At 45.5% G+C, this 128,288-nt stretch overlaps 5 protein-coding genes and 1 pseudogene across 5 annotated transcripts; 3 read left to right on the top strand and 3 right to left on the bottom strand.

Moving 5' to 3' along the window:
* Positions 1-17,502: 17,502 nt before the first annotated feature.
* SFTPB (surfactant protein B) lies at positions 17,503-26,552 on the bottom strand. Its single transcript, XM_055540339.1, has 10 exons — positions 25,982-26,552; positions 25,292-25,419; positions 24,790-24,861; positions 24,324-24,449; positions 22,783-22,935; positions 22,483-22,572; positions 19,474-19,657; positions 19,202-19,362; positions 18,306-18,386; positions 17,503-17,565 (listed from the first exon to the last, which is right to left on the bottom strand). Exons 1-10 carry the CDS (start codon positions 26,043-26,045, stop codon positions 17,503-17,505), a joined length of 1,122 nt encoding a protein of 373 aa, XP_055396314.1. The 5' UTR covers positions 26,046-26,552.
* Positions 26,553-34,399: 7,847 nt separating this feature from the next.
* LOC129623812 (probable G-protein coupled receptor 160) lies at positions 34,400-91,751 on the bottom strand (annotated as a pseudogene).
* Positions 48,923-52,679, top strand: LOC129622682 (antimicrobial peptide NK-lysin-like). The gene is made up of 5 exons (XM_055539260.1): positions 48,923-48,974; positions 49,927-50,030; positions 50,503-50,604; positions 52,021-52,189; positions 52,621-52,679. Exons 1-5 carry the CDS (start codon positions 48,923-48,925, stop codon positions 52,677-52,679), a joined length of 486 nt encoding a protein of 161 aa, XP_055395235.1.
* LOC129622681 (craniofacial development protein 2-like) lies at positions 73,031-76,567 on the bottom strand (the record flags this gene model as incomplete). Its single annotated transcript, XM_055539259.1, has 2 exons — positions 76,559-76,567; positions 73,031-73,942 (listed from the first exon to the last, which is right to left on the bottom strand). Coding segments are annotated over exons 1-2 (921 nt in total), but the record flags the coding sequence as incomplete, so codon positions are not given.
* A 226-nt stretch (positions 91,752-91,977) lies between the features above and the next one.
* Positions 91,978-94,339, top strand: LOC129623811 (antimicrobial peptide NK-lysin-like). The gene is made up of 5 exons (XM_055541733.1): positions 91,978-92,029; positions 92,298-92,401; positions 92,867-92,968; positions 93,669-93,837; positions 94,183-94,339. Exons 1-5 carry the CDS (start codon positions 91,978-91,980, stop codon positions 94,194-94,196), a joined length of 441 nt encoding a protein of 146 aa, XP_055397708.1. The 3' UTR covers positions 94,197-94,339.
* A 30,296-nt stretch (positions 94,340-124,635) lies between these two features.
* On the top strand, positions 124,636-127,072 carry LOC129623181 (antimicrobial peptide NK-lysin-like). Its single transcript, XM_055540345.1, has 5 exons — positions 124,636-124,760; positions 125,029-125,132; positions 125,597-125,698; positions 126,402-126,570; positions 126,916-127,072. The coding sequence occupies exons 1-5, from the start codon at positions 124,709-124,711 to the stop codon at positions 126,927-126,929; spliced, it is 441 nt and encodes a 146-aa protein (XP_055396320.1). The 5' UTR covers positions 124,636-124,708; the 3' UTR covers positions 126,930-127,072.
* The last annotated feature ends 1,216 nt before the right edge of the window (positions 127,073-128,288 follow it).

The raw sequence follows: 128,288 nt of genomic DNA, 5'->3' as shown, positions 1-128,288 counted from the left end.
TTTCAGTCGAGGTTGGTTGAATCCACAGGTGCAGAACCTGCAGATGTGGGGGGCCGACTGCACCGTCTTTGTGTTTCTCCACCTCCTATAGCTCCAGCAACCCTTTGCAGGTTCACCAGGCCCTCTCTTCTCACTATTTACTTTTTCCCTGGGTCATTTCAGCTATGCCTGCGGCTTCATTTACCAATTTAAGGGAGATGATCCCACTCTTTTCTTTTTTTCTTTTTGGCTGCACCTCACAGCATGTGGAACTTCCCTGACCAGGGATCTAACCCATGCCTTCTGTAGTGGAAGCATGGAGTCTTAACCACTGGAGTACCAGGAAACTCCAGATGACTGCACTCTTAATCTTAAAGTAAGTGTAAAGTGAAAGTCACTCTGCTGCTGCTGCTGCTGCTAAGTCTCTTCAGTCGTGTCCGACTCTGTGCGGCCCCATAGACGGCAGCCCACGAGGCTCCCCCATCCCTGGGATTCTACAGGCAAGAACATGAGTGGGTTGCCATTTCCTTCTCCGATGCAGGAAAGTGAAAAGTGAAAGTGAAGTTGCTGAGTCCTGCCCAACTCTTAGCGACCCCATGGACTGCAGCCCACCAGGCTCCTCTATCCATGGGATTTTCCAGGCAAGAGTACTGGAGTGTCGTGTCCAACTCTTTGCAACCCCATGGACTGTAGCCCGCCAGGCTTCTCTGTCCATGCAATTCTCCAGGCCAGAATATTGGAGTGGGTAGCCATTTCTTTCTCCAGGAGATCTTCCCAACTCAGGGATTGAACCCAGGGCTCCCACATTGCAGTCAGATTCTTCACTGTCTGAGCCACCATTGAAACCCACTCTTAATCTTAGACTCCACTAAATTCTTGAACTTTGGAGCCAACTGCCTACTTGGTATGTTTTGGGTGTCTTAAAGTTAACTCAGCTCAGATCAGATCAGATCAGTCGCTCAGTCATGTCCGACTCTTTGCGACCCCATGAATCACAGCACGCCAGGCCTCCCTGTCCATCACCAACTCCCGGAGTTCACTTAGACTCGTGTCCATCGAGTCTGTGATGCCATCCAGCCATCTCATCCTCTGTCGTCCCCTTCTCCTCTTGCCCCCAATCCCTCCCAGCATCAGAGTCTTTTCCAATGAGTCGCATGAGGTGGCCAAAGTACTGGAGTTTCGGCTTTATTATTATTCCTTCCAAAGAAATCCCAGGGCTGATCTCTTTCAGAATGGACTGGTTGGATCTCCTTGCAGTCCAAGGGACTCTCAAGAGTCTTCTCCAACACCACAGTTCAAAAGCATCAATTCTTCGGCGCTCAGCCGAAGTGAACAATCCAACTCTCACATCCATACATGACCACAGGAAAAACCATAGCCTTGACTAGACAAACCTTTGTTGGCAAAGTCATGTCTCTGCTTTTGAATATGCTATCTAGGTTGGTCATAATTTTCCTTCCAAGGAGTAAGTGTCTTTTAATTTCATGGCTGCAGTCACCATCTGCAGTGATTTTGGAGCCCAGAAAAATAAAGTCTGACACTGTTTCCACTGTTTCCCCATCTATTTCCCATGAAGTGATGGGACCGGATGCCATGATCTTCGTTTTCTGAATGTTGAGCTTTAAGCCAACTTTTTCACTCTCCTCTTTCACTTTCATCAAGAGGCTTTTTAGTTCTTCTTCACTTTCTGCCATAAGGGTGGTGTCATCTGCATTTCTGAAGTTATTGATATTTCTCCCAGCAATCTTGATTCCAGCTTGTGCTTCATCCAGCCCAGCGTTTCTCATGATGTACCCTGCATATAAGTTAAATAAACAGGGTGAAAATATATAGCCTTGACATACTCCTTTTCCTATTTGGAACCAGTCTGTTGTTCCATGTCCAGTTCTGACTGTTGCTTCCTGACCTGCATACAAATTTCTCAAGAGGCAGGTCAGGTGGTCTGGTATTCCCATCTCTTTCAGAATTTTCCACAGTTTATTGTGATGCACACAGTCAAAGGCTTTGGCATAGTCAATAAAGCAGAAATAGATGTTTTTCTGGAACTCTTGCTTTTTCCATGATCCAGCGGATGTTGGCAATTTGATCTCTGGTTCCTCTGCCTTTTCTAAAACCATCTTGAACATCTGGAAGTTCACGGTTCACATATTGCTGAAGCCTGGCTTGGAGAATTTTGAGCATTACTTTACTAGCGTGTGAGATGAGTGCATTGTGTGGTAGTTTGAGCATTCTTTGGCATTGCCTTTCTTTGGGATTGGAATGAAAACTGACCTTTTCCAGTCCTGTGGCCACTGCTGAGTTTTCCAAATTTGCTGGCATATTGAGTGCAGCACTTTCACAGCATCATCTTTCAGGATTTGGAATAGCTCAACTGGAATTCCATCACCCCCACTAGCTTTGTTCGTAGTGATGCTTTCTAAGGCCCACTTGACTTCACATTCCCGGATGTCTGGCTCTAGGTCAGTGATCACACCATCGTGATTATCTGGGTCGTGAAATCTTTTTTGTACAGTTCTTCTGTGTATTCTTGCCATCTCTTCTTAATATCTTCTGCCTCTGTTAGGTCCATACCATTTCTGTCCTTTATTGAGCCTATCTTTGCATGAAATGTTCCTTTGGTATCTCTGATTTTCTTTCCATGTCCAACAAAAGAGTCTGAAATGCAGTACTTCGATGCAATCTCAAAAACGACAAAATGATCTCTGTTCATTTCCAAGGCAAACCATTCAATATCACAGTAATCCAAGTCTATGCCCCAACCAGTAACGCTGAAGAAGCTGAAGTTGAACGGTTCTATGAAAACCTACAAGACCTTTTAGAACTAACACCCAAAAAAGATGTCCTTTTCATTATAGGAGACTGGAACGCAAAAGTAGGAAGTCAAGAAACACCTGAAGTAACAGGCAAATTTGGCCTTGGAATATGGAATGAAGCAGGGCAAAGACTAATAGAGTTTTGCCAAGAAAATGCACTGGTCATAACAAACACCCTCTTCCAACAACACAAGAGAAGACTCTATACATGGACATCACCAGATGGTCAACACCGAAATCAGATTGATTATATTCTTTGCAGCCAAAGATGGAGAAGCTCTATACAGTCAGCAAAAACAAGACCAGGAGCTGACTGTGGCTCAGACCATGAACTCCTTATTGCCAAATTCAGACTTAAATTGAAGAAAGTAGGGAAAACCACTAGACCATTCAGTATGACCTAAATCAAATCCCTTATGATTATACAGTGGAAGTGAGAAATAGATTTAAGGGCCTAGATCTGATAGATAGAGTGCCTGATTAGCTATGGAATGAGGTTCGTGACATTGTACAGGAGACAGGGATCAAGACCATCCCCATGGAAAAGAAATGCAAAAAAGCAAAATGGCTGTCTGGGGAGGCCTTACAAATAGCTGTGAAAAGAAGTGAAAAGCAAAGGAGAAAAGGAAAGATATAAACATCTGAATGCAGAGTTCCAAAGAATAACAAGAAGAGATAAGAAAGCCTTCTTCAGCGATCAATGCAAAGAAACAGAGGAAAACAGCAGAATGGGAAAGACTAGAGATCTCTTCAAGAAAATCAGAGATACCAAAGGAACAACTCAGCTCAACATTGTTCAAAACTGAGCTTTTAAGTTTTCTCCTCAATTGTGACCCCTTTCTGAAAGTCTCTATGTAGGTGAAGGGTTCTCCTGTTCATCTAGTCTATAAACTGGTTATTTTCCCAGGAGTCATCCTCCATCTACCCCTACTTCCCTTGTCTAATCCATTACAAAGTCTTGTCTTTTACTTTGTATCTCTTGAATCTCCCTACTTCTCTTGTATCTCTTGCATCTCCCCACTTCTTTGCATTTTCCCCACTGTTTAGTCACAACTATGGAGAAGGAAATGGCAACCCACTCCAGTATTCTTGCCTAGAGAATCCTTGTGGACAGAGGAGCCTGGTGGGCTGCTGTCCATAGGGTCGCACAGAGTCGGACATGACTGAAGCAACTTAGCATGCGAGCATGCATTGGAGAAGGAAATGGCAACCCACTCCAGTGTTCTTGCCTGGAGAATCCCAGGGACAGAGGAGCCTGGTGGCTGCCGTCTATGGGGTCACACAGACTCGGACACGACTGAAGTGATAGCAGCGGCAGTCACAGCCAGCCCCAGCTTAATCTAGGTCCAATCAGGAGAGAAAAACAGTGTAAAAATTTGATCAGGGGAAGTTTGATTTCAGGAATTATTAACTGTAATGGGACTGGAGTAATGAAGAATTGGCTAGAAATAAGAGAATAGGACGGAGAAGGCGATGGCACCCCACTCCAGTACTCTTGCCTGGAGAATCCCATGGATGGAGGAGCCTGGTAGGCTGCAGTCCATGGGGTCGCTGAGAGTTGGACACGACTGAGCGACTTCACTTTAACTTTTCACTTTCATGCATTGGAGAGGGAAATGGCAGGCCACTCCAGTGTTCTTGCCTGGAGAATCCCAGGGATGGGGAGCCTGGTGGCTGCCGTCTATGGGGTCGAACAGAGTCGGACACGACTGACGAGACTTAGCAGCAGCAGCAGTCCATTCACAGAGCAGGCAAAAGGGGTGAATTTGGAGCTGAGGGCCACTACATTGATAAGCATACTACTACCACCGCAATGAAGAAGGCAGCTGTCTTTATGCCTTACAAAAACAGCTGCCCTTCTTACAAGAGAACAGTTATCAACCTTTCTCAAACTGAGATGCAGCTCCAAGAGTCATGTATCCGTTGATAGTTATATATTTGTTGTTGTTCAGTCACTAAGTCACCTCCGACTCTGTGACCCCATGAACTGCAGCACACCAGGCTCCTCTAGCCTCCGCTATCTCCTGAGTTTGCTTGAATTCATGTCCGTGGAGTCAGTGATGCTATCTAACCATCTCATCCTCTGCCGCTCCCTTCTCCTTTTGCCTTCAATCTTTTCACTCCCTCCTCCAGTGGACCACATTTTGTCAGAACTCTTCTTTATGACCCATCTGTCTTAGGTGGCCCTGCGTCTCATGGCTCATAGCTTCAATGAGTTATGCAAGCCCCTTTGCCCCACCAAGGCTGTGATCCATGAAGGGGCTAGTTATATATATTACTGCACAAATCAGTCACAGCCACACTGAATATTATGTTTCCTAAAGACTTTGGTTGTAGAGTTAACAAGGTAACTTAAAAATGGGAAGAAGAGAAAAAATGGTTAGTACATACAGATTGTAATGTACATGTAACAAGCAATTAGAAAATGAGTAAAGCTACTTAGAGTCCTCATTTCTGTAAGTGGTCACCATGCCGTGATTGATACCAATGCTTCTTCTTCCACCACACCTCTGTGTTTACTCTGCTCTTAGTTCAAACCACAGCTATTCAGGTTATTTACCTGGTACAATGACCGGAATCATCAGTCTCTAAGGGCCTGGCTCCTTAATCATCCGGCCCACCCCCCCAACCCCCACCCCCCATTTTGCTTGTAGTTTTTCATTAACCTTTGCTATTGTACATGGGCTTCCCTGGTGTTTTAGTGGTAAAGAATTCGTCTGCCAATGCAGGAGACTCCAGTCAATCCCTGGGTTGGGAAGATCCCCTGGAGAAGAAACTGGCAACTCACTCCTGTATTCTTGCCTGGGAAATCCCATGGGGAGAGGAGCCTGGTGGGTTACAGTCCATGGGGTCGCAAAGAGTTGGACATGACCTAGCAATTGAGCAGGCAGGCACATTTAACATAGTCCATCTTACCTCCGTTGTGTAGAAGCAACTCAGTTTCCCTTTGGTAATCAGGATCAGTCATTCAGACAAATACAGGTTACACTCTCCCACTGTACTCCCCCCACCCCCTGGCCATCTGTTGGTTCACTAGCATAAAGAGCTTAAAATGTCCAGGTGGTCATCTCATCTTCCAATTCAGTGGAACCATTGCGTGTTCTAGTGGGGAATTCCTTCTTTGGGAACTAAGATCCCCAAACCAGTGGGGCTTTCAATTGTTGGGACTGGAAGCAAAAATTCAGTGAGAAGTCTATGGGAGCAGTAGAGGAGTCACTCTGACATCCATGTATTTTCTAGGCCCATGTATTAATACTTTGGCTACAGGGGAAAGAATACCATAGAGTGGTCTCTGATTCAAAGCACATATTACATCCCGTATAACAAGCACTGCTGCTGCTGCTGCTGCTAAATCACTTCAGTTGTGTCCGACTCTGTGCGACCCCATAGACGGCAGCCACCAGGCTCCCCATTCCTGGGATTCTCCAGGCAAGAACACTGGAGTGGGTTGCCATTTCCTTCTCCAATGCATGAAAGTGAAAAGTGAAAGTGAAGCTGCTCAGTCGTGTCCGACTCTCTGCAACCCCATGGACTGCAGCCTACCAGGCCTCTCCATCCATGGGATTTTCCAGGCTAGAGTACTGGAGTGGGGTGCCATTGCCTTCTCCAGAACAAGCACTACGGTACTATAACTTTTTTGTTTGTTTGTTTTAGGACCTATTTGCTCATTTATTTTTAATTGGCTGTGCTGTGTGGCTTGTGGGATCTTAGTTCCACAACTGGGGATTGAACCCAGGCTTTTGGTAGTAAAAGCACTAGACCGCCAGGCAATTCTCTGGTGATTCTTTCATTTATGCTACCCACTTTCAGATGATGACATGTATGTGGTAAGTCCAGTTAATCCTATGGGTATGAGCCCATTGCTGTGCTTGCTTTGTTATAAAGAAGAATTCTTTGATCACATACAATGCTGTGTGGAATGTCATGATGATAAGGCATTCTGAGAGTCCATAGATGGTGGTGCTGGTAGAAACATGGGCAGGGAAGGTAAATCTGTATCCAAAACAACATTTCTATTCCTCTGAGGTTGGACCTCTGCTCCTTCAATAATGGAAGATGGTAATCAGCCTGGCACCAGGTGGCTGGCCAATCCCCATAAGGAATAGTGGCCATACTGGGCACTCAGTGTTAATCGCTGGACTTGCAAATTAGATCCAGATCTGCGGACCTAGACAGCATGTTAAAAAGCTGAGATATCACTTCACCAACGAAGGTCGGTATAGTCAAAGCTATGGTTTTTCCAGTAGTCATGTACTCACAGTAGTTATGTTAAAGGTGGACCATAAAGAAGGCTGAGCACTGAATTGGTGCTTTTGAACTGTGGTGCTGGAGAAGACTCTTGAGAGTCCCTTGGACTGCAAGGAGATCAAACCAATCAATCTTAAAGGAAATCAGCCCTGAATATTCATTGGAAGGGCTGTTGCTGAAGCTGAAGCTCCAATAATTTGGCCACCTGATGTGAAGAACCGACTCATTGGAAAAGACCCTGATGCTGGGAAAGAAAGATTGAGGGCAGGAGGAGAAGGGGACAATAGAGGATGAGATGGTTGGATGGCATCATCAACTCAATGGATGTGGGTTTGAGCAAACTCCAGGACATGAAGGACAGGGAAGCCTGGCATGCTGCAGTCCATGGGGTCGCAAAGAGTCGGACACAACTGAGTGACTGAACAACAATACAAGTACAACTCAGATCACAGTAGCCTGTATTGTTGAGCCCATGCATAGTCTCTGTCCCTGCCACCATAGCTCATGAGGTCATTGAGCAAGTGCTAGGGATGGCTGGAGGAAGAAGTGCTGGTGACATCCACGAAGCATCTCACTTGTGTACCCCTGACTATTAAGGATCTCTAATGCAGCAGATGCCTTTTGGTGGGCATTCATATGGAACACAACTATTATTGTGAATAGTCTTACTCAAATTGTCCATTCATATACCTCTTCCCCAGTTCCCCAGTCTTCTTTTTCACTAATGTTACAATCCTATGCCTTCTGAATTCCTGATCATCCAGCCAAATCATTGGCAAATGCCTCTGAATTAGTCTAGATCTGTTCTTCTGGCCATCTCACACTCCAAACAGTGAACAACCAAATATACTGCTTGAGGTGTGGTCACTAGAGGGTTTTCCTTTATTTCTGTCTTTCAGTGTCACCCTGAGTGGGGATGAAGTGCTGCAACTGTCCGCTTACTGGTTGTGCCAGCATAATGTACAGATCCATCCATAAACCTGGCTTGAGTTTTGTCTTTTCTTGGCCAACTGACCTGAAAGAACACCCCAGGAGGCAATGGAACAGGAGTTGTATCAGGAATCTGCTCAAGGATTTCTCTGGTGGCTCAGTGGATAAGAATCCACTTGCCAATGCAGAGGACATGGGTTTGATCCCTGGTCTGGGAAGATTCCATGTGCTGCTGGGCAACTAAGCCAGTGTACCACAGCTGCTGAGCCTGGGCACCCTAGAACCTGTGCTCTGCAACAAGAGAAGCTGCCGCAGTGAGAAGCCTGTGCAACAGCAATGGAGACCAGAGCAGAAATTTTTTTTTTTTAAGGGATCTTCTCATGTTAACTAGGGCCTTTGGCCCTGTCTGAGCTTGGTCTTGTGTGCTAGGTTGCAGCTGTACATGCCCAGCGTGGCAAGGTGTCAGACGGCAGCCTGACAGTTCATGATGGGAGGGCCAGGCTCCATGACCACTTGATGTCCTGTTGTTAGGTGCTCCATCTCCACCACTTGCCATAAACTATTTCTTAAAGGAGAATAAGTATTTGCAGAAGAGGGCATAGCCTTGCTCCAAAATCCTGGAGTTCTGCACTGTGATTCTCCTACTGGTCCTTGCTGGAGGCTCCATACAGCATTCCTGCTTGCCATGAACACTTCAAGATATCATGGATTTCCTGGGTAATAAGGCCCAAGTAGTGGAGTATCTGTTCTGCCACCTAAATTTACTGCAGAATCTTCTCTTTTTCTGGTCTCCATGAAGCTACAGTTATACAGCTGCAAGTGACTCCTAGATCGATCAAAATAGCACACTCAAACGTGATATATGTTGTCTCCAAAACTCAAAAATCCTACTGAATCACCTGTGTGTGTGTCTCTGTGTTAGGTCATATGAGGTCCAGCACCTTTGTGGAGCTGCTTTGCATGCTTTCAACCACTGACCCCAAGAAACTTCACTGAGGTGACCGTCCCTGAATTGTATTGGGGTTAAATCCCATTCTCTTGTTTGTGTGTGTCTTATTTTTTAAATTGTATTTTTAATTGGAGGATAAATTGCTTTACAATATTGTGTGGGTTTTTGCCATTGTGTATGTCTCACTAAGACATTTAAAAATACTTGATACAGCAAAAGAGACACTGATGTATAGAACAGTCTTATGGACTCTGTGGGAGAGGGAGAGGGTGGGAAGATTTGGGAGAATGGCATTGAAACATGTAAAATATCATGTATGAAATGAGTTGCCAGTCCAGGTTCGATGCACGATACTGGATGCTTGGGGCTGGTGCTCTGGGACGACCCAGAGGGATGGAATGGGGAGGGAGGAGGGAGGAGGGTTCAGGATGGGGAACACATGTATACCTGTGGTGGATTCATTTTGATATTTGGCAAAACTAATACAGTTATGTAAAGTTTAAAAATAAAATAAAATTAAAAAAAAAAAGTGGAAAAAAAAATACTTGATACAGGATGGTTGAGGATCCACCTGCCAATGCAGGGGACATGGATTTGTTCCCCGGCCTGGTAATATTCCATATGGGACACCTAACCCCTTGAGCTGCAACTATTGAGCCCACCTGCCACAACTGCTGGTCCTGCATTCTAGAGTCCATGCTGTTCACCGCAACCAGAGAGTAGCCCCTGCTCACCACAACTGGAGAAAGCCTGTGTGCAGCCAAAGACCCAGTATAGCCAAAAATAAATAAAATTGAAATAAATAATGAAATACTTGATACTTCCTGCTTCTTGGATGTTATGACATCCCGTGTCATCAATATAGTGGACTACTGTTAAGTTTTGTGGAGTATCAAGATGATCAAGATGTCTGTAGACTTTTGATGATAGAGAGTGGGAAAATTGACATCATTCTTATGCACAAATGTGAAGGTACACTGTTGGCCCCACCAGGGAGAAGCACGTGATTTCTGAGGACCTTTATAAACTAGCATGGAGGATGAGGCATACAAAGTGGCAGAGGCTGTGCTGTATCAGTAAAGATGCCAAATCAGTAGATATGCAGTATCAGCAAAGATGATGCTGGGTCAGTAAAGATGCTGATATGTCTGGGACAACATCTTCCACTGGAGTCAGCATCTGATTAAGTTTATGATTGTCTGAAGTTTATGATTGCCAAATTTCTCCCCACATGCACTTAGGGTAATCTTTTAAAGCACAAGTCTAACTGAATCATTTGTTCCCCACACCCTGATCTCCCTCTTAAGACACTTCTTGGCTTTTACAATACTGACTGAAATCCTTAGCCTCTCTAGTCTCACCTCTCGGGACTTTTATCCTGATCTTAATTCCCAGACTCACTGGCTTTCATTCTGTTGCTCAAATGTACCACCAGATACCAGGCCTTTGTGCCATCTGCTTCCTCTGCGTGGGGTGCTCTCTTTTTGCCACTCTTTGTTCACTTCTCTGGCCCTTGTGTCTGCTCAATACCATGCATAGCTCTAATTGATGGCACCTGAAGTTTCCCATTTTGTTTTCTGTGATTCTGCGATTAATGTCTATGTCCTCAACTAGACTCTAACTTCCAAAAAAGCAGACAGAAACTTTCTTTTGTGCCTAGTCATAGGTGGCTCAGGCTGTAAAGAATCTGCCTTCGATGCAGAAAGACCTGGCTTTGATTCCTGGGTCAGGAAGATCCCTGGAGAAGGGAAATGGCTACTCACTCCAGTTTTCTTGGCTGGAGAATTCTGTGGACAGAGGAGCCTGGTGGACTACAATCCATGGGGTCGCACGCAAAGGGTCAGACATGACTGAGAACACTTTCACTTTCTAGGGCAATGCTTGACACCTTGGAGTCAATGACTAATAGTGTCCATTAAGCAAATGGCATAGTGCTGAGTCTGTGTTCTCTGTAGCCTTCTTTTGCACAGATGATTTTTTTTTTTTGTCTCTTTACACCCCTCCCAAGGTGTTGATGAGATGGTTGAATGGCATCACCGACTCAATGGACATGAGTTTGAGCAAGCTCCAGGAGATACTGAAGGACAAGGAAGCCTGGGGTGCTGCAGTCCATGGGGTCACAAAGAGTCGGACACAACTTAGCAACTGAACAACAGCAACAAAGGTGTTGACAGTAGATGCAGTTGTCTGAAATGCTGAGGACCACTGTTCAGGCTGACTGTCATGTCCTGTGTGCAGTAGCTTGCGGTCCTTTGTGGGGGATATGTGGCTGGCTTCTACCATGACTGTCTGAACAGGGGTCTGGGCTCATGTGTCTTTACAGCTGTGATTTCAACAGATGCTTCTTGTTTGGAGACCTCAAACTCTGGCCAGTTGGAATTGCAGATGGGAAAGAAGTGAAATCCATGCTTTCTTAGCTGGATGTCATAACATGTGGAAAACGCATCCCAAATTTGAAAGATCTATACTAGGGAAAAATTTGCAGTGTATGGGACAGTAAATAAATAAATATACCTGATATATTTTTACTGGCAAGACAATAAAAAGAACATCCCAGTGTAAAATCAGGCAAGGGACTTCCCTGGTGGCACGGTGGATGAGAGTCCACTTGCCATATAGGGGACATGGGTTTGATCCCTGGTCTGGGAAGATCCCACATGTCACAGAGCTACTAAGCCTGTGCACCACAACCACTGAGCCTGCGCTCTAGAGCCCATGAGCCACAACTACTGAAGCCCTGTGCTCTGGAACAAGAGAAGCCACCACAATGAGCAGCCTGTGCACACAACAAAGAGTAGCCCCTGCTCACAGCAACTGGAGAAAGCAAGTGGAATCAACGAAGACCCAGCGCAGCCAAAAATTAATCAATTAATTAAAAAAAAAAGAAAATCAGGCCAAAAACCCAAATAGGCATTTCATGAAAGATGAAATATAAATAGCCAAAAAACGTGCTAAAAATAGTTTACTTAGTAACCAAAGAAATGCAAATTAGAATAACTAGAGGTCTTTCAAACTTTAGCAAAGATTTGAAAGATTGCTAATATTCAGGGTTGATGAGAGTGGAAAAAAGCACTCGTTTACTGTTGAGGCAGAAATTGGTATGGCTGGCACAGAGCCAGACTGATAATACAGACTATATTAGAAGTAAAGATGTACATGGTTTTTGTCCCCAGAATTTCATGTCTTGGCATTGATTCTAAGGAAGTAATTGGACTGGTAAACAAAGATATTACTGCCAGAATTTTTATTCTTCACAACATTGCTGATAATAGTTGTTTTAAAAAACAAGGAGTTTTTGTCAAAAAAAGCATGGAGCAGTGATGATATGTATCTATATTTATTAACATGAAAAGATTTTTTTTTTAATTTAAAAAATTGTTTACTTTCCTTGATTGATGTATGGTTGATTTACAATGTTGTGTTAGTTTCACACACACACACATATATATATACTCTTTCATATTTCCATTCTAGGTTATAAGATATTGAATATAGTTCCCTGTACTATATAGTAGGTCTTTGTTGTTAATTTTATAGGAAAGATTATTTTAAATGAACAAAGCAGTTTACAAAACACTGTGTATAGGGTATTCCCATATTTGTAAATCTGTTATATCTATCTCTGCACGTGTGGAGAAAGGTTTGGAATAATATGTTATAAATGTTACAATGATTGTGTTATAGATTTAAAACTTCAGTTATTAAGCAGGGGGACATAACCATAATTGTCTTTATTTCTCTATAACTGAACTCGTTTTGGCTTGTAAATTCCTCATACTTAATATTTCTATTTGAAAACAACTCAGTCCATTCTTGTTTAAAATGCAGCCAGCTCATCTTGGGTGACTACCCACTGAGCCCTCCTTTTGTTTTCCCCGAGATTGGTTGACAGATTACACTGTCTTGAGGAGAAATGTTGGCAACTGTGCTCTCCTGGGCCCTCCAGGTCCCCTCCCCCAAGTGTCACTCATCTTGCCTATCTTTGCTATCTCGTGTTGGCCGCACAAGTATGACTTCTAATCCTCTCCAGGTCCGTGAAACATTCACTGCTTCGTCGCCAACGGTGGGCTCTTGTGAGCCCATCCATCTTGTTAGGAAAAAAGCATAGAGCCCATCCTGATGGCCTCTGGGCTGTGGGGTGTGCTGCTCTTCTGTATCAAGTCAAAGATGATGGCATCTGCCCCGTCACTTCATGGCAAATAGGTGGGGAAACAATGGAAACAATGACAGACTTTATTTTCTTGGGCTCCAAAATCACTGCAGATGATGACCACAGCCATGATATTAAAAGACACTTGCTCCTTGGAAGAAAAGTTATGACCAACCTAGACAGCATATTAAAAAGCAAAGACATTACTTTGCTGATAAAGGACCGTCTAGTCAAAGCTATGGTTTTTCCAGTAATCATGTATGGATGTAAGTGTTGGACCATAAAGAAAAGTATGCACTGAAGAATTAATGCTTTTGAACGGTGGTGTTGGATAAGACTCTTTAGAGTCCCTTGGACTGCAAGGAGATCAAGCCAGTCCATCCTTAAGGAAATCAGTCCTGAATATTCATTGGAAGGACTGATGCTGAAGCTGAAACTCCAATACTCTGGCCACCTGATGTGAAGAGCCAATTCGTTGGAAAAGACCCTGATCCTGGGAAAGACTGAAGGCAGGAGGAGAATGGGGCAACAGAGGATGAGATGGTTGGATGGCATCACCTCATAAATTTGAGCAGGCTCCTGGAGTTGGAATTGATTCTAAGGAAATAATTGGACTGGTAAACAAAGATGTTACTGCCAGGATTTTTATTCTTCACAACATTGTTGGTAATAGTTGCTTTAAAAAACAAAAAGGTTTTATAAAAAAAAAAAGGCATGGAGCAATTAGCAGCAATGTGTTGGAGTTGGTGATGGACAGGGAAGCCTGGCATGCTACAGTTCATGTGGTTGCAAAGAGTCAGACATGACTGAGCGACTAAACTGAACTGACTGACTGAGGGGCTCCCTCTGAGGCGGCCCCCAAGCCCTCCTACCTAGGTCCCTCCTAGAGTCCACTCTGCTGTGTCCTCCTCAGGCCATACCCTGGCAACTGAAGAACAAGCCCCCCATGCACTGGGCCCCTATCCCCTCCTGGGGCTTCTCCTTCCCACCTTCTTTTGGGTGTGCAGGGTGCTGAACACATCTCAGGGACTCCTGCATCTCAGATATAGCCTCTTCCTGCCAATTCTGTCCTCCAAGAGCTGATCAGCTCCTGATCTTTTTTTTTTTTTTTTAACATTTATTTATTTGGCTGCATTGGGTCTTAGTTGTGGCACGTGGGATTTTCATTGCATCATGTGGGATCTTTCGTCGTGGCACATGGGCTCCAGAGTGTGTGGGCTCAGTAGCTGCAGTGTACAGGCTTAGTTGCTCCATGGCATGTGGGATCTTAGTTCCCTGACCAGGGATTGAACCTGCATCCCCTGAATTGCAAGGCAGATTATTAACCACTGGGCCACCAGGGAAGTCCCAGTTCCTGACCTTTTGAATGAAACCTCCTTCGGCTATCAGGAGCTCACTCTTATGCTTGCTTTCAGGGTTAACAGTTAATGCCTCCTCTCCTCCAGGCTGTAGATCTTCATCTTCCCAACCAAGCTTTTTTCAAAATGTAGAATGCTCTTTGTCTCAGAGAGCTTGAGCTTGTAATTGAAGTGATGGCATTCAAGACAAAAGTCTGCTATAGATTTACAAAAAAACTTCTTTAAAACTTCAAATTCTGAGGCCAAGGGTTTGTGTCTATCATCCCTGCCCCAACACCAGGTTGTATAATAAGCTTTCCCTGCTTGAACAGTGAAGCCATTCAGGGTAGAGCCAAAGTGTAGCCAGATGGACTGAAAAAGTCTGTAGTTCAGGGGCAAAGTCTCCATCTGCTATAGCTGTCTCCTGGGACTGGTAGGATTGTGGGTGATTTCTACTCTTTTTTCATCTGCAGTTTCTGAATTTTCTACAATAAACTTGTGGTTATTGTTGTTCAGTCGCTAAGTCGTGTCCGACTCTTTGTGTCCCCATGAACTGCAGCACACCAGGCTTCCCTGTCCTTCACTATATCCCTGAGTTTGCTCAGACTCATGTCTGTTGAATCAGTGATGCCATCCAACCTTCTCATTCTCTGTTGTCCCCTTCTGTCCTCTTGCCCTTTCCCAGCATCAGGATCCTTTCCAAACATGTGTAGTTCTTTTATGATAGGAAATATAATGACAAAAGTTCTTTTATAAGTGAAGGGACACTTTCAGGCATTTAGGTTTGTGATGCTGAAGATTAATTTTGCAGAGTATATTTTGAGTTTGGGGCACCCTAACTCATCTCAATGAATGACTCTTTGGTGGGGGCAGGGTCACAGGTAGGGATCAGGCTGGAAGCAGTGACAGGAGGAAGAGGCGACATGGGCATCTCTTTCACCAACACAGAGCAGAGTGAGGCAGCCCCCAGACTGGCCTACCTTCAGGGAGGGCCTGCGGCTTCCGCAGCATCTTAAAGGGCAGTGTGTTTCCTTTCAGGACAAGGAGATGGCACTTTGTTGGCATCGTTACGGGCGCTGTATTACCTGGGAACCAATCCTCAGTGTGCCCAGCCCCAAGCGGGCTTTGAGGAGATAAATCACAGCAGGAAATCAAGCCACCCTCACATTTTCTAACAGAAGTTGGAAGTTCAACAGTGCTGCAGTCCATGGGGTTGCAAAGAGTCACACACGACTGAACAACAACTGTACAAAAAGATAAAATAAAACCCCCTTTTATGTCTTAACAAAAAGCAACAGGAAAACATTCACATACAAACGTGCTCAATCACCTTCCACCAGGATTGAGCCCCGCTGTGCCCACTTTAGACCACACCAGGGATTTCCTGATGTTTGAAAAAAGTTTAAGGATTTCACGTGTCTGTCTTTTCTGGGACTTTCTGTTCCCACTTTTATTCTTCTGAATTCTTAATTTTGTGAAAGCGTTAGCAGAGTGATTGTAAAAGTTAGCATCTCATGCACATGGAGATGGGAGTGATGCCAGCACAGGATTCTCCCTCTTGATGCCAGGACTTGGAGAAGGACTGGGAGCCCATGACAAGGTCCCCTCAGCCCAGTGCTGGGGGTGGTGAGAGTTGGGCTGGCTCTGGTGGGATGTGCAGGTGGCCCTGGGCCGGAAGCCCCGTCTGCCTTCCTTGTCCAGAAGACGAGGCCTTGGCCACCCCTCACCCCCAAAGTGGACGGAAGTGCCTCTGGTTCCAGGCTGTGGTTAGAGATAAGACATACCAGGCTGACCCAGGACCGAAGGCACAATCTGCAGGCCTGTGGCCCACCAGCCTCAGAGCCTTTGGAGAAAGGAGATGGGGAAGGGGGGCATGGGAATGAAGCCCATGCTTCTTCTCAGTGTGGGCAGGGCAGGGAGCCAGAGGTGGGGTCTTGTCATATGGAGAGTCCTGAAGACCACCTCTCCCAGCTCCGCCTTTGTCGTTGAGAAGAGTGAGGGCCAGAGAGAGGTGGTGTGTCTTGGCTGGGGACCCACGGCCAGGGGATGGCAGAGTTCAGACCAGAGCCCAGGCCTTCTGTGCCAACCACTCCTCTTCCTGTTTCAGTAGGGCCGGAAGGCACAGCTCTTTCTGGCAGCTCCCTGACCCCCGTCCCCACCCCCTGGCCCCCGCAGCTGCCATCAACGGGGAGGGATGACACTAAACGTGTCCCTGCAGGGAGGGTCTGAATTTGTCACAGACACTTCCTCCCCACTACCTCCCCCAGGGGCTCGTGATTCTCAAGGGTCTCTGGAGCAGGCTGGACCCCTCTCCACCCACAGATGGGCCCCGGGGCGTGAGCTCCAGGAGGGTGGGGGGTGGGGCTCACTGTTTTATTCACACCTCTAGCCCTTGCTCTGAGAATGTGGCCTGGTCACAGGTACTCATTGCATTGTAAAAAAATGAGTGAAAAGAGATGAATACATGACCTTCATGTTGGGGGTCTTGCTCTGGACAGAACTGTGAAGTTGCTGGGTCTGTTCTCAGGGGCACTTCCCTTTCCGGAGGCACCTGGCATGGAGGCTGCCTCTGACCCGCCCCTCTGTCCTAAGGGGTCACCTCTGACCCAGTGGCATTGAGGGAGAGAGGGAGGAGTCTCAGGTAGGAGGAGTCAGGCGATGGAGGAGTTCCTGGAGTCTTTGGGGAACAATGTCTGGTGTCCCCTGAGTTTCAGGAAAGGCAGGGCTTGGTGCAAGCACATTTTGTACTGAGGATCAGTGAGTGCAGAGGGTGGTCTGTGAGGGGAAAGCCATGGTCGGGCGCGGAAGCTCCCCTCTGGGCTGGGGGAGGGCCAGCAAGCCGGTAGCTGCGTCTGGCACTGAAGGCCATTCTGGGCAGCGGGGTGAGTGGGTTTGAGAGAGGACAGTCGAGATGGCGCTGCCGGTGCCTTCAGGAGCCTTGAGTTCAGCCTGTGAGGAGGAGGAGGAGGATGGAAGATCGGAGGCTGCCTCTTCCTGCTTGGGGACAGAAGAGGCCCGCCTCCCAATGGGGGCAGGGCCGTCCCCCCCTTCCGTCAATGGGAGTCTGGACTCACCTGCCATGGCCGTGCGTTCTCATCAGAAGTGGGGGCTGTGGACACACTGGAGAGGACTGAACGGAGCCGCACATGTCCCTAGGGCCTGCCATGGGACACTATTAGGGCTCTGAGGCCTTGCACCCCTGATTCCCAGCTCTAAGAGGTTGGGGAGGCTCCCCCACCCCAGGGGCAGCTCTCACTTCACCTGCCACCTGGCGAGCTCTTGGTGTGACCTCTGGATCCCTCAGGCCACACCCTCCAGGCCGCAGGACTTCAGGGTGTGGAGCCAGAGGAGGACACACAATATGTACCCGCCCCCACCCCCACTAAGCACACACTGCTCAGTGAACAACCCCCATCCCCAAAAACACATCAAACCACACTCGTTAAAGCTGTCCCCGCTTCCCATACACTCAGTCCCTTCAGTCCTGTTTGACTCTTTGCAACCCTCTGGACTGGAGCCCGCCAAACTCCTCTGTCCATGGGATTCTTCAGGCAAGAATACTGGAGTGGGTTGCCATTCCCTTCTCCAGGGCATCTTCCCAATCCAGGGATTGAACCCAGATCTCCTGCATTGGCAGGCAGGTTCTTTACCAGTAGCACCATCTGGGAAGCCCCTTCCTTCCCATACTCCTCCCTTCTGTGGCTTTTTCTTGACTTCTCTGAGACTGCCTTGTCTTTATAGGAGGACACCTCCCAAGGTGGAGGGTTGGGTCCAGGCAGCATGTGGGCCGGCACTCCGGGGGCTGCCCTGCATTGAGAACTATGGACTGGGGCGGGGGTGGGGGAGGACCCTGGGGACTGAAACCAAGTCCTGGAACCAGCTGGCAGGGGTGAGCATACCTGGCAGGCCATGTGGGCATCCCAGCCACTGGACACCAGAGTCTGCAGCCGGGGCGCGTGCTCTTCCACAAACCGCTCACACTGAGGGAGGAGACAGATACAGGGCTGGGTGGACCCAGGCCTGGGGCAGGGCCCTCCTGCCTTAACATCTGGCTTCCCCACTTATGTGGATCCTCTCAGAGCTCCCTGGGCCTGGTGTAGGTCCAGCCCTCAGCCCCCAGTGAGCAGCTCTGGCTGTAAGACTGAACAAGCCGCTGGGTGGAAATGGGGGTTTCCTTCAGGAAAACCAGGGACCTCAGAGATGGAGACTGAGGGGCAAAATCTTGGCCCCATCCTTCCCTCCCCACTCCATTTCAGCTCTGGAAGCCACCCTGAAGTTCATCTGGTCCTAGAGATCTGATGAGGGGAGCCCTGTGCTGAAACCGGCCTTCTCCAAGAGTCAGCAGGCGTGTCACCCACTCTCAGAGAACACCAGGGCTCTGGGACCCCAGGCCCAGGCCTCTCCTGCCGGTGGCTTGGTCCCCACTGAGTCACACTGGGAGGAGCCCCGGGGCAGGGACAGGACTGGGACCTGGAGAGGAGGCCAGGCCTTCTCTTGCTCAGCTGGCCCGGCATTACTCATCTCCTGGCAGATGACCGGGCCTCTCTCCAGGTCCATGATGGAGGCCTGCTCGTCCTCCTGAGCCCATGCCCCTGGGCCAGAGACGTCTCCTGACCTTTTGCCCTAAGTTACAATGAAGTCATTGTTTGTCCTGCGTCCTGTCTGCGTCTGAGCACCTTAAGGGCAGAGGTCCAGCCCACTCTGTGTGTCTCTGTCTGGGAAACCTGTCTTGGACCCAACCCTCCACCTCAGGCAGCCCCTGGGTCCCAAGCCCCACTGCACGCCTGCCCCTCACCTTTTGCCTGTCCAGCCAGGTACCCAGGCAGGCCTGGCGCATTGCCTGTGGCATGGCCTGCTCACTACTGTTCCCTGCCTGGGTGGTCACAAACATGCAGAGCTGGCAGTCAGAGTCTTGTGGCAGCCATTCTCCAGGCAGGGACCCCAGGGCAGGGAGGGCTAGAGAGAAAAACAGCCGCATTCCTGTTCTCACTGGGGCAGTGCAGATGGACCTGAGAAGGGGAGGGGATGGGAGCGGGTGATGGGCAGGGGCTGGGGCGGCAGGCTCACCTGGGCCAGCGCTGTCCTCACTGGAGCACCGGAGGACGAGGCCGCAGACCAGCTGGGGCAGCATGTGGCCTAGCAGCGTGTCCAGGAGGATGACAGAGTAGCGCTCAACCAGGCACTGGCAGATGCCGCCCACCAGCAGGGGGACCACGTGGCACACCTGGGCCACAGTCATGGCCAGAACACCCTGGGGTGGGGGCCGAGAAAGGACACGGTGGGACCTTCCCCGAAAGACCTGCTCAGGGTGTTTTGCAGACCTTCCCTGGAGGCCTTGGAGAATTACTACGCTGCTTGCAGGTAGACGTTGAACATCAGGGAGTCCAGGGGACTTGTCCAGAGTCACTGCGCTGGTGCGAGAACCAGACCACAGACCCCCATTCTGACTTCAAAGACTCTGGAATTGTTGAAATTCCAAAGTTTTCCAGAGAGGTGGACATTGCTCAGGCCACATGACAGCCTGGGGCAGAGGCAGAACCAACCCGAGTCTTCTCCCTCCTGACCTGGCGGTGCCATGCTTCCCCCACAGGTGGACAAGCTCCTGTCTGTGGCTCCCAGAGTCAAGAAGTCCCTGGTTTCAGGAGGCCCATGGGGAAGTAAGGAGTTCCCCCACCCCACCCCACCCCACCCTTGATTCCAAACACAACCTCCCTGCTGAAGAGCAAGGAGACAGAATGCAGGCACCCTTATTCCTCCACTCCTTTATTCATTCAGCCAATTCATGTAAATAATTGGTTTTTCACTTTCATGCATTGGAGAAGGCAATGGCAACCCACTCCAGTGTTCTTGCCTGGAGAATCCCAGGGACGGGGGAGCCTGGTGGGCTGCCATCTATGGGGTCACAGAGTCGGACATGACTGACGCGACTTAGCAGCAGCAGCATACCTCAATTTTAAAGGAAGGGCCGGTATGTGGCAGGCTGGCCTGGGCCCTGTTTCTGCCTGAAGGCCCTGCTGCCCCTCAGCATCAGGACAGTCAAGGACACCTCCCTGCCTGTCCCTCCTCAGGCTCTTTTGCTGGGTTTTTCCTCTTCCTCCACCTGGTCCACCCCACATCCCTGGATTTAAATCTTGAATTTAAATCTTGTCTGTAGCCACGACTCTCAGACTGACATCTCTGGACCTGGCCAGTGATCAGGCAGGCTGCCTGCTTGTCGCCTCCTCCTGTATGTTATACAGGCAACTTGAACTTATCATGGCCAGGAGAGAAGTCCTAATTTTTCTGCCCAGACATGTTTCTTCTCAAATCCACCCATCTCAGTGGGGGGTGGGGGGCATTCCAAACAGCCTGTCGCTCAAGCCAAAGTCCATAGAATCATGGCTGACTCCCCACTTGTCTTCACGCCCCTGGTCCCCTCCATCACCAAGTCCTGCAGAGCCCACCTCCCAGACAGACCCCAGTCCCCCTGCTAGTTCCAGGCCTACCGAGCTCCCTGCCATGGTCTCCTAAGGACTCGCCTTGCTCTCATTCTTCTCTTCCTTCTGCCTGATACTATCTTCAAACACCAGGAGAGAGATCTTGCTAAAGTGTAAATCCAGTCATGGCTCCTCCTGCCTGAAACCCTTCCACAGCTGTGTACTGCCTTCAGAAGAAAGCCCAGGGCTTTCCTGGTGGCTGAGTGGTAAAGAATCCAGGAGCCACGGGTTCGCTCCCTTCCCCAAGAAGATCCCACATGCAACTAAGCCCATGCACCACAACTATTGCAAAAATTGTGCTCCGCAAGCCACCAAAATGAGAAGCCTGAGCCCTGCAGCTAGAGAAAAGCCTGTGCAGCAACAAAGACCCAGTGTAGCCAAAAATAAATAAATAAATAAAATTGTAAAAAAAGAAGAAGCGGAGCAAAGCCCGGTGTCCCTTCACTTGGCCTACCCTCTGCTCCCTTCTCAATCTCTCCCCGCAGGCTGCGCGCTGCAGCCCAAGCTCATTCTGCTTAAGACCCTTTGCCCATTGGTCCTAGTTGTTCCCCAGGTCTCAACTTAACCTCAGGGACGCTTCCTGACCAAGCATCCCACCCCCATTCTCCTGTCACTGTTCCTTCCATCTGTCTTAATTCTCTGCTCTGAACTCATCACTACCTGAAAAAATCTCTCCCCCCGCAATGCAGACTCAGGAGGGTGGATACGCCCTCAGTGAGCAGGCAGCCATACTGGCCCCATCTGGAAGGGCCAACAGGGCAGGTCTCTCCTCACTTGGGCCCCATTTCAAGGCAGGGCCGTCGGGTGATGGTCACTACAAAGTTTGGAGGACTCCATGTTCAGGGTGGGCAGGGATGGGGTGTCCATCTAATTTTTCTTTTGTAAAATGAAAGCACCTTTTCTTGCCCTCTTCCTTCCCCCCTTTTCCTCTCTCTTCCTTTCTTCCTTTCTCTTTCTCTCCCTTTCTTTCTCTGTCTCTTTTTCCTTCCTTCCTTTCTCTCTCCCTCTTTATTTCTCTCTCTATTTTTCTTTCTTTCCCAGCAATTTGGTATAGATTTTACTGGAACAATGTTTCACTTTGTTTCTGCTACATAAGTATTCCAGCCCTCAGGCTGAATAGAAAACTTGAAAGCACCATTTCCACAAAGACAACTGAGATTCTTTTCTGTATTTTGACACCCGGCATAGTGCCTAGAGGGCTTCCCTGGTGGCACAGAGGTAAAGAATCTGCCTGTCAATGCAGGAGACCTAAGAGATGCAGATTCAATCCCTAGGTCAGGAAGATCCCCTGGAGAAGGGAATGGCAACCCACTCCAGTATTCTTGTCCAGAGAATTCCATAGACAGAAGAGCCTGGTGGGCTACAGTCCATGGAGTCGCAAAGAGGCGGACACGACTGAGTGACTGAGAACACACGCATAGTGCCTGGCACACAGTGAGGGCTTCACAATTGTTGAAGAAGCTCTAGTCCTGGCACTTAGAGGCCCAGCCCGAGGGCAGGGTGCCTCGGGTAGGAACAATGCACAAATGGCCCCCTCCTAACCTCTGAGGATGGATGGGGGGGTGGAGCAGTGGGGAGCCCTGTGGCCTGGACGACTCACCTTGGGAATCACAGCCTGGATCCGTTTGATCAGAGTCCGGCAGAGCCAGCAGTAGGGGATGGGAATGGGGAACCGCTGCTCAGAGAGGTCCTGGTGGAAGAATCACGCTGGAGGCAGGCTGGACAGCAGGCTCGCCCGGACTCTGCTCACCAGCCTCGCCTCCTTCTCCTCTCCTCCTGCTCGCGCCTTAGGCCCTGTCTGTATTTGCTGGTGCCCTTCCCGGCTCTGCCCCCCCAGGTCAAGTGCTCCCGGCCTCCAGAGCCTTGGCTCTGGCCCTGGGGCTCTGGATCCCCACCTCACCTGTGTCTGAGGCCCAGGCTTGGCCTGGGGGACCCCTGGCAGCAGGGGGAGGGCCAGCTTGTCCAGCAGAGGGCCCCATGGCTCTGGCCCCTTCCCTGGCTCTGGGTGCCTGGGCTTGCATAGACCCATGTACTGACAGATGAACTTCAGGTTCTAGGGCACAACACAGGGTGAGGGGGTGGTTAGGGTGGGGGAGGGAGCCCCACTCCTGCTCAGTCTGGCTCAAGGATTCAGAGACCAGGCCACTGTCTTTGGCCTGAAATGAGGGGAGCAGGCTGGTTTGGGGTTGTGGTTTAAGATTCTGTGGAGGGGATGGGGGAGACCAAAGGCAGAGAGGGAGGTCATGTGGGGGCTTTGGGGCACTTGTCTGTGGGTGTGTGTGAATGAGTGTGAGTATGGATGTTTGTGAGAATGAATGAGTTTAAGTACATGAGACTGTGTCTTTTGCGTGAGTGTGCAGATGATGTGGGTTTTTGTTATTTTTTTCTGGAGGAGAAACTCAAATTTTATTAGGCAAATTGTTATTCCTTTTGCATTTTCTGTAATAAGCCTTTAGACCCACATATTAAACCACATGGGCGCTGCCTTTCCTTAATCAAGAATGTGAATTGTGGATTCAAAGGACAGAGGTCAAAATCAAAGCTTGACCAATTATTATCTGTGTATTTTTGGGTATTTATGTGTTCAGTCATATCCATGGGACTGACTGTACCCCTCCAGGCTCCTCTGTCCATGGAATTTTCCAGGCAAGAATACTGGAGTTTGTTGCCGTTAACTACTCCAGGGGATCTTCCTGACCCAGGGATCGAACCTGTGTCTCTTGCATCTCCCACATTGGCAGGAAGATTCTTTACCACTGGAGCCACCAAGGCTTCCCTGGTGGCTCAGTGGTAAAGAATTCACCTGCAATGCAGGAGACTGGGATTTGATACCCGGGTCAAGAAGTTCCCCTGGAGAAGGGAATGGCAACTCACTCTAGTATTCTTGCCTAGGAAATTCCGTGGACAGAGGAGCCTGGTGAGCTACAGCCCACAGGGTCGCAAAGAGTCGGACACAGCTGGGTGACTAAGGACACACATTCTTGGGTGTTAACTTCTCTGAAGCAGTTGTTGGAAGTTTCCTTTAATTACAGTATTTTAAGGACTTAAAGCTTGGAGCCTACTCAGAGTTAGCACAAAGTAGAATTTGTTATTCTTGTGGGATGCTGTGAGTTTTACCTGAGACTGTGTGTCTGTAGTATGGATTTGTGACCCAGTGTATGTTTGTATGAAGAGCGTGAGGGTGTGTGTAGGTGTTTGCAAGTGTGCAGACCCACTGTGTACAGCTTAGTGGGTGGGGCTGTGATCTGGGCACCAGCTGAGGGGCACTGAGTTTCCTGGACTGGGTGTGGGTAGGATGCGCGCGCGCGTGTGCATGTGTGTGTTTGTGTGTGTGTGTGTGTGTGTGTGTGTGCTGGGGTAACATGTGGGGGTAACTCTGAGAAAGGGCAGGCATGGAAGCTGTGAGGGAGGCAGCCTGGAGGCTAGGAGGGCAGGCCTCACCATCTGGCTCTGGAAGTGGTCAATGATCAGAGGGAAGTAGGTGTCCAGCAGGTGGCGACACAGGGGCACCAAGAGTTTCAGCGGAAGGACATCGCACTCCTGCTCCAGAAATTTGCGCACTGTGTCCTGGGAGGCAGGCCAGAGAGAAGACTGTTAGCCTGGCCTCTCTGAGGTCTGCCCCAAGTGAGCCCCTGGACATGGGGCCACTGCCCAGCTGACTGGTCGCCTTTGCCCAGGGCCCTGGAGTTGGGAGGGTGCTAAAGGAGCTGTGTGGTTGGGCACAGGAAGGGTAGCTCCCCTTGGGAAAGACTGTGATGCTGAGATCACTCCCAGAGCCCTCTCTCGACCAGGAGACCCCTGGTAAACCCAGGCATCACCCCCAGCCTGGAGATGCTCCTTTAAAAGGCTCACCTCTTCTTCCATCTCTTAACCTCCAAGCTTCAATTCAGGGTATGGGCCTCATTACCTGGAAAATGGCCTCCTTGGCCATCTTGGTGAGGATGCGGGAGATATTCTCACATTCCTGGCACAGGTCATCCTGAGGAGAGGGCCCCAGGGTGGAGCACATGATGGGGGGCATGCTCCCAGCTCAGGTGGCTAAGGCTGACAGGGCACTCCAAGACACAGGCAAGTGTCCATGATCCCACCCCATCCCATTCATCCCATCCCATCCCACCCTGTCCATTCCATTCATTCCATCCCACTCATCCTACCCCATCCATCCCATATCACCCCATCCCATCCAATCTCATTTATCCCATCCATCTCATCCCATCCCATCCCATCTCACCCCATCCATCCCATCCCATTCATCCCACCCCCCCCCCCATCCATCATATTCTATCCCATTCCACTCCATCCCATCCTATCCCCTACAGGGGCTCCAATCCATCAGGCACATCCAGAGTCTACCCAGGACCCTTTACCCTGAGCCCTTTTGTCTCCCTACATCCTTGGGTAGTACTCACGGCTTCCACATGTCCCCAGACTTCCTGCAGGCAGTGCCCTAGGGCTCTGCACTGCAATGCTTGCTCCAGACTTTGACACCAGAACTCGGGGCCCTGGGCACAGGCCAGGGAGTAGGTGGTCGCAGCAGCTGCTGTTTGAAGCCAGAGCAACCTTGGGATCCATGCCACACCTGGTGCACTGGCCTCCCCCAAACTCCACACCTAATTTTACTGGGATGCATGGCTCTTAAACCTGCTAGAGTCAGACAGCTCTGGCTTCTGCTCTGTGTGTGTATGCTAAGTTGCTTCAGTCGTGTCCAACTCTTTGAGACACTTTGAACTGTAACCCCCCAGGCTTCTCTGTCCCTGGGGTGCTGGAGTGGGTTGCCATGCCCTTCCTCAGGAGATCTTCCTGACCCAGAGATCGAACCCATGTCTCTTGCATCTCCTACACTGGCAGGTGGGTTCTTTACTATAACATCACCTAGGAAGCTCTCTACCTGCTCTAGTGCCCACCAGCTGTGTGACCTTGGACAAGCCCTAGAGTCTCTGAGTCAAGGCTCCGTCTTCTTTAAAATGAGGATAATGTCCAGACTAAGGATAATGCTTGGGACAGAACCAGGGCTCAGCGAATGGTGGAGCAGTTTGCAATGCCCCCTCCACACCTAGGCCTGGAGGGTGGGGAAGCAAGGGGAGGCTGGGGGGACTCACCAGTGCCCGGACCACAGAGTATGGGCAGGAGCAGCAGCCATGGCAGCAGGTGTGACTTGGCCATGGCACCTCCACAGCCTGGACACCCTGCTTGGGGCGGGGGCCCTTATAGCTGGGGGCTGGGGTTGTGGGGGCAGGACTCTGTGGGAGCAGCAATGACCTCAGTGTTTGTCTTTGCCCTAGAGAGCCCTCCAGATGCTTTGATCCCCACCTCTTCCCAGCAGTGACACTCCTGCCTGCCCCCCTGGCCACCCCCACCCTGCCATATCCTGCCCAATGACCTTCCCTGCTCCCTTTGCCGCCCTCCCACCCCCAAACACACATTCTTCCTCTCAGGGGCCTGGACTCCCTCCAACCTGGGGGCTCTTGATCCTTCACATCCAATCCCATCTCCCTGGGTTACGGAAGGGGAACTGAGACAGGACCAGAGTAGCAGGGGTGACTCCCCTCCCTTCTCTCCCCGGGGCCTCTCTGGCCTCCTCTACTCTTGAGCAATGACTCTTAAGAGCTTCCTGCCTGGCTCTTGACCAGGGGCAAGCCCTGGAGGGGCGAGCCTGGAGATGACCACCTACCACGACCCTCTCCTTATTCTTTCCTCCAGAAAACTCCTCTGCTTCTCTGAGAACATGGCCGGCATCGCTCAGAAGAGCGTTTACATGAAGCAAAGAGAAAAAAAAAAAAAAACCCAAGTGTCCCAAGTATCTGAGACAGGGGCACAGCTTGGCAGCTCAGGGGGAAGAAACTGTCCTTTGCAGTTGCCTGGTCAGGCCCCCCTGGGCAGCGCACATACAAGAATAAGCTGACCACCCAGGAGGGGCAGACACAAAGGGTGAGAGCAGGGAGTCAGGCGCTGGCTCGTGGCCACCACTGTGGCCACCAATGTGGCTGAGTCCTGGGGTGCCCTCTCCAGCAGAGGATCACGGGTGCTACTTCTGGCTCAGGAGGTGGGAATCAGTACCACTGGACTCAGGATAGCCGAACATCTCTCAAGGTCACACAGGGGTTCAGGCAGTTTCTGTTGGCCTCAAGCCCTCATCAGTATGACAAATGGTTGCTATCATGGGAGTCAACCAAGAGTGTGTGTAAACATGTGACAAAGATGGGTCCTTACGATTTGCATTCCTCCCAAGAAGGTGGGACTGGTGAGTGTTTAACAGAGGAGCTGCCCTGGGCACACTCAGGACTGCCCTAGCCGCAGAGGGTGGGGGCTGCTTCCGGGGTGTTGGTCAGGGTGTCTAATTGCCTTCTTGCTCACAGCACACTGCAGGGCAGGCTGGTTCAGCGGGGAGGCTCAGGTTCATGCAGTCACTCTGGGACCCAGGCCCATCCTTCCTCTTGTTCTGCTATTCCCCAGGCCTTGGGGTCCTCCCCTGGTTCCTCTGTATCTGGACGGCAGAAAGATGGGTGGGGAGTTGAGGATCAGGCCCAAGAGTAGCCTTCATTTCTGCTCCCAGTTCATGGGCCAGGACTCCATCACACTGTCCCATTTAATGGTGGGAAGGCTGGGAGACCCCAGGCTCCCGGGCGCCCAGGGGAATGGGACCTGGGGTTGGACACATGGCATTGTCTCAGATCCATCATGCTGAACACAATGCTGTGTGTTCTGGGGGGGGTTTTCTGGATAGTGTTTCCATGGCTCCCATCAAATCCTCAAAGAGCCACTCTCACCTTCTGAGATAGCCCATGCTCTATCTGTGGACTGTGTTTCTCTCTAAATAAATCCACTTCTTAGCTTTCACTTCGTCTCTCACTGAATTCTGTCTGCAATGAGACATCACGAATCTGAGCCTCATTAAGTCCTGAAACTCGGCACTGTGGATGCTTGCTGCTCTGGACTCACATCCTCTTGACATGGTAACTCCAGACAAAGGGGAGTCTCTTCCAGGGTTCGTGAATTAATCTCAGGGAAGCCTACATTTGGCTCTAATTAGGTCACATGTTTCCAAACCAATTGCTATGGCAGGAGGATAAAATTGGCCTAGGCAGCTTCTGGGGGTGGAGCAGGGTGGAGGGCAGAGAGAATTTCCATTTTACAAGGTGACCAAATGTCTCAGACAACCACCTTGAGGTAAAGATACTGAAACTCCTTCAAGTGGGAGAAGTTAACTTGTATGCTGCCCCTAAGCACATAGACCCCAGATAAGTTGGACCTGAAGATTAATGATGCTGACTCCCAACTGCTTCACCACAAACTCATCAGAAGAAAGTCCATGAGCTGATCATGCCCTTTACTATAAACCATTGTATGAATTGTATGTAGAGTATGAACCATTACTATAAAACTTCTCCAAGTTAGGACACGTAGTTTTTGAGGCTGGAGCCCACTGTGTCCCCATTTGCCTGGCAAAGTAATAAAGCTATTTTCTTCTGCTTCAGCCTCCCTTCACCCCCAAATCCTCAAAGAGAGATCTGGGTCACCACACTCTTTAGAGCTGTGATCCAAGAGGATAAAATAAACACACAGTACCAGTCATTGGCTGAGCTGCTCTGGCCCAGGGCAAGGGTGAGATTGTTGGCCTCGTGGTCCCTGGGTGGGCCTCTGGTTTTTCCTGCTTTGATGTTACCTGCATCTCAATCTCTGATTAAAATTTTACTTCTCAGGGGTGGGAGGAGGGAGGGGTGGGTGGGCAGTTTGGGGTTAGTAGATGCAAACTATTATATATAGAATGGATAAAAAACAGAATCCTACTGTACAGAACAGGGGACTATCTTCAGCATCCTGTGATAAACCGTAATGGAAAACAATATAAAAAAGAATGTACACATGCATATAACTGAGTCACTTTATTGTACAGCAGAAATTAACACAACATTGTAAATCAACTCTGCTTCAATGTAAAATAAATTTAAAAAGAGAAAAGAAACCAAAAAAAATAGAAGGAAAAGAAAGAAAATAATATTGGGCTTCTACAGGGAGAGCCTGCATAGATGTGCTGTACAGCTAGTTGTCCTGACCCACCTATTTTTTTTTTTTTACCTATTTATTTTGTATTGAAGAATAGCCAGTTAACAAACAAGGTTGTGATAGTTTCAGGTAAACAGCAAAGGGACTCAGCCATACAAATACATGAATCCATTCTCCCCTATACTCCCCTCCCATCTAGGCTGCGAAACGACATTGAGCAGAATTCCTTGCTGGTTATCCATTTTAATCAGTGGTGTGTACATGACCATCCCCAAATCCCTAACTATCCCTTCCCCCTATCATCCCCACCCACTCAAACTCTGAAACCACAACTTTGTTCTCTAAGTCTGTGAGTCTCTTTCTATTTTGTAAGTAAGTTCATTTCTATCATTTCTTTTTAGATTCCACATTTAAGGGATGTCATACAATGTTTCTCCTTTTCTGACTTATTTCACTCATCATGACATTCTCTAGGTCCAGCCATGTTGCTGAAAATGGCATTATTCCATTCTTTTCAATGGTTTAGTAATATTCCATTGTATACATGTATCACATCTTCTTTATGCATTCCTCTGTCGATGGACATTTAGGCTGATTCTATGTCTTGGCTATTGTAAACAGTGCTGCAATGAACACTAGGGTGTATGCATCCTTTTGGATCATGTTTTTCTAGATACATGCCCAGGAGTGGACTTGCAGGGTCATACAGAAGGTCCATGTTTAGTTTTTTAAGGAACATCCATACTGTTCTTCATAGTGGCTGTACCAATTTACATTCCCATTAAGATGGGCTCAATACAGGACAGAAATGGTATGGACCTAACAGAAGCAGAAGATATTAAGAAGAGGGGGCAAGAATACACAGAAGAACTATACAAAAAAGATATTCATGACCCAGATAATCATGGTGGTGTGATCACTCACCTAGAGCCAGACATCCTGGAATGAGAAGCCAAGTGGGCCTTAGGAAGCATCACTACGAACAAAGCTAGGGGAGGTGATGGAATTCCAGTTGAGCTATTCCAAATCCTGAAAGATGATGCTGTGAAAGTGCTGCACTCAATATGCTAGCAAATTTGGAAAACTCTTCAGTGGCCACAGGACTGGAATATGTCAGTTTCCATTCCAATCCCAAAGAAAGGCAATGCCAAAGAATGCTCAAACTACCACACAATTGCACTCATCTCACACGCTAGTAAAGTGATGCTTAAAATTCTCCAAGCCAGGCTTCAGCAATACGTGAACCATGAACTTCCAGATGTTCAAGCTGGTTTTAGAAAAGGCAGAGGAACCAGAGATCAAATTGCCAACATCTGCTGGATCATCAAAAATGCAAGAGAGTTCCAGAAAAACATCTATTTCTGCTTTATTGACTATGCCAAAACCTTTGACTGTGTGGATCACAATAAACTGTGGAAAATTCTGAAAGAGATGGGAATACTAGACCACCTGACCTGCCTCTTGAGAAATCTGTAAGCAGGTCAGGAAGCAACAGTTAGAACTGGACATGGAACAACAGACTGGTTCCAAATAGGAAAAGGAGTACATCAAGGCTGTATATTGTCACCCTGCTTATTTAACTTATATACAGAGTACATCATGAGAAATGCTGGGCTGGAAGAAGCACAAGCTGGAATCAAGATTGCCGGGAGAAATATCAATAACCTCAGGTATGCAGATGACACCACCCTTATGACAGAAAGTGAAGAGGAACTAAAGAGCCTTTTGATGAAACTGAAAGAGTAGAGTGAAGTAGTTGGCTTAAAACTCAACATTCAGAAAACTAAGATCATGGCATCTGGTCCCATCACTTCATGGCAAATAGATGGGGAAACAGTGGAAACAGTGGTTGACTTTATTTTTTTTTTGGCTCCAAAATCACTGCAGATGGTGACTGCAGCCATGAAATTAAAAGACGCCTACTTCTTGGAAGGAAAGTTATGATCAACTTAGACAGCATATTAAAAAGCAGAGACATTACTTTGTCAACAAAGGTCTGTCTAGTCAAAGCTATGGTTTTTCCAGTAGTCATATATGGATGTGAGAGTTGGACTATATAGAAAGCTGAGCGCCGAAGAATTGATGTTTTTGAACTGTGGTGTTGGAGAAGACTCTTGAGAGTCCCTTGGACTGCAAGGAGATCCAACCAGTCCATCCTAAAGGAGATCAATCCTGGGTGTTCATTGGAAGGACTGATGTTGAAGCTGAAACTCCAATACTTTGGCTACCTGATGCGAAGAGCTGACTCATTTGAAAAGACCCTGATGCTGGGAAAGATTGAGGGCAGGAGAAGAAGGGGACAATAGAGGATGAGATGGTTGGATGGCATCACCGACTCAGTGGATATGGGTGTGGGTGGACTCCAAGAGTTGGTGATGGACAGGGAGGCCTGCTGCTGCTGCTGCTGCTGCTAAGTCACTTCAGTCGTGTCCGACTCTGTGCGACCCCATAGATGGCAGCCCACCAGGCTCCCCCATCCCTGGGATTCTCCAGGCAAGAACACTGGAGTAGGTTGCCATTTCCTTCTCCAATGCATGGAAGTGAAAAGTGAAAGTGAAGTCGCTCAGTTGTGTCCGACTCTTCGAGACCTCATGGACTGCAGCCCACCAGGCTCCTCCATCCATGGGATTTTCCAGGCAAGAGTACTGGAGTGGGATTCCATTGCCTTCTCCGCAGGGAGGCCTGGTGTGCTGCAATTCATGGGGTCGCAAAGAGTTGGACATGACTGAGCGACTGAACTGAACTGACTCTGTATAAGGGGTCCTTCTCTCTACATCCTCTCTGGCATTTATTGTTTGTGGATTTTTTGGTGATAGCCATTCTAGCTGATGTAAGGTGATGCTGCTGCTGCTGCTGCTGCTAAGTCACTTCAGTCGTGTCTGACTCTTTGCGACCCCATGGACTGCAGCCCACCAGGCTCCTCCATCCATGGGATTTTCCAGGCAAGAGTACTGGTGGGTTGCCATTGCCTTCTAGCTCATAGTTTTTATTTGCATCTCTTTAATAATTAGTGATGTTGAACATCTTTTCAAGTGCCTCTTGGCCATCTGTACGTCTTCTTTTTTTTTTTTAAGTAACAAATTGTTTTGATTTCCTGATTTTTTTCATTTAGTTAATTAATTAACTTTTGGCTGTGCTGGGTCTTTGTTGCTGTGTGGGCTTTCTCTAGTTGTGGCCAGCAGGGGCTATTCTCTATTAATAGTTGCAGTGAGGGCTTCCCATTGTGGTGGCTTCTCTTCTTGCAAAGCTTGGGCTCTAGGGTGCTCGGGCTCAGTAGCTGTGGTGCATGGGCTTAGTTTCTCTGTTGCCAGCATCTGGGATCTTCCTGGATCAGGGATCAAAGCAGTGTCTCCTGCATTGGCAGGCAGTTCTTTACCACCAAGCCACCAGGGAAACCAGCAATGAAATAGTATGTGGCCATATGAAGGAATAAAATTCTGATGTATGCTACAACACAGACGAACTTTAAAAACAAGATGCTCAGTGAAATGTCAGACACAAAAGGACAAATAATGTATGATTCTATTTATATGAAATTCCTAGAGCAGTCAAATTCATAGACAGAAAGTAGAAGGGTGGTTGCCCGGGGCCGAGGGGAAAAAAAGTGCGGAGTTAATGTTTAATAGGGACATAATTTCAGCTTTGCAAGATGAGAAAATGCTGGAGGTGGACGGTGGTGATGGTTATACAATATTGTGAATGTGCTTAATGCCACCAAACTATATGCTCAGGATTGTTACAATGGGACTTCCCTGGTGGTCCACTGGTTAAGACTTCTCATTTCTAATTTGGAGGGTGCAGGTTCAATCCTTGGTCAGGGAATAAAGATTGCTAAAATGGTAAATTTAACGTTTTACCCCAATTAAAAAGAAATTGGGTGGGGTGGAGAGAAGAAAAGGCGAGAAATAAGTCAAGCTGGAGGAGAGTAAAAACTGTTTTCCTTTTCTTTTTTTCTGTGGCTCCGATGCATGTGGGGTCTTAGTTCTGTGACCATGGATCAAACCTGTATTCCTGCAATGGAAGCACAGAGTCTTAACTACTGGACTTCCCTGTTTTTCTTTCTTTTTGTCTTTTGTTTTCATCTTTTATTCCCCCCCCCCCTCCCCATTTTTCTTTTGATTGTGAGAAACACGAGGCTCCAAAGTGGGGACTTGAGAGCCTTCAAAGCTGAGACTCAAGAGGATCAGCCAAGAGTTGTTATAGGTTGCATATTGAAATCACTTTTATATCCTCTGAGAGATGAAAGTGAAGAGAATTCCTATCAATTCCTTCTGTGGTTTCAGGCTGCACTTCCCCAACATTGCTCTGGGAGTGACTCATCAGGGTCTGTGACTTTCCTCCCCTCTCCCACCTCTGTTCTTTTATGGGGTATGCTTTTTAAATTAATTAATTCATTTCTTTATTTATTTTTCGCTGGGTTGGGTCTTTGTCAGGGCTTCCCTGTGGCTCAGAGGTTAAAGCGTCTGCCTCCAATGTGGGAGACCCGGGTTCAATCCCTGGGTCGGGAAGATCCCCTGGAGAAGGAAATGGTAACCCACCCCAGTATTCTTGCCTGGAGAATCCCATGGGCAGAGAAGCCTGGTAGGCTATGCCTGCGGACTTTCCCTAGTTGTGGAGAGCAGGGCCTGCTCTCTAGTTGCAGTGTTTGGGCTTCTCATTGTGGTGGCTTCTCCTGATGAGGAGTACAGACTCTAGAATACAAGGGCTCAATAGTTCTGATGTACAAAGTTAGTTGCCCTGTGGCCTATGGAATCTTCCCAGATCAGGGATTGAACCCCTGTTCCCTGCATTGAAAGGCAGATTATTAACTGCTGGACCACCAGGGAAGTCCTAGTGGAATGTATTTGAATATAGCTTCTGGGTTTGGAGTAGAACCCATGGGAGAAAACAAGGCAAATGCCATGTTTCCCAGCACAGTCCTTTCTTTCTTTCTTCTTCTTTTTCTGCTGCTGCTAAGTCACTTCAGTCATGTCCAACTCTATGCGACCCCATAGACGGCAGCCCACCAGGCTCCTCCGTCCCTGGGATTCTCCAGGCAAGAATACTGGAGTGGGTTGTTATTTCCTTCTCCAATGCATGCATGCATGCTAAGTCGCTTCAGTCGTGTCCGACTCTGTGCAACCCAACAGACAGAAATCCACCAGGCTCCTCTGTCCACAGGATTCTCTAGGCAAGAATACTGGAGTGGGTTGCCATTTCTTTCTCCCTTTTTCTTCTGACTTCTACTTATTTTATCCTATTTTGTTGACTGCGCAGCATAGAATTCAAGATCTTAGTTCCTCCACCAGGGGTTGAATCTGCACCTTCTCCAGTGAAAGTGTGGAGTCTTAACCACTGAACCATCAGGGAAGTCCCAGCACAGTTTTTTCTTGTGTTTTACTTTCTTTCAAAAGAAGAAATTTATTTATTTGGGAGAGGGGAAAAGAGGGAGGGAGGGCAATGGAACTTGGAGTTTAGAAAGAACTTTCATTTGTTCATTCATTTGACCAAAGAACAGTTAATGATCTGGGAGCTTAAACCACAACGCTCACTGCCTTCCCGGACACCAGGGTGAGCTCAGGAACTCCTGAGATACAGAGAGTGGAAGAGACTTTGTAAAGGCTGAGATTCTTGCAGTAACTGGAAGCAAGAGATACGGGAAGTTCAAGTTATTATGCTGGCATTGATTCCATTTTTAAGCCTGTGTTGTGATGACTTGGGGCTTCCCTTGTGAGTCAGACAGTAGAGAATCTGCCTGCAATGCAGGAGACATGGGTTTGATCCTTGGTTCAGGAAGATCCCCTGGAGAAGGGAATGGCTACCCACTCCAGTATTCTTGCCTAGAGAATCCCATGGACAGAAGAGCCTGGTGGGCTACAGTCCATGGGGTCACAAAGAGTGGGACATAACTGAGCAACCAAGCATGGTATGACTTGAAGAAATAATGACTCTATTTATTTATTTCTCTGAATTAAGGGGAATTCCAAAGTGGCATAGCGGTAAAAGAATCCACCTGCCAATGCAGGAGATGTAAGAGACACATCTTCGATCCCTGGGTCGAGAAGATCCCTTGGTGTAGGAACTGGCAACCCATTCCAGTATTCTTGCCTGGAAAATTCCATGGACAGAGGAACCTGGCAGGCCACAGTCCATAGGATCACAAACAGTTGGAAACAACTGAGTGACTGAGCACACACACACACTGAATTAAGAAAGATATAGTGATACACAACTGGCAATGTGCCAGGTACTGTTCTAGGCACTGGAGATACATCTGTGAATAAACTCAGTATTGTTCTTACCTTCAAGGAGCTTCCCACCCAACAGGTGCTGTTTAGGGAGCCAGGTCAGAAGAAGCCTTTCTTCTCTGAAACCACAGCAAATATATCATATTGTGTGTGCGTGCTCAGTTGCTAAGTTATGCCTGACTCTTTGTGACTCCATGGACTGTAGCCTGCCAGGCTCCTCTGTCCATGGAATTTCCCAGGCAAGAATACTGGTGTGGGTTGCCATTCCCTTCTCCAGGGGATCTTCCCACCCAAGGATTGAACACATGTCTCCTGCATTGCAGGCGGATTCTTTACCCCTGAGCCACCTGGGAAGCAAGGTTGAAATTGGGATACATCCCACCCCTGAGCCCATCACTGTGCCATGAAAATGGGACACAGTGATTGGTTGGGAAGAGTCAGACTCTGTCCTGGCAGATGACTGAAGTGACGGGGGACAGGGCCCTCAAATTCGTGATAGTGACACAAAAGGAAGACAGCAGATACTGGGAGGAAACCCTGATAACTATTTCTTCATACATCAAGAGCCTCAAGCTCAGGAAATTATGACCATGAAACTCAAAAGCTTAGTGGTTTAAGACCACAGAGGTCTGTTTCATCTTCAAGTTTGTGTGCATAGTGGGTGGCCAGGGGCTAGCTCATCACAGCCCCGCCCTGGGGGTACAGGCTGACACAGAGCACCATCTTGAACATTTTCACTCACCATGCCAGGAAAAGAGAACCCTGAGGATTTCACACTGGCTGGCAAATGCTACAGCTCAGAAAGGAACACACTTGACCTCTTGTTGTTGTTGTTAAGTCACTAGATTGTATCCAACTCTTGGTATCTCCATGGATTGCAGGATGCCAGGCTCCCCTGTCCTTCATTATCTCCCAGAGTTTACTCAACCTCATGTTCCTTGAGTTTGTGATGCCATCCAACCATCTCATCCTCTGTAGCTACCTTCTCCTCCTGTTCTCAATCTTTCCCAGCATCAGGATCTTCTCCAGTGAGGGTCTCTTCACATCAGTTGGCCAAAGTATTGGAGCTTCAGCTTCAGCAACAGTCCTTCCAATGAATACTAAGGGTTGGTTTCCTTAAGAATTGACTGGTTTGATCTCCTTGCAGTCCACGGCACTCTCAATAGTCTTTCCCAGCACCATGATTTGAAAGCAACAGTTCTTTGGCACTAAGCCTTCTTTATGGTCTGATTCTTGCATCCATACATGACTACTGGAAAAACCATAGATTTGACTATATGGAAATTTGTGGCAAAGTGATGTCTCTGCTTTTTAATATGCTATCTAGGTTTGTCATAGTTTTTCTTCCAAGGAGCAAGCGTCTATTAATTTCATGGTTGCAGTCACCGTCTGCAGTGATCTTGGAGCCCAAGGAAATAGATGTGAGAGAAGGACCATAAGGAAGGCTGAGCACCAACGAATTGATACTTTCAAATTGTGGTGCTGGAGAAGACTCTTAAGAGTCCCTTGAACAGCAAGGAGATCAAACCAGCCAATCCTAAAGGATATCAACCCTGAATATTCATTAGAATGACTGTTGTGAAGCTGAAGCCTCAATATTTTGGCCACTTGATAAGAAGAGCCGACTCATTGGAAAAGACCCTGATGCTGGGAAAGATTGAGGGCAGGAGGAGAAGGGGGCGACGGAGGATGAGATGGTTGGATGGCATCACAAGCTCGATGAACATGAGTTTGAGCAAACTCTGGGAGATAGTGAAGGACAAGGAAGCCTGATGTGCTGTAGTCCATGGGTAACAAAGAGTCAGATACGACTTAGCAACTGAACAACAACTAATAAGGGGGTCCTGAAGACAACGTTCCATTGGTCAGGGGCTTCTGGGAGCAAAATGGAGACAGATTAATGAAAGACATTGACTGAGAGGCTGCACTGTCAACCCCACTGGCTCAGATGGACAGGGGAAGTGGTACAAAGGATGAGCATTCGTCCTTCTAAGATGATGTATTACCTCTAATACTGATCTACTCTTCAAAACTTCAGCCACATGCTTGTTGACCACAAGCATGTGGTCAAGAGTTGGCAGTTTAAACCAGAGGGTTATGAGGACAAGACTCTGTGTGTGTGTGTATACCACACTTTCAGGGTCCACTGGAGACATAGAGGACACAATGCAGGTCCAGAGAAGCCTGTCTTTGGCAGAGTTCATTAGACCCTACCCACTTCTCCTCTCTTCTCTGGGAGCATTATTGGGATTATGAAAGTTGGGTCAGTCAGTGTTCAATGCCAGAAAGAGAAACATCCCAGGTAGTTTGAGAGTAGGGGACTTAACACAGGGATTTGGGTCCTTAAAAATGGTTGTGAACTGAAGAAGCAGGTTCTGAAATGGGCTTCAAGGAATACTCCTGGAACTTTAAGAAATTGCCCTCAACAATTGTTTCTGAAGACAATTTCAAGCTGGTTCTACAGCTCAGAGTTCAAGAATACACTGCCATCCAGGGATTGGAAAGCCAATTTAAGAAGACTTCTGGTACTGGAAATGCTCCTGCCCCCAAATGTCACACTTCTATGACCTTGCTTGCCAGCAGCCAAAATAGTCAAAAGAGAATAGAGAGATGGTCTCGGGGTCAGCGTCCCAAATCCACGTCAGTGCCATCTAATTGTAGACATGGTTTCACACCCAGACCCAAGTTGCAATGAATTCTGGTAAGTGTTGGTGTAACTTTCCAACCTCTTCAGGTTAAAAAAAGGAAGAAGAGAAGGTGAGAGAGTCTAACCATAATAGCCACCCAAAGGTGTCTTTGTCTGGTTTTCCTCTCTCACACTTATATTTTGAGTGGTAAGCTGCTGCTGAGAGGCTTAAAAGTTTGTTTTGTTTTATTTTTAATTGAAATAGAGTTGATATGGGTTTCCCTGGTGGCTCAGATGGTGAAAAAAATCTACCTGCAATGCACAAAACCCAGGTTTGATCCCTGTGTTGGGAGGATCCTCTGGAGAAGGAAATGGCTACCCACTCCAGTATTCTTGCCTGGAGAATCCCATGGACAGAGAAGCCTGGTGGGCTACAGTCCATGGGTCACAAAGAGTTGGACACAACTGAATGATTAACACTTTCACTGTCAGAACTGATATACAGTGTTTCAGGTGTACAGCAGTGATTGTTATACATATACATGCTGCTGCTGCTGCTAAGTCGCTCAGCCGTGTCCGACTCTGTGCGACCCCATAGACGGCAGCCCACCAGGCTCCTCTGTCCTTGGAATTCTCCAGGCAAGAGTACTGGAGTGGGGTGCCATTGCCTTCTCCATACACATACATAGATATCTATTTTTTCAGATTCTTTTTGGTAATAGGTTATGATGGCATATTGAATATAAATCCTTGTGCTATACTGTAGGTTGGAGAAGGAAATGAACCCACTCCAGTAGTCTTGCTTGGAAAATTCCATGGATTGGGGTGCCTGGTAGGCTACAGTCCATGGGGTCACAAAGAGTTGGACACAACTGAGTGACTTCACTGTCTTTCTTTCTATAGTTCCTTTTGGAGAGGGAAATGGCAACCCACTCCAGTGTTCTTGCCTGGAGAATCCCATGGACAGAGGGGCCTGGTGGGCTGCAGTCTATGGGCTTCCAACGAGTCGGACATGACTAAGCAACTAACACACACACACACACACACACACACACAGACTGGGGGTCACTGATAAAATTTTTGATTAAAATGTTTATTTAGACTCGTATCCTAAGTTTGCAGTGAATCTCATATTTACATAACAGTTTGCATTCAGTAGTTCTCTGGGTAACACAAATATCAGTATATCCAAAAATTAACTCATTTAACTTTAATAAAGTTAAAAGTTAACAAAATTAACTCATTTAACTCATTACAAATTATCATTTGTAATAACAATGTTCCTGAACAGGTATAAACTGTTTCTTGAAATTATCATGAATAGTATCACAGTCGTAAAATATGCATTATGAAGAGGTATGAAAGTTAGAGTGGAAGAGTTCATTTTTGTATGTCCTGTGTCTTCATTCTAACTCACTTAAAAATTGTGATTTTGTTGTAATTGTAAGTTTTGATTAGCATTAATATTAAAACTAAGTTGTTAAAATATAAAAGAATTATTGCTGACTTTTCAATTTGCTCAAGATTATGAATTAAAAGTGGACAGAGCAGAGTTTCCAGTTGACAAATGGAATTGCAAATAATGTTTTCTTTCTCTCTCCCTCTCTCTCTCTTTTTTTTTTTTTTTTTGAATGTCCTGGGTCACCGTTGAAGTGTGTGTTTTTTTCTTATTTTTGTCTAGTTGTGTTGCTCAGGCTTCTCTTACTGTGGAGTATGGGCTCTAGAGGGCTCAGGCTCAGTAGTTGTGGCCCAAGGGCTTAGTTGCCCTGTAGACCATGGGATCTTAGTTCTCTGACCAGGGTTGAACCCACATCCTCTGCATTGGAAGACAAATTATTAACCACTGGACCAGCAGGAAAGTCCAGTATGATGTCTCTTAAATTAAGCCTGTGACAATTGAACCAGTCAACTGTAGCAGTAAGAAAACAATTGACAAAGTAGAACCAAGAAATGTTCCTCTTCAAATATGCTGGAGTCTGTACTTTCAGTAAAAAGATGACTACCTGAAGTAGCACAGATGGTTACCAAGTACCAAGAAAGCAGATAATAAGCTTGGACAAGAGTATTTTTTAGAGCTCACGTTATAATTGGAGAGGGATAAAAAGCCAAAAGAGAGAATAGTCATCAGCCATACAGGAAGTCATCCTCAATAGCCTGTCCAAGGATCATAACTTCTGATCAGAGGTTATAAGTCATAGATAAAGTCATGACCGTGCAAAATGACAGGCAGTAGCCTTGAATGCTGACAAAGACTAAACAAGCTGTGTCTTCAGATTTTAATACATAATTGGAGCTCCCAAAACAAGCAAGAACTAAATAAAATAAAATTTTATTTAGAGCCCCCTACAACCAAATAGAAAAATCAAGGCTATGATTTTTCCAGTAGTCATGTATGGATGTGAGAGTTGGACTATAAAGAAAGCTGAGCGCCAAAGAATTGATGCTTTTGAACTGTGGTGTTGGTGAAGACTCTTATGAGTCCCTTGGACTGCAAGGAGATCCAAACAGTCCATTCTAAAGGAGACCAGTCCTGAATATTTACTGGAAGGACTGATGTTGAAGCTGAAACTCCAGTACTTTGGCCACCTGATGTGAAGAACGGACTCATTTGAAAAGACCCTGATGCTGGGAAAGATTGAAGGTGGGAGGAGAAGGGGACGACAGAGGATGAGATGGTTTGATGGTATCACGGACTTAATGGACATGAGTTTTAAACTCCGGGAGTTGGTGATGGACAGGGAGGCCTGGTGTGCTGCACTCCATGGGGTCGCAAAGAGTTGGACACAACTGAGCAACTGGATTGAACTGAACTGAACTGAGAACCAAATTAAAATACTGTACAGAAATCAAAATAAGTTTTGACATAAATGGAAACTTAATGATTTTAGAGAAATTCAGTACAAGCTATCAGGAAAACTGGAGGGACTTCCACTATGTCCAGTGGCTAAGAACCCGTTCTCCCAATGCATGGGGCCTGGGTTTGACACTTGGTCAGGGAACTAGATCCCATGTGCTGCAGCCAGAGATTCTGCATGGCACAACTTAGAGTTTCACATGATGCAAGGAAGTCATAGACAGCAAAGCAAATAAATAAATATTTCTTTAAATAAAAGGAAAACTGGAAAACTTACAGCTGCAAAAAGCTGTAACTCAAGGAGATAATTTGAGTAAAGAGGCAGATAAACTATTTAGTAAACCTAATGCTTAAAAGTTAGAACTGGACATGGAACAGCAGACTGGTTCCAAATAGGAAAAGGAGCACATCGAGGCTGTATATTGTCACCCTGCTTCTTTAACTTACGTGCAGAGTACATCATGAGACATGCTGTGCTAGAGGAAGCACAAGCTGTAATCAAGATTGCTGGGAGAAATATCAATAACCTCAGACATGCAGATGACACCACCCTTATGGCAGAAAGTGAAGAGGAACTCAAAAGCCTCTTGAAAGTGAAAGAGGGGAGTGAAAAAGTTGGCTTAAAGCTCAACATTCAGAAAACGAAGATCATGGCATCTGGTCCCATCAGTTCATGGGAAATAGATGGGGAAACAGTGGAAACAGTGGCTGACTTTATTTTTTTGGGCTCCAAAATCACTGCAGATGGTGACTGCAGCCATGAAATTAAAAGACGCTTACTTCCTGTAAGGAAAGTTATGACCAACCTAGACAGTATATTAAAAAGCAGAGACATTACTTTGCCAACAAAGGTCCATCTAGTCAAGGCTATGATTTTTCCAGTGGTCATGTGAGAATTGAACTATAAAGAAAGCTGAGTGCTGAAGAATTGATGCTTTTGAACTGTGGTGTTGGAGAAGACTCTTGAGAGTCCCTTGAACTGCAAGGAGATCCAACCAGTCCATCCTAAAGGAGATCAGTCCTGGTGTTCATTGGAAGGACTGATGTTGAAGCTGAAACTCCAACACTTTGACCACCTGATGCAAAGGGCTGACTCATTTGAAAAAATCCTGATGCTAGGAAAGATTGAGGGCAGGAGAAGGGGACAACAGAGGATAAGATGGTTGGATGACATCACCAACTCAATGGATGTGGGTTTGGGTAGACTCCAGGAGTTGGAGATGGACAGGGAGGCCTGGACTGCTGCGGTTCATGGGGTCACAAAGAGTTGGACACGACTCAGTGACTGAACTGAACTCAACTGACTTAATGCTTAAAAGTACAAAATCTCTATTTTGACCTCTCCCCACATTGTACTTCTGGCAGCCACTGATCTATTTTCTGTTTCTATGAGTTCTGTTTTTTTTTTGTTTTCTTTTGTTTGTTTCATTTTCAGATTCCACACGTAAGCAAGATCTTGTTGTTTAATTGTAGTCATTTTGATGCCATCATTTCCTGGTAGTTTTAACATAGAATTCCCTCATGAGTTATGGTATTTAACACTTTTTCAAATATTCATTGGCTATTCTTCCTTTATGAAGTGACTGTTCAAATATTGTGCCTGTTTAAAAAAATCAGTGTTTTGGTACTATTATTAATGCAGTACTTGCTGTGATAAAGAACCTACGAACAGACCCACATTTATATAGTCATTTGATTTCTGACCCAGATGTCAAAGCAATTCAATGGGAAAATAAAAATCTTTTCAACAAATTGATCTGAAGCAACAGAATTTCAACCCAGCTCATTTGAGGTGAATCACAGACCTAAATGTAGAAAACATAAAACTGCTAGAAGAAACAAGAGGATATCTTCATGACACTGGGGAAAGCAAAGATTTCTTGAAGAAGATTGACTTGCAATGGGCCAGTCCATGGGACCCCACGACTGCAAACAGATAGAACTTGTGGACTTGTGCTAGGTTCGTGTCACGTGGGACCCCAGGGCCCCTTGTCCATACCCCTTAGCACCCCAGAAAAGGGCTTGCTGGAATATCTGATCTTACTGAATTCCCCAAAGATATTTGTATATGTGTGTATTTACTGATATGTGTATTTACTGAATACGGTAAAGAAAGACATGAGTCACCTTCTTGGGCTTTTCCCCCTTCACTAATGTGGTCTCCACATGTACGCCACGGTCTCTTTATGTGGTTAGAAAAGAGGAGGCTTATCGGTGGAGGTTGAGGGCAGTATCTGACGTGTTGGCCACAGGGGAAGCAGCTCTAGCCTGGAAACCTAGAGACAGGGCCAGTGTGGACTGGGGAGGAACTTGGACTTTGGAGTCTGAGTTCAAATCCCCAGATCTATTGGATTTGAGCCGTGTGTCTTTGGAAAATTCACTGGACCTCTCTGAGTCCTGGTTTTCTTATATGAGGTGAACCAGTTTGACATCAGATGACTATATGGACTTAGGAATTAAGGACGGATCAGACAGCAGAAGCCAAGTGGTGCTCATGGTAAAGAACCCGCCTGCCAATGCAAGAGACATAAGAGTTTCAGGTTCAATCCCTGGTCTGGAAAGATTCCACCTGCAGGGGGCAACTAAGCCCGTGTGCCACAACTACTGAACCCTTGCCCTAGAGCCTGTGCTCCTCAACAAGAGAAGCCACTGCAGTGAGAAACCCATGCACTAGGCTTTGCTTGCCGCAACTAGAGAAAGCCCACATGCAGCAATGGACACCCAGTGCTGTCAAAAAATTTAAAAGAAAATTTAAAGAAAGCTACTTAAAAACCATTTTATGGTATAAAATTATACATAAACATATATTTATCTATAAATATATGCATTTAAAGGTGTAAATGGGTATTTCTATAAATCTTTTATAATTAATTTCCAGTTTTTTTGAGATATAATTGACATATAGCATTATATAAGTTTAAGGTATACAGCATAATGATTTGACTTCTAAGTCACTTCAGTCGTGTCTGACTCTGTGTGACCCCATAGACGGCAGCCCACCAGGCTCCCCCTTCCCCAGGATTCTCCAGGCAAGAACACTGGAGTGGGTTGCCATTTCCTTCTCAAATGCATGAAAGTAAAAAATGAAAGCAAGTCGCTCAGTTGTATCCGACTCTTAGCGACCCCATGGACTGCAGCCTACCAGGCTCCTCTGTCCATGGAATTTCCCAGGCAGGAGTACTGGAGTGGGGTGCCATTGCCTTCTCTGAATGATTTGACTTACATTCATCATAAAATTATTATCACAGCAGGTTAGTGAATATCCATCATCTTATATAAATACAACAATAAATAAATAGAAACAAATTTTTTATTTATAAGAAGAGCTCTTAAATTTTACTATGTTTATAATTTTCATTTATAATGCACAGCAGCATTCATTATCTTTATCAGATTGTACCTTAAATCCCTAATATTTATTTATCTTATAACTGGACATTTGTACCTTCTGACCATCTTCACCCAATCCCACACCTTACCCTACCACCCCAGCCTCTGGTAACCACAAATCTGATCTCTTTTTTCTAAGAGTTTGTCTTTAAAGTATAATTGACCTACAACACTATGTTAGCAGAGTTCCAAAGAATAGCAAGGCAAGATAAGAAAGCCTTCCTCAGTGACAGTGCAAAGAAATAGAGGATAACAACAGAATGGGAAAGACTAGAGATCTCTTCAAGAAAATTAAAGATACCAAGGGAACATTTCATGCAAAGATGGGCTCAATAAAGGACAGAAATGGTGTGGACCTAACAGAAGCAGAAGATATTAAGAAGAGGGGGCAAGAATACACAGAAGAACTGTACAAAAAAGAGCTTCACAACTCAGATAATCACAATGGTGTGATCACTCATCTAGAGCCAGACATCCTGGAATGTGAAGTCAAGTGGGTCTTAGGAAGCATCACTACGAGCAAAGCTAGTGGAGGTGATGGAATTCCAGTTGAGCTATTTTAAATCCTGAAAGATGATGCTGTGAAAGTGCTGCACTCAATATGCCAGCAAATTTGGAAAACTCAGTAGTGGCCACAGGACTGGAAAAGGTCAGTTTTCATTCCAATCCCAAAGAAAGGCAATGCCAAAGAATGCTCAAACTACCACACAATTGCACTCATCTCACACGCTAGTAAGGTAATGCTCAAAATTCTCCAAGCCAGGCTTCACCAATACGTGCATCATGAACTTCCAGAAGTTCAAGCTGGTTTTAGAAAAGGCAGAGGAACCAGAGATCAAATTGCCAACATCTTCTGGGTCATCAAAAAAGCAAGAGAGTTCCAGAAAAACATCTATTTCTGCTTTATTGACTATGACAAAGCCTTTGACTGTGTGGATCACAATAAACTGTGGAAAATTCTGAAAGATATGGGAATACCAGACCATCTGACCTGCCTCTTGAGAAACCTGTATGCAGGTCAGGAAGCAACAGTTAGAACTAGACATGGAGCAGCAGACTGGTCCCAAATAGGAAAAGGAGTATGTCAAGGTTGTATATTGTCACCCTGCTTCTTTAACGTACATGCAGAGTACATCATGAGACACGCTGGGCTGAATGAAGCACAGGCTGGAATCAAGATTGCTGGGAGAAATATCAAGAACCTCAGAAATGCAGATGACACCACCCTTATGACAAAAAGTGAAGAAGAACTAAAGAGCCTCTTGATGAAAGTGAAAGAGGAGAGTGAAACAGTTGGCTTAAAGCTCAACATTCAGAAAACGAAGATCATGGCATCTGGTCCCATCACTTCATGGGAAATAGATGGGAAACAGTGGAAACAGTGGTTGACTTTATTTTTTTTGGCTCCAAAATCACTGCAGATGGTGACTGCAGCCATGAAATTAAAAGATGCTTACCCCTTGGAAGGAAACTTATGACCAACCTAGACAGTATATTAAAAAGCAGAGACATTACTTTGCCAACAAAGGTCCATCTAGTCAAGGCTATGGTTTTTCCAGTGGTCATGTATGGATGTGAGAGTTGGCCTATAAAGAAAGCTGAGTGCCGAAGAATTGATGCTTTTGAACTGTGGTGTTGGAGAAGACTCTTGAGAGTCCCTTGGACTGCAAGGAGATCCAACCAGTCCATCCTTAAGCAAATTAGTCCTGAATATTCATTGGAAGGACTGATGCTGAATCTGAAACTCCAATACTTTGACCACATGATGCGAAGAGCTGACTCATTTGAAAAGACCCTGATGCTGGGAAAGATTGAAGGTGGGAGGAGAAGGGGACAACAGAGGATGAGATGGTTGGATGGCATCACTGACTCAATGGGCTTGAGTTTGGGTGAACTCTGGGAGCTGGTGATGGACAGGGAGGCCTGGTGTGTTGCAGTCCATGGGGTCACAAAGAGTCGGACATGACTGAGCAGCTGGACTGAACTGAACATAGAGATTCAATATTTCTATAAATTTCATAATGATCCCCCTATGAGTCTGTGTCATCTGTCATCTGTCAATATTCCTATAAATCTGCTTGGTGAACTTATAAGTAGTCTCATTTATTGTTTCTTTCTTATCTGATTAAAGTGTTTTCAATAAAAAACAAAAATAACAGATCAAAAGTGCTGAAAATGCTTGAATTCCTTGCTCTTTAGTCTGACATTCAGTGGCTTCCATACAGGTAGGAATAAAGACGGTGTGTTTCTATGTGTGTGTGTGTGAATTTAGAGTATTTGAAAGTGTGTGGCTGTGAATTAGTGTGAATATATGTGAATACGTGGGTGTCCAGGAGGGTGTGTGTGAGTGTGTCAGTTTGTGAGTGCTTTGGAGAGTGTGTGGCTCTCAGTTCGTGTAACCCTGTGTAAGTGTGTGACGTGAGTTAGTGTGAGTTGTCTGCTTGCCTGGGGTTGGAGCGAACAACCCGAAAGCATTCAGGGGATCCCCACCCTTCTCAGTTCAGTCCGGTTCATCGTAGGCTGCAGCACTGTGAGTGTTTCCCCCATTCTCGACTCTTCAGGAGGAAAAGAAGTGACAGTGAGGAGGACCCCAGCTCTTCTCCTCACAGAGAGGACAGTCAGGGTCCTGTCCCCCACCGTCACTCACAGTTGCAGAGAGCCAGTCACCATCTGCAGTGGCGCACGTCTGTCTATCTGTTTCTTGTTTTCATGAAGATTGCTTCTTGGGCTCCAGAAGTTGCTAGGCCAGTGACCTTCCTGGTCACACAGGCCTGAGAAGGTAGCTGGATCAGCCACCATCTTTCAGCCCCTCAAATCCTTCTTGATCAAAAGATTTTGTGGCCAAAGTTGTTGGGAAAGGCTGAGAACTCAGCTCAGGATCCACAGTCCACCCTATCATGGTAAAGGTGCTGAGAAGTCCCATGGCAAGCACGTAAACCTGTGGAATCTTCTAGCCCTGCATTTTCACATGAGGACTGGTGCACCACCTCCCACTGCCCTTGACAGTACCTATTAATCTCCCACAGAACTGGCATTTACTTACAGAAGCTATGTTGGGGTTATCCTCTAGTTCATGTTAACAGCCTATATGTGCCAGCACATCTCAGGCTACCAAGCTTCCTCAGACACACACACACGCCGCCTTGGGGCCCTCCGAGGAGACAACACTAAATACATTTTTACAGATAAGGGGCCAGGGCAGCTAAGAGATGGAGTATCTTGCTTAAGGCACCCCCATTTCATAAGAGGCTAACCTGCCTTGGGACTCTATCCTTCTACTTCTCGGTAGAATCTCAGTGGAGAGCTTGGCCTTGCATGGGCTCAGGAAACATGCAGCATTTTATTATTTTATTTATGTTTATTTTTATTTATTTGCCTGTGCTGGGTTTTACTTGCAGCACATGGGATCTAGTTCCCTGACCAGGGCTCAAACCTGCCCCCCCTGCATTGGGACCATAGAGTCTTAGCCACTGGCCCACCAGAGAAGTCCCAACATACAACATTTTAGAGGAAGAGGCTCAGTTGATGCTTGGGACTCAGACATTGATGGGATTCCTAGGGAGGTGGGAGGAGGTGTCTTATTAGAGATAACACTAAAGGGGGTTGCGATTCCCCCATAATTTGGTGGTAAAGAATCCATCTGCAATGCAGGAGATGCAGGCTTCATCCCTGGGTCAGGAAGATCCCCTGAAGGAGGCCATGACAACCCACTCCAGTATTCTTGCCTGGAGAATCCCATGGACAGAGGAGCCTGGCAGGCTACAGTCCATGGGGTCACAGAGTCAGACATGACTGAAGCGACTTAGCACATATGCACAGGGGGATTGAGGGGTGGGAGGTGCTGAAGCGGGGTGCTAATTTGTCCTGGCTGGACACCTCTGCCACTTCAGCAGCTGGCAGTGAAAGGCTTGAAGGAGACAGAAGGGAGGTTCTAGTCCCTACAATGTCTCCTGTCAGCCTTGTGGCTCCTGTCAGTCCCTCCTGTTCACTCAGTTTCCTCATCTGAACCATGGAGAAGTTGACTTAAGGTTGTCAGACAAACTACGGCATGCCCAGTTTAATTTGAATTTCAGGTAAACAACAAATACTTTCCAGTGTAAGTATATCCCATGCAATATTTGGGACATATGGATACTGAGAAATTATTTTTATCTACTATTCAATTTTTCTGACAGATGAAGGCCAATGACCTTTATGACACAGATGACTATTCAGACACCCAGAAGTTGGGACCAGACCCTGGCTGGGGCTCCTGTCCTTCTCACCGGCTCTCTCTGCCCATCGGCCAGGTCACTGCCAGGCTGGGCTGAACCCAGCTCTGAGGGAAAGGCCCGGCCTCCTTGATGATGGTGAGAAGGCTGGTGTGGGTCTAGGGGACCCAGGGTGCCCATAGAGCTCATGATCAGGGTCCATGAAGCTGGAGCATCCAGGGCTGGGAGGAGGACCTTCAGGATCTACCCTGAGGGCACCTTTTTCTACATCTGAATCAGGTAGTGCTACACTGGCTTAAATGGCTGGAAGGAGACCCAAGAGATGAGGAGAAGGATGACATGGCGACACCAGCCCAGACCTCTGGGGTGGAGGAAGAGATGAGGCAGGGGGCACGGATGCTCACCTGGCCAAGGGCCCTACCCGACCCCTCGGTAGTGGGGACTTCTCTTCCCGTTACCACGTCAGGGCAGGGTGGGCATCATGGCGGCCAATGCTCTCCATCAATACCCGGCTCAGTTCAGAAAGTTCTAGTGCTGGGCAGGGTGGGTGGAGAGGGGTGTGTGGAAGCTCTGAGGTACACTCCTCCTCCCACTTCTCCACAGACCAGTACTGGTGTTTGTGGTAAACTCAGAGACACGGGAGGTGGCCAAAAAGGGGAAGAGGACCCTGCCAGGTTCCCAGCCTCTATAAAACAGGCTGTGGAGGGAGCCTGGGCAGCTGCCTCAACATGACCTCCTGGGTTGTCCTGCTCATCGCCTCGGTGCTCCTGGTCACCCCAGGTGAGGACATTCCCCTTGGGGTAGATCCCGATGGCTCCTCCTCCCAGCCCTGCTTTCTCAGGCTTTGTGGACCCAAACGTGAGCTCCAAGGTCACCTCAGGTCCCACAGCCTTCTCACCATCACCACGGAGGCCGGGCCTTACCCTCAGAGTCAGGTTCAGCCCGGCCTGGCAGTGACCTGGCCAATGGGGAGAGAGAGCCAGTGGAAAAGAAAGGAGCCCCAGCCAGGGGTCTGGTCCCAATTCTACTGCTCAGGCTATAGGGCCCTGGGGGCTCCCTTTCCCTTCCTGGGCCTCTGGCTCTTTGTCTGCGTCATGAAGATCACTGACCCACCGGTGGGTCTGAGATTTCTTCTGGCCCACAATGGCCAGGGTGATGACAGGACATCTGAGTGAATGGGGACCTCTCACTGTTTCAGACTCACTCCCTTGTCCCCATACCTTTCCTCTCTGCCAGTACCCGGGCTCACTGGAAGTTCTAAGGGCTTAGCTGAGTGCAAGGACCCTTCTGGAGGGGAGAGCAGGTTGGGCTGGGCCACCTGACATGAGGTTTTTTTTTTTTTGAGGAAAGAGAAAAAGAAAAACAATCCCTTGAAAGAAGATGAGGGAAGTTTCCTTTTAGACGGGCCCCAAATCTGTGTGTGTGTGTGTGTGTAAGACACACACACACACACACACACAGACAAGACAGAGAGACAGAGATGGTGGTGCAACGGTGATGGCTGGGGGGACTTATCCTCTTTGCTCTCCAAGGAACTTGAGAGTGTGTGTTTCTCCTGACAGTGGGTCAGAGCAGCCCCAGGGCAGAGCAAGGCAGGAGGCGCCCAGGTCCCCTCACAAGGCCACCTCCCCATCCTGGGCGCCAGCTGCCTCCTGGGCTCTCCCCAGCCAGAAGCACTGACTTCTCCTCTCCCTCTGTCTGTGGAGGGCTGCTCATGCTGTTTCTTCCCCAGGGCTGGCCTTTTCCGGTCTGACTCCTGAGAGCCATGACCAGGCGACGGCCCATCTGTGTGATGGAGACGAGTTGTGCCAGGGCCTGGCCCCGGAGGATCCCCAGGTACACGGATGGCTTCCTGCTGCCCCCCCACCATCCCTCTCCTTCCTCTCCTCCCTGGGCAGCGCCAGGGGCGAGGGCCTGGAGACTGAACTGGTCAGGGGGTGGGGAGGCAGGGCTGGGAGCTGAAGATGCTGGTTTTGTTCACGCTGGTACCTGACTGGGGTGGGGGCTACACTGGTGGCTGGGCCCTCCCCAACAGCCTCCTCCTTGTCTGACGGTAGAACAGCAGAGGGGCAGATGCTGGGCTGGGGCCGCTGCTGTGGGTGTGGGGGCAGGTCGTGGGGTCTCTCAGCCCCTCTAAGACAGGCTGAGAGATGGGCAGGGGCCAGCCAGTCTGGCTCAGGTCCTCATATGGACAGACAGATCATGGGTCATCCTACTGGCCTTGAAAGCCCCCAAGGGCCCCTTCCTGGTGCCCTTCCAAGGTTGGGGTGTCCGAGAGACCACTCTGAGGGACTTCCTTTCCTAACAGGGTGACCTGGTGCTCCAAAGAGAGGAGCTGAACCAATTCTGTGGTCCATGTCAGAAGATAATGCAGATGTTGAAGTACATGGTGGGAAATAGGCCCAGCAAGGTGAGACTGGAGGCTTGTGGAGCCTGTTGGGTGGAGTGGTGCCCCTGAGGGGGTGGGGAGGGCGGCAGGTGGTGAGGAGGGCTATCAGAATGGCTGAGGGTCTGCAGGCTCCTCAAATGTGTGCCAATGGACTTTGGAGAATTCCCTCAACTTGAGGCATTCTGGGAGTGTGAAAGTGGGAGGAAGGGTGTGTGGTTTCCATCAAGTTCTTGAAGGGAACCTGTCCCCAGAGAAGGTAGGGACCTCCCATTCATGTCCAGGATATGGCTCTGGGAGGTTGGTTCCAGATCAAGCCTGAGTCAGGAAAGGTAAGTCCCAGGTTCTCCACATCCAAGCTGTATGGCTTGGACAAGTCATAAACACTTTGTGAGCCTCAGTTTTCTTACCTGTGGAATGGGGTGGACAAGAACCCCAAGTTGCCTAGGACTTTTTTTAAACAGATGATTTTATTTATGTATTTATTTGACTGTGCTGGGTCTTGGCTGCCTCTCAGACTTTCTCTCTAGTTGCTCTGAGTGGGAGCTACTCTGTCACTGGGGTGCTCAGGCTTCTCACTGCGGTGGCTCCTCCTGTTGCGGAGCAGTGGCTCTCAGCATGCGGGCTTCAGTAGTTGAGACACGCGGGCTCAGTAGTTGTGGCTCCCGGGCTCTAGAGCACAGGCTCAGTGGTTGTGGTGCACCAGCTTCCTTGCTCCCCAGCGTGTGGGGTCTTCCTGGACCTCAGATCCTCTCCTGTACTGGCAGGTGGATTCTTCACCATGAGCCACCAGGGAAATACTGCCTAGGCCTTTTGAAGGAGCTGAAAAGTGGGATGTACTTAGCTCCAACTTAATGCTTAAGAAGTGGATGTATCATCACAGGAATCATAGTTTCACTCTCCCCTTGCCCCCCTTAGCTCCCTTGACCTGCTCAGCCCTCTGTCTTCATCCTGGGATCCTCAGATTTATCCTCTTCCACTGATATGGCAGGATAAGATATTCCAAAATCAATGAACCAAGGCTTCAAGTTCAGATCCCCTCCTAACCCACTGCACCCACCCCCACCCCCCACCCCCAACCCAGCACCAGTTGGGCCCTGGACCCAGAAGCTACGTAGGCAGAGCCTTTAAAGTGGGTCTGGGCACCACTCTCCACCCAGAAGACAGGGCCCAGGTATATAGGAGCTGAGACTCGGCAGGACCAGTTGTCTTTTCCGTAGCCCCTGCTGGTCAGGCTTGGGCCAGGACTCAGGGATGAGGAACAGGGGCTGAGCCCTGTTTCTCCAGTCCCTGCTCCGGTGGCCACCAGGCACCAGCTCCCTGGCCACTGGTCCCATTGCCAGACCCGCCTGGGGACCAAAGCTGCCAGGGCTTGCAGAAAGGCAATGCCAGGCAGATTTCACCTGAGGTCTATTTCCCACCATGGCGCTGCCGCTCCAGAATGTCATCATCCATGTGACCTCCAAGGTGTGCAGCAAGATGGGGCTGTGGAGCATCCTTTGCAAGCAGATGATGAAGAACTATCTCCATCGCATCTCCAAGGACATCATGGCTAGGAAGACGCCTCAGGCCATCTGTGTGGACATCAAGTTGTGCAAGCGCAAGGCAGGTACGTGCAGAGGCAACAGAAGGGAGTTATTTCCTGACAGCCTCCCCGCGAATGTGCAATAGAGTTTACAAACACAGGAAGGCACCTGTCAGAGAGAACTTCCTAAGCAGCTCACACCTGCCCCTCCCAGCCTTCTGGCCATATGACACATCACTCCAAGCACTCCCAACAGGGACAGTGTGGAGCAGATGGGCAGGTGGACCTTGGCTCCTACTAAAGTCCTTTCTCAAACATTTGAGAAAAACTCCTAACAGCCTGAGGCAACCTCCCCCTGCCCCTCCCCACACTCCCGCAAACAGTCCTGGACTAAAATCAGGTCCCCATTTCTCCTCAGCTGTGTGACTTTGGGCAAGTGGCTTAACCTCTTTGAGCTTCAGTTTTCTCGCCTGTGAAAGGGGGATAATGACCCCTGTTTCTGAGGTTGGGGTGAGGACTGAATAAGACCATCATGTATGACGAGGTTGACACCAAGGAAATGGCCCGAGACTAAGATACTGGAGACATCAGAGCCCTGATCGAACTCCAACCTCCCAGCCCACCCCTGATCCCAGAATGGGAGCCAAGGCCACATCCTTCTCCATGACATAGGGGCCTAAGAGCTGGGCTGGAGGAATCTCATGGGGTGGGGGGAGGGCTAGGGCTGCCCAGGCTATGCCTGGAGATTTCAGGCAATGGCTACAAGAGATGGGCCGGGGAAGGGGTCCTCCGTTTGGGTCTGGCAGCTCATCCACTCTCACTGATGCTTTGCGGCCTGATGCTTGCAGATTGCCCGTTAGTAAGAGGTCCCCACTGTTTCCCGTGGCTTTTATCTTCAAAGCCCCACCACCCACACAGGCTCCTGAAGGGCTTCCAGGAGGGGACACTGCATGTGTACCACAAGGACAGGTGGCTCTGAGTCCCCATCCCCTCTAGAGACCCCACACACCTGCCCATTGCTGTCTCTTCTCTCCACACCAGGTCTCATCTGAGCCCCCGGATCCCCCAACCCCACCTTGGAGAAGAAGCACAGAAACTCAAGCATCCTTGATCAGCTCCTTCCTTCCTGAATCCAGGAGTCTTCCCTCTAGTTTCTCTCATCTAACTCCTTCCACTGCCTTCCCCGCTCAGGAGAATAAAATATCAAGCAAGAATTTTTGCAGCTTCTTTTCCTTTGCTGGGTTTCAGAGGAGGGGCACGCTCATCTGACTCATGAGTTCATTCAATAAACATGCTGTATGTCCACCTGTGATCCTAGATGCTAGGCATTTAGCAGTGAACAAGACAACTTAGCAGCTCTCACACATGTGGTCATGAAATGCTTATTGTGCTGCATGTCACTCCAAGAACCTGGAGTACACTACGAATATACCCCCGGGAGCTCTCAGATCAGCTGGGGAAACCAGCCGGGTTAGGGTTTTGTTGTTGTTCAGTCAATCAGTTGTGTTCTACTCTTTGCCACCACATGGACTGCAGCATGCCAGGCTTCCCTGTCCTTCACTATATTCTGAAGCTTGCTCAACTCATATCCATTGAATCAGTGATGTCATCCAACCATCTCATTCTCTGTCATCCCTTTCTCCTCCTGCCCTCATTCTTTCCCAGCATCAGGGTCTTTTCTAATGAGTTGGCTCTTTGCATCAAGTGGTCAAAGTATTAGAGCTTCAGCTTCAGCATCAGTCTTCCAATGAAAATTCAGAGTTGATTTCCTTTAAGATTGACTGGTTGGTTCTCCTTGATGTCCAAGGTATTCTCAAGAGTCTTCTCCAGCACCACAATTTGAAAGCATCAGTTCTTCAGTGCTCAGCCTTCTTTATTGTTCAACTCTCACATCTGTACATGAGTACTGGAAAAACCATAGCTTTGACTATATGGACCTTTGTCAGCAAAGTGATGTCTCTAGATTTTCTTTCAAGGAGCAAACATCTTTTAATTTCAAGGCTGTCGTCACTGTCCTCAGTGATTTTGGAGCCCAAGAAAATAAAGTCTGTCACTGTTTTCATTTTTTTCCTATCTATTTGCCATGAAGTGATGAGACCGGATGCCATGATCTTAATTTTTTGAATGTTAAGTTTTAAGCCAGGTTTTTTACTCTTAGGGTTAGAGTTCTTCTGGATATTAGGAACTGAAACTTAGCCTTTTACTTCTCACAGAAGGCAGCCTTCTCCTTTTTTTTTTTTTTTTTTTTGGCTGTGCCTTGAGTTTGGGTGAACTCCGGGAGTTGGTGATGGACAGGGAGGCCTGGGGTGCTGCAGTTCATGGGGTCACAAAGAGTCAGACATGACTGAGTGACTGAACTGAACTGAACTGAGGCTTGCAGGATCTTAGTTCCCCAACCAGGGTTCAAACCCGTGCCCCCTGCAGTGGAAACGCAGAGTCCTAATCACTGGGCTTCCAGGGAATTCCCAGGCAGCTTTCTTTTGCTGTTTTGGGGGAGTGTATTATTTAGTGCACTTTTGCCCTCCAGCAACTGAAGTTTTAGCTTATTCTGGCTTAAATAAAAAAGGTAATTTAATGGCACCAATACTTAACCAGTCCACAGAGCTTCAGGCACAGAATGATCCAGAAATCTGTGGTGTCACCAGAGCTTTGTTTCTGTGGTCCTACCATTTTCTTTTTTCTTCCCACCTCTGTATAGTAAAATTGACCTCAGGCCAGCTTCCTTCTCAGCAGCAGAAATGGCTGCATTAGATCAAAACTTGCCATCTTTCCGAAGTGTCAACAGTAAACAGAGGGTTCTTTGGTAGCCTCTCTTTTAGTAGCTCCCTTGGAAGGGAAAAGAAACTTCTTTCCCAGAATCCCATCAGACATCTCCCAGTTTTTATTTGCAAAGGGGTCAGCTGCCCATTTTGAACCAACCAGTGTGTTTAGGGGCACGGCATACAATGGTTAGCATAAGCCAAGTCAGGGTACATCCCTGTGGCTGAGATGGAGTCCAGCCCACCCTAATCATTTGGTTGACAATGGACATGAAAATTTGGGAAGAGATTGAGGCTCAAAGAGGGGAAAATAAAGAGTTCAATCAGAAAAAGAGTTCAAATGATGAAATCTGGGGCAATTTGAGTATCAAAAAAGACAATGACAATAATAGATTATAACCCACTGAATAAGTTAGAATCCATGAAAGTGAAAGTCGCTCAGTCATGTCTGACTCTTTGTGACCCCATGGACTGTAGCCTGCCAATCTCCTCTGTCCATCCAGGCAAGAATACTTAAGTGGGTAGCTGTTTCCTTCCCCAGGGGATCTTCCCAACCCAGGGATTGAACCCAGGTCTCCTGCATTATAGGCTGATTCTTTACCATCTGAGCCACGAGGGAAGCCCAAGAATACTGGAATGGGTAGCCTATCCCTTCTCCAGGGGATCTTCCTGACCCAGGACTCGAACGGGAGTCTCCTGCATTGCAGGAGGATCCTTTACCAGTTGATCTCCCAGGGAAGCCCAATGAAGTCATATAAATAATAAATTAATAAGCAAGGGAAAATGGAAAGTGTTACCCTATAGTAGAATGCCAATGAATAAATGTAGACATAGTTATTAAGTCTACCTCACAAATTGCTTATTAATTAGATTTTTTTTGCAGGGGGGCTGCACCATGCAGCTTGAGGGATCTCAGTCCCTGAATGAGGGATAGAACCCCCACCCTCAGCAATGAAAGAATGGAGTCCATTGGAATTAATAAATAATTAATTTCTGGGTTTTCCTTTGCAGTCCAGTGGTTAGGACTCGGCACTTTCACTCTAGTGGGCCTGAGTTTGATCCCTGGTCAGGGAAATAGGATCCTGCAAACCTTGAGGCATGGCCAAGGAAAAAAAGCAACTTCCATTATTAGTTAACTTGACAGCAGAGAAACTTAGCAGACAGGGGATGCTACTAATGGACAAGTCAACATCATGGGGTTCATGACGTAATGCAATGAGAAGAATGTACAACTCATTTCTGACAATAAGCATAAATCATCAGGAAAGGTCAGAGGAACTCAAACTGATATTTTACATAGTAGCTGCCCTATACTTTTAAAAAATGCCAAGGTCAAGAAAGACAAGGAAAGACTGAAGAACTGCTCAAGGTCAAAGGAAACTAAGAAATACGTTGATCTAATTGCAATACTTGATCTTGTTTGGGATCCAGACCTATAAGAGACACTATTGGGGACAATCTATGGAATGTGACTGGAGTCTGTGATGCTAATATTATGTTAATGCTAGTTTTCTGATTTTGATGGTTGTACCAAGTTATGTATGAGATTGTCCTTGTAAGGAAATACACACTGAAGTATCAAGAGGGGATGTAAGGCACCATTTTCTGCAATTTACTGTCAAATGATTTAGAAGGAATCGTGATATTTTCACATAGAAAAGGGGCTTCCTTGGTGGCTCAGTGGTAAAGAACTTCCTTGTCAATGCAGGAAATGTGGGTTCAATCTCTGGGTTGGGAAAATCCACTGGAGAAGGAAATGGCAACCCACTCCAGCATTCTTGCCTGCGAAATCCTATGGACAGAGGAACCAGGAGGGCTACAGTCCGTGGGGTTACAAAAGAGTCAGACACCACTTAGCGACTGATCAATAACAACAGCACACAGAAAGACACATACCACACGCCTACGGTAAAATGCGAACAGTGGGGAATATGGTTAAAGTTAACGGAAAATCTTTGTATTAGTCTTGCAATTTTTCTCTAAATTTGAAATTATTTAAAGGTGAAAATAAATGACTTGTAGTCATTTGGCCTTAGCAAATGCATAGATGGTGTTAAGGGTGTCATCAAAAAGACATGACTCCAGTTTGACCTGCGGGCTGGACCCAGGTGTTTGGAGGCTGTTCATAGTAGGGGTAATCCTTGTCCTCTCTGTAGGGTCAGTCATAACGTCCCTTCTTCTATTTCTGATTCTAATAATTTGAGTATTTTCTCTTTTTATCTTGGTCAGTCTAGATAAACTTTTCACTTTTGTTGATCTTTTCAAAGAACCAGTTTCTGTTTTCATTGTTTTTTTCTCTGTGCTGTCCTGTGCTTAGTCATTCAGGTGTGTCTGACTCTTTGCAACGCCGTGGACTGCAGCCCACCATGCTCCTCTGTCCATGGGGATTCTCCAGGCAAGAATACAGGAGTGGGTTGCCATGCCCTTAGCTGGTAAAGAATCTGCCTGCAATGCAGGAGACCCCAGTTCAATTCTTGGGTCAGGAAGATTTCCCAGAGAAGGGATAGGCTACCAACTCCAGTATTCTTGAGCTTCCCTGGTGGCTCAGATGATAAAGAATCTGCTGCAACTGGGGAGACCTGGGTTTGATCCTTGGGTTGGGAAGATCCCCTGGAGGAGATTTTTCCTCTAATGTTTCTCTATTCTTTTCTTTTTTTTTAAATTGAAGTATAGTTGATTTACAGTGTTTTAAGTGTACTGAAAAGTGATTCAGTTATATATATACACATACTTTTTCAGATTATTTCACATGATAGGTTATTACAAGATACTGAATATAGTTCCCTGTGCCATATGGTAGGTCACTGGTATTGATTTTATATATAATAGTCAGTCAGTCAGTTCAGTCACTCAGTCATGTCCGACTCTTTTCGACCCCTTGATTTGCAGCACGCCAGGCCTCCCTGTCCATCATCATCTCCCGGAGTTCACTCAAACTCACGTCCATTGAGTCGGTGATGCCATCCAGCCATCTTATTCTCTGTCGTCCCCTTCTCCTCCTGCCCCCAATCCCTCCCAGCATCAGAGTCTTTTTCAATGAGTCAACTCTTTCCATGAGGTGGCCAAAGTACTGGAGTTTCAGCTTTAGTATCATTCCTTCCAAAGAACACCCAGGACTGATCTCCTTTAGAATGGACTTGTTGGATCTCCTTGCAGTCCAAGAGACTCTCAAGAGTCTTCTCCAACACCACAGTTCAAAAGCATCAATTCTTCGGCGCTCAGCTTTCTTCACAGTCCAACTCTCACATCCATACATGACTACTGGAAAAACCATAGCCTTGACTAGATGAACCTTTGTTGGCAAAGTAATGTCGCTGCTTTTGAATATGCTATCTAGGTTGGTCATAATGTTCCTTCCAAGAAGTAAGCGTCTTTTAATTTAATGGCTGCAATCACCATCTGCAGTGATTTTGGAGCCCCCAAAATAAAGTCTGACACTGTTTCCACTGTTTCCCCATCTATTTGCCATGAAGTGGTGGGACCAGATGCCATGATCTTCATTTTCTGAATGTTGAGCTTTAAGCCAACTTTTTCACTCTCCTCTTTCACTTTCATCAAGAGGCTTTTTAGTTCTTCTTCACTTTCTGCCACAAGGGTGGTGTTATCTGCATATCTGAGGTTATTGCTATTTCTCCCAGCAATCTTGATTCCAGCTTGTGCTTCTTCCAGCCCAACGTTTTTCATGATGTATTAATCCAATATTCCTGACTTGTCCCTTCCCCTCTTTTCCCTTTGGTAACCATAAGTCTGTTTTCTACGTTTGTGAGTCGATTTCTGTAAGTTCATTTGTACCACACTGTATTTTTCATTATTTCTTGCTTATTTATTTATTTTTGGTTGCACTGGTCTTCATTGCTGCGCATGAGCTTTTTCTAGTTGCAGAGACTGTGGACTACTATCTAGTAGCAATGCCTGGGCTTCTCTTGTTGCAGAGCACAGGCCCTAGAGCATAGGCTCAGTAGTTGTGGCACATAGGCTTAGCTGCCCTGCAGCATGTGAAATCTTCTAGGACTTGGGGTTGAGCCCATGTCCCCTGCATTGGCAGGTGGACTCTGCCAATTTGTATCATATTTTATTCTTTTTTTTTTCAAGAGGATACTAAATGTTTTATTGATCACACATGATACAAGGTTGATACACCAGCTTCATTCCCATCTATAACTTTATCTGATATCATAATTCAATTTATATATATTGCATAGGATGTGCCAATGATCATTAACAACCAAAAAACTCCATGACTTTGAGTGGGTGAACCTTTTAATGGTGAACTCATATCACAACACAGTAACTGTCAGTTCAACTACATCAAGGTTCTGAAGACAACAACTTCTCCACCAAAGCAGGTTGTAAATAAATTTTGAATTAAACCTGGGATCACCCTGAAGGAATTCTAACTTCATACTGTTGGGGTAGTTTACCAAAATGGCTTTTGGTAAACTAACTTTACATGGCATATTAAAAAAAAGAGACATTTATTCAGTGTCATGATCAGACTATTACATTTAGTAATTAACAGCATGGGTGCAAAAAAAAAAAAAAAAAAAAAGAAATCCACATTAAAATCCTTTTTTGGCATACTTTACATTTTCCACAAAACAGAAATTAAGTTTACCTGTTATACAATTAGTCAAAGCTACAGTTTTTCCAGTAGTCACATATGGATATGAGAATTGGACCATAAAGAAAGCTGAGTGCTAAAGAATTGATGCTTTGAACTGTGGTGTTGGAGAAGACTCTTGAGAGTCCCTTGAACTGTAAGGAAATCAAACCAGTCAATCATAAAGGAAATCAGTCCTGAATATTCATTAGAAGGACTGATTCTGAATTTGAAGCTAAAATACTTTGGCCACCTGATGTGAAGAACTGATTTATTGGAAAAGACCTCGATACTGGGAAAGATTGAAGGCAGGAGAAGGGGATGACAGAGGATCATCACTGGACGACATCACTGACTTGATGGATATGAGTTTGAGCAAGCTCTGGGAGTTGGTGATGGACAGAGAAGCCTGATGTGCTGCAGTCCATGGGGTCACAAAGAGTTGGACAAAACTTAGTGAACTGAGCTGAACAGAACAATTAGCCAAAGGGCTTCCCAGGTGGTGCTAGTGGTAAAGAACCTGCCTGCCAAGAGACATGGGTTTGATCAAGGAGAAGGGCATGGCAACCTGCTCCAGTATTCTTGCCTGGAGAACCCCATGGACAGAGGAGCCTGGTGGGCTACAGTCTGTAGGGTTGCACAGAGTTGGACACGACTGAAGCAACTTAGCACACACACATGATTAGTCACAGTATGGTTCTTGAGTTTTTTGCCCATACAGACGAGTATTGTCTAAAACATGTCTTATTTGCAGCAGGGAGGCCCTGCCACCACTGTCCTTGGCTGAGTTCACAAATCTGTTGTAACCTGCAGCTTTCCTGTCACTTCTCTGGCTCTCCTCTCTGGCTAAGCTTTGTTTCCTGGCAATAATTTAAACCTTCTGCCCTTGCTATAGCTACTGCTGCTGCTGGAACCTCCATAGCCACCTTGCTTTCATGGTTTGTCAAAGTATCGGCCTTCACCACCATAGGGGCTAGAACTTCTGCCTCCAAAATTTCCTTCTTTCATGAGACCAAAATTTGAAGATCGATTGTCATAATTGCCAGAATCATTGTAACTTCTGTCAGCTCCAAATTGCTTCCATCATTACCAAATTCATTATAGCCATCCCCTCTGCCACCATATCCACCACCATCATGGCTGCCACCAAAGCCACTTTGACTACTCCATGACCAACATTGTCATTCCCTCCTAAACCACCTCCACAACCATCACCAAAGTTTCCAGAACCACTTCGACCTCTTTGGCTGGATGAAGCAGTGATCTCTGGCTTAGATAGGGCTTTCCTTACTTCACAGTGTGGCATTTCTGATTGCCAGTCTTATCTATGGAGTCATGGTCATCAAAGGTTATGAACGCAGAGCCTCTCTTTTGCCACTGCCTTGGTCAGTCATGATTTCAATCATTTCAGTTTTCCTATACTGTTTAAAATAATCTCTCAGGTGATATTCTTCAGTGTTTTCTTTAATGCCACCAACAAAAATCTTTTCCACAGTTACATGGGCACTGGGTCTTTGAGAATGTTCTCTTGAGACGGCCCTCTTTGGTTCCACAAATCTTCCATCCGTCTTGTGTGGCCTTGCCCTCCGGGCTGCATTAACCTCCTCCACAGTGATGTATGTGACAGACCCAAAGCCTCTGGAGGGCGTGGTGTTCAGATCCTTCATTACCACACAGTCTGTGAGTGTTCCCCTTGCTCAGAATGGCTCCTCAGACTTTCATTTGTTGTTTCAAAGCTCAATCCTCCAATGAAGAGCTTCCACAGCTCTTCTGGCTCTTTGAAAGACTGACTTAGACTTTGACTCTGACTTAGATGGCAGTGGAGGGGGGAAACTTCAAAGATGCTTACTCATGGGCAGAAAGTTGTATCATATTTTGAATTACACATATAGGTGGCATCATATTATATTTCTTTTTCTCTGTTTGACTTACTACATTCAGTATGATAATCTCTAAGTCCATCCATGTTGCCGCAAATGGCATTACTTTCTTCTTTTTTTATGGCTGAGTAATAGTCCATCATGTATATGTGTGTGTGTGTGTGTGTGTGTGTGTGTGTGTGTGTGTGTGTGTATCACATCTACTTTATCTGTTCATTTGTTAGTGGACATTTAGGTTGTTTCCATGCCTTGGCTATTGTAAATAGTGCTCTATGAACATTAGGGTGCATGTTATATTTTGAATTAGAGTTTTTGTCTTTTCTGGATATACATACTCAGAAGTGGGGTCACTGGATTATATGGTAACTCTATTTTTAGTTTCTTAAGGAACATCCATAATGTTCTCCATAGTGGCTATACCAATTTACATTCCAGCCAACAGTATAGGAGGGTTCCCTTTTTTTATATACTCTCTAGGAGAAGGCAATGGCAACCCACTCCAGTACTCCTGCCTGGCAAATCCCATGGATGGAGGAGCCTGGTAGGCTGCAGTCCGTGGGGTCACTAGGAGTCAGACACGACTGAGTGACTTCACTTTCACTTTTCACTTTCATGCATTGGAGAAGGAAATGGCAACCCACTCCAGTGTTCTTGCCTGGAGAATCCCAGGGACGGGGGAGCCTGGTGGGCTGCCGTCTATGGGGTCGCCCAGAGTCGGACACAACTGAAGTGACTTAGCAGCAGCAGCAGCAGCATTTATTACTTGTAGACTTTTTGATGATGGCCATTCTGACAAGCAAGGAGAGGTAAGAAAGCCTTCTTAAGTGAACAATGCAAAGAAATAGAGGAAAACAATAGAATGGGAAAGATTAGAGATCTCTTCAAGAAAACTAGAGATACCAAGGGAATATTTCTTGCAAGGATGGGCATAATAAAGAACAGAATTGGTAATGACCTAACAGAAGCAGAAGAGATTAAGAAGAGATGGCAAGAATACACAGAAGAACTCTACAAAACAGGTTTTAGTGACTCGGATAAGCACAATGGTGTGGTCATTCACCTAGAGCCAGAAATCATGGTGTGTGAAGTCAAGCGGGCCTTAGGAAGCATTACTATGAACAAAGTTAGTGGAGGTGATGGGATTACAGCTGAGCTATTTCAAATCCTAAAAGATGATGCTGTTAAAGTGCTACATTCAATATGCCACCAAATTTGGAAAAAGGAGTGGCCACAGGACTGGAAATGGTGAGTTTTCATTCCAATCCTGAAGAAGGACAATGCCAAAAAATGTTCAAACCACTGTACAGCTGTGCACATCTCACACGCCAGAAGGTAATATTCAAAATCCTTTAAGCTAGGCTTCAGCAGTATGTGAACCAAGAACTTCCAGATGTACAAGCTGAATTTAGAAAAGGCAGCGATCGGACTGCTAACATTCATTGGATCATAGAAAAAGTAAGGGAATTCCCAAAAAACATCTACTTCTGCTTCATTTACTATGAGAAAGCCTTTGACTGCGTGATCACAACAAACTTTAGAAAACTCTTAAAGAGATGGGAATAGCAGACTATCTATCTGTCTCCTGAGAAACCTGTATGCTGGTCAAGAAGCAACAGTTAAGATATGGAACTGTTCCTTTAGGATTGACTGGTTTGATCTCCTTGCTGTCCAAGGGACTCTCAAGAGTCTTCCCCAGCATCACAATATGAAGTGTCAGTTCCTTGGCTCTCAATCATTTTTATGGTCCAACAGTCATATCATACATGACTACTGGAAAAGCCATAACTTTTATATGGACTGTCTGGTTAGCAACCAGACAGGAAGAACAGACTGGTTCAAAATTGGGAAAGGAATACGTCAAGGCTGTATGTTGTTACCTGGCTTATTTAACTTCTATGCAGAGTCCATTATGGGAAATTCTGGGCTGGATGAATCATAAGTTGGAATCAAGATTTCCAGGAGAAATATCAACAACCTCAGATATGGAGATGATACAACTCAAATGGCAGAAAGTTAACAGGAACTAAAGTACCTCTTGATGAGGGTGAAAGAGGAAAGTGAAAAAGCTGGCTTAAAACTCAACATTCAAAAAACTAACATCATGGCATCTGGTCCTATCACTTCATGGCAAATAGAAGGAGAAAAAGTAGAAGCAGTGACAGATTTTCTTTTCCTGGGCTCCAAAATCACTGTGGATGGTGACTATAGCCATGAAATTAAAAGATGCTTGCTCCTTGGAAGGGCTTCCCTTGCAGCTCAGTCGATAAAGAATCTGTCTGCAATGCAGGAGACCTGTGTTCGATCCCTGGATTGGGAAGATCCCCTGGAGAAGGAAATGGAAACCCACTCCAGTATTCTTGCCTGGAGAATCCAACGGACAGAGGAGCCAGGCAGGCTACAGTCCATGGGGTTTCATGAGTCGGACACGACTTAGCAACTAAACCACTACCACCTTGGAAGGAAAGCTATGACAAACCTAAACAGCATATTAAAAAGCAGAGACACTACTTTGCTGATGGTCCCTATAGTCAAAGCTATGGCTTTTCCAGTAGTCATGTATGATATGACTGTTGGACCATAAAAATGATTGAGAGCCAAAGAATTGACACTTCCATATGTGGTGCTGGAGAAGAGTCTTGAGAGTCCTTTGTACCGCAAGGAGATCAAACCAGTCAATCCTAAAGGAAATCAGCTCTGAATATTCATCGTAAGGACTGACGCTGAAGCTGAAACACAAATCCTTTGGCCTCCTGATGCGAAGAGCCTATTCCTTGGAAAAGACCCTGATGATGGGAAAGATTCAGGGCAGGAGGTAGAGGAGACGACAGGATAAGATGGTTGGATAGTGTTACGGACTGAATAGACATTAATTTGAGCAAACTCTGGGAGACAGTGAAGGACAGGGAAGCCCTGCATGCTTCAGTCCATGGGTGGCAAACAGTCAGACATGACTCAGCAACTTAACATCAACAGTAAATTCTAATCAGTGTGAGGTGATTCCTCACTGTAGTTTTGAGTTGCATTTCTCTAATAATTAGTGATGTTGAGCAAGTTTCCTTGTGCCTGTTAGCCATCTGTGTGACTTCCTTGGGAAAATGTCTATTGCCGGGAGCCGGCATATTGCATATTGAGTGAGGATCTGTAATAGCTCAACTGGAATTCTATCACTGCCGGGAGCCAGCGTGAGGCACTCCGCCCATGACAAAGGTCATGAGGAAGGAGGCTCGGCATACGCAAAGGCGGGATCGAGCCTCAGGAGTCCCCCTGGAAATTCTCGAGCATCTACCCCCAAAACCAGAGTCTGCCTACTTTCTGCTTTGTGCTTTCACCTACACCTCTGACTTTACAGGGGGCTGTCCCCCACTACCTCTCTCTGAAAAAAAGAGTTAGCTTACAGCTCCAGTTAATAATTCCTGGGTGTGACAGTGTTTCAACCTACAAACTCCTTTGGAAATCCTCTAGCCTGCCTGAATGGGTTTTTCTGGCCACATGTGATTGTTCAGAGCCTCCCAACTGTGAGAGGCAGGAGATGTTCTAAACTGCCTAAACACAGATTCCTTTGAGTAGTTAAAAGATTGATTAGAAATTGTATTGGTGAAGGGTTTTTCACTTGTTGGGCCAATGTTTGCTGCTAAGTCTCCATACTCCTTACCTACTGTGATCTTGGCAGTGTATTGATTGATATAATGGGTGTATAGAAGTGTAAAATGCAGCTTTGTCCAATGCTTTTTTGGAGGCTGGTGCCTGACTTTGGAATAATCACCTTTAGAGAAAAATAAGTTTCTTAAAATGTTAACAGGCCTCTGGGCCAGAAGATGATGTCAATCACCTGAACTTTTGCATATGATAAGTTTGAAAGCCTGGCTTCGATTAGGACCAGGAACTGCTGTCCTTGCATGACTCCACCCCTTCCCCCATTATCCTCTATGCATAACTTAAGATATAAAAACTACTTTGCAAAATAAAGTGCGGGCCTTGTTCACTGAAACTTGGTCTCCCCATGTCACTCTCTCTCCCAAATTCTAGCTGAGTCTCCATCTGGAGCGCGGAACCCACCATGCTTGCTAATTATGCCTGGGCTTCTAAGATCCGACCGGGGAGGCCTCAGTGTCTCCTCTCCTTCGGGAGAACGGAAGGACGCCTGCGGCCTACGTAAGTGGTGCAAACTTCTTGTCTTGAAGTTTTATTGGTCTCCCGCGTAAACCAAGCTACTCAGCCTCTTTTCTCCACTGAATTTTCCTACTGAGCTATCCTCATTCTATTACTCTTTGTATCCTTAATTAACGTGTAATTAAGCAGTTGTTTCCTGACCCTCGCCTATGCCGTCTCTCCTTCGAATACCCTGGATCAGCTGGGGCTGGACCCCGGCAGTCTATTTAGGTCCTATGCTCACTTTTTGATTCAGTTTTTTTTTTTTTTTTTGAGCTGTATAATCTGTTTGTATATTTTGGAAATTAAGCTCTTGTTGTTTGCATCATTTACAAATATTTTCTCCCATTCCATAGGTTGTCTTTTCATTTTGCTTATGGTTTCTTTTGCTCTGCAATAAATTTTAAGTTTAATTAGGTCCCATTTGTTTATTTTTGCTTTTGTTTCCATTACTCTAGGAGATGGATCCAAAAAACGAGGGCTGTAATTTTTTATTCTATCTTTTTATTTAAAATTTGACAAGGCTGTGTTGGTTTCTGCCTTACAACAATGCAAATCCACCATAAGTACACACACATACCCTTCTTCCCTAGTCTCCCTTCCCTCCCCCCATCCCATCCCTCCCAGTCATCACAGACAGACCAGGCTTTCTGTGCTAGGCAGCAACACCTGATGGCATATACATGTTGATGCTACTTTCTCCATTCTCTCCCGCCTGCTCTGTGTCCACAAGTCCACTATCTACGTCTGCATCTCCATTCTTTCCCTGCAAATAGGTTCATCAATATAATTTTTCTAGATTCCAAATATATGTGTCAATATACTCTATTTGTTTTTCTCTTTCTGACTTACTTCATTCTGTATTACAGGTTCTAGGTTCACCCACCTCACTAGAACTGACTCAAATTTGTTCTTTTTTATGGCTGACTCATATTTCATTGTATGGATGTGCTGCTGCTGCTGCTGCTGCTAAGTCACTTCAGTCGTGTCCAACTCTGTGCGACCCCATAGACGGCAGCCCACCAGGCTCCCCCGTCCCTGGGATTCTCCAGGCAAGAACACTGGAGTGGGTTGCCATTTCCTTCTCCAATGCATGAAAGTGAAAAGTGAAAGTGAAGTTGCTCAGTTGTGCCCGACTCTTAGCGACCCCATGGACTGCAGCCTACCAGGCTCCTCCATCCATGGGATTTTCCAGGCAAGAGTACTGGAGTGGGGTGCCATTGCCTTCTCCATGGATGTACTACATCTCTTTTATCCATTCATCTGTTGTGGACATCTAGGTTGCTTCCATGTCCTAGCTATTGTAAACAGTACTACTATGAACATTGGAGTATATGTATTTTTTTCAATTATGGTTTTCTCGGAGCATAAGCCCAGTAGTGGGGTTCCTGGGTCATGTGGTAGATTTATTGCTAGTTTTTTAAGGATACTGCTGCAATTATTGTCAAAGAGTATTCAGCCTACATTTTCCTCTAGGAATTTTGTAGTATCTAATTTTACATTTAGGTTTTTAATTCATTTGAATTTATTTTTGTGTATGTGACAGAATGAGAATTTTCTATTTCATTCTTTTTCATGTAGCTGTCCAGTTTTCCCAGCACCTCTTGTTGAAGAGACTGTCTTCTCCATTGTATGTTCTTGCCTACTTTGTTATAGATTAATTGGCCATAAGTGTGTGAATTCTCTATTCTAGATGTAATCAATTTCTATACAATCTTTATTTTTTCTGAAGTCTATGAAAATGAAGGTTGCTCAGTCGTGTCCAACTCTTTGCGACCCCATGGACACATAGTCCACGGAATTCTCCAGGCCAGAATACTGGGAGTGGGTAGCCTTGCCCCTCTCCAGGGGATCTTCCCAACCTAGGGATCGAACCCAGGTCTCCCACATTGCAGGTGGATTCTTTACCAGCTGAGCCATAAGGGAATCTCCTGTTTATTTATTTATTTATTTTGGCTGTCCTGGGTCTTCACTGTGGTATGCAGGGTTTCTCTAGTTGCAGCACACAGGCTTGGCATTTGGGATATAAGTTTCCTGACCAGGGATCGAATCCAGAGCCCTGGTAGTGAAAGCACCTAACCACAGGGCCTCCAGGGAATTCCCTATTCTTTCCTATTTCTTTATGTCTTTTAATCTTGTGTTGTTGTTGGAAACTGGTTTCTTAGATAACATGCAAATATTATATATTATTACAGCAAATATGGCTACTGTTCATATCGTTCACCCTCCCCTCCCCAGGTATGTTACTGTCTTTTAGAGATGAATTGCTTGTTGTTTAGTGACTGGATAATTTTAGTGAGGTACCTCCACCCCCGATAGTATGAAGCCTCAGATGTTGCTCCTCAAGGGGTGCAACCTTGAGCATGCCCACAACTGTCCTGTGATGGCAGAGGCTTGGGCAGGGTTCCTTTGTCTCTTTCTCTCAAAACATATCATGTGAATCTCCACAAACGCCTGGCTGACTGCTCTACTGTTTTCAACAATGCTCCAAGGGATAAGTTGCTTTACAGTGAAGTCTAACCAAACCCAAATCCTTTATAGGGATAGTACCAGAGGTCAATGTTGGAGACTTTTCTCAGATCAAAGGAGGCCTCTTCACAGCTTTTTCTGTGTTTTCTCTCCAGCAAATTAGCCACTTAGAGTTTAACTTCATGTCTCCAAGGAAGCTATCATCCTCCTTCCAAACGTCTTTCACCACAACTTCTACTGTTTTTGAGAGCACTTGGAAGCTTGAATCTCTCCACACTCTGTTCCAAATGAAGTCAGTTTTTCTTCTTTTTTAAAAAATTTAATTTTTAATTGAAAGTAATTGCTTTACAATATTGTATTGGTTTCTGCCATACATCAACATGAATCAGCCACAGGTATACATCTATAACCTCCCTCTTGAACCTCCCTCCCACCTCCCACTCCATCCCACCCCTCTACGCTGTCACAGAGCATCAGTTTCAGCTCCCTGAGTCATACAGCAAATTCCCACTGGCTATCTATTTTACATATGGTAGTGTATTTGTTTCCATGCTATTCTTTCCATTCATCCCACCCTCTCCTGTATTCACAAGTCTGTTGTCTATATCTGTGTTTCCATCGCTTCCTTGCAAATAGGTTCATTAGTACCACCTTTCTAGATTCCATATACATGCATTGATATATGATATTTGTTTTCTCTTTCTGATTTACTTCACTCTGTATAATAGACTCTAGGTTCATTCACCTCATTATAACTTTTTATGGCTCTATTATTCAGCATTCCTTTTTAATGGCTGAGTAATAGTCCATCGTGTATATGTACCACAGCTGCTTTATCCATTCATCTGTTGATAGACATCTAGGTTGGTTCCCTGTCCTAGCTATTGTAAATAATGCTGCAATGAACACTGGGGTATTGCAGTCAGTTTTTTAGGGTGAGATTTGGAGCTCTCTGTTTCTAGTTTGCTTCTTTCTTACGGCAGAAATCTCTGAGCCAAGGCTTGGGTGCTGGAGGTGGGGACAATGATGTGCTTCTGTCTTTGCGACACCTCTACTCTGGGAGCTGAGTGCTCAGTGGAGAAGGGGGCAGCAGCCCCAGATTTTGCTCTCCTTTAGGAATTTCCTGCTTTCCATGAACTGGAGCAAAAGGAAACTGTGGCCTCAGTATTTTCATTCATGCCACACTCAACACGGAGTCTCAGTCAGGGGTAGAGAAAGCCAAGGCTTTGGTGGCAACATTCTTGTCTGTATTAGTCTGGGGACTTCCCTGGTGGCTCAGACAGTAAAGCGTCTGTCTACAATGAGGGAGACCTGGGTTCAATCCCTGGGTTGGGAAGATCCCCTGGAGAAGGAAATGACAATCCACTCCAGTACTATTGCCTGGAAAATCCCATGGACAGAGGAGCCTGGTAGGCTACAGTCCATGGGGTTGCAATGAGTTGGACATGACTGAGCCAGTCTGGAGAGGATTCTTATTCATTGTACTACCAGGGAAGCTACCATCTTACTGAGCTGGGAAGAAGGGGGAGATGGTGAGTTTTGCTTCAAATACCACAGACTTGTGTAGTTCTTACTGAATTTTACAAGATTTTCTTTTTTGGGGGGAATACAGCAATACATGAACCGTGAACTTCCAGATGTTCAAGCTGGTTTTAGAAAAGGCAGAGGAACCAGGGATCAAATTGCCAACATCTGCTGGGTCATCAAAAAAGCAAGAGAGTTCCAGACAAACATCTATTTCTGCTTTATTGACTATGCCAAAACCTTTGACTGTGTGGATCACAATAAACTCTGGAAAATTCTGAAAGAGATGGGAATACCAGACCACCTGACCTGCCTCTTGAGAAACCTATATGCAGGTCAGGAAGCAACAGGTAGAACTGGACATGGACCAACAGACTGGTTCCAAATAGGAAAAGGAGTCCATCAAGGCTGTATATTGTCACCCTGCTTATTTAACTTATATACAGAGTACATCATGAGAAACGCTGGACTGGAAGAAGCACAAGCTGGAATCAAGATTGCTGGGAGAAATATCAATAACCTTAGATAGGAAGATGACACCACCCTTACGGCAGAAAGTGAAGAGGAACTAAAAATCCTCTTGATGAAAGTGAAAGAGGAGAGTGAAACTGTTGGTTTAAGGCTCAACATTCTGAAAACTAAGATCATGGCATCTGGTCCCATCACTTCATGGCAAATAGATGGGGAGACAGTGGAAACAGTGGCAGACTTTATTTTTTTGGGCTCCAAAATCACTGCAGATGGTGATTGCAGCCATTAAATTAAAAGACACTTACTCCTTGGAAGAAAAGTTATGACCAACCTAGATAGCATATTGAAAAGCAGAGATATTACTTTGCCAACAAAGGTCCATCTAGTCAAGGCTATGGTTTTTCCAGTGGTCATGTATGGATGCGGGAGTTGGACTGTGAAGAAAGCTGAACACCGAAGAATTGATGCTTTTGAACTGTGGTGTTAGAGAAGACTCTTGAGAGTCCCTTGGACTGCAAGGAGATCCAACCAGTCCATTCTAAAGGACATCAGTCCTGGGTGTTCATTGGAAGGACTGATGCTGAAGCTGAAACTCCAATACTTTGGCCACCTCATGTGAAGGGTTGACTCATTGGAAAAGAGTCTGATGCTGGGAGGGATTGGGGGCAGGAGGAGAAGGGGACAACAGAGGATGAGATGGCTGGATGGCATCACCAACTTGATGGACATGAGTTTGAGTGAACTCCAGGGATTGGTGATGGACAGGGAGGCCTGACGTGCTGTAATTCATGAGGTCGCAAAGAGTCAGACACGACTGAGTGACTGAACTGAACTGAACTGAATTCATTTATTTATTTTGTTTATTTATGACTGTGCTGGGTCTTCATTGCTGTGCAAAGGCTTTCTCTAATTGTGATGTGCAGGGGTTACTATCATTGCCGTGCACAGGCTTCTCATTGCAGTGACTTATCTTGCCGCAGAACTTGGTTCTATGTGCACAAGCTTCTGTAGTTTTGTTGCAGGAAGGGGAACCCCTTCCAGGGCCCAAAACTGGGCTCTTGTCTAATACTCGGAAATGAATTGTCCGAGGAGACACATGTGCTGACAAAGCAAGAGATTTTATTGGGAAAGGGCGCCTTGGGGGAGAGCAGTAGGGTAAGGGAACCCAGGAGAACTGCTCTGCCATGTGGCTCACAGTCTCAGGTTTTATGGTGATGGGATTAGTTTCTGGGTTGTCTTTAGCCAATCATTCAGACTCAGAGTCCTTCTTGGTGGTGCAAGCCTTGTTCATCCAAGATGGATGCCAGTGAGAATGATTCTGGGAGGTGGTCAGACATGTGCAGTTTCTTTTTGACCTTTCCTGAACTCTTCTGCTTGGTGCTGACTTATTAGTTCCATGTTCCTTACCAGGACCTCCTGTTGTAAAACAACTCATGCAAATGGTTACTATAGTGCCTGGGCAGGGTGGGCAGTTTCAGTCAGTGTGCGTTCCCTAACAGTGTAGTTGCCTGCTGCATGTGTAATCTTCCCAGACCAGGGATCGAACCTGTGTCCCCTACATTGGCAGGAGGATTCTTATTCACTGTACCACCAGGGACATCCAATAGATTTTTTTGAACGAATTTTTGTTTTTCATCTCCTCTCTAGGTCAATTTCTAGAGACTTTAAATAGCTGTTTTTAAAATAATTTTCACCAGTTCACGGTGCTAGGCCAGAAGTTGAACTCCCTTCAGTGTTTTATTGGACAAGTGTTAACTGCAGATAAACAAGAGAAGGCAGGTCTTGTAGCTTCAGTCGGCTGCTTAGGGTTTGGTTGCTTGTTTGGTGGCCTGACGTCACAGCAAGGTCAGGAAGACAGTGATGTGGAGTAACTGCGTTTCCAATGCTAAATGCTTCCCACATATTGATTCTGAAGCCAGTTTTGCAAATGTGGAGGTTGAGACATGGAGAGATGAAAAGACATGCCAAGCTCCCACAGCCTTCTCAGATTTGGGCTTTGAACCTAGGCAGTCTGAGCTATCTCTGCAAATGCTGCCTTTCTCAAGCGATGGAGGTTTGGGTTCCCTTGGAACTTAGGACAAATGTCCAGCATAGTAAATAACCTGGGCATGTGTCCTTAGGAACAGCAGGATGAGAATGTTCTGCGTACATTGGAAATGGCAGGAAAATGAAGAACCTGACCATGTTGACCATTTCCTCCATCCTAGGATGCAGTGAGCTTGACCCAACTCGGTTTCCAGAACAAATTTGAAGAATGTTGCAATAGCACGTAGGTAATCACTGGGCTTTTCCTGTGAGTTGAGTAAACACTCGAAATTCCACCACTCCCTTCTCTTTTCATACAGGTGGCCTGATTTTGTCAAGTGAACTCAGGTTTTCCGTGTTCTTATCAGAAGTTGTCAGCTGGCAGATGGTTTGCTGTTGCTCAGTTGCTAGGTTGTGTCTGACTCCTTGAGCCTCATTGACTGTAGCACGCCAAGCTCCTCTGTCCTCTACTGTCTCTCAGAATTTGCACAAATTAATGTTCATCGAGTTGGTGATTCTATCTAGCCATTTCGTCCTCTGCTGCCCACTTCCCGTTTTACCTTAAATCTTTCCCAGCATCAGGATCTTTTCCAATGAGTCAGTTCTTTGCATCAGGTGGCCAAAGTATTGGAATTTCAGCTTTAGTATCAGTCCTTCCAATGAATATTCAAGGATGATTTCTTTTAGGATTGATTGGTTTGATCTCCTTGCAGTCCAAGGGACTCACAAGAGTCTTCCCCAGCACCATATTTCAAAAGCATCTATTCTTTATCACTCAACTTCTTTACAGTCCAACTCTTACATCTGTAAATGACTACTGGAAAAACCATAGCTTTGACTAAATGGACATTTGTTGGCAAAGTGGTGACTCTGCTTTTTAATACTCTGTCTAGGTTTGTCATAGCTTTCCTTCCAAGGAACATGTGTCTTTGAATTTCATGGCTGCAGACATTGTCTGCAGTGATTTTGGAGAACAAGGAAATAAAATTCTGTCACTGCTACCACTTTTTCCCTTTGTATTTGCCATGAAGTGATGTGACCAGAATGGTCTAGTGGTTTTCCCTACTTTCTTCAATTTAAGTCTGAATTTGGCAATAAGGAGTTCATGATCTGAGCCACAGTCAGCTCCTGGTCTTGTTTTTGCTGACTGTATAGAGCTTCTCCATCTTTGGCTGCAAAGAATATAATCAATCTGATTTCGGTGTTGACCATCTGGTGAAGTCCATGTGTAGAGTCTTCTCTTGTTTTGTTGGAAGAGGGTGTTTGCTATGACCAGTGCATTTTCTTGGCAAAACTCTATTAGTCTTTGCCCTGCTTCACTCCGTATTCCAAAGCCAAATTTGCCTGTTACTCCGGGTGTTTCTTGACTTCCTACTTTTGCATTCCAGTCCCCTAGAATGAAAAGGACATCTTTTTTGGGTGTTAGTTCTAAAAGGTCTTGTAGGTCATCATAGAACCGTTCAACTTCAGCTTCTTCAGCGTTACTGGTTGGGGCATAGACTTGGATTACTGTGATATTGAATGGTTTGCCTTGGAAACGAACAGAGATCATTCTGTCGTTTTTGAGATTGCATCCAAGTACTGCATTTTGGACTCTTTTGTTGACCATGATGGCTACTCCATTTCTTCTGAGGGATTCCTCCCCGCAGTAGTAGATATAATGGTCATCTGAATTAAATTCACCCATTCCAGTCCATTTTAGTTCGCTGATTCCTAGAATGTCAACATTCACTCTTGCCATCTCTTGTTTGACCACTTCCAATTTGCCTTGATTCATGGACCTGACATTCCAGGTTCCTATGCAATATTGCTCTTTACAGCATCCGACCTTGCTTCTATCACCAGTCACATCCACAGCTGGGTATTGTTTTTGCTTTGGCTCCATCCCTTCATTCTTTCTGGAGTTATTTCTCCACTGATCTCCAGTAGCATATTGGGCACCTACTGACCTGGGGAGTTCCTCTTTCAGTATCCCATCATTTTGCCTTTTCATACTGTTCATGGGGTTCTCAAAGCAAGAATACTGAAGTGGTTTGCCATTCCCTTCTCCAGTGGACCACATTCTGTCAGACCTCTCCACCATGACCCTCCTGTCTTGGGTGGCCCCACGGGCATGGCTTAGTTTCATTGAGTTAGACAAGGCTGTGGTCCTAGTGTGATTAGATTGACTAGTTTTCTGTGAATACGGGTTCAGTGTATCTTCCCTTTGATGCCCTCTTGCAACACCTACTGTCTTACTTGGTCTTCTCTTACCTTGGACATGGGGTAACTCTTCACAGCTGCTCCAGTAAAGCGCAGCCACTGCTCCTTACCTTGGACAAGGGGTATCTCCTCACCGGCGCCCCTTTTGACTTTGAATGTGGAATAGCTCCTCTAGGCCCTCCTGCGCCTGCTCAGCCACCACTCCTTGGAGATAGGGTTGCTCCTCCTGGCCGCTGCCCCTGGCCTCAGGCATGGGGTAGGTCCTCCCGGCTGCTGCCCCTTGCCCCTCGCCGCCCCTGTGGAAAATCCTGAAAGAGATGGGAATACCAGACCACCTGACCTGCCTCTTGAGAAATTTGAATGCAGGTCAGGAAGCAACAGTCAGAACTGGAGATGGAACAACAGACTGGTTCCAAATAGGAAAAGGAGTCCATCAAGGCTGTATATTGTCACCCTGCTTATTTAACTTACATGCAGAATACATCATGAGAAATGCTGGGCTGGAAGAAGTACAAGCTGGAATCAAGATTGCCGGGAGAAATATCAATCACCTCAGATATGTAGATGACACTACCCTTATGGCAGAAAGTGAAGAGGAACTAAAAAGCCTCTTGATGAAGGTGAAAGAGGAGAGTGAAAAAGTTGGCTTAAAACTCAACATTCAGAAAACGAAGATCATGGCATCTGGTCCCATCACTTCATGGCAAATAGATGGGGAGACAGTGGAAACAGTGGCAGACTTTATTTTTTGGGGCTCCAAAATCACTGCAGATGGTGACTGCAGCCATTAAATTAAAAGATGCTTACTCCTTGGAAGAAAAGTTATGACCAACCTAGATAGCATATTCAAAAGCAGAGACATTACTTTGCCAACAAAGGTCTGTCTAGTCAAGGCTATGGTTTTTCCAGTGGTCATGTATGGATGAGAGTTGGACTGTGAAGAAGGCTGAACACCGAAGAATTGATGCTTTTGAACTGTGGTGTTGGAGAAGACTCTTGAGAGTCCCTTGGACTGCAAGGAGATCCAACCAGTCCATTCTGAAGGAGATCAGCCCTGGGATTTCTTTGGAAGGAATGATGCTAAAGCTGAAACTCCAGTACTTTGGAGACCTCATGCGAAGAGTGGACTCATTGGAAAAGACTCTGATGCTGGGAGGGATTGGGGGAGGAGGAGAAGGGGACGACAGAGGATGAGATGGCTGGATGGCATCACCGACTTGATGGACATGAGTTTGAGTGAACTCCAGGAGTTGGTGATGGACAGGGAGGCCTGGCGTGCTGCAGTCCATGGGGTCACAAAGAGTCGGACAAGGCTTAGTGACTAAACAATAGCAACAACATGGATGTGGATTGAGGCAGGGCTTCTGGTTCAGGGTGTGTCCTACTGACTGGTTGGGGTGACTATCCAGAGGCTACCTGAGCAGTTGCTGGGAGATTCCACCTTCTCAGGGAAGAAGGAAGCAGCTGGAAACTCTAGTCTGTAGCAGAGAAGGCAATGGCAATCCACTCCAGTACTCTCGCCTGGAAAATCCCATGGACGGAGGAGCCTGGTAAGCTGCAGTCCATGGGGTCGTTAAGAGTCAGACATGACTGAGCGACTTCACTTTCACTTTTCACTTTCATGCATTGGAGAAGGAAATGGCAACCCACTCCAGTGTTCTTGCCTGGATAATCCCAGGGACAGGGCAGCCTGGTGGGCTGAGGTCTATGGGGTCACACAGAGTCGGACATGACTGAAGCAACTTAGCAGCAGCAGCAGCAGCAGAGCTCCAGCATGCCAGGTTGGGACAAATCTGAAAACAGCCAGGTCTGCCCCCAGCCCCGCCCCCAGGGACCCTTGTCCAAATCCCAGCGACAGGATGTCTGTGGGTAAACACTGAAAGAGATGCTTCAGCTAAACCCCCTGGGACAGGGACTTCCCTGGTGGTCTAATGGTTAAGAATACGCCTCCCAGTGCAGGGGACACTGGATTGATCCCTGGTTAGGGAACTAAGATCCTGCATGCCTCAGAGCAACTAAGCCCATGCGCCATGACTGCTGAAGCCCCCGCACTCTGGACCCCCTGTGCCACAACTAAAGAGCACGATCACTGTAACGAAAGGTCCCACACGATGCAATGAGGATCCCGCATGCCACAACTAAGACCTGATGCAGCCAAATAAATTAAACTAAAACATAAAAGACCTGGGACATGCTGGTTCATGTCTCCTAAAAGATGGAGAAGCCAGAGTGGTACAAGAGCTTTTCTTCACTTTAGGATAGAACCCTTGGTGCTTTGGGATCTCAGGGGCCCAGCTTTGAACCCCTGGCAGAGATGGCAGCCAGCAGGCCCTGGTGGCAGTGCAGAACAAACAGCTGTGCTGTGCTAAATTACCTTAGCCATGTCCCACTCTTTGAAACCCCATGGACTGTAGCCCACCAGGCTCCTCTGTCCATGGGATTCTCCAGGCAAGAATACTGGAGTGGGTTGCCATGACCTTCCCCAGGGGATCTTCAGAACCTAGGGATCGAACTAGCATCTCTTAAGTCTCCTGCTTTGGCAGGTGGGTTCTTTACAACAAGTGCCACCTGGAACGCCCAGAAGGAACAGTACCCATCACTAAGTACCCTCGGGAAAAGGTGATACCCAGCGTGGCCACACACACTGCAGTTGGCCTGACTTGTAAGTGATCGAGTCACAGAAAGAGCTGGAGGGCAGTTTGTAGGAGTCCTGTGATGCATAAAGGTCACCCTCTCAAATTTACTCACAGTGAGTAATAACTTTTAAAAAATCTAAAGACAAGTAGTGTATTGACCGGCTGATGGTACGGGCTGAAGCTATTTCTTGGTAGAATTATGTTTGATCATCACCCATTGTCTCTATACTTAAAAAACACTGAAACAAAAGAAAGGAAAGCTTCCCTCACTCCTCAGGTATACTAGCAAATAAGAAGCTATTTGAGAATGATTCAAGTTACTGTAGATTTTATCCTATTTTAGTTGTGTGGTGAGGCAGGACTGGTGTGAGTCAATGGTAAAAAGACTGAATGCCAAAACCTGGAAGGTTGGGCTGGGGAATAAAATTCCAGAAGAATGACGTAGTGTCCCCTGTCCTGCCACATGTGGTGGATGTGGCAAGGGTCAGGTACCAGGTCACCCAGTGGCAGAGGTCACTGTGTAAGTGAGCTGCAGGGGAAGCTGGAGTCACTGGGTGATTCCGGGCTGGATCTCGTAGATGTGAGGATGGGGAAGGGGTCCAGGTGAGGGCTCAGAATGGACTGTGAGAACCCCATTTAGACGGTTTCTGGATCCAAGGTCTCATCAGTCTTAGAAGCCAGAGATGGAAGTTGCCAGTGACTGTGAAGTGATGTGAAGATGAGTAGAAGGTGATACAAGGGAGAAAGGGTGTTGATAAGAAAATGAATTTCTGAGAGAGAGGCCTCAGTGAAGACTGGGCCCCTCTTGTGGCCTGGGAGCTTGAGAAACTGGTTATGGGCAATCCAGATGAGGTCTGCTGAGTCCGTGAGAGATTGCTAATCTCTCTTTTGCATCACACCCTGAAGTGTGACTCAGGTGGTGGTGGCCGTGTGGTTACGAGTGTGTCCTGAGCTCTGATCAGCAACAAGCAGGAGAGGTTCCAGAGTCTGTCCTCTCCATCTGGTCTGTCTTTCATTGGCCAGAGCGGTGTGTTCAGGAGCTCCTGTCTGAGACACAAAGCAAGGCAGGCTTGTAATTTATCAAGCACCAGTCAAGCTTCCAGTGTCAACAGGCTTCCCAGGTACCAGGGTGGGTCCACAGAGTCAGCTTATGATGAACTGTCACTATAACGCCCATTTTTAGAAGATAGTGAGGGCAGTACATCCAAAATGTGTGTGTGTTAGTTGCTCAGCTGTGTCCAATCCTGTGTGACCTCATGGGCTGTAGTCTGTGCTCCTCTGTTCATGGAATTCTCCAGGCAAGAATACTGGAGTGGAAAGCCATTCCCTTCTCCAGGGGATCTTCCTGACCCAGTGTTCGAACCCATATCGCTGCATTGAGGGTGGATTCCTTACTGTCTGAGCCACGAGGGAAGCCAACATTCAAAATAGTAAAAGGAAACTATGCCACATGAGGCTCCTTCCAGTCTGTCTGCCATTCATCCAACTATCCATTCATCCCCCTCTCCCCCATTCCTCCCCTCCATCCATCCATTCATCTACCCAAAAGGACACAAGGTGGTGATGAACACATTCACTTTCTCAACTGCCATGATATTTTCACACATATATACACGTGTCAAAAGTGGTAGAAGGTGTGCACTTCAGATGTATGCTGGTGAGTATACTTTAATTATAGCTCAGTAAAGTTGGGAAAAAGGAAGGAACTCAGTGTATATCTGTAGGTCAGAACTGATGACAACTCACGCAACCATCAATGGAGAATGGATGAAGTATGGCATATTCATGCAAGGGAATGGTACTCAGCAATGGAAAGGAACAAACTCTTCATACACACAACAACGTGGGTAAATCTCACATACCTTAATGCTAATTAAAACAAGTCAGACGTGGGCCTTCCCTGGTGTTCCTATAGCTCCCCATGCTTCCAATGCAGGGAGTGTGGAGTAGATCCTTGGTTGTGGAACTAGGATGCCGTGTAGTGTGCTCCCCCAAAACAGTCACACCAGAGGATCCATTGTTTGTGATTTATTTATACACGTTTCAAATCCAGAGAAGAGAGAACTATCGTGTTTAAGAGTATGTGCTCAGATGGTAAAACTATAGAGAAGCAAGGATAGGATTATCATTAAGGTTAGGGTAGTATTAGCTTTGGAGAAAGCAATGGCACCCCACTCCAGTACACTTGCCTGGAAAATCCCATGGACAGAAGAGCCGGGTAGGCTGCAGTCCATGGGGTCGCGAAAGGTTGGACACTACTGAGCGACTTCACTTTCACTTTTCACTTTAATGCATTGGAGAAGGAAATGGAAACCCACTCCAGTGTTCTTGCCTGGAGAATCCCAGGGATGAGGGAGCCTGGTGGGATGCCGTCTCTGGGATTGCACAGAGTCGGACACGACTGAAGAGACTTAGCAGCAGCAGCAGTATTAGCTTAGTGGAGGAGGGTCTGGAAGTTAAGATGCTTCTGGGCTCAGGCAGCATTTTGTGATTATGCACCTATTTGCTTCCTAATAAACAATAGTCCATTTTGTTTTGTGCACATTTCTGAATATACTTTACATTTCATAACTGAGAATGGAGCAATGTGTATGTGCTATGCTTGTATGGAAAGAGAAAAAAGAGTTTTAGCAGTAGTTTACTCTGAGGAGAGAGTCTATGTGAAGGTGGGACAGTGGAAGATTTTATTTGCTTTCCTTATACATTTCATTAAAAAAAATGTAAATTCCCTCATGCAGTTCATAAATAAAATTAAAAAGCATAATCATAAACTCATGGATAATAAAGCAAAGGAGGGACTGCCCAACTGTAGCTGCTGAAATGGGGACCCAAGGAGAGAAAAAGAAAGAACAGGCAGGATGGCCTGTGTACCTATGTCAGTAAGTGTATGTCAAGTGAAAGACAGGAAGATGAGGCAGAGAGAGCCTCAGAGGGATTCAAAGCATGAGTAAGGCTTGATCTGGACAGAGAGGGCCATGAGTCAGGAAATGCCAGTGGCCTCTAGAAGCTGAGAATGAACTTCAGATGACAGGCAACAAGGAAAAGGAAACTTCAGTTCTACAACCACGGGGAACTGAATTCTGCCAACAACCTGAATGACTTTGGAAGTGGATTCTTCCCAGAAAAGAGTCCACCCAGCCAACACCTTGATTTTGGCCTCATGAGACCCACAGCTGCTGCTGCTGCTGCTAAGTTGCTTCAGTCGTGTCCGACTCTGTGCAAGCCCGGAGACGGCAGCCCACCAGGCTCCCCCGTCCCTGGGATTCTCCAGGCAAGAACACTGGAGTGGGTTGCCATTTCCTTCTCCAATGCATGAAAGTGAAAAGTGAAAAGTGAAAGTGAAGTCACTCAGTCGTGTCCAACTCCTAGCGACCCCATGGACTGCAGCCTACCAGGCTCCTGCGTCCATGGGAGTTTCCCGGCAAGAGTCCTGGAGTTGGGTTCCATTGCCTTCTCCAAGACCCACAGCAGAGGAACCAACTGAACCGACTCAGACTTCTGACCTACAGAGTTGTCGGATCATTAAATGGGTGTTTTTTGATTGCTTGTTTGTTTGTGAGTTTGGAGCAGAGAGGGGTTTCTTAAAGGGCCATGCAAGGAGATGGGTGGCTCATACCCTAGAAGCCCTGAGCTCCCTGGAGGGTCTATATGGGTGTGGTCTTAAGGCACTATGTTTGTGATCACTGTCACAGCAACAAGAGAAAACTAATATAGCCACGGGCTGACTTGGAAAATAGAAGTGATTCTGTAGCCTATTGTATAGGCTGTCCTTGAAGACAATGCTCCATGGGTCAGGGGCTTCTGGGAGCAAAATGGAGACACATTAATAAAGGACACGGAAAGGTTCCATCTATTAATAGATAGAGGAGGTGGTGGGAAGGACGAGCATTTGTGCCTCTAAGATAGCGTGTCACCTCTAAGACTGATCTACTCTTCAAAGCTTCAGCCACATCCTTGTTAACCACTGACCTGGAGGTTTAAATCATGGGGTTAAGAGAACAAAACTACTGTGAGAGAGTGTGTGTGTGTGTGTGTGTGTGTACCACACTCTCAGGTTCCATGAAGATATAGAGGACACAATGCAGGTAGAGGTACAGAGAAGCCCCTCTTTGGCAGAATAAATTAGATGCCACCCTCTCCTACTTTCTTTTCTGGGAGGATTTTACACAGGGAATTAGGTCCTTAAAAATCGTATGTAGGACTAAAGAAGTAGGTTCTGAATTGGGCCTTGAAAAATTCAGAAGTGGTTCTCAATAGTTGATGCTAAAGGCAACTTGAAGCTGGTTCTGAAGCTCAGAGTTCAAGAACACACATCCAGGAATTAGATTAGAAAGCCAAATTCAAGAAGACTTTTGATACTAGAAATGCTCCTGCCCCCAAATGTCACACTTCCATGACCTTGCTTGCCAGCAGCCAAAATAGTCAAAAGAGAATAGAAAGATGGTACTGGGGTCAGCCTCCTGAATCCCAGATCAGTGCATCTAACTGTAGACACGGTTTCACATCCAGACGCAAGCTGCAATGAATTCTGGGAAGTGCTGCTGTAACTTTCCAACCTCTCCATATAGAAGGAAGGGGAAAAAAGAAGGTGAGAGAGTCTAGGCATAATAGCCACCCAAGGTGGCTTTGTCTTGTTTTCCTCTCTCACGTTTATATTTTGAGTGGTAAGCTGCTGCTGAGAGGTTTAACAAAGATTTTTTAAATTGACATATAGTTGATATACAATGTTGCATATATACAGCAAAGTGATTCAGTTACAAATATACATACAATCTATTCTTTTTCAGATTCTTTTCTATAATAAGTTATTATAAGATATTGAATATACTTCCTTGTGCTATACAGTAGATCCATAAGAAAAATTTAGATTAAAATATTTTAAAGGCTCATTTCCAAAGTTTTCAAAAATTTCTATTTACAGAACAGTTTGCATCCAAATTTTTTGGGTAGTACGAACATCAGTATAGCCAGAAATCAACTCATTTAACTTCAGCAAAGTTAAAGGTTAACAGAAGTTAACGCATTTTACTTTTGTGTTAACAACAAATTGGCATTTGTAATGTACAATGTTCCTGAACGGATATAAACACTTTCTTGGAATTATTTTGTTTTTAAAGGAAAGCATTATTTAATAAATAGTATCATGGCCCCAAAAGATGCATTACGAAAAGGTATGAAAGTTGATGGGGGAAAAACTACAGTTCAGTTAATTTTTATATGTGCTGAGTCATCATTCTAACTGATTTAATAATTATGATTCTTGTTGTTGTTATAAGTTTTGATTAGTTTTAATGTTAAAACTAAGTTGTTAAAATATAAAAAATTATTTTTTTAATTAATTAATTTATTTTAATTGGAGGCTAATTACTTTATAATATTGTAGTGGTTTTTGCCATACATTGACATGAAACAGCCATGGGTGTACATGTCTCCCCCATCCTGAACCCCTCTCCCACCTCCCTCCCCATCCCATCCCTCAGGGTCGTCCCAGTGCACCGGCCCTGACCACCCTGTCTCATGCACTGAACCTGGACTGGCGATCTCTTTCACATATGGTAATATACATGTTTCAATGCTATTCTCTCAAATCATCCCACCTCGCCTTCTCCCACAGAGTCCAAAAGTCTGTTCTTTACATCTGTGTCTCTTTTGCTGTCTTGCAAGTAGAGTCATCGTTACCATCTTTCTAAATTCCATATATGTGTGTTAGTATAATGTATTGGTGTTTTTCTTTCTGACTTACTTCACTCTGTATAATAGGCTCCAGTTTCATCCACCTCATTAGAACTGATTCAAATGCATTCTTTTTAATGGCTGAGTAATACTCCATTGTGTATATGTACCACAGCTTTCTTATCCATTCATCTGCCGATGGACACCTAGGTTTCTTCCATGTCCTGGCTATTGTAAACAGTGCTGCAATGAACTTTGGGGTACACGTGTCTCTTTCAATTCTAGTTTCCTCGTTGTGTATGCCCAGTAGTGGGATTGCTGGGTTGTATGGCAGTTCTATTTCCAGTTTTTTAAGGAATCTCCATACTGTTCTCCCCAGTGGCTGTACTAGTTTGCATTCCCACCAAGAGTGTAAAAGAGTTCCCTTTTCTCTGCACCCTCTCCAGCATTTATTGTTTGTAGACTTTTTGATAGCAGCCATTCTGACCAGTGTGAGTTGGTACCTCATTGTGGTTTTGATTTGCATTTCTCAGATATATTATTGATTATTTTCAATTTGCTCAAGATTCTGAATTATAAGCGGACAAAGCTGCATTTCTAGTTGACAAAAGGAACCACAAGTCATGTGATGTTTCTTTTTTTTGGCTGTGCTGGGTTTTTTGGTTGTGCAGGGTCTTTGTTGTGGTGTGCAGTCTTTTTTTTTGTCTAAGTGTGTTGCTCAGGCTTCTCTTACTGCAGAGCACAGGTTCTAGAGTGCTCAGGCTCAGTAGCTGCGGCTCAGGGCTTAGCTGACCTTCATGTGGGATCTCAATTCTGTCACCAGGGATTCAACCCATACCCCCTGCATTGGAAGCCCAGTTTTTAACCACTAGACCACCAGGGAAGCCCAAAATGATGTCTCTTAAGTTAAGCTTGTGACAATTAAGCCAATCCACTGTAGCAGTAAGAAAACTATTGACAAAGTAGAACCAAAGAATGATCCTCTTCAAATATGCTAGGGACTGTACTTTCAGTGAAAGGATGACTACTTGAAATAGCACTGATGGTTACCATGGAAACAGATAATGAGCTTGGACAAGAGTATTTTTTAGAGCTCTCATTATAATTGGAATGGGATAAAAAGGGAAGAGAAGGTAGTCTCATGCATACAGGAAGTTACCCTAAATAGCCTATAAAAGGATCATGACTTCTGACCCGAGGTTTATGTCATAAATAAAATTGTCACTATGGAAAATGACAGGCAGTAGCCCTAAATGCTGAAATCAAAAGAACATTGATAAAACTAAACACACTGTGTCTTCAGGTTTTAGTAGATAGTTGGAGCTCTCAAAACATAAGCAAGGACTGAAATTCAAATTAAAATACTGTAGATATTTGGCAAAACTAATACAATTATGTAAAGTTTAAAAATAAAATTAAAAAAAAATAAAACAAAGTGTTGACATAAACAGAAACTTGATGACTTTAGAGAAATTCGGGTAATAATCTATACATGCTATCAGGAAAATTGGAGAGACTTCCATGATGGTCCAGTGGCTAAGACCCCATTCTCCCAATGCTGGGGGCTGGGGTTCAATCCCTAGTCAGGGAACTAGATCCCACTTGCTGCAGCTGAAGATTCTGCATGCCACAACTCAGAGTTCACATGCTGCCGCGAAGATCTGCCACAGCCAAGTAAATAATTCATGAGTAAATAAATAAATAAATTAAAAAAAAAGAAAACTGGAGAACTCATGGCTGCAAAAAGCTGTAAGTCAAGGAAATAATTTGGATAAATAGGCAGATATAGTACTCAGTAAATCTAATGCCTTAAAGTACTAAATTCCTGAAATATGATACAACAGAAATGTTTACGGAAGAGAAAGATCCATGAAGACCAGTGAAAAGCAAAATACTCCATACAATTTTGGTGGGTATTTTTTCCCTTCTTATTCCAAGTGTGAGGCTATTTAATATTTTTCCAAGTACAATCAAGAAAAGCAGACAGTTAACCTCAAGGGGCTGATTTATTTCATGGAATTGGAACTGAATAGAGCAGCTCTCTAAAGAAAGAGCAGGTTTTTTGTTTCTTTGTTTTTGTTTTGTAGAGCAGTCACTTGTTGGTTAAATTTCAGGTGGCCTGGTGAAATACAAAACCTTGCTTCACTCTGTTTTTCACCACCCACTTTCTCCAGTGGGCTGATGATCTTTCCATTTATTTCAGCTTTACTGCCTCTAATGATCTCTCTCTTTTCTACCATTTCATTTCGTTATACGAAAATGCCCCGTGAGTAAGCTCAGAGTCATGTGCCAAGTGTGGGACTGTGCGAGCGCAGTGCCTCTAAGCTGCACCTTCCTCGGAGGGCGGTGGGTCCCTCCTGTGGCCGCGGGGATGTGAGGGTGGGGGTCGTGCTTTGCAGTCACCATCTCCGGCCACTCGATGGAGCTCAGTGTCCCTGAGTTTGAGTTATTCCTAAAACTTTTTTGAGAGGTATTAAAGGAAGACAGAGAAACTGAAAGTCATAGTATGCTCATGGCCGGAAAAGTGACTGCAAAGAGATGAATTTTTTCCATATTAATTTTTAGTTTTAACAAAATTTGGTATGAGAATGTCATTGTGATAGTTTATTAGTAAAAAAATTTCTAAATTGTTATCTTTAGTATTTAGTATTTAGTAAAGTACTATCAAAGAAAAATCTGAAAAGAAAGTTGCAGTAGTTAAACCATGTGGTGTTAAATAGAACACTAGATATTCAGACCAGTGGGACAGAAGAAATAGCTCAGAATTTGATTTTATTAAAGGTAACTTGATATATGATAAAAGAATAAATTCAAATCGGCAGAAAATCAGGGAAACCAGGGAAAATATACCATCAACAATTTAAATTAACTGAACATATCATTTTGTAAAGAATAAAATTTGATTTGCGCATATCTTACTAAAATAAAGTTCCAGAGAATTAAAATACCACATTAAAAAACTAGGTAACAGCAAAAATTTGAAAAAAAATTTTTTTAGATAAAAGGCAGTAATGACATGACAACTTTCTAAACTGAAAAAACATGTCATAAAGAAAAGATGTGTTTGACTATAGAAAATGAAACCTTTCTAAACAAAAGAAAAACGTCACCAGCATTTAAAGGTAAGCTATGAAGTGACAAAGCATTCGGAGTATTTTGTTTTATTTTTTATTTTTTTTTAATGTTTACTCTTGCTTTTTTTAATCCCCTCTCCTCCCCCAAGTGGAGTAGTTTAATCATACCATTCATATACTTATGACATAAAGAATCCTTAGAAATTAAAAAAAAATAGTCGCGTCTAATAGATAATGGGCAAGGGACAAAAATCAAAATAAGAAAGATAATTCCCCCAAATAAAAAGTTTAAAAAATATATGTAGATATGTATTTATTTGGCTGCCTCTGGTCTCAGTTGCAGGAACTTCATTGCATCATGTGAGATCTTTTGTTGTTATGCAGGGGCTCTCTAGTTGTGTTTGGGAGGGCTTAGCTGCTCAGTGGCTTGTGCAATCCCAGTTCCCTGACCAGGGATCAAGCACAGATTCCTTGCATTGTGAGGTAGATTAACCACTGGACCACTAGGAAAGTCCTCCTCCCCAAATGCATTTGACAGTAAATAAATATTTGGGAAAATATTAAACAATTTGTGGTCATAAGTGGAGATTAAAAGTACTTACTATTTCTACTTATTACATTTGCAGATGAAAGACTATGATAATATCTAACGCTGGTGAAAGTACAGCAAACTTGTAGGTAATGGCAGTGTAAACTGATATAATACTTTTGGAAAGTATTTGATAATGTTCATTGTTGCTGTTGTTTAGTTGCTAAGTTGTGTCCAACTCTTTTGAGACCCCATGGACTGTAGCCCACCAGTTTCCTCTGTCCGTGGGATTTCCCAGGCAAGAATATAGGAGTGGGTTGCCATTTTCCTCTCCAGGGGATCTTCCCGAACCAGGAGTTGAACCTGTATCTCCTGCACTGGCAGGCCAATTCTTTACCACTGAGTCACCAGGGAATCCCTCATGTTCATTAGGAACCATGAGATTGTAACTTAAGCAGTTTGGATACTCGTTTTGTTGGGACGTGATTACATATAGTGAAATGCATAAATCTTAAGTGTAGAGAGTGATGAGATTTGATAGATGCATGTACCCATGAGATTCACACCCCAGACAGGATGGAAAACATTTTCATCACCTGAGAGAGCCCCTTTGTGTACTTTCCCCAAAACTCACACATCCTCTTCTCCCCTCCTATCATTTTTCTGCTGTTTTTCACCAGATGTGAATTTTGCCTGTTCTAGAATTTCATATCAATGGGATCATGCAGAGTGTGGTTTTTTTGTGTTTGGTATCTTTTTGCTCAGTGTTTGGCATTCATCTATTTTGTTGCATGTATTAGCATTTTATTTCTTTTTTATCACCAAGTAGTATTGCATTGTATGGCTAAACTGTATTTATCCATTTACCTGTTGGTGGGCATTTGGGTTATTTCTGATGTTTGGCTTTTGTGGGAAAGTTTCTAAGAGCATTATCTCTCTCTCTCTCTTTTTTTTTTGTTATTGTTGTGGTAAAATACATACAACACAAACTTGCCATTGTAGCCATTTCAAAATGTACAATTCAGTGGCACTAATTAAATATTCTGCAAATATCATCACTATTTCCAAAATTTATTTTTATGACCTTAAATAGAAACTCAGTAACCAATAGGAATAATTCCCTCTTTTCCCCTCCCCTCAGTCCCTGGTAATCCTTGATCTATTTTCTATCCCTATGAATTTGCTTTTTATAGATATTTCATGGAAGTGGTATCATATGTATTATTTTGTATCTGGCTTACTTCACTTAGCTTAATTCTTTCAAGGTTCATCCATGTTGTTACCTGTATCAGAACTTTATTCCTTCTCATGGTTGAATAATATTCCATTGTATGTATATACCATATTTTGTTGATCCATTCATCTATCAATGGACACTTGGGTCATTCCCACTTTTGGTTATTTTGAATAATGTTATGAACATTGATGAACAAGTGTCCCTTTGAATCTCTGTTTTCAGTTTTTTGGAGTATATATCTAGGAGTGTAGGTGCTGGGTCATGTTTCTGTGAACATTTTTGTAATAGTCTTTGTATGTGCATATGTTTTCATTAGTGTATATTAACTCTGTGAAACAATGTCAATCTACATTTAAAAAGTTCATTTTATATTCTCACCAACAACTTTTGAAGTACCCATTGCTCCACATCCTTATTAACACTTAGTATTGTTTGTCTTTTCTGCCCCCACATATGACAAATATTTAATATGATTTTTAATATCTCAGTGATCCTTGCACAATAGATATTATTATTCATTTAAAAAATTTGAGATGTAATTGACATATGACATATGATATGTTTCATGTTTACAACATAATGCTTTGATATAATATAGATTGCAAAAAGACTATGACCAGAAGTCTAGTTGTCATTCATCACCACGTTATGATTTTTTTTTTGTGATGGGAACTTTAAAGATTTCTCTCAGCAGCTTTCAAATATACATATAGTATTATTAACTATAGTCACTGTGCTATATGTTACACATCCAGGACTTGCTCTGTAACTGGAAGCTTGTGCTTTTTTACCACCTTCACCTATTTTGCCCTCTTCCCACATTGGGCCCCACGCCCAGAAAAGGGCTCTGTTTCTACGAGTTCTGTTTTTTTGTTTTCTTTTGTGTGTTTCATTTTCAGATAACACACGTAAGCAAGATCTTGTTGTTTTAATTGTAGTCATTTTGGTGCCATCATTTCATGGTAGTTTTAACATAGAATTCCCTCATGAGTTATGGTATTTAACACTTTTTCAAATATTTATTGGCTATTCTTCCTTTATGAAGTGACTGTTCAAATATTGTGCCCGTTTAAAAGAATCAGAGTGTTTTGCTATTATTATTAATGCAGTACTTGCTGTGATGAAGAACCTAAGAACAGACCCACATTTATACAGTATTTGATTTCTGACCCAGATGTTAAAGCAATTCAATGGGAAAATGAAAATTTTTTCAACAAATTGATCTGAAGCAACAGAATTTCAACCCAGCTTATTTGAGGTGAATCGCAGATCTACATGTAGAAAACTATAAAACTGCTAGAAGAAACAAGAGGATATCTTCATGACACTGGGGAAAGCAAAGATTTCTTGAAGACTGACTTGCAATGGGCCGGCCCATGGGACCCCACGACCGCAAATGGATAGGACTTGTGGACTTGTGCTAGGTTCCTGTCACATGGGACCCCAGGGTCCCTTGTCCATACCCCTTAGTACCCCAGAAAAGGGCTTGCTGGAATATCTGATCTTACTGAATTCCCCAAAGATATTTGTATGTGTGTATTTACTGATATGTGTATTTACTGAATACGGTAAAGAAAGACATGAGTCATCTTCTTGGGCTTTTCCCCCTTCACTAATGTGGTCTCCACATGTACCCCATGGTATCTTCATGTGGTTAGGAAAGAGGAGGCTTGTGGAGGGGAGCGGGGACAGCGCCTAACCTGGCGGGCCACATGGCAAACAACTTTGGCCTAGAAACCTAGAGATAGGGCCAATGTGGAGTGGGGACGAACTTGGATTTTGGAGTCTGAGTTCAAATCCCCAGACATATGTGGTTTGAGCTGTGTGTCCTTGGAGCATTCACTGGACCTCTCTGAGTCCGGGTTTCCTTATAGGAGGCGAACTCTTAGCTGACTATCTGGTCTCAGGACAGTTCTAGTAATCAAGGGCGGATGTGACAGCAGAGGCAGCCCTGCCCTCAAGCAGACCACACAAATGCAACACCTCAAATTCAGCTTTCACACACAAGCTCCATTTCCTAAATTTGTTGCTTCACCACTGGCCCCTCAGCCTTCAAATACTATCAAACTTTTGCCTCCTGTCTCCTCTGTCTCTTTTATCTGATTAATTACAAAATCCCATCAATTTTTCCTTCAAAACACTGTTTAGCAAGAAGTTCTTCTGTAGCTGATACTGCTGTTGCCTACCTGATCCCCCTGACTTCTCATCTGTCCTTCCTGGCAGAATCTCAGTTTTGTTCAAAGTCCAGCCAAAGGTTTCCTTCTGTATAGCCCTTCACAGCTGCGAGTACCCCCTGGGATGTACTGATGAGACAAGCTGAAGGTCTCTGGGAAATATGTGCTTTTTAAAAATATATATAAGTACCTCCCTTTCCTGCTTCACTCTCCAAGTTTTCCACCTGGGGCGGGGCCCTAGGGCCTGGAGGGCCTACAGTAGTCATCTTGGGATTATGAGGCAACCAGTCTGAAGAAGGCATTCGTGTCACTCCCCCAGACTACTGCACAAGCTGTTGGTGGGCTCTCCCGACCTCTGCTCTGCAAGTAGAAGCCTCATGAGTCCCAGAATTGAGGACTCCAGTTAGAGTTCACCCCCAAAATAGAATATGAGGAAACCAATCGAAATGATGAAGGAAATCTAAATTTATTGACTGGGATGATGTTCATGATATCTTGTTAAATTTAAAAAGCTGTTCCAAAACATTTTTTATGATATATAACTTTATATAAACATATATTTATTCATAAGTATATTCATTGAAAGGTATAAATGGATATTTATGTAAATTTTTTATAATTAATTAATTTCCAATGTATTGAATTATCAGACATGCTGCATTATATAATTTTAAGGTGTACAACATAATGATTTGACTTACATTCACCATGAAATGATGATCACAGTGGATTTACTGAACATCCATCATCTCATAGAAATCAACATTAAGTAGACAAAAAGTTTTCCTTGTAATGAGAGCTCTTAGGATTTACTTTCTTTACAATTTTCATTTATAACGTAATAAATATAATGTAAAAATAAATATAATAGCAGTGTTCATTATCTTTATCATATTATACATTATATCCCTAGTATTTATTTATCTTATAACTGGAAGTTGGTACCTTCTGACCACCACCTTCATCCAACCCTACCCCTTGCCCGTCCACCCCAGCCTCTGATAACCATTAATCCAATCTCTTTTTTCCAAGAGTTTGTTTTTAAAGTATAATTGACCAACAACACTATGTAATTTCCTGGTACACACCATAGAGAATCAATATTTCTATAAATTTAAAAATGATGACCACTATGAGTCTACTTGTCATCCGTCAATATTCCTGTATATCTGTTTGGTGAACTTATAAGTGGTTTCGTTTATTGTTTCTTACTTATCTAATTAAAATTTATTTCAATAAAAATAAGAGAGCCAAAGAGCTTAAAAATGCTTCAATTCCTTGCTCCTTAGTGTGGCATTCACTGACTTCCACAATGGGCAAAGGTGGTGTGTTTATGTGTGAATTTATGAATATATGAAAGTATGTGGCTGTGAATTAATGTGTGAGTATGTGTGTGTGGGTATCTGGGAGTGTGAGTGGCTATGAGTGCGTGTGAATTTGTCAGTGCTTTGGAGAGTGTAGGTCCCTGAGTTCATGTAACCATGTGTAAGTGTGTAACATGAGTTAGTGTGAGTGTGTCTGCTACCCTGGGATTTGGGTAATAAACCAGAAAGGATTTAAGGGGCCAGACAAACTATGGAATGCTCAGTTTATTTGGAATTTCAGGTAAACAACAAATACTTTCCAGTGTAAGTATATCCCATGCAATATTTGGGACATATGGATACTAAGAAATTATTTTTATCTACTATTCAATTTTTCTGACAGATGAAGGCCAATGACCTTTATGACACAGATGACTATTCAGACACCCAGAAGTTGGGACCAGACCCTGGCTGGGGCTCCTGTCCTTCCCACCGGCTCTCTCTGCCCATCGGCCAGGTCACTGCCAGGCTGGGCTGAACCCAGCTCTGAGGGAAAGGCCCGGCCTCCTTGATGATGGTGAGAAGGCTGGTGTGGGTCTAGGGACCCAGGGTGCCCATAGAGCTCATGATCAGGGTCCATGAAGCTGGAGCATCCAGGGCTGGGAGGAGGAGCTTCAGGATCCACCCTGAGGGCACCTTTTTCTTCATCTGAATCAGGTAGTGCTACACTGGCTGAAATGGCTGGAAGGAGACCCAAGGGATGAGGAGAAGGATGACGTAGTGACACCAGCCCAGACCTCTGGGGTGGAGGAAGAGATGAGGCAGGGGGCATGGATGCTCACCTGGCCAAGGGCCCTACCCGACCCCTCGGTAGTGGGGACTTCTCTTCCTGTTACCACATCAGGGCAGGGTGAGCATCATGGCGGCCGATGCTCTCCATCAACACCCGGCTCAGTTCAGAAAGTTCTAGTGCTGGGCAGGGTGGGTGGAGAGAGGTGTGTGGAAGCTCTGAGGTACACTCCTCCTCCCACTTCTCCACAGACCAGTACCGGTGTTTGTGGTAAACCCAGTTACAGGGGAGGTGGCCAAAAAGAGGAAGAGGACCCTGCCAGGTTCCCAGCCTCTATAAAACAGGCTGTGGAGAGAGCCTGGGCAGCTGCTTCAACATGACCTCCTGGGTTGTCCTGCTCATCGCCTCTGTGCTCCTGGTCGCCCCAGGTGAGGACATTCCCCTTGGGGTAGATTCCGATGGCTCCTCCTCCCAGCCCTGCTTTCTCAGATTTGATGGACCCAAGCATGAGCTCCAAGGGCACCTGGCATGGGTAAGAGCAGCCCCAGGGCAGAGCAGGGCAGGAGGCACCCGGGACGCCTCACAAGGCCGCCTCCCCATCCTGGGCGCCAGCTGCCTCCTGGGCTCTCCCCAGCCAGAAGCACTGACTTCTCTCCCTCTGTCTGTGGAGGGCTGCTCATGCTGTTTCTTCCCCAGGGCTGGCCTTTTCTGGTCTGACTCCTGAGAGCCACGACCAGGCGACGGCCCATCAGTGTGATGGAGATGAGTTGTGCCAGGGCCTGGCCCCGGAGGATCCCCAGGTACACGGATGGCTTCCTGCAGCCCCCCCCCCGCCCCACCATCCCTCTCCTTCCTCTCCTCCCTGGGCAGTGCCAGGGGCGAGGGCCTGGAGACTGAACTGGTCAGGGGGTGGGGAGGCAGGGCTGGGAGCTGAAGATGCTGGTTTTGTTCACGCTGGTACCTGACAGGGGTGGGGGCTACACTGGTGGCTGGGCCCTCCCCAAGAGCCTCCTCCTTGTCTGACGGTAGAACAGCAGAGGGGCAGATGCTGGGCTGGGGCCGCTGCTGTGGGTGTGGGGGCAGGTCGTGGGGTCTCTCAGCCCCTCTAAGACAGGCAGAGAGATGGGCAGGCACTCTGGCTGAGGTCCTCATATGGACAGACAGATCATGGGTCATCCTACTGGCTTGAAAGCCCCCCCTTCCTGGAGCCCTTATGAAACTGGGGTGTCTGAGAGACCACCCTAATGGGCTTCCTTTCCTGATAGGGTGACCTGCTGCTCCAAGGAGAAGAGCTGAGCCTACTCTGTGGTCCTTGTCAGAGGATAATACAACATCTGATGGACAAGTTGGGAGATCAGCCTGATGAGGTGAGACGCGAGGCTTGTGGGACTTGGCGGGTGGAGAGGTGCCCCCAAGTGGAGTGGGGAGGGCTGGGAATCCTTACCTAGGCTTTTTAAATGAGCTGGAAAGTGGGATGTACTTAGCTCTGAGTGAATACTTAACAAGTGGAGGCATCATCACCAGAACCATAGTTTCACTTTCCCTCCCTCCCTCTCCGTGGCTCCCCCAAGCTGCTCAGCATCACTACCTTCACCCTGGGGTACTCAGATTTATCCCCTTCCATGGGAGATGTCAGAAGAAGATATTTCAAAAGCAATGGACCAAAGCTCCAAGCTTGGATCCCCACTTTAACCCGCCACCCCCCACCCCCCAGCAGATGGAGCCCCCATTCTGGCCCTGGACCAGAAGCTATATAGACAGAGCCTTTAAAGTGGGTCTGGGCACCACTCTCCACCCAGAAGACAGGGCCTGGGTATACAGAGGCTAAGACTCGGCAGGGTCAATTGTCCTTTCCAGAGCTCCTGCTGGCCAGGCTTGGGATGAGGAGGGGGGCTCAGCCCTGTCTCTCCAGTCCCTGCTCCCACTACCACCTGGCACCAACTCCCGGGACCCAGCACTCCCACTGCCAGACCCGCTGAGAGCCCAAGGCTGCCGGGGCCTGCAGAGAGACAGTGCCCGGCAGGGCTCACCTGAGGCCCATTTCCCACCACCGTGCTGCCGCTGCAGAATACCGTTATGGAGGAGGCCTCCAAGGTGTGCAGCAAGATGGGGCTGCTGAAAGGTCTGTGCAAGTCAATCATGAAGAGATTTCTCCGTCGCATCGCTGCGGACATCACAGCTGGAAAAACCTCTCGGGTTGTCTGTGTGGACATCAAGATGTGCAAAAGCAAGCCAGGTATGTGCATAGGCAACAGCAGGGACTCATTCCCTGACAGCCTCCCTGAGAAAGGGAAACTCCTAACAGCCTGAGGCAACCTCCCCCTGCCCCTCCCCACACTTCCGCAAACAATCCTGGAGTAAAATCAGGTCTTCATTTCTCCTCAAATGTGTGACGTTGGACAAGTAACCTAACCTCTTTGAGCTTCAGTTTCCTTACCTGCGAAAGGGCTATAATTATTTCTATTTCTGAGATTGAAATAAGAATTGAATGAGACCATCACGTAAGATGAGGTGGACACCAAGGAAATGGCCTGAGACTGAGGGATCAGAGCCTGTATCAACCTGTCTCTTCTCTCCACAGTAGGTTTCATTTGATTCCCTGGGTCCTCTTACCCCATCCTGGGGTAAAAGCACAGAAACTCCAGCATCCTCGGCCGGCTCCTTCCTTCCTGAATCCAGGAGTCTTCTCTCCAGTTTCTCTCACCAAACTCCCTCCACTGCCTTTCCCTCTCAGAATAAAATATCATGCAAGACTTTTGCTTCAGCTTCTTTTCCTTTGTTGGGTTTCAGAAGAGGGGCACGCTCATCTGACACATATGGTCATGAAATAATTATTGTACTGCTTGTCACTCCAAGAACCTGGGGTACATCACAAACATACCCCCAGGAGCTCTCAGACCAGCTGAGGAGACCATTCGGGTTAGGGTTTTGTTGTTGTTGCTCAGTTGCTCAGACTTGTACGACTTTTTGCGACCCTATGGACTGTAGCCCACCAGGCTCCTCTATCCATGGGATTCTCCAGGCAAGAGTACTGGAGTGGCTTGTCATTCCCTCCTTCAGGGGATCTTCCCGACCCAGGGATGGAACCCGAATTATCTGCGTTTCCTGCATTGCAGGTGGATTCTTTACCAATTAAACTACCGAGGAACCTATATATGTGTGTGTGTGTATGTGTATATATATATATATATATATATATATATATATATATATATATGAATAGATAAAGATGAAGGCTATTATAAATAGTGCTATTGAACATTGGGGTACATGTTATAGTTTCAAATTAAAGTTTTTGTCTTTTCTGGGTATATACTCGGAAGCAGGGCTGCTGGATTATATGGTTACTCTATTTTTAGTTTTTTAAGTAACTTTACTGTTCAGCACAGTGGGTGTACCAATTTACATTCCCACCGACAGTGCAGGAGGGTTCCTTTTTCTCTATACCCTCTCTAGGATTTATTACTTGTAGACTTTTTGATGATGGCCATTCTGACCAGAGTGAGGTCAGATGGCCATCATCAAAACTACCTGAATGTAGTTTTAATTTGCATTTCTCTAATAATTAGTGAAGAAAGCTGAGCACTGAATAATTGATGCTTTTGAACTGTGGTGTTGGAGAAGACTCTTGAGAGTCCCTTGGACTGCAAGGAGATCCAACCAGTCCATTCTGAAGGAGATCAGTCCTGGGTGTTCATTGGAAGGACTGATGCCAAAGCTGAAACTCCAATACTTTGGCCACTTCATGCAAAGAGTTGACTCATTGGAAAAGACTCTGATGCTGGGAGGGATTGGGGGCGGGAGGAGAAGGGGATGACAGAGGATGAGATGGCTGGATGGCATCACCAACTTGATGGACATGAGTGAACTCTGGGAGTTGGTGATGGACAGGGAGGCCTGGCGTGCTGCGATTCACGGGGTCGCAAAGAGTCGGCAGACACGACTGAGTGACTGAACTGAACTGAATAATTAGTGATGTTGAGCCTCTTTTAATGTTTCTGTTGGCCATCTGTCTAACTTTTTTTGAGAAATGCCTACTTAGGTCTTCTGCTCATTTTTGGTTGTTTTTAAAAATTTTTTTATTGAACTGTGTAAACTGTTTTTATGTCTTGGAAATTCAGTTCTTGTTGTTGGTTGATTTACAAATATTTTCTCCCATTCCATAGGTTATCTTTGCATTTTATGGTTTCTCTTGCTGTGCAAACAATTTAGAGTTTAATAGGTCCCATTTGTTTATTTTTGCTTTTGTTTCCATTACCCTACGAGATGGATCCAAAAAACTACTGCTGCAAGTTTTGTCAAAGAGTGTTTGGCCTACATTTTCCTCTAGGAGTTTTACAGTATTTGATTTTGCATTTAGGTTTTGAACCCATTTAAGCTTATATATGACAAAATGAAAATGTTCATTCTTTTACATGTAGCTGTCCAGTTTTCCTGGCACCACTTGTCGAAGAGATTGTCTTTTCTTCATTGTGTATTTTGCATACTTTGTTGTAGATTAATTGGCCATAAGTGTGTGGGTTCTCTATTCTTGATGCAATCAATTTCCACATAATCTTTATTTATTTGTTTTTCCTAAAGTCTACGGTTTATTCAGATTTCCTATTTATTTACTTTTGGCTGCACTGGGTCTTCATTGTGGTGTTTGGGGTTTCTCTAGTCACAGCACGCAGGCTTTGTTGCCTCTTGGCATGTGGGATCTAAGTTTCCTGACCAGGGATTGAACCTACAATGTGAAAGGGCCAAGTTCTAACCACTGGAGCACCAGGGAATTCCCTATTCTTTCCTATTTCTTTATGTCTTGTAATTTTTTGTTGGAAACTGGTTATCTTAGATAATATATTATAGCAAATATGGCTACTGGTCACACTCTGCTCCCCAGGTATATTATTGCCTTTTCGAGATGAATTGCTTGTTTTCATGTTTAGTAACTGGGTAATTTTAGTGCGGTCCCTCCACCCTTCATAGTGTGATGCCTCAGATGTTGCACCTCAAGGGCTACAGCCTTGAGCATGACCACAACTATCCTGTGATGACAGAGGTTTGGGAAGGGTTCTCTTTGTCTCAAAACACCGCGTTGTGAATCTCCAAAATTTCTGTCTGACTGCTCTATTGTTTTCAACAATGTCCCAGGGGATACATTGCTTTATGAAGTCCAATCAAACCTAAGTCCTGTATGGGTCACTGTTAGAGACTTTTTTCTGACTCAGGGAGGCCTCTTCACAGGTTTTTCTTTCTTTGCTTTCTCTCCAGCAAATGAGCCAGCTTACAGTTTAGCCTTATGTCTCCAAGGCAGCTATCACTCTCCTTCCAAATGTCTTTCACCACAACTTCCACTGTGGAATTCTGTTCCCAGGACAAATCTGAGGACTGCTGCAATAGTGAGGAGGTAATCGCTCGACTTTCCCTGTGAGTTGAGTAAACACCTGAAATTCCACTCCTCCCTTCATCCAGTGGCCTAACTTGGTCAAGTGAACTTGAAACGGAGCAAGACCTTATGGTCCTTGCCCCATCCCCACCACGTCTTCTCCCTGCCTTTTGTCTGTGGAAAACTTTAGTCAAAGAATAAGTTTAAGCAGAGGAGTGAGAAATGCTGAAACAAAGGAAAACAGTCAAAGGAGACTAAATAATAATGCAGTTATTAAGCATAGTCAAGGACTTTTAGTTTCTTCTTAAGGGCTATAGATAATTTGGGGGCTTCCCTAGTAGCTCAGATGGTAAGGAATCACCTGCAATGCAGGAGACCGTGGTTCGATTCCCGGGATGGGAAGATCCCCTGCAGAAAGGATAGGCTACCAACTCCAGTATTCTTGGGCTTCCCTGGTGGTTCATACAGTAAAGAATTCACCTGCAATGCAGGAGACTTGGGTTCCATTCCTGGGTCAGGAAGATCCTCTGAAGAAGGGCATGGCAACCCACTACAGTATTCTTGCCTGGAGAATCCCATGGTCAGAGGAGCCTGGTGAGCTACAGTCCATGGGGTGGCAAAGAGTAGCACACAACCAAGTGAGTAACCTCAGCACTGCACAGCACTGCACATAGGTAATATTCTGAGCCATATCCTGTGAGTGGTCTTATAAATGCCAAAACACCCAGTGGAGAAGTTAACATGATGAGCAAACTGTACCCGTGAGCTTCAACAATTCTGAGAATTGACCTCAAAGAAATGGAAACAATCAACCCTGGAACTGAAGTTTAACTGTACCTAAGACAATCAAGATGATGCTGGTCAGACCACTGGGGACCAGGTTAAAGATGACTGTTAGAGATGACTGTGCTGTTTCTGCATGTAGACTCACCCCACCCACCCCTTGAAAGCTCTCTGCTACTGCTGCTCCTGCTAAGTCATTTCAGTTGTGTCCGACTCTGTGCAACCCCATGGACTGCAGCCTACCAGGCTTCTCCATCCATGGGATCTCCAGGCAAGAACACTGGAGTGGGTTGCCTTTTCCTTCTCTAATGCACCCCGTGCTTATTGGGGAAGGGTGGAGTTGGCCCTTGGACAGAATCCACCATCCTTGCCTCCTCCCCCCACTCCACCCCCCCAGATGTCGACATCTGAAATAAAGCAAACTTCCTTTCGACCAACCTGGCCTGTTTATTGGCTTTTGAGTAGCTAGCGGCCAGACCCACCATACCCTTTCAGTAACAAACTAAGGCTTTCTGTGTTCTGATTGGAAGTTGCCACCTGGCAGATGGTTAGGGCTAGCAAATCTTATAGGCTTCTTTTCTTTTTTGGTTAAGAATCTTGGGCAGGACTTCCCTGGTGGTGCAGTGGATAAGAATCTGCCTGCCAACGCAGGGAATGTGGATTCACTCCCTGGTCAGGGAAGATTCCACATTGCTGCTACTGCTGCTACGTCGCTTCAGTCGTGTCCGACTCTGTGCGACCCCATAGACGGCAGCCCACCAGGCTCAGCCGTCCCTGGGATTCTCCAGGCAAGAACACTGAAGTGGGTTGCCATTTCCTTCTCCAATGCATGAAAGTGAAAAGTGAAAGTGAAGCCGCTTAGTCGTGCCTGACTCTTCACGATCCCATGGACTGCAGCCTACCAGTCTCCTCCATCCGTGGGATTTTCCAGGCAAGAGTACTGGAGTGGGGTGCCAATGCCTTCTCCCTTCCACATTCCATGAGGCCAACTAAGCCTGTGAGCCACAAGTACTGAGCTTGTATGCTGCAACTACTGGAACCCACAAGCCTAGAGCCTGTGCCCAACAACAAGAAAGGCACTACAATGAGAAACCTACATGCTTTAATGAAGAGTAGCCCCTGGTGCCACAACTAGAGAAAACCTGCATGCTGCAACAAAGACCCAGTGCGGCCAAAAATAAAATAAAATAAATTACAATAAAATAAAAAAGAATCTTGGCCAGTTCAGCCTGGTCTTTGAATCCCTCATGTGGAAGAGAAATGGGGAATTCTTTCTTCCTTAGCATGAGCTGGTGTATTTTAGCCAGATTCATTGATGGCAAGCAACAGAAACTGACTCAGGCTAAATTAAGAAAAGAAAAGTGATTGGGTGGCCAAGGATGCCTCAGGCTGGAAGGGAAGACCTAGAACAGAAGTTGGACAGGAGCTGGGCAGCTCAAAGGGTCCTTTGAAACAGGGAGAGCACTTCAGTCTCACCCAGGTGCAGTCATTGGGGTGAATGAATTGCCACAATGAGCTCAGTCTGTCTTTGTATCTCCTGCTCCAAAGCCAAATTCCTAGGAAAGAGAGCATTCAACCAGCCAAGCTTAGATCAGATACTTGGCTTTGATTGTTCTAAGGTGATGAAAAGGAAGTCAGGCTCTAGGAGATCTGGGTGACAGTTTTGGCTTATGAAGTGGAGGATAGATTGCTAGATGAGTTACTGTCCACCGAGACAGTACACAGTAGCTGTCAGATAATTCCCCAAAGGAAATTAGAGTGATTATTAGGAAGGAGGAGTAGATGCTGTGTGGCCAAAGTGGCAAATGTCCAGTCCAGCTTGTAATGCTGGTGAGTGTTGTCTCTGCATGTGTGTGCATTGTTTCAGTCGTGTCTGGCTCTTTGTGACCCCATGGACTGTAGCCTGCCAGGTCCTCTGTCCATGGGATTCTCCAGGCAAAGATACTGGAGTGAGTTGCCAAGACCTCCTGCAGGGGATCGTCCCAACCCAGGGATGAAACCTGCCTCACTTTATGTTTCCTGCATTGGCAGGCAGGTTCTTTACCACTAGTGCCACCTGGGAAGCCAGTATTGTCTCTGAGGCACTTCCCAATAGGAAGATATTTCTCTGGCGGGAATCAGGAACTGTGGATTCCTGGTATTAGGAGCTTGCCTGTCTCTAAGTAAGATGTGCTTTCCCATATACTCAGGTTGAGAATCTTGGAGTTTACTCAACAGGCTTCAAGAGTACTGCCTGTGGGCACAGGCCAGGGCCCTAGACAGGTCTTGGTTTCATTCAGATATGTTGATCTTGGCCTCTTTGCCTCTTTGGTTTCCTTATCTGACATAGAACCTACAATACTTGCAAGACTCCTACGTTGCTCTGCTTAGATAACTCATGTGTGTGCCTAGCATGGTGTAAGCTGTGCTAAGAGGTTACCTGGAAGATGGGGCATTACCTAGAAGGTGCTGGGAGTAAAGAATTTTAGGCAGAGGACGAGGTGGTGAGAATCGCAGTTGTCCATGGTGAATGAGACAGTTTCCTGCAGGCTGTATCACAGAGAGAAGCTGGAGTCATCACCTTGCCTTGCTGCAGATTCAGCCCATGTTCCAGCAGTTGCCAGAAACCCAGAGCCTGGAGATGGGGTCCTGTCCTGAGGCACAAGACTCATCTCACATGCCTGCCTTATGTTTCTCTCTTAGATGCTACCATCCCTCCCTAATGTCCTCCAGAGGACCAGAGAATCACTGTATCTTCAGAATTGATGCTGGATGCCCCTCCCCTACCACCCAGTTCATTCCCACCCAAGGAGATGTTTTTTGAGGAGTGGGGATGATGCTCAGGAGAGCACTTATAGGTACGTCTAATAATCACAGCACCCAGACACTGCAGGCTGCATGCTCACAGGCAGAGACTAAGAGTCGGGAGGGGTATGGATCCCAGGCCATTAGAACCCTGGAGCCTCTGTGCCAGGGGAGGGTTCTGGGCAGGAGAGTGGACTGGTCCAGAGATTTAAGGCTCAGTCAGCTACTTTAAAGGTGGACCAGAAGCAGCCCAGTGTAGTGTTGAGGGCTTATATACCAAATATTTGAGGATGCATGAAGACTGTTTTTACAATCAAGACATTTCATAAAGACCAACATGTTAAAGACCATCAGTTCATGGGAAATAGGTAGGGAAACAATGGAAACAGTGAGAGACTTAATTTTGGGGGGCTCCAAATTCACTGCAGACGGTGACTGCAGCCATGGAATAAGATACCTGCTCCTTGGAAGAAAAGCTGTGACCAACCTAGACAGCATATTAAAAAGCAGAGACATTACTTTGCTGACAAGGGCTTCCCTGGTGGATTAGAGGGTAAAGCGTCTGCCTGCAATGTGGGAGACCCGGCTTCAATGCCTGGGTGTGGAAGATTCCCTGGAGAAGGAAATGGCAACCCACTCCAGTACTCTTGCCTGGAAAATTCCATGGACAGAGGAGCCTGGTAGGCTACAGTCCATGGGGTCGCAAAGAGTGGGACACGACTGAGTGACACATTTGTTTGTACTTTGCTGACAAAGGTCCGTCTAGTCAAAGCTATGGTTTTTCCAGTAGTCATGCATGGATGTGAGAGTTGGATTGTAAAGAAAGCTGAACACTGAAGAATTGATGCTTTTGAACTGTGGCGCTGGAGAGGACTCTTGAGAGTCCTTTGAACTGCAAGGCGATCAAACCAGTCAATCCTAAAGGAAATCAGTTCTGAATATTCATTGGAAGGACTGATGCTGAAGCTGAAGCTCCCATACTTTGGACACCTGATGCGAAGAACTGACTCATTGGAAAAGACCCTGATGCTGGGGAAGATTGAAGGCGAGAGGAGAAGGGGATGACAGAGAATGAGATGGTTGTATGGCATCACTGATTCAGTAGACATGAGTTTGAGCAAGCTTTGGGAGTTGGTTATGGACAGGGAAGCCTGGCATGCTGCAGTCCATGGGGTCTGCAGCAAAGAGTTGGACACGACTGAGCGATTGAACTGAACTGAACATGGTAAAATTTGCACCTGAAGTTGCATTGAGGAAGTGAATGATGATCATTTATATTTACTGATATAAAATATTAATATAATAATATATGAATATATTATGATAACAGGAATAATTAAGAAAAGTACTGTGGCTCAATGATACCTTTAAATACATTCATATTTTATCCACAAGCTTCCCTAGCAGCTCAGTTGGTAAAGAATCTACCTGCTTGCAGGAGACCGCGGTTCCATTCCTGGGCTGGGAAGATCCCTTGCAGAAGGGATAGGCTACCCACTCCAGAATTCTTGGGCTTTGCTTGTGGTTCAGCTGGTAAAGAATCCACCTGCAATGCGGGAGACCAGGTGCAATCCCTGGCTTGGGAAGATCCCCTGGAGAAGCGAAAAGCTACCCACTCCAATATTCTGGCCTGGAGAAGTCCGTTGACTGTATAGCCCATGGGGTCACAAAGAGTCCGACACGACTGAACCACTTTCACTTTTTTCTTATTCACAACAGCACATACACATCTTTGAAAAATGTTTTATGTGTGTGTTGACTTTACTGCTCTATTCCTGGCTGTCCACCTTTTGGAAGAAAATTCTCCATGGTTGGGTGCCCTCAGTGACCTTGCAACCTGGGACGCCCATATGGGCGGAGCCTGGTCTGTGGCTCAGGCTTACAGCGATGTGCTGGGCCAATCAGAGCCCTTGATCTAGAATTAGAACTAACACGCCTGGAGGTGAGAGGCTGTTTAAAGTCCTGGGGCTGGGCAGCAATACCCACTGCAAGCTGAAACTGTTGGGGATCAGGAACCATAATGAAGCAGTGCATGAAAATGAAATAACAGTAGTATTTGTGGTAAGGAAAATGAAAGCTAAGCTTTGTTGAGCCTTTTCTTTGTGCCCCGCTCAGTTCTAAGAACTTGACAGTGTAATCTCACGCAGTCCTCATAAACACCCCAAATCGCTACGAAATTTGCAGATAAGGAGAATAAAGCACAGAGAGGGTAGGTAACTTGGTCAAGGCCCACAGCTAGGAGGTGGCACATCTGGGATTGGAGCCCAGGCTACCTCTTGTCCTCTCCTGCCACTCCAGGAAGCAGGACTGGCAGCCCTCGGGCCGTGAAGGGAGACAGCGACTCTGTGTAGCCACCTTGATTTCCTGAGTCTGAATGTCTTGATCTGTGGTTTCCCTCGCCACAGGATTCCCTGGCAGCGCCCCACCCTCCTCCAGGTCGACTGGGTCTCTGTTTCTTGCTTCAGATGGAAACTCTAAGCGGAGACAGTTAAGGTGCACACAAGGGTTCATGTCCCTTTGTGTCTCTTGGGACCCCAGAGTATGAAGCAGCAGGGCCCTGAGACCTTCAAGAAGTCCGGTCCATCTTGCCCCCACCTCCAGCCCCACCTAGGGATGATGATCTGAGGCTGGGGGGCTGGAGCTGTCCCCACTTAGGGGAACAGCTGCCCTGTGGCCTGGGCAGGGTTTGGACAGACTTGCTTGAATTCCCTTCGCAAACTTCCTTAGATGTGGGCTTTTTTCCCCCTTCTTTAAAGTTGTGGTTCGGGTGAAGCAATTAACCCTGAAGTTGCGTTCTGTCTCCACCTGACTTGGGTGAACTGCCCTGATGACTTTATTACCTAAATGCAGCAGGAATCCACTCCAAAGTGACGGTACAAGTGCTGCCACCTACTGGAGGAAAATTAACAGTGTCAAAAAGAAGAGAGCCCTTTGCCAACAAGCTATGGTTTTTCTAGTAGTCATGTATGGCTGTGAGAGTTGGATCATAAAGAAGGTTAATTGCTGAAGAACTGATGCTTTTGAACTGTGGTGCTGGAAAAGACTCTTGAGAGTCCCTTGGAGAGCAAGGAGATCAAACTAGTCAGTCCTAAAGGAAATCAACCCTGAATATTCATTGGAAGGAATGATGCTGAAGCTGAAGCTCCAATACTTGGGCCACCTGATGCGAAGAGCTGACTCATTGGAAAAGACCCTGATACTGGAAAGACTGAGGACAGGAGGAGAAGGGGGTGGCAGAGGATGAGATGGTTAAATAGCATCACCGGTTCAATAGACATGAGTTTGAGCAAACCCCAGGAGATGCTGAAGGACAGAAGAGCCTGTCATGCTGCAGTCCATGGGGTTGCAAAGAGTCAGACTTGACTTAGCGACTGAACAACAACATTGTTTTATATACATGGATGATTGGATATAGAAATAAAAAAAGATATAAGTGTATATGTATGTGTGTGTGCATACAGATGTATATTCCCTAGCTTCATCCTTTGTAAGGGACTGGAAATAATGACAGTACCTATGAGTATACTAGTCTCTGGATCTTGGTTTCTAAGTACCATTTCCCAGTGAAAAAAATTAGGGCTTCTTGGAGAACTGGCTGATTTTAGGGCTGGAGCAGTGAAAATATAAATGAATACAGAAGATTTTGCAGTGCTAGAAAAAGTGCTCAGAAATGGTGTGTGTGTATGTTTGTGTGTGTTAGTCACTCAGTCGTGTCTTTTTGCGACCCCATGGACTGTAGCCCATCAGGCTCCTCTGTCCATGGAATTCTCCAGGCAAGAATTCTGGAGTCACTTGCCATTTCCTTCTCCATGGGGTCTTCCCAACCCAGGAATGATGAGGATATTATTAAAAAACACAGGATTCACATTGAAGGGGTTCCCAATGGCCAGATCTCAGACAATTTTAGTAACAAAATAAGTAATAATAGTAATAATAATAACTCATGGAATAAAGAATATATCCATGACTCCATATACATATAAATAAATAATTTCATAAATAAATAAATGAAGTGAAGCCTCATACAATAGAATTCCAATGAATAAATATAGAAGGAATGATGGAAATAGGAAATTGCTGTTTGGCTAACCCCACAATGGCTGCCCTGGTAGCTCAGATGGTAAAGAATCCACCTATAAAACAGGAGACCTGGATTCAATCCCTGGGTTGGAAAAATCCTCTGGAGAAGTGAATGGCTCCCCACTCCAGTGTTCTTGTCCGAAGAAGTCCATGGACAGAGAAGGCTGGGTGGGCTACAGGCCATGTTGTCACAGAGTCGGACACGACTGAGCGACTAACACTAACCTCACCGTAATTGTTGCAGGCAAGAACCACTGATGTGTGCTAGAATTAGTGGGTAAAAGTATAATGAAAAAAAAAAAAGGTTTCTGTTTATAGTCTCAAGATATCTCCACACAAAATACTTATAATTACAAAGGGTACAAAGGTAACTTTGCCATGGATAAATCTGATAGACACCACCATATCCAAGGGGTAAAATTTCCTATCAGCAGAAATGAGATGTATAGGCATCACGTTCCTCCTGGTGTGATGTGCCGAGAAGACAACATTCCTTCTGGGGGCTTCCCCGGCGGTCCAGTGGTTAAGACTCCACACTCCCAATGGAGGGGGCACGGGTTCAGTTCCTGGTCAGGGGAGTAACATCTTGCAAATAAATAAAGTTTTAAAAAAAATCACTTCTGTAGGCATTTGTGCCAAAAATGAAAAACCTCAGTCTAATTCTGGAAAAGCACCAGACACACCCCGAATGAGGAACATTCTGCAGAGCAACTGGCCACTGCTCTTCAAAAGTGCTGTGATCAGGGAAGACAAAGCTTGAGGGAACTGTCCCAGACTGGAGGAGACTAAGGAGACATGATAACTCAGCGCCCTGTGTGAGACTGCATGGGATCCTGGGGAGAAGAAGAACCCAGGGGCAGTGGACAAAGTTGGAAAACCAGCTGAAGATAAGTTAGTAGTGCTGTATCAGTGTTCATATCCTGCATGCGTGCTGAGTCACTTCAGTCCCATCCGACTCTGCGACCCTACGGACTGTGACCCCTCAGGCTCCTCTGTCCATGGGATTGTCCAAGCAAAATACTGGAGTGGGTTGCCATGTCCTCCTCCTGGGGCTCTTCCCACCCAGGGACTGAACTCACATCTCACTGTGTCTCCTGCATTGCAGGCAGGTTTTTTACCACTACCTGGGAATCCCTGTTCATATTCTGGTCTTGATCATTATGCTCTGGTTATAGAAGATGTTAACATTTGGAAGAGCTGTGTGAAGCGTATTTAGGCATTTTTCCTACTATTTTCGCAAAGTTTCTCAAGTCTAAAATTATCTCAAAATGAAAAATAAAATTAAAAACAAGATTGTATGAAATATACATACATAATGCTTTTTAAAAGGCATTGCACAAAGTATTATATATAGAATGAATAAACAACAAGGTGCTGCTGTATAGCACAGGAAACTATATTCAGTGTCCTTTGATAAACCATAATGGAAAAGAATATAAAAAAAATATGTGTTGCTCGCTCAGTCATGTCTGACTCTTGGTGATCCTATGCACTGTAACCCACTAGGCTCCTCTGTCCATGGGATTTTCCATGCAAGAGAACTGGAATGAATAGCCATTCCCTTCTCCAGGAGATTTTCCCAATCCAGGGATCAAACTCGGGTCTCCTGCATTGCAAACAAATTCTTTACCATCTAAGCCTGGTACTAGTGGTAAAAAAGAAAAAAAAATATGTATAACTGAATCACATTGCTGTACAGCAGAAATGAACACAAGACTGTAAATCAACTGTACTTATAATTTTTTTTTAAAAGGCATTACAATGTGTATCAGGTTTCCGATTATCCAAAGTTTGAAACCTCCCTGAAGCCAGAGCCCAATCTGTGAGATGAAAACCTCTACTTTTATCACAACACAGAAGTAGAAAGAAGGGAAGTATTGGGGCACATATTGAGCAAGACACATGTAGATATTCATACGACGTTTTAGTGGAATTGTAGAACACACTGTGGGGCTTCCATGGTGGCTCAGAATATAAAGAATCCACCTGCAATGCAGGAGACCGGGTTTGATCTGTGTGTTGGGAAGATCCCCTGGAGAAGGGAATGGCTACCCACTCCAGTATTCTTGCCTGAAGGATTTTACGAACAGAGGAGCCTGGCGGGCTGCAGTTCATGGGGTTGCAAAGAGTCGGACAACACTGAGTGACTAACATTTTCACTTTCAGAACACACCACAGACTGACCAAACCCTCCACTCCTGTTCTGGAATGTTCTGACCATTGCTCTGGCTTATGTTCCCACATTTCACAGACATCCCCAGAACTGCACATAGTGTGGTCCTGAGGATCACAGGACTTAATATTTCCTGCTTTCATAATGCTGGCCCTTGGGTGGCACAGGTAATGGGATAAAGGAAGCAGATCATATCTGCTGCAGCATGAGATAATAGCAATGAAATGATGACGGTAGCTGAGTGATCACCTGCCAATGCTCTGATGCTTAATCCGACCCCTAGAGGAAGGGTCTCTTACTATACACAGTTTACGAAGAGGGTGACAGACTTGCCCTCTGATGTGCACAGCTAGTAACTTGTGGGGCTAGGATCTGAGCCCAGGCAGGCCACCTCCAGAGCCCACATGCTGATGAGTTAGAAGGTGCAGGGGGTGGGGCTGAATGCAAGGTAAGTGGGGGTTAGTCCTCCAACCCATCTTGGGTTTTTGTTGTTGGTGGTGGTTTTTTGGCTGCTCTGGGTCTTTGTAGTTGTGGCACGTGGGCTTAGTTGCCCCACAGCATGTGGGATCTTAGTTCCCTGTCCAGGAATCAAACCCAAGCTCTCTGCAGTGGAAGTGCTGAGTCTTAACCACTGGACAGCCAGGGAGTTCCCTCCTGTTACTTCTTGCAACACTGGGTATCTGGGATTCTCAGCATTTAAAAAAAATAAGTGTATTTGTGTATTTATTTGCTGTGCTGGGTCTTCACTGCTGCGAGAGCATTTCTCTAGTTGTGGTGTGTGAGTTTCTCATTGCCATGGCTTTTCTGGCTGTGAAGCACTGGCCCTAGGGTCATGGGCTTCAGTAGTTGTGACATGGGCATAGTTGCTCCATGGCATGTGGGATCTTCCCAGACCAGGTATTGAGCCCGTGTCTCCTGCATTGACAGGTGAATTCTTTACCATTGAGCCACCAGGGAAGCCTGCTTCACGGCATCTTAAATATTGTTTCTTCTGTTCACACTTACATGTATGGTTGTTGTCTTCTTTCCCGGTAGAATGTAAACTCCATGAAGGCAAGTCCAGGTTCGACTTTACTCACTTTCCTATCCTCAGTGCCTGGTGGGACGTGTGGAAAGGAGTAGACATTCATTAGATATTTATTACTGTTTGCTGGAAAAATGGATGTGGAAATCAACCCTGAATACTCATTGGAAGGACTGATGCTGAAGCTGAAGGTCCAATACTTTGGCTACCTGATGGGAAGAGCTGACTGACTCATTGGAAAAGACCCTGATTCTGGGAAAGTTTGAAGATGGGAGGAGAAGGGGTGACAGAAGATGAGATGGTTGGATGGCATCACTGATTCAAAGGACATGAACTTGGGCAAACTCCGGGAGACAGTGAGGGACAGGGAGGCCTGGCGTGCTGCAGTCCATGGGGCCACAAAGAGTCAGACAAGCTTAATGACTAAACAATAGCAACAACATGGATGGGGATTGAGGCAGGGCTTCTGGTTCAGGGTGTGTCCTACTGACTGGCTGGGGGGACTATCCAGAGGTTACCTGAGCAGCCGCTGGGAGAGTCCACCTTCTCAGGGAAGAAGGAAGCAGCTGGAAACTCTAGTCGGTAGCAGAGCTCCAGGGTGCCAGGCTGGGACAAATCTGAAAACAGCCAGGTCTACCCCCAGCCCCGCCCCAGGGACCCTTGTCCAAGTCCCAGGGACAGGATGTCTGTGAGTAAACACTGAAAGAGATGCTTCAGCTAAACCCCCTGGGACAGGGACTTCCCTAGTGGTCTAATGGTTAAGAATACGCCTCCCAGTGCAGGGGACACTGGATTGATCCCTGGTTAGGGAACTAAGATCCTGCATGCCTCAGAGCAGCTAAGCCCATGTGCCATGACTGCTGAGCCCCCTGCACTCTGCATCCCATGTGCCACAACTAAAGAGCACGATCACTGTAACGAATGGTCCCACACGATGCAATGAAGATCCCGCATGCCGCACTAAGACCTGATGCAGCCAAATAAATTAAACTAAAACATAAAAGACCTGGGACATGCTGGTTCATGTCTCCTAAAAGATGGAGAAGCCAGAGTGGTGCAAGAGCTTTTCTTCACTTTAGGATAGACCCCTTGGTGCTTTGGGATCTCAGGGACCCAGCTTTGAACCCCTGGCAGAGATGGCAGCCAGCAGGCCCTGGTGGCAGTGCAGAACAAACAGCTGTGCTGTGCTAAATTACCTTAGCCATGTCCCACTCTTTGAAACCCCATGGACTGTAGCCCACCAGGCTCCTCTGTCCATGGGATTCTCCAGGCAAGAATACTGGAGTGGGTTGCCATGACCTTCTCCAGGGGATCTTCAGAACCTAGGGATCGAACTAGCATCTCCTAAGTCTCCTGCTTTGGCAGGTGGGTTCTTTGCAACAAGTGCCACCTGGAACGCCCAGAAGGAACAGTACCCATCACTAAGTACCCTCGGGAAAAGGTGATACCCAGCGTGGCCACACACACTGCAGTTGGCCTGACTTGTAAGTGATCGAGTCACAGAAAGAGCTGGAGGGCAGTTTGTAGGAGTCCTGTGATGCATAAAGGTCACCCTCTCAAATTTACTCACAGTGAGTAATAATTTTTAAAAAATCTAAAGACAAGTAGTGTATCGACCGGCTGATGGTACGGGCTGAAGCTATTTCTTGGTAGAATTATGTTTGATCATCACCCATTGTCTCTATACTTAAAAAACACTGAAACAAAAGAAAGGAAAGCTTCCCTCTCTCCTCAGGTATACTAGCAAATAAGAAGCTATTTGAGAATGATTCAAGTTACTGTAGATTTTATCCTATTTTGTTGTGTGGTGAGGCAGGACTGGTGTGAGTCAATGGTAAAAAGACTGAATGCCAAAACCTGGAAGGTTGGGCTGGGGAATAAAATTCCAGAAGAATGACGTAGTGTCCCCTGTCCTGCCACATGTGGTGGATGTGGCAAGGGTCAGGTACCAGGTCACTCAGTGGCAGAGGTCACTGTGTAAGTGAGCTGCAGGGGAAGCTGGAGTCACTGGGTGATTCTGGGCTGGATCTCGTAGATGTGAGGATGGGGAAGGGGTCCAGGTGAGGGCTCAGAGTGGACTGTGAGAACCCCATTTAGATGGTTTCTGGATCCAAGGTCTCATCAATCTTAGAAGCCAGAGATGGAAGTTGCCAGTGACTGTGAAGTGATGTGAAGATGAGTAAAAGGTGGATACAAGGGAGAAAGGGTGATGATAAGAAAATGAATTTCTGGGAGAGAGGCCTCAGCGAAGACTGGGCCCCTCTTGCGGCCTGGGAGCTTGAGAAACTGGTTATGGGCAATCCAGATGAGGTCTGCTGAGTCCGTGAGAGATTGCTAACCTCTCTTTTGCATCACACCCTGAAGTGTGACTCAGGTGGTGGTGGCCGTGTGGTTACGAGTGTGTCCTGAGCTCTGATCAGCAACAAGCAGGAGAGGTTCCAGAGTCTGTCCTCTCCATCTGGTCTGTCTTTCATTGGCCAGAGCGGTGTGTTCAGGAGCTCCTGTCTGAGACACAAAGCAAGGCAGGCTTGTAATTTATCAAGCACCAGTCAAGCTTCCAGTGTCAACAGGCTTCCCAGGTACCAGGGTGGGTCCACAGAGTCAGCTTATGATGAACTGTCACTATAACGCCCATTTTTAGAAGATAGTGAGGGCAGTACATCCAAAATGTGTGTGTGTTAGTTGCTCAGCTGTGTCCAATCCTGTGTGACCTCATGGGCTGTAGTCTGTGCTCCTCTGTTCATGGAATTCTCCAGGCAAGAATACTGGAGTGGAAAGCCATTCCCTTCTCCAGGGGATCTTCCTGACCAAGTGTTCGAACCCATATCGCTGCATTGAGGGTGGATTCCTTACTGTCTGAGCCACGAGGGAAGCCAACATTCAAAATAGTAAAAGGAAACTATGCCACATGAGGCTCCTTCCAGTCTGTCTGCCATTCATCCAACTATCCATTCATCCCCCTCTCCCCCATTCCTCCCCTCCATCCATCCATTCATCTACCCAAAAGGACACTAGGTGGTGATGAACACATTCACTTTCTCAACTGCCATGATATTTTCACACATATATACACGTGTCAAAGTGGTAGAAGGTGTGCACTTCAGATATATGCTGGTGAGTATACTTTAACTTAAATCTCAGTAAAGTTGGGAAAAAGGAAGGAACTCAGTGTATATCTGTAGGTCAGAACTGATGCCAACTCACACAACCATCAATGGAGAATGGATGAAGTATGGCATATTCATGCAAGGGAATGGTACTCAGCAATGGAAAGGAACAAACTCTTCATACACAGAACAACGTGGGTAAATCTCACATACCTTAATGCTAATTAAAATGAGTCAGACATGGGCCTTCCCTGGTGTTCCTATGGCTCCCCATGCTTCCAATGCAGGGGGTGTGGAGTAGATCCCTGGTTGGGGAACTAGGATGCCATGTAGTGTGCTCCCCCAAACAGTCACACCAGAGGATCCATTGTTAGTGATTTATTTATACACGTTTCAAAACCAGGGAAGAGAGAACTATCGTGTTTAAGAGTATGTGCTCAGATGGTAAAACTATAGAGAAGCAAGGATAGGATTATTTTTAAGGTTAGGGTAGTATTAGTATTAGCATCGGAGAAGGAAATGGAAACCCACTCCAGCGTTCTTGCCTGGAGAATCCCAGGGACGGGGGAGACTGGTGGGCTGCCGTCTATGGGGTCGCACAGAGTCAGACACGACTGCAGTGACTTAGCAGCAGCAGCAGCAGCAGCAGCAGTAGTATTAGCTTAGGGGAGGAGGGTCTGAAAGTTAAGATGCTTCTGGGCTCAGGCAGCATTTTGTGATTATGCACCTATTTGCTTCCTAATAAACAATAGTCCATTTTGTTCTGTGCACATTTCTGAATATACTTTACATTTCATAACTGAGAATGGAGCAATGTGTATGTGCTATGCTTGTAGGAAAGAGAAAAAAGAGTTTTAGCAGTAGTTTACTCTGAGGAGAGAGTCTATGTGAAGGTAGGACAGTGGAAGCTTTTACTTGCTTTCCTTATATAGTTCATTAAAAAAATGTAAATTCCCTCATGCAGTTCATAAATAAAATTAAAAAGCATAATCATAAACTCATGGATAATAAAGCAAAGGAGGGACTGCCCAACTGTAGCTGCTGAAATGGGGACCCAAGGAGAGAAAAAGAAAGAACAGGCAGGATGGCCTGTGTACCTATGTCAGTTTGTATGTCAAGTGAAAGACAGGAAGATGAGGCAGACAGAGCCTCAGAGGGATTCAAAGCATGAGTAAGGCTTGATCTGGACAGAGAGGGCCATGAGTCAGGAAATGCCAGTGGCCTCTAGAAGCTGAGAATGAACTTCAGATGACAGGCAGCAAGGAAAAGGAAACTTCAGTTCTACAACCACGGGGAACTGAATTCTGCCAACAACCTGAATGACTTTGGAAGTGGATTCTTCCCAGAAAAGAGTCCACCCAGCCAACACCTTGATTTTGGCCTCATGAGACCCACAGCTGCTGCTGCTGCTGCTAAGTTGCTTCAGTCATGTCCGACTCTGTGCAAGCCCGGAGACGGCAGCCCACCAGGCTCCCCCGTCCCTGGGATTCTCCAGGCAAGAACACTGGAGTGGGTTGCCATTTCCTTCTCCAATGCATGAAAGTGAAAAGTGAAAGTGAAGTTGCTCAGTTCTGCCCGACTCTTAGCGACCCCATGGACTGCAGCCTACCAGGCTCCTCCGTCCATGGGAGTTTCCCGGAAAGAGTCCTGGAGTGTGGTGCCATTGCCTTCTCCAAGACCCACCGCAGAGGAACCAACTGAACCGACTCAGGCTTATGACCTACAGAGTTGTTGGATCATTAAATGGGTGTTTTTTGCTTGCTTGTTTGTTTGTGAGTTTGGAGCAGAGAGGGGTTTCTTAAAGGGCCATGCAAGGAGATGGGTGGCTCATACCCTAGAAGCCCTGAGCTCCCTGGAGGGTCTATATGGGTGTGGTCTTAAGGCACTATGTTTGTGATCACTGTCACAGCAACAAGAGAAAACTAATATAGCCACGGGCTGACTTGGAAAATAGAAGTGATTCTGTAGCCTATTGTATAGGCTGTCCTTGAAGACAATGCTCCATGGGTCAGGGGCTTCTGGGAGCAAAATGGAGACACATTAATAAAGGACACGGAAAGGTTCCATCTCTTAATAGATAGGGGAGATGGTGGGAAGGACGAGCATTTGTGCCCCTAAGATAGCGTGTCACCTCTAAGACTGATCTACTCTTCAAAGCTTCAGCCACATCCTTGTTAACCACTGACCTGGAAGTTTAAACCAAGGGGTTAAGAGGACAAAACTACTGTGAGTGTGTGTGTGTGTGTGTGTGTGTGTATGTGTGTGTACCACACTCTCAGGGTTCCCTGAAGATACAGAGGACACAGTGCAGGTACAGGTACAGAGAAGCCCCTCTTTGGCAGAATAAATTAGAGCCCACCCTCTCCTACTTTCTTTTCTGGGAGGATTTTACACAGGGAATTAGGTCCTTAAAAATCATATGTAGGACTAAAGAAGTAGGTTCTGAATTGGGCCTTGAAAAATTCAGAAGTGGTTCTCAATAGTTGATGCTAAAGGCAACTTGAAGCTGGTTCTGAAGCTCAGAGTTCAAGAACACACATCCAGGAATTAGATTAGAAAGCCAAATTCAAGAAGACTTTTGATACTAGAAATGCTCCTGCCCCCAAATGTCACACTTCCATGACCTTGCTTGCCAGCAGCCAAAATAGTCAAAAGAGAATAGAAAGATGGTACTGGGGTCAGCCTCCCGAATCCCATATCAGTGCATCTAACTGTAGACACGGTTTCACATCCAGACGCAAGCTGCAATGAATTCTGGGAAGGGCTGCTGTAACTTTCCAACCTCTCCATATAGAAGGAAGGGGAAAAAAGAAGGTGAGAGAGTCTAGGCATAATAGCCACCCAAGGCGGCTTTGTCTTGTTTTCCTCTCTCACGTTTATATTTTGAGTGGTAAGCTGCTGCTGAGAGGTTTAAAAAAGATGTTTTAAACTGACATGTAGTTGATATACAATGTTGCATATATACAGCAAAGTGATTCAGTTACAAATATATATACAATCTATTCTTTTTCAGATTCTTTTCTATAATAAGTTATTATAAGAGAGTGAATATAGTTCCTTGTGCTATACAGTAGGTCCAAGATAAAAATTTTGATTAAAATGTTTTAAAGGCTCATTTCCAAAGTTTGCACAAATCTCATAGTTACAGAAGAGTTTGCATCCAAGTTTTTGGGTAGTACAAACATCAGTATAGCCAGAAATCAACTCATTTAACTTCAGCAAAGTTAAAAGTTAACAGAAGTTAACTCATTTTGCTTTTGTGTTAACATCAAATTAGCATTTGTAATGAACAATTCCTATATATTACATTATATCTGTACATTATATCTGTTCCTGAATTATTTTGTTGGAATTATTTTGTTTTTAAAGGAAAGCATTATTTAATAAATAGTATCATGGCCCCAAAAGATGCATTATGAAAAGGTATGAAAGTTGATGGGGGAAAAACTACAGTTCAGTTCATTTTTGTATGTGCTGAGTCATCATTCTAACTTATTTAATAATTATGATTCTTATTGTTGTTATACGTTTTGATTAGTTTTAATGTTAAAACTCAGTTCTTAAAATATAAAAAATTATTATTTTTTAAATTAATTAATTTATTTTAATTGGAGGCTAATTACTTTATAATATTGTAGTGGTTTTTGCCATACATTGACATGAACCAGCCATGGGTGTACATGTGTCCCCCATCCTGACCCCCCCTCCCACCTCCCTCCCCATCCCATCCCTCAGGGTCGTCCCAGTGCACCGGCCCTGACCACCCTGTCTCATGCACTGAACCTGGACTGGTGATCTCTTTCACATATGGTAATATACATATTTCAATGCTATTCTCTCAAATCATCCCACCCTCGCCTTCTCCCCCAGAGTCCAAAAGTCTGTTCTTTACATCTGTGTCTCTTTTGCTGTCTTGCAAGTAGAGTCATCATTACCATCTTTCTAAATTCCATATATGTGTGTTAATATACTGTATTGGTGTTTTTCTTTCTGACTTACTTCACTTTGTATAATAGGCTCCAGTTTCATCCACCTCATTAGAACTGATTCAAATGCATTCTTTTTAATAGCTGAGTAATGCTCCATTGTGTGTATGTACCACAGCTTTCTTATCCATTCATCTGCCGATGGACATCTAGGTTTCTTCCATGTCCTGGCTATTGTAAACAGTGCTGCGATGAACATTGGGGTACACGTGTCTCTTTCAATTCTGGTTTCTTCATTGTGTATGCCCAGTAGTGGGATTGCTGGGTTGTATGGCAGTTCTATTTCCAGTTTTTTTAAGGCATCTCCACACTGTTCTCCACAGTGGCTGTACTGGTTTGCATTCCCACCAACAGTGTAAAAGAGTTCCCTTTTCTCTGCACCCTCTCCAGAATTTATTGTTTGTAGACTTTTTGATAGCAGCCATTCTGACCGGCGTGAGATGCTACCTCATTGTGGTTTTGATTTGCATTTCTCGGATATATTATTGATTATTTTCAATTTGCTCAAGATTATGAATTATAAGCGGGCAAAGCTGCATTTCTAGTTGACAAAAGGAACCACAAGTCATGTGATGTTTCTTTTTTTTGGCTGTGCTGGGTTTTTTGGCTGTGCAGGGTCTTTGTTGTGGTGTGCAGTCTTTTATTTTTGTCTAAGTGTGTTGCTCAGGCTTCTCTTACTGCGGAGCACAGGTTCTAGAGTGCTCAGGCTCAGTAGCTGCAGCTTGGGGCTTAGCTGACCTTCATGTGGGATATCAATTCTGTCACCAGGGATTGAACCCACACCCCCTGCATTGGAAGCCCAGTTTTTAACCACTAGACCACCAGGGAAGCCCAAAATAATGTCTCTTAAGTTAAGCTTGTGACAATTAAACCAATCCACTGTAGCTGTAAGAAAACTATTGACAAAGTAGAACCAAAGAATGATCCTCTTCAAATATGCTAGGGACTGTACTTTCAGTGAAAGGATGACTACTTGAAGTAGCACTGATGCTTACCAGGTACCAAGAAAACAGATAATGAGCTTGGCCAAGAGTATTTTTTAGAGCTCTCATTATAATTGGAATGGGATAAAAAGGGAAGAGAAGATAGTCTCATGCATACAGGAAGTTACCCTAAATAGCCTATAAAAGGATCATGACTTCTGACCCGAGGTTTATGTCATAAATAAAATCGTCACTATGGAAAATGACAGGCAGTAGCCCTAAATGCTGAAATCAAAAGAACATTGATAAGACTAAACACACTGTGTCTTCAGGTTCTAGTAGATAGTTGGAGCTCTCAAAACATAAGCAAGGACTGAAATTCAAATTAAATACTGTAGATAAAAATAAAACGAAGTGTTGACATAAACAGAAACTTGATGACTTTAGAGAAATTCGGGTAATAATCTATACATGCTATCAGGAAAATTGGAGAGACTTCCATGATGGTCCAGTGGCTAAGACCCCATTCTCCCAATGCTGGGGGCTGGGGTTCAATCCCTAGTCAGGGAACTAGATCCCACTTGCTGCAGCTGAAGATTCTGCATGCCACAACTCAGAGTTCACATGCTGCCGCGAAGATCTGCCACAGCCAAGTAAATAATTCATGAGTAAATAAATAAATAAATTAAAAAAAAAGAAAACTGGAGAACTCGTGGCTGCAAAAAGCTGCAAGTCAAGGAAATAATTTGGATAAATAGGCAGACATAGTACTCAGTAAATCTAATGCCTTAAAGTACTAAATTCCTGAAATATGATACAACAGAAATGTTTACGGAAGAGAAAGATCCATGAAGACCAGTGGAAAGCAAAATACCCCATACAATTTTGGTGGGTATTTTTTCCCTTCTTATTCCAAGTGTGAGGCTATTTAATATTTTTCCAAGTATAATCAAGAAAAGCAGACAGTTAACCTCAAGGGGCTGATTTATTTCATGGAATTGGAACTGAATAGAGCAGCTCTCTAAAGAAAGAGCAGGTTTTTTGTTTCTTTGTTTTTGTTTTGTAGAGCAGTCACTTGTTGGTTAAATTTCAGGTGGCCTGGTGAAATACAAAACCTTGCTTCACTCTGTTTTTCACCACCCACTTTCTCCAGTGGGCTGATGATCTTTCCATTTATTTCAGCTTTACTGCCTCTAATGATCTCTCTCTTTTCTACCATTTCGTTTCGTTATATGAAAATGCCCCGTGAGTAAGCTCAGAGTCATGTGCCAAGTGTGGGACTGTGCGAGCGCAGTGCCTCTAAGCTGCACCTTCCTCGGAGGGCGGTGGGTCCCTCCTGTGGCCTCGGGGATGTGAGGGTGGGGGTCATGCTTTGCAGTCACCATCTCTGGCCACTCGATGGAGCTCAGTGTCCCTGAGTCTGAGTTATTCCTAAAACTTTTTTGAGAGGTGTTAAAGGAAGACAGAAAAACGGAAAGTCATAGTAGGCTCATGGCTGGAAAAGTGACTGCAAAGAGATGAACTTTTTCCATATTAATTTTTAGTTTTAACAAAATTTGGTATGAGAATGTCATTGTGATAGTTTATTAGTAAAAAAATTTCTAAATTGTTATCTTTAGTATTTAGTCGGAGAAGGCAATGGCACCCCACTCCAGTACTCTTGCCTGGAAAATCCCATGGATGGAGGGGCCTGGTGGGCTGCAGTCCGTGGGGTCGCACAGAGTCGGACATGACTGAAGCGACTTAGCAGCAGCAGCAGTATTTAGTATTAACACAGTGGCAAAGAATCCGCCTGCCAGTGCAGGAGATGCAAGAGACTCGGCTTTGACCCCTGGGTCAGGAAGATCCCTTGGGGTAGGAAATGGCAACCCACTCCAGTATTCTTGGCTGGGAAATTCCATGGAGAGAGGAGCCTGGCGGGCTACAGGCCATGGGGTCGCTAAGAGTCGAACGCCACTATGCACACACACACACATGCAAAATACACTTTATACATACTTTTGGAAAATAAAGTATTAAAGCATATAAAATATTTTAAAGATACTTTTTCTTGTTTTTTGAAGTATACTTTTAAAGTAAAGTACTATCAAAGAAAAATCTAAAAAGAAAGTTGCAGTAGTTAAACCATGTGGTGTTAAATAGAACGCTAGATATTCAGACCAGTGGGACAGAAGAAATAGCTCAGAATTTGATTTTATTAAAGGTAACTTGATATATGATAAAAGAATAAATTCAAATCGGCAGAAAATCAGGGAAACCAGGGAAAATATACCATCAACAATTTAAATTAACTGAACATATCATTTTGTAAAGAATAAAATTTGATTTGTGCATATCTTACTAAAATAAAGTTCCAGAGAATTAAAATACCACATTAAAAAACTAGGTAACAGCAAAAATTTGAAAAAAAATTTTTTAGATAAAAGGCAGTAATGACATGACAACTTTCTAAACTGAAAAAACATGTCATAAAGAAAAGATGTGTTTGACTATAGAAAATGAAACCTTTCTAAACAAAAGAAAAACGTCACCAGCATTTAAAGATAAGCTATGAAGTGACAAAGCATTCAGAGTATTTTGTTTTATTATTATTTTTTTTTAATGTTTACTCTTGTTTTTTTTAATCCCCTCTCCTCCCCCAAGTGGAGTAGTTTAATCATACCATTCATATACTTATGACAGAAAGAATCCTTAGAAATTAAAAAAAAATAGTCACGTCTAATTGATAATGGGCAAGGGACAAAAATCAAAATAAGAAAGATAATTCCCCCAAATAAGAAGTTTAAAAAATATATGTAGATATGTATTTATTTGGCTGCCTCTGGTCTCAGTTGCAGGAACTGCATTGCATCATGTGAGATCTTTTGTTGTTATGCAGGGACTCTCTAGTTGTGTTTGGGAGGGCTTAGCTGCTCAGAGGCTTGTGCAATCCCAGTTCCCTGACCAGGGATCGAACACAGATTCCTTGCATTGTGAGGTAGATTAACCACCGGACCACTAGGAAAGTCCTCCTCCCCCAATGCATTTGACAGTAAATAAATATTTGGGAAAATATTAAACAATTTGTGGTCATAAGTGGAGATTAAAAGTACTTACTATTTCTACTCATTACATTTGCAGATGAAAGACTGATAATATCTAACGCTGGTGAAAGTACAGCAAACTTGTAGGTAATGGCAGTGTAAACTGATATAATACTTTTGGAAAGTATTTGATAATGTTCATTGTTGCTGTTGTTTAGTTGCTAAGTCGTGTCCAACTCTTTTGAGACCCCATGGACTGTAGCCCACCAGTTTCCTCTGTCCGTGGGATTTCCCAGGCAAGAATATAGGAGTGGGTTGCCATTTTCCTCTCCAGGGGATCTTCCCAAACCAGGAGTTGAACCTGTATCTCCTGCACTGGCAGGCCAATTCTTTACCACTGAGTCACCAGGGAATCCCTCATGTTCATTAGGAACCATGAGATTGTAACTTAAGCATTTTTGGATACTCGTTTTGTTGGGACGTGATTACATATAGTGAAATGCATAAATCTTAAGTGTAGAGAGTGATGAGATTTGATAGATGCATGTACCCATGAGATTCACACCCCAGTCAGGATGGAGAACATTTTCATCACCTGAGAGAGCCCCTTTGTTTACTTTCCCCAAAACTCACACATCCTCTTCTCCCCTCCTATCGTTTTTCTGCTGTTTTTCACCAGATGTGAATTTTGCCTGTTCTAGAATTTCATATCAATGGGATCATGCAGAGTGTAGTTTTTTTGTTTCGTATCTTTTTGCTCAGTGTTTGGCATTCATCTATTTTGTTGCATGTATTAGTATTTTATTTCTTTTTTATCACCAAGTAGTATTGCATTGTATGGCTAAACTGTATTTATCCATTTACCTGTTGGCGGGCATTTGGGTTATTTCTGATGTTTGGCTTTTGTGGGAAAGTTTCTAAGAGCCTTATCTCTCTCTCTCTCTTTTTTTTTATTGTTATTGTTGTGGTAAAATACATACAACACAAACTTGCCATTGTAGCCATTTCAAAATGTACAATTCAGTGGCACTAATTAAATATTCTGCAAATATCATCACTATTTCCAAAATTTATTTTTATGACCTTAAATAGAAACTCAGTAACCAATAGCAATAATTCCCTCTTTTCCCCTCCCCTCAGTCTCTGGTAATCCTTGATCTATTTTCTATCCCTATGAATTTGCTTTTTATAGATATTTCATGGAAGTGGTATCATATGTATTATTTTGTATCTGGCTTACTTCACTTAGCTTAATTCTTTCAAGGTTCATCCATGTTGTTACCTGTATCAGAACTTTATTCCTTCTCATGGTTGAATAATATTCCATTGTATGTATATACCATATTTTGTTGATCCATTCATCTATATCAATGGACACTTGGGTCATTCCCACTTTTGGTTATTTTGAATAATGTTATGAACATTGATGAACAAGTGTCCCTTTGAATCTCTGTTTTCAGTTTTTTGGAGTATATATCTAGGAGTGTAGGTGCGGGGTCATGTTTCTGTGAACATTTTTGTAATAGTCTTTATATGTGCATATGTTTTCATTAGTGTATGCTTAGCTCTGTGAAACAATGTCAATCTACATTTAAAAAGTTCATTTTATATTCTCACCAACAACTTTTGAAGTACCCATTGCTCCACATCCTTATTAACACTTAGCATTGTTTATCTTTTCTCCCCCCACATATGACAAATATTTAATATGATTTTTAATATCTCAGTACATCCTTGCACAATAGATATTATTATTCATTTAAAAAATTTGAGATGTAATTGACATATGACATATGATATGTTTCAGGTTTACAACATAATGCTTTGATACAATATAGATTGCAAAAAGACTATGAAAAGAAGTCTAGTTGTCATTCATCACCACGTTATGATTTTTTTCTTGTGATGGGAACTTTTAAGATTTCTCTCAGCAGCTTTCAAATATACATATAGTATTATTAACTATAGTCACTGTGCTATATGTTACACATCCAGGACTTGCTCTATAACTGGAAGCTTGTGCTTTTTTACCACCTTCACCTATTTTGCCCTCTTCCCACTTCGGGCCCCACGCCCAGAAAAGGGCTCTGTTTCTACGAGTTCTGTTTTTTTGTTTTCTTTCGTGTGTTTCATTTTCAGATAACACACGTAAGCAAGATCTTGTTGTTTTAATTGTAGTCATTTTGGTGCCATCATTTCATGGTAGTTTTAACATAGAATTCCCTCATGAGTTATGGTATTTAACACTTTTTCAAATATTTATTGGCTATTCTTCCTTTATGAAGTGACTGTTCAAATATTGTGCCCGTTTAAAAGAATCAGAGTGTTTTGCTATTATTATTAATGCAGTACTTGCTGTGATGAAGAACCTACGAACAGACCCACATTTATACAGTCATTTGACTTCTGACCCAGATGTCAAAGCAATTCAATGGGAAAATGAAAATCTTTTCAACGAATTGATCTGAAGCAACAGAATTTCAACCCAGCTTATTTGAGGTGAATCGCAGACCTACATGTAGAAAACTATAAAACTACTAGAAGAAACAAGAGGATATCTTCATGACACTGGGGAAAGCAAAGATTTCTTGAAGACTGACTTGCAATGGGCCGGCCCATGGGACCCAACGACCGCAAAGGGATAGGACTTGTGGACTTGTGCTAGGTTCATGTCACGTGGGACCCCAGGGCCCCTTGTCCATACCCCTTAGCACCCCAGAAAAGGGCTTGCTGGAATATCTGATCTTACTGAATTCCCCAAAGATATTTGTATATGTGTGTATTTACTGATATGTGTATTTACTGAATACGGTAAAGAAAGACATGAGTCACCTTCTTGGGCTTTTTCCCCTTCACTAATGTGGTCTCCACATGTACCCCGTGGTATCTTCACGTGGTTAGGAAAGAGGAGGCTTGTGGAGGGGAGCGGGGACAGCGCCTGACCTGGTGGCCAGATGGCAAGCAACTTTGGCCTAGAAACCTAGAGATAGGACCAATGTGGAGTGGGGACGAACTTGGATTTCGGAGTCTGAGTTCAAATCCCCAGACATATGTGGTTTGAGCTGTGTGTCCTTGGAGCATTCACTGGACCTCTCTGAGTCCGGGTTTCCTTATAGGAGGCGAACCCTTAGCTGACTATCTGGTCTCAGGACAGTTCTAGTAATCAAGGGCGGATGTGACAGCAGAGGCAGCCCTGCCCTCAAGCAGACCACACAAATGCAACACCTCAAATTCAGCTTTCACACACAAGCTCCATTTCCTAATTTTCCCGCTTCACCACTGGCCTCTCAGCCTTCAAATACTATCAAACTTTTGCCTCCTGTCTCCTCTGTCTCTTGTATCTGATTAGTTTCAAAATCCCATCAATTTTCCTTCAAAACACTGTTTAGCAAGAAGTTCTTCTGTAGCTGATACTGCTGTTGCCTACCTGATCCCCCTGACTTCTCATCTGTCCTTCCTGGCAGAATCTCAGTTTTGTTCAAAGTCCAGCCAAAGGTTTCCTTCTGTATAGCCCTTCACAGCTGCGAGTACCCCCTGGGATGTACTGATGAGACAAGCTGAAGGTCTCTGGGAAATATTTGCTTTTTAAAAATATATATAAGTACCTCCCTTTCCTGCTTCACTCTTCCAAGTTTTCCACCTGGGGCGGGGCCCTAGGGCCTGGAGGGCCTACAGTAGTCATCTTGGGATTATGAGGCAACCAGTCTGAAGAAGGCATTCGTGTCACGCCCCCAGACTACTGCACAAGCTGTTGGTGGGCTCTCCCGACCTCTGCTCTGCAAGTAGAAGCCTCATGAGTCCCAGAATTGAGGACTCCAGTTAGAGTTCACCCCCAAAATAGAATATGAGGAAACCAATCGAAATGATGAAGGAAATCTAAATTTATTGACTGGGATGATGTTCATGATATCTTGTTAAATTTAAAAGCTGTTCCAAAACATTTTTTATGATATATAACTTTATATAAACATATATTTATTTATAAATATATTCATTGAAAGGTATAAATGGATATTTATGTAAATTTTTTATAATTAATTAATTTCCAATGTATTGAATTATCAGACATGCTGCATTATATAATTTTAAGGTGTACAACATAATGATTTGACTTACATTCACCATGAAATGATGATCACAGTGGATTTACTGAACATCCATCATCTCATAGAAATCAACATTAAATAGACAAAAAGTTTTCCTTGTAGTGAGAGCTCTTAGGATTTACTTTCTTTACAATTTTCATTTATAATGTACAGCAGTGTTCATTATCTTTATCATATTATACATTATATCCCTAGTATTTACTTATCTTATAACTGGAAGTTTGTACCTTCTGACCACCACCTTCATCCAATCCTACCCCTTACCCTTCCACCCCAGCCTCTGGTAACCATTAACCCAATCTCTTTTTTCCAAGAGTTTGTTTTTAAAGTATAATTGACCAACAACACTATGTAATTTCCTGGTACACACCATAGAGAATCAATATTTCTATAAATTTAAAAATGATGACCACTATGAGTCTACTTGTCATCCGTCAATATTCCTGTATATCTGTTTGGTGAACTTATAAGTGGTTTCATTTATTGTTTCTTACTTATCTAATTAAAATTTATTTCAATAAAAATAAGAGAGCCAAAGTGCTTAAAAATGCTTCAATTCCTTGCTCCTTAGTGTGGCATTCACTGACTTCCACAATGGGCAAAGGTGGTGTGTTTATGTGTGAATTTATGAGTATATGAAAGTATGTGGCTGTGAATTAATGTGTGAGTATGTGTGTGTGGGTATCTGGGAGTGTGAGCAGCTATGAGTGTGTGTGAATTTGTCAGTGCTTTGGAGAGTGTATGTTCCTGAGTTCATGTAACCGTGTGTAAGTGTGTGACATGAGTCAGTGTGAGTGTGTCTGCTACCCTGGGATTTGGGTAATAAACCAGAAAGGATTCAAGGGGCCAGACAAACTATGGAATGCTTGGTTTAATTTGAATTTCAGGTAAAAAACAAATACTTTCCAGTGTAAGTATATCCCATGCAATATTTGGGACATATGGATACTGAGAAATTATTTTTATCTACTAGTCAATTTTTCTGACAGATGAAGGCCAATGACCTTTATGACACAGATGACTATTCAGACACCCAGAAGTTGGGACCAGACCCTGGCTGGGGCTCCTGTCCTTCCCACCGGCTCTCTCTGCCCATCGGCCAGGTCACTGCCAGGCTGGGCTGAACCCAGCTCTGAGGGAAAGGCCCGGCCTCCTTGATGATGGTGAGAAGGCTGGTGTGGGTCTAGGGACCCAGGGTGCCCATAGAGCTCATGATCAGGGTCCATGAAGCTGGAGCATCCAGGGCTGGGAGGAGGAGCTGTCAGGATCTACCCTGAAGGCACCTTTTTCTTCATCTGAATCAGGTAGTGCTACACTGGCTTAAATGGCTGGAAGGAGACCCAAGAGATGAGAAGGATGACGTAGTGACACCAGCCCAGACCTCTGGGGTGGAGGAAGAGATGAGGCAGGGGGCACGGATGCTCACCTGGCCAAGGGCCCTACCCGACGCCTCGGTAGTGGGGACTTCTCTTCCCGTTACCACATCAGGGCAGGGTGGGCATCATGGCGGCCAATGCTCTCCATCAACACCCGGCTCAGCTCAGAAAGTTCTAGTGCTGGGCAGGGTGGGTGGAGAGGGGTGTGTGGAAGCTCTGAGGTACACTCCTCCTCCCACTTCTCCACAGACCAGTACTGGTGTTTGTGGTAAACTCAGTGATACGGGAGGTGGCCAAAAAGAGGAAGAGGACCCTGCCAGGTTCCCAGCCTCTATAAAACAGGCTGTGGAGAGAGCCTGGGCAGCTGCCTCAAAATGACCTCCTGGGTTGTCCTGCTCATCGCCTCGGTGCTCCTGGTCGCCCCAGGTGAGGACATTCCCCTTGGGGTAGATCCCGATGGCTCCTCCTCCCAGCCCTGCTTTCTCAGATTTGATGGACCCGAGCATGAGCTCCAAGGGCACCTCGCATGGGTCAGAGCAGCCCCAGGGCAGAGCAGGGCAGGAGGCGCCCGAGACGCCTCACAAGGCTGCCTCCCCATCCTGGGCGCCAGCTGCCTCCTGGGCTCTCCCCAGCCAGAAGCACTGACTTCTCTCCCTCTGTCTGTGGAGGGCTGCTCATGCTGTTTCTTCCCCAGGGCTGGCCTTTTCCGGTCTGACTCCTGAGAGCCACGACCAGGTGACGGCCCATCTGTGTGATGGAGATGAGTTGTGCCAGGGCCTGGACCCGGAGCATCCCCAGGTACTCGGATGGCTTCCTGCTGCCCCCCCACCATCGCTCTCCTTCCTCTCCTCCCTGGGCAGCGCCAGGGGCGAGGGCCTGGAGACTGAACTGCTCAGGGGGTGGGGAGGCAGGGCTGGGAGCTGAAGATGCTGGTTTTGTTCACGCTGGTACCTGACAGGGGTGGGGGCTACACTGGTGGCTGGGCCCTCCCCAAGAGCCTCCTCCTTGTCTGACGGTAGAACAGCAGAGGGGCAGATGCTGGGCTGGGGCCGCTGCTGTGGGTGTGGGGGCAGGTCGTGGGGTCTCTCAGCCCCTCTAAGACAGGCAGAGAGATGGGCAGGCACTCTGGCTGAGGTCCTCATATGGACAGACAGATCATGGGTCATCCTACTGGCTTGAAAGCCCCCAGGGGACCCTTCCTGGTGCCCTTATGAAGCTGGGGTGTCTGAGAGACCGCCCTAATGGGCTTCCTTTCCTGATAGGGTGACCTGCTGCTCCAAGGAGAAGAGCTGAGCCTACTCTGTGGTCCTTGTCAGATGATAATACAACATCTGATGAACAAGTTGGGAGATCAGCCTGATGAGGTGAGACGGGAGGCCTGTGGGACTTGGCGGGTGGAGAGGTGCCCCCAAGTGGAGTGGGGAGGGCTGGGAATCCTTACCTAGGCTTTTTAAATGAGCTGGAAAGTGGGATGTACTTAGCTCTGAGTGAATACTTAACAAGTGGAGGCATCATCACCAGAACCATAGTTTCACTTTCCCTCCCTCCGTCTCCTTGGCTCCCCCAACCTGCTCAGCATCACTACCTTCACCCTGGGGTACTCAGATCTATCCCCTTCCATGGGAGATGTCAGAAGAAGATATTTCAAAAGCAATGGACCAAAGCTCCAAGCTTGGATCCCCCCTTTAACCCGCCACCCCCCACCCCCCAGCAGATGGAGCCCCCCAGTCTGGCCCTGGACCCAGAAGCTATATAGACAGAGCCTTTAAAGTGGGTCTGGGCACCACTCTCCACCCAGAAGACAGGGCCTGGGTATACAGAGGCTAAGACTCGGCAGGGTCAATTGTCCTTTCCAGAGCTCCTGCTGGCCAGGCTTGGGGAATGGGGAGGGGGCTGAGCCCTGTCTCTCCAGTCCCTGCTCCCACTACCACCTGGCACCAACTCCCGGGACCCAGCACTCCCACTGCCAGACCCGCTGAGAGCCCAAGGCTGCCGGGGCCTGCAGAGAGACAGTGCCCGGCAGGGCTCACCTGAGGCCCATTTCCCACCACGGCGCGGCCGCTGCAGAATACCGTCATCGAGGCGGCCTCCAAGGTGTGCAGCAAGATGGGGCTGCTGAAAGGTCTGTGCAAGTCAATCATGAAGAGATTTCTCCGTCGCATCGCTGCGGACATCACAGCTGGAAAAACCTCTCGGGTTGTCTGTGTGGACATCAAGATGTGCAAAAGCAAGCCAGGTATGTGCATAGGCAACAGCAGGGACTCATTCCCTGACAGCCTCCCTGTGAAAGGGAAACTCCTAACAGCCTGAGGCAACCTCCCCCTGCCCCTCCCCACACTCCTGCAAACAATCCTGGAGTAAAATCAGGTCTCCATTTCTCCTCAAATGTGTGACGTTGGACAAGTAACCTAACCTCTTTGAGCTTCAGTTTCCTTACCTGCGAAAGGGCGATAATTATTTCTATTTCTGAGATTGAAATGAGGATTGAAGGAGACCATCACATAAGATGAGGTGGACACCAAGGAAATGGCCCGAGACTGAGAGATCAGAGCCCGTATCAACCTGTCTCTTCTCTCCACAGTAGGTTTCATTTGATTCCCTGGGTCCTCTTACCCCATCCTGGGGAAAAAGCACAGAAACTCCAGCATCCTCAGCCGGCTCCTTCCTTCCTGAATCCAGGAGTCTTCTCTCCAGTTTCTCTCACCAAACTCCCTCCACTGCCTTTCCCTCTCAGAATAAAATATCATGCAAGACTTTTGCTTCAGCTTCTTTTCCTTTGTTGGGTTTCAGAAGAGGGGCACACTCATCTGACACATATGGTCATGAAATAATTATTGTACTGCTTGTCACTCCAAGAACCTGGGGTACATCACAAACATACCCCCAGGAGCTCTCAGAGCAGCTGAGGAGACCATTCGGGTTAGGGTTTTGTTGTTGTTGCTCAGTTGCTCAGACTTGTACGACTTTTTGCAAGCCTATGGACTGTAGCCCACCAGGCTCCTCTATCCATGGGATTCTCCAGGCAAGAGTGCTGGAGTGGCTTGTCATTCCCTCCTTCAGGGGATCTTCCCAACCCAGGGATGGAACCCGAATTATCTGCGTTTCCTGCATTGCAGGTGGATTCTTTACCAATTAAACTACCGAGGAACCTATATATGTGTGTGTGTGTGTGTGTGTATATATATATATATATATATATATATATATATGAATAGATAAAGACGAAGGCTATTATAAATAGTGCTATTGAACTTTGGGGTACATGTTATAGCTTCAAATTAAAGTTTTTGTCTTTTCTGGGTATATACTCAGAAGCAGGGCTGCTGGATTATATGGTTACTCTATTTTTAGTTTTTTAAGTAACCTCCTTACTGTTCAGCACAGTGGGTGTACCAATTTACATTCCCACCGGCAGTGCAGGAGGGTTCCTTTTTCTCTGTACCCTCTCTAGGATTTATTACTTGTAGACTTTTTGATGATGGCCATTCTGACCAGAGTGAGGTCAGATGGCCATCATCAAAACTACCTGAATGTAGTTTTAATTTGCATTTCTCTAATAATTAGTGAAGAAAGCTGAGCACTGAATAATTGATGCTTTTGAACTGTGGTGTTGGAGAAGACTCTTGAGAGTCCCTTGGACTGCAAGGAGATCCAACCAGTCCATTCTGAAGGAAATCAGTCCTGGGTGTTCATTGGAAGGACTGATGCCAAAGCTGAAACTCCAATACTTTGGCCACTTCATGCGAAGAGTTGACTCATTGGAAAAGACTCTGATGCTGGGAGGGATTGGGGGCAGGAGGAGAAGGGGATGACAGAGGATGAGATGGCTGGATGGCATCACCGACTTCATGGACATGAGTTTGAGTAAAATCTGGGAGTTGGTGATGGACAGGGAGGCCTGGCGTGCTGCGATTCACGGGGTCGCAAAGACTCAGCAGACACGACTGAGTGACT

The sequence above is a fragment of the Bubalus kerabau genome, chromosome 11 (assembly GCF_029407905.1).
Source record: "Bubalus kerabau isolate K-KA32 ecotype Philippines breed swamp buffalo chromosome 11, PCC_UOA_SB_1v2, whole genome shotgun sequence".
Classification (NCBI taxonomy): Eukaryota; Metazoa; Chordata; class Mammalia; order Artiodactyla; family Bovidae; genus Bubalus; species Bubalus kerabau.
Note: the sequence above shows the minus strand (reverse complement) of the source record. Positions and strands in the feature narration are given on the sequence as shown.

What these genes read in the sequence shown, in the direction of transcription:
- LOC129623811 (XM_055541733.1), top strand. Translation starts at nt 91,978, where the DNA reads ATGACCTCCTGGGTTGTCCTGCTCATCGCCTCTGTGCTCCTGGTCGCC. An exon ending in TGTGCTCCTGGTCGCCCCAG is followed by an intron (nt 92,030 to 92,297) that starts GTGAGGACATTC and finishes TTTCTTCCCCAG; the next exon opens with GGCTGGCCTTTTCTGGTCTG. An exon ending in TGGCCCCGGAGGATCCCCAG is followed by an intron (nt 92,402 to 92,866) that starts GTACACGGATGG and finishes CTTTCCTGATAG; the next exon opens with GGTGACCTGCTGCTCCAAGG.
- LOC129623181 (XM_055540345.1), top strand. Translation starts at nt 124,709, where the DNA reads ATGACCTCCTGGGTTGTCCTGCTCATCGCCTCGGTGCTCCTGGTCGCC. An exon ending in TGGACCCGGAGCATCCCCAG is followed by an intron (nt 125,133 to 125,596) that starts GTACTCGGATGG and finishes CTTTCCTGATAG; the next exon opens with GGTGACCTGCTGCTCCAAGG. An exon ending in TGGGAGATCAGCCTGATGAG is followed by an intron (nt 125,699 to 126,401) that starts GTGAGACGGGAG and finishes CGGCCGCTGCAG; the next exon opens with AATACCGTCATCGAGGCGGC.
- LOC129622682 (XM_055539260.1), top strand. Translation starts at nt 48,923, where the DNA reads ATGACCTCCTGGGTTGTCCTGCTCATCGCCTCGGTGCTCCTGGTCACC. An exon ending in TGGCCCCGGAGGATCCCCAG is followed by an intron (nt 50,031 to 50,502) that starts GTACACGGATGG and finishes CTTTCCTAACAG; the next exon opens with GGTGACCTGGTGCTCCAAAG. An exon ending in GTTGTGCAAGCGCAAGGCAG is followed by an intron (nt 52,190 to 52,620) that starts GTACGTGCAGAG and finishes GGTTGGGGTGAG; the next exon opens with GACTGAATAAGACCATCATG.
- SFTPB (XM_055540339.1), bottom strand. Translation starts at nt 26,045, where the DNA reads ATGGCCAAGTCACACCTGCTGCCATGGCTGCTGCTCCTGCCCATACTC. An exon ending in TCTGGGGACATGTGGAAGCC is followed by an intron (nt 24,862 to 25,291) that starts GTGAGTACTACC and finishes CCCTCTCCTCAG; the next exon opens with GATGACCTGTGCCAGGAATG. An exon ending in AGCCTGGGCCTCAGACACAG is followed by an intron (nt 22,573 to 22,782) that starts GTGAGGTGGGGA and finishes TTCTTCCACCAG; the next exon opens with GACCTCTCTGAGCAGCGGTT.